Below are 121,896 nucleotides of genomic sequence, written 5' to 3'. Positions count from 1 at the left end.
GGATACAGAATTGGGAGTGCGACAGACCCAGATTCAAACAGAACTCTGTTACAGCGAGACCTCCCACCCACGTCTTCCGGGGCCCTCCTAGATCCGCCAGCAACAGTGCGAGGCGTCGCCGCGCTGCGCAACACGCCAGCGGCCCTGTGCGCTGGAAGCCCCGCGGCCACAGTGGTCGTCGCGTCGATACCCCCTGCCTGGCAGCCGTCTGAGCTCCCCGTGCCCACCGGCCCGCGCCCAACGCTCGGCTCAGGGGACGCCCGCGGCCGGATGTCCTGCGTCCTCACCCTCCGCATCCTGGCAGCCCTGGCGGCCTGTGGCGCCGTCGCCTTCCTGGGCTACTGTGTTTACTTCGACTGGAAACGGCGTGGCGACCCTGCGTTCAAGCGCCGCCTGCGGGACAGTGAGTGCTACGGCGGCGGCGGAGGGGCGGGAGCGAGCTGGCGGGCCCGCAGCTGCCGCCGCCACCTAGGGGGCCTCCCGGGCGCACACCGGTGTCGGGATGGCTCCCAACCAGCACGTGCCACGTTGTGTTTGCAGAAAGAAGAGCCCAGCAGCAAAAGGCTGAGGGACGGGGCGCCCAGGTGAGGTGCCTTAGTGACACCGAGGTGGCGTTATAGTGAGTAAACCACTCCTCCCGTAGTGCTAGTCCTGACTCCCGCTAGGGGTCCCCCTGGCTGGTTCCTGAGTAGGTACTTCTGAGCCCACCTTGAGGTTAGGGTTTAGTTTTTATTGTCACTTACAAAAAAAAAGAAGGAATGAGGAACCATTTGGGGGTTAGGAAAAGGCAGCTAGCTATACAGCCAGGGGTGTCCAACTCTTTGGCATCTCTGGGCCACCGGAATAAATTTTGGGACACACTTGTAATCACACGCGCGCGTACACACACCCCTCCCCCCCAGCCCCCTCATGTTTTAAGTAAATTTACAATTTTGTGTTGGGGCTCATTCATAACTGTCCTGGGGAGTGTGTGGCCTGTGGGCCACAGGTTGGACGCCCCTGCTTGAAAACAGGTGCTTATCATTGGAACGGGTGCTTTACATTGTCAGAAGGCAGAGGTGCGGCTCCCAGAGCTGCACCAGACACAGACCACGTGGTCGATGGCCAGGGCAGTGCTCCCATGCGGCTCACTTCTGTCCTGCCGCGGCCTTTCTTCTTGCTCAAAGGCAGAGCATCCCCTTTTCCTTCAAAACCGAATTTGATTAGTCGTTTTTTAAAGATACCAGTAATGCCCTGACAGGTATGTCTCTGTTGTTTGGGCATCTTCCCACAAAGTGAAAGGTCGCTGGTTCAATTCCTAGTCAGGGCATGTTCCTGGGGTGAGGGTTCAGTCTCCAGTAGGGGCACTTGTGAGGAAAAAACCAGTCCATGCTTCCCTCTCACATCAGTGTTTTTCTCTTTCTCCCTCCTTTCCCCTCTGTCTAAAAATAAAGATAAAATCTTTTTTAAAAAAGATATCAGTCACAATCATCATGGATGGCCCAACCTAACATCAGCTTTAAAAGTGCTGTGGAAGGTTCTTAGGTTCTTCTATGAACTTTCAGGAGGAATTAAGTTTTAACCTTCATATTCAGTTGATTAGTCAATGCTTGTCTGAGAGCCTCCTATGTGAGGCATTGTCCTAGCTGTGGCAGAGTTAGCGATAGGGGAAGATAACCCCCCATGTTAACAGGAGCTCAGAGGAAGAGCATTTGCAGAGCCAAATTATCATGGAGAGTGTTCTGCTTACCTATTGCTGCTTTAGACATAAGTGCTTAAAAGAGCCTCTCTTTTGCTCTTGCGTTTGCAATTGGAGCAGGATCTGGTGGAGACGGCACCTTTCTGCTCCACTCAGCTTCAGGCAAGTCAACTCCAGGGCTAGGTGCTGGGTCACCTGGAGGCTCATTCCCTCATAGGCAGGCAGTTGATGCTGGCTGTCCATTTAGCAGGGACTGTTGGCCAGAGCATTTACACAAGTCCTCTCAATGTGGCACGGTCTTCCTTGAAGTGTGGTGCCAAAGGAAGGAATGAAGAACCACCTGGGGCTTATGAAAAGGCAGCTATACAACCAGGGGTGTCCAGCCTTTTGACGTCTCTGGGCCACACTGGAAGAAGGCTTGTCTTGGGCCACACATTAAATACATTTTGACACATAATCACAAAAAAAAATCTCATAATGGGTCCCAAGGGGCATGTGTGTGTGTGTGTGTGTGTGTGTGTGTGCGCGCGCGCACGCATGTACCCACCTTGAGAGCTGCTCAGTTTTAAGGGAAGAGCAAACAGACTCCACCTCTTGATAGGAAAGGCAAGGTTCTTGAGTGCAGGTGGGACTGGGAATAGTGCTGTGGCTGTTTTTGGAACATGCAGTCCTTCACAGGAGACTTTGGAGGCATTGAACTTAGCCTGGAAGGATGAGTTAAATGTGGGTCTTGGTCTCAGGGCAGACAATATTCCGGACAGAGGAAACTGCACCCTTACTTAAAGGTGTGAAGCAGGGGGTCTGCCGGGTCTACTCAGTAAATCAATTTGACAGGAGTCACAGTGGAGAACAGTAGGAGGTAAGGCTAGAGAGCTAAGTAGAAGTTACATTAAGGAGGTTAAGGAATTCGGATTCAGTGAGGGAATTACTGAAAAATTTTGAGCAGGCATTTTTTTAAAGAAGGAAATAAAAACAAAACATTTTAGGTTAGATTAATCAGGCAGGAGTGTGCTAGATGGGTTGGAGACAAGGAAAAGCTATTGCAGCCTACAGGTGAGAGGTAATAAAAATCCTGAGCCACAGCGGTGTCAGTGATAACTGATGAGGAGGATGTGAGATCAATTGTCCGGGAAGAATAGACAGCTCATGGTGAAGAATTAAAGGATCATGGAGAGGCAGCAGTCAGATTTCTGGGGGTTCAGGATTGAGTCACTTAGAGAATAAGGGTATAATTGACACAGTTAAGGAAGCAGGACAGGGAGTGGCCAAAGAGCTGGACTGAGAGTGGAGATGCTTTCCCTGACCTCTCTGTCTGGGGCAGAGCCTGGTTCAGCTCCTCATCCCTCTCATAGCTCTTGTCCATGGGCAACAGTTACACAATTTGTTTGCAATACAATTTGATTGACTCCGTCTGCTTTCTTTTAACTCTCCATTGTCTCTTCAGTGCCTAGAACAGTGTCTAGTGTATCATAGGTGCCCAATAAATATTTGTTATTGTTTATTTTAGGTAGCTTGTGCAAAAGCACAGACAATGAAAATTCCAGTGTTTAATGGGTATTGTGGCCAGAGAGATAGCTGAGTAGTAGTTTGGTGTCATACTGTGGAGGGCTTTGAATGCTAAACTGGAAAGTTTGGATATTTTTATGTTGTAGTGGATAGCTAGTGATGGTGACTTTATTTCCGAGAATGGATGCATTTTTGTTTAGGGTGGGGTGGAGGAGGAAAGTTGAAGAAGTCAAGAAAATCTGTGGGTGGCAGTCCAGATGGCAAATAATGAAGATCTGAATTATTTCAAATGAGGAAGAGACAGATGCAGGATTTTTCAAATGTTCTTTTATATAATCCTCATGACTTTATCCTTTTAATTTTTTTTTATCCTCATCCAAGGATATTTTTTTTTTTTCATTCCTTTTCCAGCGAGACAACCTAGGAATGTGCCCTGACTGGGAACTGAATCCACAGTCCTTCGGTTACTTGATGACACTCCAAACAAGTCAGGGCTATTCTTTTAATTTTATAGATGAATAAAGGTGCAGAGAAATGTCTCTTTCCACCTTTTCTAGGGTCTCGTTTCCCACTCACTCTCAGGTCTTTATAGTTTTCCAAGTATGGTCCATGGACCATCTGTATTAGATATTCCTGGGGCATTTGTTACAATATAAATTGTTTGACTCGAGGACCAGACAGTTCTGACTTAGGCGCTCAGGTGTAGGCCAGGGGCTATTTCGGCATTGATTCTAAGACCTTAGAATTTATCAGAATCACCTAGAAACTTGTTGAAATGCAGATTCCTGGGCCCTGATCCTGGAGATTGATTCAGTAGGTCTGGGTGGAGCCCAAGAAACTGCAGTTTTAACAGCTACATCATCTGATTCTTGTGAAAGTTCCCTGATCTCCCTGGAGGTGCTTTCCCCTCTCCACAGGTGACCTGAGAGGTACTGCTCTAGACCCAGGGTCCCCAAGTTCACCTGCTTGCCAGACTATTGCCTAGATGCTCTACTGGTATCTCATTTTGTGTGTTCAGAAGTAAATTCACCATCTCATCCCTTGCCACTGCGCCCCCTTGGTTAATTTATGATGCTCTTTGGTATCACCCGTCTCCCTTCTGTGACCCTGTCTCCTCTTGCTTAAATACCAACCTCATCCTCTACAATCTGTCCGCCATTCTTATTTTTCTGTGCTTTAATCTAAGGTCCTAGTCCCTTCCTATTTCCATTGCTTCCACACTACTTCAGGCTTTTATTACCTTTTACCCTGGCTATTGAAGTGATTTCCTAACTTGTTTACCTGCCTCTCCAGTACATCTAAGCGGCAGCCCTGGATATGTAAATCTTGGCGACAGCTCCCAGCTCTGCACATGAAAGACCAATCCCCCTGTAGCTTGGCACCACAGCTTTCCATAGGTGCCTTCTGAATTGACAGCCTTATTTTCCTAAGGGTTGGAAATAATAGATGGTAATTATCATTGTTGCAGTATTCACCCTCATAATCTGCTAAATAGAGATCACTTGATTTTTTCCCCCTGCAGTTTTGCATTGTCTGTACTTTCTTTGTTGGACTTTCACTGAGCTGCTCCACATCCCAAATGCTGTCTTTTCTGAGAAACTTCCCCTGATTCTCCAACCAGATGTAATGTCTCTGTACATTGAATCCCAGAGGACATGGGGCTTTATTGTTGATGTGTTATTGACCTTTTTGTAAAGAATGGGCTTTACTTTAATTTTTCCTTTTTATTGAATTTGTTGGGGTGGCACTGCTGGTGTGTCATTGATCTTCGGCATACCCGTCCCTCCCCTTGGTCAGGCTCTGGGTTCCTTGGGGATGGGCACAGGGGTCTTAGTCCCTTCCCCTTCCATCTCTCCCAAGAGTGGCTCACCCCTTAGTGCTCATTAAATATCTGTTGAATGAAACCTTTGATTTTTACTGATCATTAGCATGTTTGCTGACAAAAGCTTAAAATATGATCCCCTCCCCCAGGCTCATCCCATTTTAGAAAGAAAATTCTTGGAAACAAACACAAACACTCTCCAGATATAAAAGACTGCAGCTGACATGACTGGCAGTGGAGCTGATATTTGTGGCTGGGGGTTGCTCACTCTGCCTTGAAAGACCAGCCCTGGGCATGGGACCAGTGATGTGGTATCCTGTGACCCTGGTCACCTTCATGAACCAGGCTGCAGCAAACCAAAGCCACCTTCTTACCACCAACTGCGCTGCCAGCTCTCCACCATGCTCTTTGCCAAATCAACAAGCAATGTTAATACCTCAAGCAAGGAAGTAGTTTTGCAATGTACAAAACAACCTTTGTTATAGCTAGTTACAGTAGGGCTTCTGATATGTGTACTTAGTAAGCTGAGTAAAATTTGGATGAGTTATTACAAGCATCTCAACCTAACTTGAATATGACATGTATTTTTTTAATCACCTGAAATCGTACTACATTTTAAGAAATCAGTTTAAACGTTATGAAGAACATCTGCATTTGTCATACTTTGGAATTAGAAACTAGGTTCAAGATGTGGGTTTTAAAAGAAAAGCTAAATAATTGTGGTTAGTGACCATATTCCTTACATCCAATACTCATTGTTAAATATTTTGTGAATCTTAGGTGTGGGATCCAGCAAGGAATGAAAAATTGCAAGAATTTTTTCTGCAAGAGGTACAGATGGGAGAACTTTGGTTATCTAGAGGTAAGAACGTAAACTTTCTTTTGTAAGCAATTATTTATAATTGTTTATGTTCACTTATTAATTGGTATCTGTATGTCAAATAACTTAACTAGCTAGATGTGTTGATCAATGTGCTTCATTTTAAAGAGAAACTATCCCAGTATCTTCACTCCATCACACTGTCTAGCTCTAATATGTCATATGTAGTTATTGCTCTAGTTTACACTGCAGTCTTGTAGTGCCAGTGGAAAATCAAAGCCAAATGCAAAAACATCACATCTTTTTTGAGGTACAATTCTGAGTAAATGAATTTTCCAAAGGACTACTTGTATGAATCAAAACTTTAAAAGTTTTAACTGCTTTATAAAAATGTTCCTGCCTTCTTATTCTTATTAAAATACTTGTTTTTGATGATAAAAACATTATGAAGGGCCCTTCTTATCCCGTCTGTTTTAGTGATGCCTGTAGGGATTACTTTGCACTTAATGGCCGTGACCTGTATTTTGAATTGTAATTTATCCCCAATTTCAGATAGATATGAGAGAAAACATAATATTGTCAGGTAAAATGATTGTAGATAATATCAGTGTTGTATAACTATTACATATAATGACCATGTTTTTATTCTGGTGTTAAACAGTGGAAAGGAAAATAATTTGGGGGATGGGGCTTCTTATCTAAGGGATAAATGATGTTGCTGGGTAAATGAGCATTATGCCCATTTATGTATCTTTTTGTCAAGTGTTACAAATTCCCTTTCATCTCTCACTACCTGTACCTGTTTTTGCTTCAAAACTTATTGTGTGTTGTTTTTTTTTTAAAGATTTTGCTTTTCCCTCTGCATTTAAGAGAGTAGCATTCTCCAGGATTTATAAGGACAAAAAGGAAGTCAAGGTCCTGGACAACTCATAGCAATACCCAAGATTTTTACTTTAAACAGTGGCTTAAAACAATGATAAAGGCCCTGCCTGGTGTGGCTCAGTTGGCTGGGCATTGTTCTGTAAAGCAAAATATCACTGGTTTGATCCAAGGAACAGTGAAGGAACATGCCGAGGTTGCAGGTCCTGTCTCATTTGGGGTGTGTGCAAGAGGCAATGGATCCATGTCTCTCCCCCTCTCCCCCTCCCTTCCCCTTTCTCTAAAAATAAAATTTAAAAAATGGATTAACAAAAACATGATAAAGGTTTGAGAAATTAAAAAATTATCGCAGCCATTCAGAATCATTGCACATTAACCATAGTTTGAAATTTTAGTATTATATTCAGTACCTCTTAGTTTTATAAGTGGACTAAAATATCTATTAAATATTAATGACAACAAAAATGGTTAGAACTGACTTAAATGATATAAACAGGATTGACTTTAGACAAGGTAATGAAGTATAAGCGTAAGGTCCTTCATTTGCATGGGCCTCTTTAAAGGTGCTGGGAGGTATCCTACCAATTTGTATTCATAATTTTATATTTTCTTAAACAGGGGTCCCCAAATGATATAAACTGGGGCCTCATAAAATCTAGAGTAATCCCTAGATATGGATACTCCCTGGATATAGGGGCAATTAAAATAGAACGATTCAGCTTTAACATTTATTGAATTGGGATAGTATAAATATGGAGAGGAAAATACTGAATAAAAATAAAAGCTAAATAATTGTGGTTAGTAACCATATTCCTTACACCCAATACTCAAAAGAAAAAAAACATTTTTTTACATTTTATTTTTATTCACTGTGTTTAAGAGCTATCATGTAATAGTTTAGTCTTTGAGATGAATATGTTACAGATGTTGAGATGATTAAAACAGTAATGCAAACTTGTTCTAAAAATCTTTCCCTCTCAAAGGTGCTAACATTATTTCTGTAAACCCATAGATTGATTAATTAGCTCTTTAATGGTTTTGTTTTTTCTGTATTTTACTTCTGATGCAGTTCTCAATTTTTGTTGCTTATTTTTTAAATTCCCACCAAACCCTAAACTAATCAAATCAGAATCAAACATCAGTATTTGGTAAACCTCTCTAGGTTATGATAATACATATCCAACATCGAGAACCAGTATTCTAATGCAGTAACTTTTCACCCCATTTTCTGTAATCTTTTTCAATTTTCTCCATCTGCCTCTGCTACTGCCCCCAATTTTCATTACTTTGTTCTCAGGTGTAATAGTTCTATAACTATCTCAACTCTGGTTGTCTGTATGGGACCATGGAGCCAATGATTTGATTGAGTTTATTGGTTGACTTAACCGATCAAATTGTTTTTGTGTCATATTAGTTTCATCAACTTCAGAGCAGTCACTATTATATTTTTCTTCAAAATGCTCAATACATTCAAAGTTTTTTGACTTAATGCATCATTTTCATGAAGCTGTAATTTTATTAATTTAAAATAAACATTACAGTGAAATACTTCATCTAAGAAATAGCTTCTTTAGTCCTGGCCTAGGAGTTCAGTTGGTTAGTGCTGTCCTGATACACCAAGGTTGCAAGTTTGATCCCTGGTCAGGACATATACAGTGAATGCATAAATAAGTGGAACAACAAATTGATGTTATTTTCTCTAAATTCAATTTTTTTAATGTAAAAAATAAAAATATCTTCTTTAAATGCCTAAGTTACCAAAAACCCAGCAATGAATATTTATTACTTTGGAAATATAAAACTGGAGGAATCAAGATGGCGGAGGAGTGAGTGGAAGTCACACTGACCTCCTCCCAGGACCAACCTGGAATTACAACTAAATTGTGGAGAAATAACCTGGAACAAACAACTAATTTATAGCGAGAGAAGAGCCTTGTAACCTCGGAGACAGAAGAATCGGCTTTAGTGCAATATAACTGGTAAGGAGTGCGGTACAGACCTGAGAAGGTGGGCGGCAGCCCCAGAAAGATATTGAAACGGCCAGTTGGATCCCTCTGAGAAGAGCAGGGTCTAAACCAAAAGCGGGGATCTCTAGCCCACAGCACCAGAGCCCCCTAAATACACGGAAAACAGCCAGCTGCAAAGAGCGGCAGGGTTGCTCTCTGCCAGAGACAGGCGGCTGGAGACACAAAGAGCCTTCTAAGGAGCCAACGCAAAATTTTTATTTGTAGCCACTTACCCTGGTCTTCAGCAAAGGCAGGGGCAGAGTGGGCTACAGACGCCTAAGGAGACTGCGGAAGGAGGTTTTGGGGAGAAAATTGAGAGTAGCCGGCGGGATCTCAGTGCTGACTCATTCCCCATGTGGCGGCAGCCATCTCGCTCAGGCAGGCCACTCCCCCTGAGCGGCACCAGCGTCAAAGGACCCAATAGCCCCACCCCCAGGTGGGATTCCACCCCGCCCTGTGCTGTCTAAGCTGCCTGCTGAGTGCAGAGTGGCAGCCACAGACAGTAAGTAGATCCCTGGCTAAAGCGGGCGCAGAGAGGTCTGGCAACACTTGAGGAGAGACTGGGAATGGAGGCTTTGGGGAGAGAACTGAGAAAGTAGCCAGCGGGATCCCAGTGCGGACTCCTCCCCCATATGCAGCAGCCTGAGAGGACCCAATAACCCCACCCCCAGGAGGGACTCTGCCCCACCCTGAGCTGTCTAAGGTGCCCTACTGAGTGCAGAGTGACTAGATTAATAGCTGAAGGAGACAGCCACAAACAGTAGATTACTGGAAGTGTCAAACAGACTGCCTAAGGTCAGACTGGGTCAACAGCTGACATCATCAGAGGCAGATCCAGAAAGTAAAAACGCTTCTCCAACCATAGAAGTGCACACCACAAAGTCAGGAAATCAAGACAGATCAACTTAAGGAGCAGCAGCAAAAGAGTCTCACAGATAATGGGAAGAAAAAGAAATACACCCCACTTGAAAGGAAAGGAGGAATCCCCAGAAAGAGAACTAAATGAAACAGAGGCAAGTAAACTGTCAGAGATTGAGTTCCAAACAACGGTTTGAAGGAAGCTCAGAGAGCTCAGAGAGAATTACCAAAAACTACAGGGAAACTATGAGGAACTTACTGCAAACTATATCAGCATGAAAAAGGACATAGAAACTATCAGTGAGAGACAAGAGGAAATGAAGAATACAGTTTCTGAATTGAAGAACACAGTAGAAGGAATCAAAAGCAGGCTGGATGAAGCTGAGGTGCGAATCAGCTAGCTGGAGGACGAGGTAGAAAAAGCTCCCAGAAAGAGCAAGAAAATTAAAAAAGACTCAAAAAGAATGAAGAGACATTGAGGGAAATGCAGGACAACCTGAAACATAATCATATCTGTATAATAGGTATACCAGAAGAAGAGGAGGAGCAAGGGATAGAGAACCTGTTTGAAAAAGTCATGATGGAAAACCTCCCTAATTGGAGGAGAGAAAAAGTCACACAAGTCCAGGAAGCACAGAGGGTCCCATTCAAGAGGAACCCAATGAGGCCCACTCCAAGACACATCATCATTAAAATGGCAAATATCAAAGACAAACAGAGAATCCTAAAGCAAGAGAGAAAGAGGTAGTAACATACAAGGGAGCCCCAATACAGCTACCATCTGACTTCTCAACAGAAACACTACATGCCAGAAGGAAATGGCAAGAAATATTCCAAGTCATGAAAAGCAAAGGGCTACAACCGAGACTGCTCTATCCAGCAAGGCTCTCGATTAAAATGGAAGGCAAAATAAGGAGTTTCCAAGACAAAGGAAGGCTAAAAGAATATACCTCCACCAAACCAGCACTGCAAAATATGCTAAAGGGACTACTTTAAGAAAATGAAGATAAAGTCTATGAATACCCAGTTCCTTTCGCAGTTGCCAATACTTGATATTACCAATATTTTTAATACTCATTAATCTGATTGTGACAATGATGTTATTTTAATTGTTCCTTTACTATTTGTTGAAACTAAGCCTGTTTTAGTATATTTCTTGCCTATTTCTTTTTTTTTTTTAAAAAAAGCTTTAAATGACTTTTTGGTATTCTTTATACATTTATTGATTAAATGTTTGTAGAACTCCCCCCCCGAAAACCCCCCCCAAAAACCATATTAACCATGTTTTAGATGTGTTGCAAGTACTTTCCTATTCTATTCCTTGTCCTTTAACTTTTTTTATATTACTGTACAGTCTTAAATGTTTAATGTAGTCATATTGCCAATATTTACTTTATAGCTTCTGAGTTTGAATATTTTACTTCAGGTCATGAAAAACATTAGTTCTATTTTCTTCTAAAACTTAGATTCTACATATTTTTAACTCACCTGAATATTTCCTGTATAATGTGTGAAATAGGGCTCTATATTTGTTTTATTTCAAGTAATAGTGGTCCATGCACCTTATTTGTTGAATAAACCTTATTTTACCCATTGACTTGAAATACCAACTTGATCATATATTATATTGTTAGATATATACATTTGTCTCTAGAATGTTCATTATATTTCATTGATCTACTTGATTATTTCTGTGCTGGGGTCATGTTGGTTTAATTGCTGAGACTTTAAAATGGTTTTAAATTTTTTAAATATTTTATAATTAACTTTGACATTTAAAAAAATAAATAAAATCAATCTTCAGTTAAGAAAGAGAGATGGAACTCCTACCTTTTGTAACAACATGGATGGAACTGGAGAATATTAAGCTAAGTGAAATAAACCAGTTGATGAAAGACAAACAACATATGATCTCACCTATGAGTAGACTCTATTCAACAAAATAAACTAATGAACAAAATAAACCACAGGCACGGAAACATGGAGCAGACTGGAAGTGACCAGAGGGGATGGGGAAAGAGGACAATGGGGGAAAGAAGAGGGACTAGACAAAGAACATGTATGAATCACCATGGACATGGACAAGAGTGGAAATTGACTGTGGGAGTGGGGGATGGGGGTTGGATGGGTGGAGGGGAGTAAAGGGGGAAAAATTGAGACAACTGTAATAGAATAAACATGATTTATAAATTAAAAAAAAGAACAAGTAAAAAAAAAAAAAAGTAAAATTAGCCCTGGCTGGCATGGTGGCTCAGCTAAAAGTTGCTGGTTTGATTCCCGGTCAGGGCACATGCTTGGGTTGTGGGCCTGGTCCCTGGTAGGGGGTGTGCGAGACGCAAACGATCAATGTTTTTCTCCCTTTCTCCCTACTTTTCCCTTCTCTCTAAATAACTGAATAAAATCTTTTAAAAATATAAAATGAGATGTCTATAGACAAAAAACCTTAAGTCATAAAACCTACATTATCAACAAGGCTTGTTTTGTCGATGTGTCTAAGTTAGGTCATGTCTTTCTCAGTTTTTAAGCATAATACGAAACTCTGGGGAACATTTTTTTGTGTCCACCATGCACCTTTTATACAATCATGTATTTCAATCAACAAATGGAAAACTAATTTCCATGAATAAGAATGTAATGTTATATTTAACTAGAGTGAAATGTATTTTATTTCCTAGTTATATTAAATATATGTCACAATTTCAATTTCTATTATTGCTTAACACTGGAAGAGATGCAGCACACTCAAGTCTCAAGGTTCAGAACATTAGGTTCTATTACTGATTTTGGCATTAATTAGCTTTGAAACCTTGAATCATTTCATTGATCTTTGCCTCAGTTTCCCAAAACAAGGTGAGACTGATTTCATGTTCTAACTTAAAACAGAAATTCTATGGTTAATTTCTACTCTTCACAAATTTTCATTCTTTCTTTATTGCCAATCATCCTAAAACTCATTTTAAAAATTTACTTAGAAATGAAATCTCTCATTTTCTTCTCCTGGATATGTAATTCAGGTTTCACTAAATCTTGTTTCAGGTGACAATAAACTCAATTTTTAAAGTGTCATTTTAGCCAGAAAAACAGATGTTTCATCTACAATTTTAGCCGTTACATGTGTAAAGAAAACCTGCCTCATGTCAATTAACAGAACACAATCTTTAAAAAAGCCAGTACCCACCTTCTGAATACCCAAATTGTAGCTTATATGTATTTCCAAAGCAAGAACAGACTTTTAGAGTACACTTACTGTAATTTAGGTCATGAAGTAACTCATAGTTCACCTTAACCACAGTAAATCTAACTGGCAGCTCAATATTTCCCCCCACATTTATACCCTTTATGAGACTTGTTTACTTAGCCTTTATTTTGATTCGCTTTTTGAGTTTTAATGCTTGGTGTTTCTTGGTAATCTGTATAATGTATATTTTAAGGAACATTAAAATGTTGCTCTGAACTTCTCTGTTTCAGGAGAGCACAGAATGGGGGTTGAACATCTCAGCAATGCTCTTTTAGTGTGTAGGCAACCAAGGGAACTTCTGAAGGTTTTTAAACACACACTGCCTCCCAAGGTATTTGAGATGCTGTTACACAAAATTCCCCTTATTTGCCAGGTGAGCACATATTTAATTATCTCTGTGAAATGAACAGAATAACTGTATTGGGTTTGAGTACACAAACTATAAAGTATGTGTGTGAATGGCCCAAAGTTTTAAATGAGCCACATCTCTATTTTTTGATTGCCTTTCTTGCCTTAAGGTGAAACAAGCCAATACTTTCATGTTTGTTTGACTAATGTATTGTATATTTTGTTGAGTATTATACATGTTTCAGCATCTCAGTTTTAAAAACAGCATTGTTAATCTTTTGTCTTTGTGCTTTCAAAGGTACCACAATTACTGACTGTAATGTCAATGGAGTTGTTATTTAAATGACCTAGTAGATTAAAAATTAGATGTAACATAGAAAACAGTAAATTATCAAAGCAGAACAACACTTCCACTTTGCATTAGTATGACAAAACATAGATATCACTTTGGTAAATTTAAACATATAGGCTATTCAGTGTTTTCTTAAGTACAATTTGAGATTGATATCAAATGAAATCCACTGATAAGCATATTCATTAATAGGTGTTAATCCACTTACATTTACTAAACTGCTTGTTACGCTTACGCACCAATTAGAATTTCCTAAAAATGCTTGTATTTATTTTAGGATTCATTTAGCCACAAGACACTAACTTTAGTTTGCTTTTTATTACACTGATCAGATGTCACTGCTGAAAATATAGTTGCTGGTCTAACTCAGAATCATTCATGTTCTCATCTTTTGCATAAAACACAAGACTCCAGTAGAGCATAACAGTCAACTCTTAAACATTCCCAAGCTAGTCTCAGATGGGCTGTTTCTGGAGGACATATATATGAAAATGCAGCTAGAATGTGTAATGCCCACCCTGACACAAGTGAGGCAAGAAAAGGATCGTTCATTGAAATAATTAGCAAGTAACCCTTTTATGTGTTTACCAGCAATTTGAGGCAGACATGAATGAACAGGAATACTTGGAGGATGATCCTGATTGAAAAACATTTCAACGTCTCCACAGTCCAGTCAGAATCATATGGTACTATACAATATAAACAACTGCTCAGTGACACTTCCATTTATTTTACTTTTAGTAATAAAAAATTTTTCTATCTCATTCATGATTGAACACATATTTTGCTTTAAAATTAATAGTCACAATTGAAGAAATAATGGTTTATTTTTCTAATCACATGACTAAGCTCCTGAATCATAAGGCCTCAACAAATTTGCATCTTACTGTTTTCATCGAACCTTCTATTTTGATTATCCCTGGTGAATAGCAATTTTGTTTCTCCAGTGGTTTCCATTTGCCAAGCAGTCATGACAGATGGTTAACATGGCGGCTGCTGGTTTCAGGGGATTCTGTCAGATGAATCCTCATTTCCAGAGCAACAGCTGTTGGCAGTCTTCGATGGAAAGTCTGTCCTTCAGGACTCTATCGTGGCTGACCAAGGAGTCCTGCTTTGGCTGCCAGGGCTTCATTCTGCTGAATATGATATTCCTGAAATCTCATGGATATTCTTTGCGTCATTTTTAAATATTTCTGTAAGCAATGTTCTGAACAGGTGGTCTAGAATTAAAAAGAGAAGATGGAAGAGGAAATACAAAAATATTAACCAAAAGAAAAAAAAGCATGTATTCTAAAAGACCAACAAGTGGGTACTTTTCTTTGAATGTATCTGAGAATTAAATGGTATTAATAAGTAGCAGGTAGCCATAGCTTTCAACTGTTTTAATACAAGAATAAATACATATTGAATACCTATGAGTTCGTAGGCCTTAAAAATGATGCTAAGTCCCTCCCATCTGGATTAGATTTTCTGCAGGTTTTAATACGAACTGAAAGCCCGCATTCCTATCCCGTTATTCTGATTGTTCAACTGTAGGCCCAGTAGCAAGTTTATTCCTTTTTAATGAGAAATTCCATTCTTAACATTTAACTTAATTCTCAACCTTTCACTTTCTACCATTAAGAATATTACATCTAGCATCTGTCAAACTTTGTCATTTGTTTAACAAGTATTTATTTATTGCTGGTTACATGTCAGTTCTCAGCACGATAAGCCAGTATATAAATATTTTGATGAGGATATTAAAAGTTATGACTTCTGCTAGGATTGGGTTTTCAGAGTCTACTTATGCAATACGAGCCATCAAATTCAAGTTTTGCTTTTTCCAAAGTTCACCTGAATTCTCAGGGTCAGATAGGAAAGCCATGTCAAGTCTCTAGCTAGTCATCTTGATTGAAAGCTAATTAGTAAGACTTTTTGCAATGGAACAGTAACTCCACAAGCCCCAGGCACCTTCTCTTTAAAAAAAAAAAAAAAAGTCTGTGTTGGTTAAATGTGACTGTCATATTCAATTTGTTATCATTATACCCAATGTTATGGGTCCTTGGCTACTTCAGTTCCCCCAAGTGATGGAACATAAAAGGTAGTCAATATTCCTGTAATAACTAGGAACAAGCAAATTACCTAGGGGAATCCCATTTAAATTGCTGATCACAAGCTTAAAAGAATTTTTAATGTGCAATACTTTTCATACCTCTTCAGGTTTTACTTCTCTTGTTGTGAAGTCTTTAACACAGTCCAAAAAGCAGGTTTCTGTAAGTTTATTGTAGGTTCCAAGAAATTCTTTAAACTACAAACAAATCAGAAAGTCCTTTAATATCAGGGTTTTAAAACAAAGATGTTTTGAAACTTTAATTACTGAAGTTTGTATTTAGGCAAAATATACTGTAATATTTGAAATCAAAGGTCTTTCGCTAACTTAAATGGGTATATACTACGCTCTGCAGGGGCGCCCAACCTGCAGCCCGGTGGCCGCACGCAGCCCGGTGGCCGCACGCAGCCCAGGCGGGCTGTGAATGCGGCCCAACACAAAATCAGTAATTTACTTAAAATGTTATGAGATTTTTTTGTCATTATGTGTTGCAATGTATTTAATGTGTGGCCCAAGACAGCTCTTCTTCCAGTGTGGACTAGAGATGCCAAAAGGTTGGACACCCCTGACTGAGCTACATAATATAGTCAGATTTTCCTGTTGAATATTCTTTCCTGGGTTATCTGAAAAATAAAGTTATTTTGTGAGATCACTGACTGACATGGTTGCATCTAATAGTTCCTTAAGTATTTGCAAAATACTTTCTCCTTAATTATAATACCTTACCTGTTTTATCTGATCAGTTTCTGGCATTTGTGCAGCCATATTCTTTCGGTATGTTTATTAGTCACCTGATTTAAAAATTAAAAAAAATAGTTTGTCAATCTGTAAACAAATGTTTTTAGGCTAGCTAAAGACTTAGGTAATCAAAACACAAGTAGTTTATGAAACAGAACTGAAACAAGTCTACCTGAAATACTGTTCATATTTTATGAATTTCTGACCGTGTATGTAATTATATGCCACTCCCCCAATCTTTCACATCATTAATGACAACAAAGAACCATAAAGTTCAGAATTAGATTAAAAAAAAAAAAAAGGATTTTATTTATTTATTTTTAGAGAAAGGGGAAGGGAAGGAGAAAGAAAGGGACACAAACATCAATGTGTGGTTGTCTCTTGTGTGCCCCTCACCGGGGACCTGGCCTGCAACCCAGACTTGTGCCCTGACTGGGAATCAGACCAGCGTCTGCTTGCTCCATCCACTGAGCTGCACCAGCCAGGGCTAGAATCATATTTTTTAATGCTATTTCCTATGGGACCCAAAGACCCGGTCTATCAAAATCTCCAATTTTAAGACGATTTGCTCTGCTATGTTGCAAAAAAGCCACTTGTTAAGGCCCCATTCCTAGTAGGATTCTAAGGGAAACCAAGACATCTCTGTTGTTTTCCTGTAAGTACTTAGTTTCCCTGTAAGTACTTAACTATTCTACTGTTTGCTAATATAACTTTGACCTATGCTACTAATGTCCCTTTCACTTTTTCTATGCAAATAAAAAATCCTATTAATTGTTAACAAACACCATTCTAAGTTATAAATCAGCAACCCAAATGAACAATATTCAGAGTGCAAACAGACTCTACTAGACTCTAAAAGGAAGTTACAGGAGTTGTGCATTCTCCAATTCAAAAAGGGCAAACAGAAACTTCTTAACATATGACCCTTATAATCTAACCTGGGACAACAGAGAAGTGAAGATAAGGAAGTCAAAAAAGCCTTTCTGAATTACTGGGATTTTCACATATCCTAAATGGAGGGCCCAAGCTCAGTTAATTCAGATATAAGAATGTATTCCATTATTTATTTATTCTATCTGGCTAGTTCTAAAAAGGAAGAACATCTTATATAAAAGATGTGTATAAACTAAAGCTGTTTAAAACAGAAATTAGCCCTGGCTGGTATGGCTCAGTGGATTGAGCACCAGACTGCGAAGCAAATGGTAGCTGATTCGATTCCTGGTCAGGGCACCTGCCTGGGTTGCGGGCCAGGTCCCCCGTAGGGGGTGTGTGAGAGGCAACCACACACTGATGTTTCTCTTCCTCTCTTTCTCCCTCCCTTCCCTTCTCTCTAAAAATAAATAAATAAAATCTTAAAAAAAAACAAATTAAACAGCACGTAAAAGGTAGAATAAGCAAATAAAATTTTGTACACTGTTGACAACAGACTTTCTATGCATTATATATAGCTCTGAGTTTCATGACGACTAATACAAAAAAGGTAAACTGGATGTGTAAGTCATTCTTATTGACTCAATTATTATTTAAAGTGGCTCTGTAAAGCATGAAATTTTTATGAAGCTGTTATAGAGATGAAACTAATCAGGAAATTCAAAATGCCACCATAATGAAAAAAATTAACATTCTCATTTGATTAATGAATATAATCAATGGTAATTCCATTCCAGCATTTCCAACCATGTATACACCTTCCACTCTTTTGCATTTATTCTACCCTTCTCTTTCTTCCTTATCCTATAATTTAGTATTACTGACATTTTTTAAACCCTTTTTTTCATATGTAAGGGAAAGCATCAGTTCTTTCCTATTCGTTAAGCTTATCCCATTTGAGGCATTACAGCCCATAGTTATCTCTGAAGTAATGATTAATAAAAAGTCTGGGTTGGCAAAAAAGTGCATTTAGTTTTTTCCGTAAAAAAGACATATTTTTCATTTTCACCAAGAACTTTGTTGATCTGAACATTTTGGGTATGTTGGCCATCTCCCATGTGGTATAACGCTGATTGCTCTCAATTAATGTCTTGATTTGGTCACTATCAGCTTCAACTGGTCTACCTGACTGTCGAGTACCACCCAGAGAGAAATCTCCAGCACGAAACCTTGTAAACCACTTTTGATACATTCAGTCAGTCAAAGCACCTTCTCCATACACTGAACAAATCTTTTTTTGCATTTCAGTTGTTTTTACCTTTCTTGAAATAATAAAGCATAATATGCTGAAAACTTGCTTATTTTCTTCCATCTTCAATATTAAAATGGATACACAAAAATTTACCAACTTTGATGGCTTTTTAAAAAATACATGTTAATATGACAGCTGTCACATTATAAGCTAACAAAATTGTTTAGAATGAAGTTCAAGACAACTAAGTGCTGCTAGAACCATCTTATGGAAAAAACCAAATGAACTTTTTGGCCAACCCAATATAATTGTCTGTACTTCTGAGAGTCTTTGGTTTAGTGGCTACAGGATGAGCTATCTTTTCAACTAAAACTCTTCATTATCTGCTACAGACGATGCAATGGAGGTCTTAGGTTAGCTCAACATTCAGGCAATTTAGTGTCCATAAACACCTAAAAATTTAACAAGAATATTCTTTATTCCTACTTTACTTCAAAGCTTTGTGAATTATATATATATTTGACCACATAAACTACCTGGAAAGTACTAAGAATTACCTGAAGTTCACAATTTCCCATACGGTGCTGTGACTATCATCATTTCTATGCTCCACGCAAGATACTATCCATTACAGATTGCCTTAGCTCATTTAAGTCACGAAACGCTGATTCCATACCCTCCAACTACTGAACTGCATAGAAATCAAACTCAATTGTTGTATCAGCCTTGATTATCAACTTCATAATTATTTATAGTTTGGAGTCTTAGCAGTTACGATTTTAAGTAATTGGTAGATACTCATTCAATAAACATTTTTTGAATGTTCCAAGGACTGTGCTAGTTATGACACCAGTCATGATTCTGAGGCAAGATGCATCTTACTACTACTGTAAAATACTACCAAACAGTCAAAGAAACAGAGGATTCTGTCAGTATATCATACAACGAGGCTGTTTAGGACTTGTACTTCCAGGAAGATAGGGTAGATGTGATTTTACTGTTCCTCTCACTAAGTATTACTAACCCCCTGGACATTAAATATAAAACATCTGACCCTGAAAAGGGGGAGAAGGCGGCATACTGGATAGGCACTTTGGGACCTGACAAACGACACTACTGTGAATTCTCTCTGTTGTCTCAGCTATCAGACTTAGAGCTGAAGAAGCTGGCGATCTACAGGTGCCAATGGAAACAGTCCAAAAAAGCCCTCCCTGCCCTGGCTGCCCCCTCTAGCCAAAGGTCCAGGAATGGAGAAACATATTAGAAACTTTTAGACGATTAACTGCTGTGCTCAAGGCAAACACAGAAAAATTGTTGCCCCCATCCCCACCTACATCAGCCTAAGCTAGGCTGGGGGGCCCAAACTTCCACTCTCACTAGGTTGTAATGAGGCTTTCCAACTCTCCCACCACAGTGGGGGTAGGGACTTTCATTTTATGGTGCATAAATGATGACCCCCATCCCCACAGTCAAGTGTCAGTGAAAACTACAAGTAGAGCCTGAACTTCCACCTCAACTGGTAGTAATGAGGTACGCCTCACCCTTCCTCCCTTCTGTGGCTGTATCAAAGGCAGCTTAGTTGAGATTCAGGGCTTGCCTTACTGCCCCATTTTAATTAGGCCACACAGCTGCTTTTGGTGTCAGTGGAGGCCATGTGGGGAGCAGTAATGACACACTGCAGTCCTTCTCAGCCAGGGAAGTACGGATGGAGGCCTAGTGCAGAGCTGGAGCTACGACTTTCACTAAGTGGTAACAAGAAGATCTCCCTGCAAAGTGACAGAATGAGGAACCTGGACCTCTCCCTTCACCTGGCAGTAGGAAGGTGACACACCCATCACCTCCTCTGCTGGAGCAGTGTCTAAAGGAACCAGCTAGAGGAGAAGGTTTAAACAAGATCTAGAGTCTCATAGCACAAGATGCAAAATGTCCAGGTTACAATATAAAGTAATCATTCATACCAAGAGCTTAGAAGCTCTCAAACTAAATGGAAAAAGACAATCAACAGATGCCCAAGACTGAGATGACAGATGTTAGAATTATCTGACAAAGATTTTCAAATGGCTCTTAAAAGAAATGAAAACTATAATAACCAAAATAAATTCAGATACAATCAACAGCAGAATGGAGGGGACAAAGGAAGGAATCATTGAACTGGAAGACAGAAAAAAGAATTATCCAATCTGAATAACAGAATGAAAAAATAAACAGAGGACCACAGACTTGAAGGACTGTAACAAAAAACTTAACATTTGTGTCATTAGAGTTCTGGAAGGAAAGGAGGAGAGTAGAGATGTAAAAGTAGAAGAAGTAATGGCTGAAAACTCCCCAAATTCAGCAAAAGACATAAACTTGCAGATTTAAGAGGCTGGATGAATTCCAAAAACACAAACACAAAGGAGTCCGTATCAAAATACATTATAGTCAAACATCTAAAAATTAAAATGAAAAATTTTGAAAGCAGTGAGAGAAAAATGACATCTTACTTATAGGGGCAAAGCAATCAGGATGACAGCAGATTTCTCAACAGTCAACCAAGAAACCTGTACCTAGCAAAAATATCTTTCAGGAATGAAGGGGAAATCAAGACATTGTCAAATGAAGAAAAACAAAGAATTTTTTGCCATCAAATTTACCCTAAAAGTAGGTTTACAGTTCTAAACAGAAAGGAAATGATAAAAGGAGATTTGAAAAATCATGAAGGAAGAAAAACACAGTAATAAAAATATGATTAAGTATAGAACACTTTCCCTCTTCTCTTAAGTTTCCTAAATTATGTTTGACAGTTAAAGCAGAAATTATAAAACTGTATAATGTGTTTCTAAATGTATATTATAAATGGGAATCTAAAGGGAGGTTAAGGTTTCTATACTTCATGGAAACTGTAATATGTTTGACTGTGATAAACTATATACATAATATAATACCTATAGAGACTACTAAAAATAATACATACGGAGATACACTCAAAAACACTATAAATAAATCAAAATGGAATTTTAAAAAGTATTGAAATAATCCACAGGAAGGAAAGGAAAAGGGAGAAACAAAAACAGAACAAAATAACCCCCCCCCCAAAAAAAAGATAGCAAAATTAAGCTGTAATAGATAAACAATTAAATATAAATGGTCTAAATAACCTATTAAAACACAGAGATTGGCAGAGTAGATTAAAAAATATGACCAAGTACATGCTGTCTGCAAGAAACTGACTTCAAATAGAAAGATAAAGGCAGGCTGAAAATAAAAAGATAGAGAAGGATATCATGCAACTCTATTAACCAAAAGAAAATAGTGGCTATATTAATATAACAAGGTAGACTCCAGAGCAAAAAATATTACTAGAGATAGAAAAGACCATTAAGGGTCAATCCACCACAAAGGCCTGGCGATTCTAAATGTGTATGCATCAAATAGAGCTGCAAAATATGTAAAGAAAACTGATAGAATTGAAAGGAGAAAGAGACAAACACACAATTATAGTTGGAGACTTCAACATTCCTCTCAACAATTGATACCATGGCTAGACAGAAAATTAGCAAAGATGTAGAAAAACAACACTATCAACCAACAAGATACAATCCATATTTACAGAACATTTCACCCAATACAACAGAATACCTTTTATCAAGTGCCCACGGAACAAATATCCTGGGTCATAAAGCTAGCCTCAACAAATTTAAAAGAAATGAAATCATACCAAGTGTGTTCTCTGGGCACTGATGAATTAAACTAGAAATGAGTAACAGAAAGACAACAAATTTTCAAACATTTGGTAAATAAACAATATACTTCTAAGTAATCCATGTGTCAAAGAGGAAGTCTCAAAGGGAAAAGTAAAATCATTGAACTTAATGGAACTGAAAATACAACATATCAAAATTTGTGTTAACAGAGCTAACTCCGTTCAAACAGAAAAATTTATAGCACTAAATTCATACATTAGAAAAGAAGCCTCTCAGATCAACAATCTAAGATTCCACCTCAAGCAACTAAAAAAAGAGCAAAATAAACCCAAAGCATGAAAAAGGAAATATAAAGAGCCAAAGTCAATAAAAATGAAAACATAAAACATTAAAAAATCCATTAAACAAAGTTAGTTTTTTGACCAGATTATCAGAAATGAAATGGTATATCACCATAAGACCCTGCAGATGTCAAAAGCATGAATTTAATATTATCCTGATATCAAAACCAAAGAGAGTACTTAAAACTCTACAGAAATATCCCTCATAGACATATAAATCCGTAATAAAATAACTGCAAACATAATTCAGCATAAAAAAGAATTATACATCTTGACTACTGTTTATTCCAGAGATGAAAGGCTGATCTGTTATTTGAAATTCACTGTAATCCACTATATTAATAGACTACAGGAGAAAAAAATCATATGATCATATTATTTGATGCAGAAAAAGTATTTGATAAATTCAACACCCATTCATGTTTATAACTCTCTGAAAATTAGGAAAAGAGGGGAACTTCTTCAACTTGATAGTGAGGCTCTACAGAAGCCCTACGCTGTAGTTAATGGTGAAAGACTATATGCTTTCCCCTAAGATTGTGAGCAAGCAAGATGTCTGCTGTTACTGCTCTTAACATACTGCTGCAAGTTTTGCCCAGTGCAGTAGTAAGGCAAGAAAAGGAAATAAAAGACATACAATTTGTAAAGGAAGAAAATAAAACTTTCCTTCTTTGCAACTGACATGATTGCAAACACAAAATATCTCCAAAAAAATCTAATTCCTAGACCTAACAAATACAGCATGGTCACAGGATACAAGATAAATTTAAATATCAATTATATTTCTATATGCTCACAATTAACACATGGACACTGAAATTAAAAAATGCCAATGAGATGGAGAGACATCGTGCCCATGGACTGGAAGACTCAGCTATATTAATCAATACTGTGTGGTACTACTGGTGGAGGAGCAGGCACACAGGATCAACAGAATGGAGCAGAGAATCCAGAAATAAAATCACACAAATATGCCCACCTAGTTTTGCTAAAGGGGCTGGAACAATTTTACATCCATGGGCAAAAAGTTTAACCTCAAACTGCCTTGACTGGTATAGCTCAGTTGGCTGGGTGTTGACCCACAGAGTGAAAGGTTACTGGTTCGATTCCAATCAGGGAACCTGCCTGGGTTCCCAGCCTGGTCCCTGGTAAGGGCACTTGCAAGAGACAACCTGTGGATTTTCTCTCCCTCCCTTCCCCTCTCTCTAAGAATAAATAAATAAAATCTTAAAAAACAAAATGTTTTTATAAAGAAATTTAACCTCAAACTCTTTCAGAAAATTTATACAAAAATTAATTTGAAATAGACCAGGGACTTAAATGTAAAATGTGAAAATATTAAAACTTTTAGAAAAATAGAAAGTATTTGGGCTTTAGAACAAGGGGTTCTTAGACCTGACATCAAAAGCAAAAGAACTGACAAAGAACTAGTCACTAGAAAGAAATCTCAAACTCAACAATAAATGCACAAACAATCCAATTAGAAAATGGGCAAATAACATTAGAAGACATTTCATTTATGAGGAAATACAGATGGTAAATAGGCACATAAAAAGATGTTCTACATGATTAGTCCATTGGGGAAACACAAGACCAGTGACAGGGCGTTACACACCCATTAAAATACATTTTAATTTTGCCTTTAAAAATATATAGTACCACCACCAAATGCTAGTGAAGATGTGGAAAGCCCCAATTGCTCACATATTCCTAGTGGTGATATAAAATCGAATAGTCACTCTGGTAACAGTATAGGAGTGTCTTACAAAATTAAACATCTAACATGTAACCCAGCAGTTGCATTCGTCTGCATTTGTCACGGATAAATGGAAACTTATATTCACACAAAAACTTGTACGTGAATGTTTGTAGAAACTTCATTCATAAGTCAAAAACTGGAAACGACCCAGATGTTCTTAAATGGCTGAATGGTTAAGTTGGTGAACCATCCATGGGATCCTACTCAGCAGTGGAAAGGAATGAGGTACTGATACACACAGTAGCCTGGATGAATCTTTGAAGATTTATGCTGAATGAAAACAAAAACAACCCCAAAAGGTCACATACTGTCTAATTCCATTCATATAAAATTCTTGAACTGAGAACATATTAGTGGTTGCCAGGGGTGAAGGAGGGGTAGGGGTAGGAGGGAAATGGGTGTTGCTATAAAAAAGCAACACAGAAGACTTTTCTGATGGAAATATTCTGTATCTTGACTGTATCAATATGAATATCCTAGTTGTGACATTGTACTACAGTTTTTTAAGATGTTACCATTGTGGAGAACTGAGTAAATGGCACAGGCAATCTCTCTCTTTTTCTTACAACTGCATGTACATGTACAATCATCTTAAAATAAAAAGCTTGATAAAAAAGAAAGTGAGATTGTCTAGCTTTCTAGTCTCTGGCAAAGAGTAAGATGCAGTGTGGTAAAGGTTAGCAAACATTCACTAATAGAATTCTTTTGGCTTCCAAATCAAAAAAGTCTGAAAAGATCCAAGAACCAGTAGGATAACTTGTGGAAGTAGGTATTAAATGAAACCCACTGTTTTACGGTAACTTAAAAAAATACACCAGCAATAAAACATGCATTAAGGAACTTCGTTCACCAATAGGCTTCTGGCTGACAGCACAAAAGGGCATCCATAACACCTTTTGAATTGCTGAACTGTACAGTATACTTGCTATATTCCAGGAGGACAGGCAGCAACCTGGACTTTCTACAACTCAAACCAAACAAACAAACAAAAATCTGATTTCCTTACTTAAAAATACCTTTGAAATTTATGTTTGCTAATTTTGATGCCAAAAACCTAGTTCTTTTTCCTATTCTTATCCTTGTATCTCTTCAGATTAAAATTCATATATAATGAATTTTATATGAATTTTTTACAACCAGAGGTCTGAAAGCAGAAAGTATGAAGTCTTTAAACGTTCTGTAAGTTTCAGAGACTGTTACCACTCTACTATCCCACTTGCGCCTTAGTATAACCCATGGTGACAAATGATGGTTATTTGACAAGACAGATGAGGAGTGCCCCAATGGTACTGGTATTAATCTTCTTTATTTAAAATTATTTTCTTACTATTATCTTTTAATATGCAGTTCTTAACAGTATATATCCCCTTAAAATGAAATAAAATTTATATTATAAAAGTAACAATCTATTTCTTGAGAATTTGGAAAATAAAATAGTTCTACTACTCAAGGATCACTCTATTAACATTATGGTTTCCTTTTCTCTAGAATCATTCACTTATAAATTTTATTTTTCAACTGTCTTCCCAGACCTATAATTGAACTCATGAGCTAACAACAGTCAACAATTTTCTTCAGTCTGCCTAAATCTCTAAAGCTCTTCTCCGTAGTCATAATACAAGGATACCTCATTTTATTGTGTTTTGCTTTACTGTGCTTTGCAGGTGTGTTTTTTTACAAACTGAAAGCAAGATCCTCCACCAGCAAAAAGATTATGACTCCCTTTATTGCAGAGGTCTGGAATTGAACCTACAATCTCTCTCAAGTATATAGGGTGTCAAGCTTATAGTATACATAACTGAAGGCAACTGTTCCTAGAAAATATTGAAGATGATTGAAGGAGTGATTTGTAAATTTATTTGCTACTTTGTTGTCTTCTACAGTCTTTCAGTGTTCTCTTTTGCAGTTATTTAATCATAAATCATGCCGACTGACAAACTCCAACAGCCAAGCAAACCACTCACTGATGGCGAGAACAGGCAGCAGCAATGTGGCTGCCCTTTTACTTGGCAAATGTTTGTTATTGTAGAGGCAAACATCCAATGAGGGGGTACCTGAAACCCAGAGATGGAGGAAAGTAATAAGAGTTCCAGAATCCCGGCTTAGGTCTTGGGAATGATTTTAGCCATGCTAAGTTATTTTTGTGCCATATCAAATATATCACAAAACCAGGGAACTTAAGAGTAAAGGGAGAGCTTATCAGCCATTAAAGCTCAAACCTTTTTTGATGCATGAGTTTCCTTTCTGTTCTGGAAAACTGGTTGTCCAACTTTTGCTTGAATGTCTCCAGTGAGGCCTGATTTCTTATCTGAAAAATGACAGGATTACAATGACTGGGGAAGAGTCCTTCAAACTCAGCCTATTCGACAAAATCTAAACTTCTGTTAGCTAAATCATTTTTTAAAAAGCCTCTCCCTTAGATTTATTGTGATCATTTTCAAACACATACAGATGTCAAATCATGTTGCACACTTGAAACTAACAATGTTATACAGAAAGAAAAAAGCCTCTTTCTTTTCAATAAATGAAATTAGTTTCCTCAATCTATTCTGAGGTTACAAATATTTAACATGTTATTATATGTATTAAAAAACACATAATATCCTTTTCTTTCCAGGTGGTAAGTATATTCAGGTGAACATCACAGAAGAACAATTCCCAGAAATTTCTGGATACATTATTAAAAGAAGTTAACAGACTACAGGATGTGATGGGGGAGATGTCCGTCCATTTTTCTTTCTTAGAATCATATGCAGATTGGTACTAGGACTGAAGCCAAATTTCTAGTTCTGTTGAAATAGTTAAAGCAAATGACTCTTCCAATGTCCTTGGCTTCTATCACTAACCTGGTACTTGCATGATTGGTACTGATCTTTGGTAATCTTGTGATTCAGGCAAGGATCATGAATGGATCATAAAACCACTGGATGATAGGCTGCTGGGAAACAGGATATATCCATGGTCTCAAAGCATCTCCAGAGGTTACTTATCACAAAAGGAAAACTGTCCTTCTATAGTGGAAAGACCTGGCAGTCATCACCTTAAACAAGTGATTATACCTAGCATCACAAACACAATAGACACAGCATTGCCTGTGTGGTATTCTTGCCAAAAAATGGATGGGCTGACTCTGATCATGAAGAAATCTATAGGAAAATCCACTATATGGGACAATTTGTAAGACTCGACTGGGCTTAAAAAAAAAAAAAAGTCATAAAGGAGAGGCGTGGAAGACTGTTCTACATTAGGAAAGTAAAAGGTCATGAAAACTAAATACAATTGTGAACTTCGGATCCTGATTAAAAAAAAAATCTTTAAGTTAAAAGAAGACATTTTGGGGATACTTGGAGAAATCTGAATATGCTGTCATTTCAGGTGTGATAACCTTATCCTGGCTATTTAATAGATTGTTCTTAAGGTGATTCCTGCTGAAGAAATTAGGGTTAAAGGTCATGATGTCTGCAACTTACTTGCAAATGGTTCAGCAAAACAACTATGTATATAGAGAGTGGAAAAGAGACAGCAAGTAAGTAAAAATCTTAACAATAAAACAGTAACAATGAAAAAGAAATAAAAACAATCTTGTGAGCCATGTTTTTTGTTCCAGGACTATCAGTGTCTTTTATTTAACAGATATTTAAATTCATCTGAACTAACTTGATTGGTTGATAAATTAGTAGGACTTTGCTACATGTCCCTTTACTTTAGATTATTTACAGCAGGTTTAGGAAGTTATGTCTAATTAAATGGTAACTCATTTATCAGAGCAACAAATTCTTTTGAAAGATTACTGTATACTGCTTTTGGTTTTAAAGGGTGGCTTCAAAGCTTAAAGGGTAATCCTATCCGCACTGGACTAAATGGGGGCAAGACTACTTGGGTTTCAACCCAATTCAAGTCATTATTCAACTCGTTGTAGTGACTGCCTATGCTCACGTCTTAGAGACTTCTTTCACATCTAAGGTACACCTAGAAAATAAGGGAGTTAAATCATCTCCAAAGTCTGTTATAACTCTTACATTGTCATTTTATCTTTTAATTCACCTATATTATTAAAGAAATTGTGAACAACCAGGTACTACCTAAGAGCCCAATAATGAAGAGGGAAATGTAACTAAGACATAGTTTGCAAAAAATTAAAAGGTTCTCCAAGGCCGAGACCTTAAGGTGTTTTGTAATTCTAGGATTTTTTTTTTTAATGCAGGCAGACATCTGAGATGTAAATAAAAAATGTGTTATTTAGCTTTTACATCAGATTACATTTTTTGCTTTACTCTTTTTTAAATCCTCTAGTAACGCGTAAAGGGAAACGTCTAAGTAGAGCGTCCACGATAATGAGCAGATCAGATAAAGGTGTTGGCCCCGGTACAGTTAATAGCAAAGGTGGATTTTTCAGTTAAAGAAGGCTCTTCCTGCCTCTTAGCTCAAGGTCAAGGCGTGGATTCCTCGCAATCTAACTCTCACTGTCTCGGAAAAAGACCCCGACTCCTCAAACCCAGGTTGGTGTGCCTCAGAGCTTCAAATTACTACCGTAGTCCCAGGGACACGGTCGCCAGGCAGGTCTCAAACCAGCTCTGGGAGTGGATGACCCGCTGCCCGGCTCCGCAGCCCCCCACAGCCCCACGAATATGCGGCGGCCGCACTGAGAGACCCGCCACCTTTCCGGAGCGTAGCCTGCCGCCCCCCGCCCGGGAACCCGGGAGTCTCAGGGCAGAAAAAAAGATCATACTTAAGCACAGACTCTCGCTTCCGACAACAGTACGAGACTGGGGGGGCTGCGCTGCCAGTGGAGTCCAGGGGGCAGAGGGTCGGGGTCACGGCGGCCGGCGCAGCCGCTGGATGGCAAAGAACACGTGGGAACGGCGTTGTCAAATAGTTCTTAGACCGTTTGACGCTGATTCGTTATAACGAGGGGAACTTGAGAGAAAAAAGCCTATATTAGCCTATAATTATAAAATTCCCATAAGTTAATTTTTGTGAATGTCTCCTTAGACAATGCTCCCCATTCCTGACTTCCTCGCCGATAGTAACCCGAATCTGCCGAAACTTTTGAAAGATTAATTTACTTAATTTGCGTCCGCAACGGTCCCCGGGAGTTACGCAGTAAATAGTCCCTAATAAATGCGACCGGTGTTACCCGTTAGGTCAGGAGCTCCCGTTAGGTCTTCGATGAGTCTCTCGCATTTTAGCCAGTGTTTAAATGTTGTAGGGGAATGTACTGCCTTAAAAAGAAATTCACACCTGTTTTAAGCCTCTCCCGTAGGGAGTTTGTTTCCGCCCGGAGAGGGATGGGAAGCACCATAGAGCATTTAGCGATTTGGTTGGAAGGTTCGGACAATTTTCTAGGTGCGCATGCGTGATGCACCTCAAAGGCGGGCTTAAAAGGAAGTGGGTGTTGACCCGCGGGCAACTGAAGCTGTTGTTTGAAGCAGTGAGGTATCCGGGCATTCTGGAGGCTGGCAGGGGTAACTTAAGGTGTCCGGTGGTTGCAACTGGGGGATTGTGTAAGACTCATTGCCAGAAGAAAGCTATTAAGCTTCTTACGTGGGTGATTTTTAAAAAAATATAGTATTTGGGTTTTACCCGCCTGGCTACCTTTCTCAACAAATCTTAACTCCGCCTTCCCATCTGTTTGGTTTTGTCTTACCAACCCTCGAGTTGGGGAATGCACTGATAGTGTTATTTCTGCCCATGCAGCCATTCATTCTTTTGGCATCCCCGTTTTTAGATTCATTGGCATGGTGCACTAGTAGACTGAGTGGAATTAATAGGTAAAAATGGTGTTCTAGCCTGTATGCTGGATTAAATACCAAAATTAAAATTTTCTAGCTTTGAGAGTATTCTGTTTAGATATTGTTTTATTTAAAAGTTGATGACTGCGTATTTCAAAATTACTTGAAATTCACGTTTTCTCTATCACACTTCCCCCCTTGCTTCTTACCCCACCTTCTCCCCAGTACTCAAAGCTGTTCAGAAGTTTCATGGACCCAGGAGAAAGTTCTCTTCAGAAATGCGAGACTAGTTTTGTTACCAGTAATATGAAAGGTCCTAAGTTTAGCCCGGAAAAGAAAAGAAGGGTTAAAATACCAGCGAAGAGGCTTCGTGAGGTAGTTTCTCCGAATCAAGGGGATAATTTGGCTTTGCTGAAAGATGAGTTGTCCTGTGTTCCTTCAGCGTCGTCTGCAAATAAACGTCTTCCTTTTAGAACGGGAACTAGCTTGAATGGAACGTTACGTGGTATGTGATGCCAAATAGTGTTTCGAGCTTTCGTTTTTGAAAATCTTTAGTATTTTCATTTAGTTTTTTGTGCGTGTGTGGTTCAAAATTTAGAGGATTTTTAATGTTTAAATTCACAGACGTAAGAAGATATGTCTAGTGTGTACAGATATCGAAAACTCAACCATTTTCCCTCCTGGTAAAATGACCAGGCACAGTCTGCGTCTAGTAATATCCAATAGACGGAATGAATGAAACGAACATTTCCTATTGTGCTTTTTCTTTGTGTGGCTTTTGTACACTGTTCTTGTTCACATCTGTGATAGACACACTTAACTTGCATGTTGAACTTACTTTTCATCAAGAGGACTTTTTACCAAACACTCAACCTTCTCTTTGGATTATGATATCCAGTTTGGCATAGTAGAAATGCACAATTTAGGCCATTTGCTGGCTTCCACGTTCCAATTCACTTAACCTCTCCGGAGATTAGTGAAAATGGCGATAAGATAGGCTTTACCCACTTAATGGGTAGTTGTAAGGATAAGATTAATGAATATATGTGCAAAAACAAAAATGCTTTTATAATGCTGCTTTTGGGGGGGGTGTGTACAGTGTATTATATGCCTGATGTTCAATCAGGCTTTCATATTATGTATATTATATTATACTACCTATTTTATTTATGACAAGTGATTCTGTCCTACTTTGTCCAAATCTAACAGTGTAATGATATACTTGAAAACATTTTCTATTTTTTTCACTTGATTGTCAGTACTGACCCATACTTTCCAAAATACCAGTTGTAAAAACTTTAATTTTTTCTTGTTTTTTTTGCATGAAAAGTGGCTTCCAATTTAAGTCTTGCATTAATATGGAGTTTATAGTTCTTGAGTCATGCTTGTACAGTTTCTAAATTTAATGTTCTGATTTGAAAATCACTGAAATTGATTTCTTTGTTTTGGTAGGTCCATCAGACTTATCTTCTGCTAGAGATTATCATCAGCCTCCATTAAAAAATCCCCCTGTGTCAGAAAGTGTAAGCAAAAGGATTCTTAATTATGCTCACATTAAAATTTTCAGTATTATCAAATAATGTGTACTTAAATTATGTTTGATTAGCAACAGACCTTGTTTTTATATTAAATTTCACTTATGGAGAGAAATGTCTGACATGCAATTGTGATGTAAATAGTGTTTGAGACATTAACCAAAAACCCTTCCATAGGATCAAAAATATCTATTAGTAAGATAATAACCACAGAGAGAAATACTGTAACTGAAAAAATGAAAAGCTCTGTTATTATTTAAGGGAAAGATATTCTAAACCAGAGAACTTATGTAAAGGTAAAGGAACAGTAACAGTATGAGGTGTGATTATACATCATACAAACTATGGTGAGGTCTTATATGTTTTTTTTAAGGGGTCTTTAAGAAACAAGAAATTCTCATGTTAACCTTTTTACTTATAATGCTGGATATTTGATGATAAATATAATGTTTTGCTGATGCAATATAATTAGACTGACCACTGATCATGATGTTGGCATAAGTATTGTCATTTTAACAAGTCTATAAAGAAGAGAGTACCACAATATATTGAAAAGTGAAGCTGGTAAACTAAGAATTAAAATGAAACTTTTGTCAATGTCATCAAAAACTCACAGTAAAAATATATGTGTGTGTCTTACTTCGTCCCAGAGGAAATGCCTAGCCTTGGGGGTGGTATCTTCCGCTTCTTTTTTTAAACAGGCTTTGTTTAATGATTAATGCTATTTGAATTTCATTCTCTAAATAATTTTTCAGATGTATGGATACACAATTAATGTATATTTGAAGATATGTGTGTCATTTGTCCTGAAGATGATCGGGCAAGATTCCATTACATTTATTATGGACTCACAGCATGTTTTGTGTAGATTTTTCTAATGTAAAATATGCCTGCAAAACAAACATAGTTCATTATCATTTTATCATAAACACGGACTGCAATATCTTTACATCATGTTTTTGTTTCATAAATGAGTACTAAGATTATAGTGTGGATTGAGTTGGCCATGCTCTTTTAAAGAGAAAATGTGATATCCTTGTATTTATAAATGCTCCTATTCATACCTATGTCTCCCTACTACCTGAAGATAAGATGTTCCTTTTCCTGTTTGGAGCTATTCCTTACCCATGTATAGAAAGAAAATAAAAACTTTAAAAAATTCAACGTAGAGTATACAAAAAGAAAAAAGAAATTCCAACACTTAAAATCAGCAACTGTTAACATTTTGAGGGGTTTTTTTTTCCTGTGTGTGAGTATATATATTATGAAATGGGACCATTCTGTTTTATGACTAAGTAGTAGTAAGGAATTTTTTTGGTCATTTGTTTTCTAGAAACTTTTAATGAGTTCATAGAATTTTTGTTCATACCTATCATTCGACATTAAAGTTTTATTCTCCAATGTTTTTTATAATGTAAACAACAATGTGATGAACATGCTCGTGTATATCCTGCATCATTTCATTAGCATTATTTTCTAGATTTAAAATGATCAAAGGATGTGCACATTTCTTCTGTAATGTTTCTATATTGCCTCCAGAAAGACTCTACCTATATATATTCTCTCCTGCAAGGTCATTCATAGACTTATTTCCCCCCATTTTTACCAATACAGAACATTAAAATTAAACAAAAAAAAATCTTTGCCATTTGACTTATAAAAGGCATCCCACTGTTTTATTTTGTATTTCTATTATTAATGAAGTGGATTTTTTTGATGTGTATGACCATTTATATTTATTCTTTTGTGAATTACATATTTACATGCTGTGCTTTTTCTTACCAATTTGTATAAGTTCTTTATATTAATTTCCCAGGTGTTTTCTACTGAAATAGTTTAATTGGCTTTTTTTTAGGAAGCTAACACTTGTTATCAGCCAATGACCTGGGTCACTTTTCTTTTTATGATTTTCTCTTTTCTCTTTAATGATGTAGCAGAAAAAAAAGAAAAGGTGTGTATAGGGAAGTCAACAGCAGTACTGAGTGAATCTACTACTTAAAAAAGTCATGGTATCTTAGCCTGAATAGAATCTTAGAAATGAAGTTGCACATGTGAACAGGAAGCTATTTGTCAGTAGGTACGACCTATATAGGGAAGACTTCTGATACCACATGAGCTCTGTGACAGAGAATGCTTTGGTTAATTGGCGATTTTGTGCCATGCATTGGCCATCCTTCTGTCTTCCATTAAACTCCCTGGGAACCATTGGGATATGAATGTGAATCAGGGCCATAGTTGCTAGCTTGTTAATTTACTCACTCGTCTGACAGCGCACTTATTCATTCAACAAATCCTTAAGTAGCTTCAAGGTACTTAAGCATTGTGATGGTGCTGGGAATTAAATATACAAAGTACACAGGCCTGTGCTCCCAAAACAATAGTCACATGGCTAGTAAGTAATACTTGGTAAGTAATAAATCATAAAGTTTATTTAGCCCTTCATTTCTTCCCTTCATATCCTAAAGGGTTTTTCTAAAGATGTTGCAGTGCAAGGGTTGCCTTTGAATGAAACAGAAGAGAACAGTAGACAAAAAGGTAAAGGATAAATTTGATTTCCATATTATAAAAGTGACAACATTTACCATTTTTAAGCATACAGTTTTGTGGCATTAAGCGCTTTCATATTGTGCAGCCATCACCACCATCCATCTCCAAAACTTTTCTGTCTTCCTCTGCGGGACGTCTGTACCACTCATTAACACCGGCTCTCCATTCCCCTCTCCCGCTAGTCCTCAGCAACTCCCGTTCTACTTGCTGTCTCTGTGAATTTCATTATACCTCGTATTAACAGAGTCATATAATATTTGACCTTTTGTGGTTGGCTTGTTTTGGGTAGCATGTTTTCATGGCTCATCCATGTTGTCACATGTGTCAGAATTTCCTTCATAAGGATAGAATTTTAATTTTTTAAAGATATTAATTTTTAGACATTCATTAAACAGCCTCCTAGGTTTTTTCTTATTTTATTTTAATTAGTGTTTCCTTCTAAATTAAGCTATTAATAGACTCTCTAAAATCTGGTAAAGTGTTTGCAACATTGCATAGGTTTGGTACTAGAAACCTGTTTATAGATTCTGATTTCAGGTTTTAGATAGTCTTTGGTAAGACAGTAGCTTAAAAATATGCTTTGAAAATTTTATTTAATGACTTCTTTTAAAGAAGTTGGTTTTACTTTATTCTAACAAATTTTCTTGTCAAAGTTGGAGCAAATGGTCCTAATTTGGCTCCAGGTGTTTTTGATACAATTTTTTTCCCTAAGGTCCCAGGTTGTGACTATTGTTATTTAGTCACTTGTGTCTTGCCTTTTTTAAATTGTGAAATGTTACTGCTGAATTCTTAAATACTCTTTTAGTTAAAAAGTATTTTTAGTACTTACTAAAATTTAACACATTTTCAGGAACCTGAAGTATATTTTTATGTTTCAATTTTGCAGCAAATGACATCTTTATTTCTCAGTACAACACGGGACAGAAAGATGCTCTAAGAGCAGTTTTAAAACAAAAGTAAGTTTCACTTACAGAAAATAGGTGCGCCATTTCTTGTATTTTTATGTAGTTCTCTAAAATCAGCTTCATTTACTTTTGATATACAAAAAACTTTCTTTTCAATGTGTAAAATATGTATTGTATGATAATATATATAAAGCATTTTTCATGGTACTTGGCATATACAAAGTATTCAATAGCTGTTAATGGTTATTATAGAAGAGGTACTCTTCTAAGTACTTTATGTGAATTAACTCCTTTAATACTCACAAAATCTAATGAAACAGATTTCATTACCATCCCAATTTGATAGAATTTCCATTTTATGGATGAGGAAACTGAGGCACAAAGAAATTGAGTTTTCCCTATATCATTTAGCAGGTAGACACTTGGTTGGAATTCAAACACAGGCAGTTGGGCTATAGAGCCTGTGCCCTTAATCACGTCGCTGTACTACCTGTAGCAGTGGTCAGGTAGTTCCAAATGCATCATGCCTCTTTTCTATCATCCAAGGATGTTTAGACTTCCTGGTCAAGAATTGAGGAAAAGGACAAGCTTAATATCTGGATGGAATGAAGGGAGACCATGGCTACTATTCCACCTCAATGCACCCTCTCAACTTTATCTTAAATACTAATAAAATACAAAACCAGTCCTATCAATAGCACCATGATAAACATGAAAGAATGCATCCACTACTTGGGAGGCAGTTTTTATTATTTTTGTCATTAGGACAGAATGAGAATCATATCCTTAGGCTAAATGTATTCTACTCCTGAACCAGAGCAGCATGGAAAACCCTTTAAAAAACAGGAAAAATTTTTTACTTATTTTTGAACTCTCACTTTATTCAGAAAGGAAATTTTATATTAGTTCTGAAGTTAGAAATTAGTATTTCTAATAATACAATCAAAATAAATATACAAGTACTAAAATAGAAATTTATTCTTTTTTTTCACCTAGTTATCCATAGTTTACATATTATGCTTGGAAAACATTGGACTAACAAAAATAAATACTCTCTAAACTACAAAGGTGTGAACTTAGCCCGCCAGTGTTTCACAGCTGGTTTTTGGCCTCATCATGTTTTTCCTCTTTGCATTTGTTCAGCCTGCAATTCCCAATATGTGATATGGTGGCTAGGAAAGTAATTTGGATGGTATATTGTATACTGGGGTTTGTAAATATATAAGAAAAAGGCATGAGGGGTGGTTCATTCTCCTAAATTTTGTACTTGAACTAAGTACTGTGGATTACATCTGACTCAGACTGAAAGTGATTACCACTTTATCTAGCTGTCCTCCAATAGAAGTGGCTGCTTGCTACCACAATAGGGACTTTATCAACTTGCCTTCTGACTTGAACTATATAATCTTACAGACTTCTTAGATCTTGCAAATCTGAGAGGGAGAAGTTTTCATAAACAAGCAGACAGTGAGGGGTAACTATGAACATTTCCCTTCTTTATCTGTTGACAGACAGTAGTTATCTCCCCATTTCAGGATGAATGAACAGAAATTTTTTTTTAAAAAAAGGAAGAAAGGGTTGGAAGGGCTTCTGAGAAGATAATTGCGATTGTAGAGAATAATAGTTGAATCAGAACTATAAAAGTGATTCTTATATGGGGTTAAAAGATGGTTTAATTATGTCTAAAGAAATAAATTTTTCTGTAGTCTATTTTGAATTTTTTTTAAATGGTAGATGGAATTTGGCAAAATGGCTCTAAAATTTTCCGAGACAAACATACAGTTGAAAATGTATATACAGACAGTTAAGAATAGATACATATAGAATACACAGTTTAGAGTAGATAATTTTGGAAAAACAAAAATGGAATGATGGAAAATTTGCCCTATTTGATAACGTAATATGCTTTAAAGCTATAATAATAAAAGGTAGTAGACCAGAGACTTTTAGGAATGAAGAGTCTGGACAGACTGTCTAAAACTACGGAAAATGTCCTAACATGTGTCTGAAAAGGTAAGCAAGGGACCAGGTTATGAACTCCTTTTAAGGAGTTTGAACTTTAAGAGATATGGCAGATCATTTAAAAATTTTAAAAGGCTCACTCAGGTACCTATATCAAAGAATAGACTGGAAAAGGGCTGGGCTGTAGTACAGGAACCCAAATTAGCTATACTTTTTTCAGGTACCTCTTTGAAAGGTGGGTTAGATTAGTCCTGAATACATTGAGCAGTGGTGGAATGAGGGTGGGAATCATACTTTGTTGGGAGAGGAGTAGACAGTATTGGAAGATAATTTGGAGACAGAATTGACAGGAGTTGATGAATTGAGATTTCTGGCTTGTATAAATACATGGCTACTAGTATTAGTCATTGAGAAAGGGAATCCTTGAGAAAAAAATCCTTAGGGGAATAAATTTCATTTTGGATGTGGGCAGGGATTTGAGTTACCTCTGAGATGTACAAGGTCTGTCCAGAAGGCATCCAGCCATGTAATATGAAAAATAGAGACATTTATTGAAGAAGATACAACATATAAGAAACATTGTACATAGGACAATGACACCTCAGTCCCCTTCAGAGTAGGCACCCTGGGACCTCACACAGTTCTCTCAATTGCCATCAACTGCCCCATCGTATTTTCCTGAATCTCATTGACAGTCTGAAATCTTTTCCCCTTCAAAGGTGATTTTAGTTGCAGGAAAAACCAGAAGTCAAGGGGCACCAAATCTGGTCTGTAGGGGGCTGAGTCACCTGGGTGATTGGATATTTCACCAAAAAACTTCATAAGATGAGATGCATGAGCAGGTGTGTTGTCATGATGAAGCTGTCAATCACCAGTTACCCATAGCTGCAAGCTTCACACCAAATTTGATGCAGATATTTTGCTCTACTCACTCAGTCATTTTTAATGTGACAGCAACACAGTACCATACTCAGCGGTGTCTACCGTCCCCACTGACTAGTACAGTGAAGTTGTCATTGTTCATGCATGCACATTCCAGTCCACTCTCCTTGGCTGCCAGGTTACATTGATGTGGTTCAAGCCATTTTCATTATAGTAACAATGGCTGGACTTTTTCCAGAGAGACCTTGTACAGGTAAAAAATGTCTAGTAGGAAATTGAATATAAAGGTCAAGTTTACAAAAAAGATCTAAGCTAGAAGTCTAGATTCAGAGTCATCAGTATGTGGATTGTAGTCCAAGCTCTGAAAATGGTTGGTGTGACTCAGAGTGAGAGAGTTAAAAGAAAGATGGCATAAGATAGGACTGAGGAAGCCAGACTTTTAAGAGAGATGCAGAGAAAGCAGGGTAGCTACTGATTGCTATCCAGAAAGTTTGTCCAGAGTTGTAGTGGGATGTGGTGATAACAAAGCCAAAGACAATGAAGTTCTGAGTCTGATGCTGCTCAGAGGTAAAGAAAGATGAGGACTGAACAGCGGCCATTGAATTGAGCAAGACTTATTAGTGACCTTGGTGAGTTTGAGAGAAATTTCAGCAAATTATTAGGGTAGTTGCCAGATTCAGGATTTAGGAATGAAAAAAAAAAGGTTTTTAAAAAATACTAGAAGGAAATACTGTATTTTGCCATGCATAGTGAGCACGCATGTTTTTGTGCACATTATGCATCGGATTATTATAGCCATTATTGTACCCATGGTATGTAATCATTACACACATGTATAATACACATCCTTGTTTATCCCTCAAAAATTTGGGCAAAAGGTGTGCAACATACATGGCAAAATACAGTAATTTCTTCTGAATGGGAGAGTTATGTGTATTTTCCTGTTTTTTACATTTAGAAACTTTTTACATTTGCTACATTGAGTGTTTATTAATTTGATAATTGGAAAGAATAAAATTTAAAAGCCTATAAAGAAGTTGATGTCTAGACCTGGCTGGTGTAACTCAGTGGATTATTACAACCAAAACGTTACTGGTTTGATTCCTGGTCAGGGCACATGCCTGGATTGCAGGCCAGGTCCTCATCTGGGGGTGTGCGAGAGGCACTCAGTCGGTATTTCTCTCGCACAATGTTTCTCTTCCTCTCTTTCTCCCTCCCTCCCCTCTCTCTAAAAATAAATAAATAATTTTTTTTTTAAAAAAAGGGAAGTTAATGTCTAGCCTTATTGTGTTATTTCTCTTGTTGATCAATTAGCCTATTAATGTAGAATGAGAGATCTTAAGACATATTCAGAATTCACACAGAAATGAGAGGGAATATCTAAATCATATTTTCTTAATACAACACTTAGTTAGATATATGTATATTCAACACCTGCTGTGTGCTTAGTTCTTTGTTAGTTGCTCTTTGGCATAAAAGAAGTCTTCCTCCCTTCCCCTACCCTAGGTTATTTAGAGCTTAATTGGGAGAGAATATGTACATGTATGGAGGAATGAGTAATTAGAACTCATAGGAAAGAGCATTGCATTCAATATATTTTTTAATTATTCTGTACAGACATTTAAACCATAGCATGGCTGACTGTCAAGCATCAGTTGTATGATATAAACAGTAAATACAAAAGGAGTTAAGGGAGAGAGCAAGAGGAAGTGTTATGAGGACTGGTTTATTTTAAAAGATAAAGCTGACGTTGGATCTTAAAGGAGAAGGTCATAATAAGTGGATAGAAGAAAACTGAGAGAACGTAGTGAGAAAAAGCCTGGAGTCAGCTGTGGAATGGTGTGGTGTAGTAAGTGAGGGGCGTGACTCCAGAGAGTTTGGTGAAGTAAGAGGAGGTATATATAGGAAGCTAGGGCAGGGCCAGGGCATGGAATAGGTGGAAGGCCAGCCAGAGGAAACGAGCTTATTTAGTTGCCTATAAAGAAAAGTTTAGATTTTTGAATGGTGGAGAAATGTGTGCGGGAAGTTTTTAGATAAGTAAAAACTGAATGAAAATAGTAGGTAAGAGGTGATGAAGTGTTTCACTGGAGAGGGAAGAGTAATAAGGGAGAAGTGTGGTTCTGAGGGACAAGGCTAGGTGTCTTGGGAGGGTCTCTTGGAATCAGACCCTAAGTGCTGCTTACTAGTTCTTCATCTGTAAAATTAGGAAATTAGGATAGATGACCAATTGGGTTCCCCCTGCTTTTATAATTCTATGACACTGTTCCTGCAATTGTGATGGAATAATTGACACAACTTGATGACTCAGGTAGGTATGAGGAGGTTAAGCGGAGGATAGAGAAGTCAAGGTAGCGTCAAAATTTTGAGACAGAGAAAAGTGATGTTCTCAGTGGAAATGAGGAAATATCAAAGAGGAGTAAGTCGGAGAGCTGCTCTGTGCCTTCTTTAAAAATCCAGGGGGGAAATCCAGCACCTGGGGATGGAGTGCATTCCTGCCGATTTTACTTAGATCCTTTTACTAGGGACTCTTCAGTTTTGTCAGTGGTTTATTTCATTGTCTTCTTTAGGCCAAATAGAGAGTGAAATTGACCAGTCTTTTATTTTTAGTATTTAGTTGAATACCTAATTGTAAGTATGTATGTATTTGCTGAGCTCATATTTTTATTTTTAATTAAATTTATTGGGGTGACTTTGGTTAATAAAATTATCTAGGCTTCAAGTGTACCGTGGTGCGGTCAGTGTGTTCACTATTAACTGAAAGGCTGGTGGTTTGAGCCCGCCCCAGGACACTCTCTTCCCTGCCCCCACAAAGTGCTATTTTCCCAGCTGCTAGAAAGCCAGATTTGGTGGGTTTATTTTCCATTCAGCCTGTTTAATAGTGTGTGTTTTGTCCCTGTCTTAAGAAATTGTGTGACATTTTAAAAATTAAATGTAAAGCATCTCTGGAAATTGGACGGATCCTAACTCCCAATTCAAAAAAAATTTTCAGCAGTTTAACAAACCGTCTTCTGTTGTTTTCCTTTGGGAATAAATCTTGGTACTTGAATTCTTAGAGCCTTTTCTGCATGTTTTAAATGTGTTCTTCTTGATTATATATCTTTGTAATTGTGCCCATGTCTTTTTCACATGTGCCTTATATCACTGCCTTCAAGAAAGTATCTTATTTCTTTAGTGTTTAGTGACCTGAGCCTTTATAGATCTCATTAACCAAACACTTGAAAAGATGCTGATAAGGATAACCAGGTGATTTACTTTTTAAAAAAACCAAGAAAACCCACTGTCAGCAGATTATCACTGTAGGTATTTGTTGAAATGGTTCAAGGTAGCTTACTGAATATATTTTTATTCCTTTTTTATTTACAGAGCTCAAAGCATGCCTATTTTTAAGGAAGTAAAAGTACAGCTTTTAGAGGATACAGGCGCAGAAAAGGACCCTGTTGCTCAGGAGACAGGAACTTCACCCAGTGGCATTGATTCAGCTACAACTGTGGCTGCAGCAACTGCTGCCGCCATTGCAACAGCAGCTCCACTGATAAAAGTATTTTTTTTATCCTCAGATATTCATTCATAACTACTTTGTAAAATGCAAAAATATTTTTAGGAATTGATTCTAGAAATGGTTGTGTTCAATTCCAGCTTAGGGACATTCTGGGTGCTTTCAATTTGAAAGAATTTTCTTGTTTTTGGTGGTATAATTCCTTCCAGGAGTTGTGAGACTTACCCCCTGGTTGCTGTAAAAATTCTGAAGAATCCAGGATGTTCCTGGATTTAGCACTGAAAATATCTCATCTAAGGAACCTCGCAGTCCTGGGTAACCCAGGACACTCTACTGTTCTTATTTTAGAGATAGAGGGACCTTAGAAATCATCCCTGCCAACCCCCTCAGTTTGTAAATGGGAAAACTGAGAAGCAGGTCAGAGTAGCACAAGGTTGCAGAGCTCCTAGGCGGCGGAGCCAGTATGAACTCCAGGCTGCTGACCTAACCCAGCCTGAGATTAGTGCAGTATCAAAAGCTACTTTGTTTTGTTATTTCCTTCTTTTTAATTTCCATCTAAGTATTTTTATTTCTGTCATTATAAAACTTGTGTGGCAGATTTTTTTTTTTTTTTTTTTAAGGAGAGAAAAGATCTACTTAAGGATAACTATGTTGTGTGTTTTATTTCAGTGATTGTAAAAATAAAGGCATTAAATCATCAGAGATTTAGGTGGTAAAAAATCTGCTTTGATCATTTTTTAGTGCCAATTGCTTTAAATAACCTTCCAATAATTGACCATATTTTTGATATCTTTTGATATTTTTATTGTCTTAGGTACAAAGTGACTTGGAAGCAAAGGTCAATTCTGTTACAGAATTACTCAGTAAGTTACAGGAAACTGATAAGCAGTTACAACGTGTTACAGAGCAGCAAGCAAGCATTCAGAATAAACATGAGAAACTACATTGTCATGATCACGAAAAGCAAATGAATGTATTTATGGAGCAGCACATTAGGCATCTTGAAAAACTACAACAACAACAAATAGATATTCAGGTATCTGTAACAAAGACAGCACACATTCCACGATCTTGTATTATTTGGATCTCTAAGCTAATATTCACTGACTATTGTAATAGCGCATTAGTTTGTAACAATTGTTGTTCTTAAAACAGTGATTGCTTGTTCATCATTCTTTCCCTCTATGTGGAGAGCTCTGCATGTTCTAGTTCAAGTGTCACTAGCTCTATAAGCCCTCTCCTTATAGCTGGCTTCTGCTTTTGTGTTATTTCTCTTTATAAAGTGCTCATTTCATATTGCAGTTATTTGTTACATCAGTGTTGCTTAGCCTGGGAATGTGCTAAGCAACATCATGTAGAGAGCTGTATAAAGAAAGAAACACATGCTGTACCTCTCAGAGATTCTGAGACAACAGGTCTTAGATGGGATCTGGGAATCAAAAGCACTCTGATCATTCTGATGTACACCTTTTGGAGAGAACCACCCAGTATACATAAATTGCTTCTGCAGTTAATTAAAAGATGAACATTATTTAGTGTCTTTTGAATATAAGGCACTGAGCTATTATAAAAGGAAGTTATCCTCACATGAAGCTGATAGTATACTTTCTTATTTATTGTGGAATTTCTAGGTCCTGGGATAGTACCCAGCATTCAGGTACTCAGTGTACTTTACTACTACTACTACTACTACTACTACTACTACTACTACTACTATCATTATTATTATTATTTTTGAATGAGTAAATGACCAGCATTATAATTATATTAGTTTTAATTTACTTTTTTCTAGATAATGTGCAACTTTAAAATTTAAAAAATTAAATTGAAATACTACATTTAGAAGAATATACAAAAATAAGTTTATTATAACTTGATTATCACAAAATAAATACTAATATGCTGTAATTTTAAGACAATGAGTTTGTCTTGAGCTTTCATGTGGCTTAAGATAGTACTTTTATTGGAATTGTTATGGGCATACAAAATAAAGTTTTAGTACGTACTCCATGCATAACTAACATGTGCCTTTTGTTATTTAGTAAGAGGCTAGGAATGAGTCTATGCGAGTTCTCTTAGTCTACAAATAACTGAACTCTGAGCCTTGATTTCTTTACCTAGAAAAAATTGTATGTTTTTGTTCTGGACAAAATGAGATGGTGCATTTGAAAGGCACACTGATTTCTTAAAGAGAGGGTCCTACTTATCCTATGTGGTTGTTTGCCATTCATTCATCCTTCCCTTAATAAACCCATAATTTATTTACCTTCTGATTTTGGAATAATGGAATCTTTGCTAATTCAGATGTTTTTTCATAAAGCTTATAATCACAGAGAAAGTTGAGGTGTCAGTGACATACTAGGTTTATTAGTAGTTCAATAAAGGCTTAATGAAATGAAATTATTGAATCTCTCCCATCTGTTTTATGTAGAGAGATCACTACACATTTATAAGAATTCTGTAAAACAATGAATATTTTTAGGTTTTTTTACATGGCATAAACTCTCTTTTGAAATCAGTTTTATTAGATAAGATACTTACACATTTCAGATATTTTAATAAATAGTGCTGAAACAGTCAACACTGTAGTTCCCACCTATATATAAGTACATGTATTATTGCTGCTACTAAGTATGGCTGCCATTTGAGTGCTTATTAGTATTTGTTTTTAATCCTTTATTTCAAACAAAATCATCCAGAGTATAAAAGATGAAATGTGTTTGTTTAAATTAGCTGGTTGAAGTGGAGGTCATCTCCTAGCCTGTTTCACTGTCCCCTGAGCCATCTCTGAATAGGAAAGGAAGAAACTGAGGTTTAGAATGGTTAATAAAATGATCAAGGTCACACCACAGAGCCAGGCTGAATCCAGGCCTTTGTGATATTATATCCTTCTAGTGGCATCGCTGCTGCAGTGGGGTGGTTGCATGTAATGTATGTGTATTCATTGTTTATTAAACCTAATGAATTGTTTTAAGTCCTTTGATAAATTTCAATGTATTTTGTCTGTCATCTAACCCTTTCAAGTGATATTTTAAATTAATAAATTAATTTTCTTCTAGACTCATTTCATTAATGCTGCGCTCCAGACTAGTAGTTTGCAGCCTGTTGCTGTGCCTCCTCCTAGAGCAGTGGAAAACTGTTCTGTAAAACCAGACTATTCTAGTCTTGGTAGCAGTAATTTATCTTTACATAACGCACTTGGCTCCAAACAAGGTAAAAATATGCAGTTCTTTCTGAATTAAAAATGTCAGCTATAAATTTTCTTTGTGGTGTATTATTGGGTTGTAGAAGATTATGTCTTTTTTTATAAAATTAGTTCTTTTTGTAGGTCAAGTAATTTTTGGGTCATTTGGAAATTTGATCATGTCCTACTTTATGGTTTTCATTATTAACCTTCATAAATTGTCAGAAGCACTTAAATATTGAGAGACATTTTATTTTACTTATCTAGTATCAAACATGCTTATAATCAAGTCTCTGGTTCTCTGACAAAGAGCATATTTATTGTTTTTCTTAAAGCTGTCAGGAGAGAAACCACCTGAGCATAATTATAAACTCCTTCTAAGTATTACCAAAGAGTTAATAATGCAAGTCTATCTATCTTAATGGGATTTTAAAAATTTCTTTGTAATAACAGAGGAATGGATAGCTTATTTGTATTAAACCTCTGGAATTTAAAATAAATGAATAAATGTGTTTTAAGTTATTGATATTTGAATAATAAATTAATGAAAGTCGAGGGCTATTCCTTTCATGATATACAGATCCATGTAGTGCAATATCCCCAACATTTGATTTGTTGGAATATTTTGTATTACATACATATTAAAGATTCCTTTTAGTTGTTATGTGCTTTACCTTTTACAATAAATGAGTGGTCCTTACAAAACTATTATGGCGTAATGAGTCAATTTTTAAGTTGTGAAGAGAGGAAGATGAAGCACAGGAAGGTTATGACTTGACTGGTGAAGGTCATCTGGCTTGGCAGTAAAAGTGCTAGAACTCAGGGTTGAGTATGACCCTGCCGAGTGCTTTCTGTAGAAGTAGACCCTTGTTTTATACTCAGTTCTGGAGAATTACTTGCTCCTAATTTTTTTTCAGATTTGAGTTTGAAAGGAAAAAAATACAATTGATTGTATACTGAATTGGTTTTTTTGTGTATTTTAGTGATAGGAACAAATTTTCAAAAACTGGATAAAGTAAAAATTCAAATAAAACTTTATACTTTTCTTGGGCATACATCATTTTTATGTGCTTGTAGTTGTAGCGTAATTATAACTTCCTATTGCTTTATTAGCATACCAAAAGTATTTCCCATGTTTACAAAATTATTTTCATAATATTAACTTTTAATGACTAAAAGTCTGTTGAGTTTAGTACTTCCTAAACTTAGTGCCAGATGGTCTAATTAGTTTTTATTACCATAAGCAGTGTCTGGCTATGCCATTTCCATCATAGCTTAGCATTGAATATTATCATATTGATTTTTTAATTTATTAGCTATAAATATAAAATATCTATTTCTTTTGATTTCTAGTAAGGATGAAGTTATTTCTATTTATTTGTTAATAATTTATATATTCTTTATAATTTTGGTTTTATTTTTAAAATATGGGGAAGAGTAATACTCTACAATTTATAGTTTTTTAAAGAGTAAGTTTATTTTCTTTTAAAGCACTTTCCAGAGAGGTTGAAGATACAGATTTTGATAAACAGAAATCTCCTTTGGAGACACCAGCACCTCGCAGGTTTGCTCCTATACCTGTTTCAAAGGATGATAAAATATCCAAGAGGGAAAATCCTGTGGAAGAAAAAGAAAATATGGAGATGTCAGGTCATACAGGTAATAAAACCATTATTATTAGTATGCACTACTTTTATTAGACCTATATCATAGTAACTAAAATGGGCTCTCTATTTTTAATATTTTTCTTTAAAAGATCTTGGGCAAATCAAGCTTCTTTAGATTCTTTGCAGAAGGAGTTAGAGATATACACTATGACTATATTCTGATTGTCTTCTACAGGTTATTAAACCTTTAATGAACACATGTTGCTTTTAATAAATAAAAAAATAATGCTCTGCTGATCATTTTAGAGCATGTTTTCTTATGTTGTTTTTAGGTGTGAATTTCTATAATAAAACTCAAAAATTTAACTTTAATTAGGTGTTGAGTTGGAAAAAGTGTTCATATATTAACTTTTATAAATGGCCTGAAATAATTAAGACCCTTAAATATAGTCCTTCTAATAAAAGTAGGTGAAAATGTTAAGTATAAACTTTTATTCTTGGAATTACTTAATTTTTTAAAAAAATCCTCACCCAAGAACATTTTTTCATTGCTTTTAGAAAGAAGGAAAGGGAGGAAGAGAGAGACAGACAGGAACATTGATGTGAGAGAGAAATATCAGTCAGTTGCCTTCTCATATGTGCCCCAGCTGGGATTTAACCCACAACCTGGGTATGTGCCCTGACTGGGAATCAAACCCATGACCTTTTGTTCTATGGGACAATGCTCCAACCAACAGAGCCACACCAGCCAAGGCAATTGTTGGGATTCTTTAAATGCATTTAAATCTTGTTGTGGACACATTTAGAGTTTTAAGGAATTTAGAAAATAATAAAATCTTTAAAAAACCTTTACCACAAAAAAGTTTTGCAGTCTAATTAAAGATAAGGCTAAAGAGAAGATTCAACTAATAGTTGCTATGAAGAAAAACTTTTCTTTCAAATTCATTTTTTTTGTAATGGAAATAAATTCAGGTCTAAACTTATACCCATATAGTTTTCATGAGTTATAAAATTTAGTTTAATTCAATGAGTGTATTTATAGCCTACATTGTAGAGTGAATTGAGTTGATCATCACCATAAGAAAGTAATGTAGTATAAATATATGTGAGATGTTATGTAAAAGATGAATGAAGTCGTACTTGAAAAATGATACTATATTTCTCTTACTGTAGGAACCATAAGACTATTGGAACAAATTTTGAATAATCAAGATTCTTTGACAAGAATAAGTGAATCTTCAGATAAAACCTCTCTAAGTAGATCAAAAATAGGTTGGAATGCTAAGAGGAGAGACAGGTAAAAACAATAGATTGGAATAAAAGTGAGATTGAATATTGCTTTTTTCACAGTTCTAAAATTTCTTAAAAATTTTAATAAATTTTTAACATTGCTTTTTAAAATTATCTTAGATTTAGTTGCTATATTCTGCTGCTAATGTATATTCCCCTTTTTCTATAATACAGTTACAAAATGAATATTGTATTTTGTATGTGCAATGTGCACCCACATTTTTGTGTGCATTATACATGAGATTATTATACCCATGGTATGTAATCATTATACCCATGTATAAGGCGCACCCTTATTTTTCCCTCAAAAATTTGGGCAAAAATATGTGCATTATATACAGCAAAATATGGTATATCTCATTTTCTCAAAATGCAGATTATTTATTTCTAATGAATGCATATTATTCATTTCTGATGAAATGCCATCTGAAATTTGCTTCAAAAATAATCTAATGCAGAGTACAGGAAACTGGGTTGGAAGTATAAATGAAATGAAGACAGCCATGAATTAATGATTACTATAGTTAAATAAGGGTATATATGGAAGTCATTACAATATTCTTTCTACTTTTATGTATGTTGGAAAGTTTACATGAAAAATATTTTTTAATCAAATAAATCTAGGCCATTATAATTTTATTTATCTTGAATGTAATGAAAACAATAGCCACATTCTGAGTAACTTCATGTGGAGACATTGTATTAGGTTGGCTAAAAAGTCCATATTTTTTTTTCCCGTAAAATAAAAGACATTTTTCATTTTCACCAATAACTTTATTGATTGGGATATTTTCAGTATGTCAGTTATCTCCTGCTATTGGCTTCTAGTGGGTAGGGGCCAGAGGTGCTATTGAACATCTTTTAGTGCATAAGACAGTCCCACAGCAAAGAATTATTTGGTCACAATATCAATAGTACCAAGGAACTTCACAGAGCACTTTTGACACATTGAATCAATCAGAGCACCTTCTGCATACACTGCACAAATCTTGTTGGGTTTTTTTTTTTGCATTTTAGGTGCTTTTTTACCTTTCTTGAAATAATAAAGCATAATATGCTGAAAATGTTGCATACCTTCTTCCATTTACAATATTAAATGACTGTACAAGAATTCACCAATTTTTATGTCTCTTTTTTAAAAATGCATGCTGGTATGACAGCTGTCACAATACAATCTACAAAATAGTTTCAAATAAAGTTAAAGACAGCTAAGCACTACTAGAGTCATCATAAGGAAAAAAAACTAAACAAACTGTGCAACCCAATACATTTTAGTTCATTACATTTAATGTAATTACTGATAAATAAGGTTTATGTCTGCCATGTTGCTATATGTTCTTTATGTCTGAGGTCTTTTTTAATTTCACCTTTCCAATGTAAAGGCATCTTTTCTGTTAAATAGGTATTTTCTAGTATAACATTTTAATTCCCTTGTTGTTTCATTTACTGTATTTTTTTAGTCATTTTCTTAGTGAATTCTAATAGGGATTAGAATTAACATTTATTTATTTTTTTTTTCCTAGAGAGACATTTTCTTTCTTTTTATATATATTTTTAAAAGATTTTATTTATTTATTTTTAGAGAGGGGAAACGAGGGAGAAAGAGAGGGACGGAAATATCAGTGTGTGGTTGCCTCTCGCACACTCCCTACTCGGGACCTGGCCCACAACCCAGGCATGTGCCCTGACTGGGAATCATACTGGTGACCCTTTGTTCTCAGGCTGGCACTCAGTCCACTGAGCCACACCAACCAGGGCTAGAATTAACTTTTAAATTAAAACAATCTAGTTAGGATTAATACTAATACAAAAAAACTTTGCTCCAATATAGCTTTATTTCCTTCTGCTTTCTTTCTGCTATTATTGTCATACAAATTATATCTTTATATATTATAAGCCAGCCATTTATACAGCTTGGTAATTATTGCTTTATGTAGTTGTCTTTTAAATCAGATAAGAGAAGAAAAGGTTATAAATAAAAATATATTTTATACTTTCTTTTATATTTACCATTATAAGTTAACCTTTACCAGTACTTTGTATTTCTTTACATGGATCTGAGTTAGTGTCTAGCGTCTTTTTATTCCACTCTGAGGGATTTCGTTTAGTATTTCATGAAGGGTAGCTTTGCTAGTGATGAGTTCTCTCATTTTGTTTATCTTGAAATGTCTTAATTTCTGTCTTTCTTTTTTTTTTAAATATCTGAAGGATAGGTTTGCTGGATATAGAGTTTTTGGTTGACTTTCTTTTTCTTTCAACACTTTCAAAATGTTATCTAACCGTCTTCTGGACTCTGTGGTTTATGATGAGAAGTGAACTGTTAATCTAACTGAGGAAACTTTGTATATGATGAGTCATATTTATCTCACTGCATTCTAGGTTTTCCTTTTTTCTTATGCTTTTCACGGTTTGACTATGATGTGCTTAAGTATGGATCTCTGAGATCATTCTACTTGTAGTTAGTTGAGCTTCTTGGATGAGGGGATTAATATTCACTACATTTGGGAAGTTTGGGGCCATTATTTCCTTATATAGTTAAATGGTGCACATGACCTTTCTCTTCTCTCCTAGAACTATGTTGTCTCTTGGTATGCTTATTGATGTCCCACAGTTCTCTGAAGCTCTTTTTTTTTTTTTTTTACTCTTTTTTTCCTCTTTGTTTTTCAGACTGGATAATCTCAGGTAACCCATCTTTACGTTTACAGATTCTTCTGTCAAGTCAAATATGCTGTTTAGTCTGTCTGCTGAATTTTACATTTCAGTTATTGGGTTTTTCAACTCCAGAATTTGCATTTGTTTTTTTAAGAGTTTCTATTTTTATAGCTCTTCTTTATGTGTTGACACGTCATGCTTTAATTTTTGAACATGGTTTCCTTTAGTAGTTGCTAATTTATAGTCTTTGTCTAATAAGTCCTATATTAACAGTTCCTCAAGGACAGTTTCTATTGACTACCCTTTTTCCAGTGTCCAGACTTTTCCAACTTTCCTGTTTCTTTGTGTTCTCAAAACTTTTTGTTGAAAATTGGACATTTAAATAATATAATGTGGCAGCTCTGGAAATTAGATTGTTCTACAACCCTCCGCCAGGGTAGATTGTTCTTGATGTTCTTTCCTTGGCTAATTCTGTCAAATCTGTGTTCTTTGTCATGTGCAGCAAGTCTATTTGGTTCACTAACATCTGTTAATGTTTGGAAAGAGGTTTTCTAACTACCTTGAGTAAAAGTCTCCCTCTCATACATGCATACATACATGAAACTAGGCTACCGACTTATACCATATACCAAAATAAACTCAAAATGGATAAAAGACTTAAATATAAGTTGTGATACTATAAAAGTCCTAGTGGAAAACATAGGCAGTAAAATTTCAGATATCCCAGATATCTGATATCTCCTATGGCAAGGGAAATAAAGGAAAAAATAAACAAATGGGGCTACATCAAATTAAAAAGCTTCTGTATGGCTAAAGAAATCATCATCAAAATGAAAAGGGAACCAACTGACTGTATGGGAAAACATAGTTGGCAATGATACATTGGACAAGGGGTTTAATCCCTCAAATATAAAAGGAACTCATACAACTCAACGTCAGGAAGACAATTAAAATATGAGCAAAGGACCTGAATGGACACTTCCCAAGGAGGACATACAGATGGTCCATAGACATGAAAAGATGTTCAACATCACTAGCCATCAGAGAGATGCAAATTAAAACCACAGTAAGATATCACCTCACCAGTCAGAATGGCCATCATTAATAAAGCAACAAACAACAAGTGTTGGTGAGGATGTGGAGAAAAGAGAGCCCTAGTGCCCTGTTGGTGGAAATACAGACTGCTGCAGCCACTGTGGAAAACAGTATGGAATTTCCTCAAAAAACTAAAAATGGAACTGCCTTTTGACCTAGCAGTTCTTTTGCTAGGATTTTACCCTAAGAATCCTGAAATACCAATTCAAAAGAACTTATGCACCCCTATGTTCATAGCAATGCTATTTACAATAGCCAAATGCTGGAAACAGCCTAAGTACCCATCAGTAGATGACTAGATCAAAAAACTGTGATACATTTACACAACAGAATGCCGTGTAGCAGAAAGAAAGAAGGAATTCCTGCCTTTTGCACCAGCATGGATGGAACTCGAGACTATTATGCCAAGTGAAATAAGCCAAGTTGGTGGAAAACAAATACCAATACCATATGCTCTCACTTACAAGAAGAATCTAATGAACACAATAAAACTAACAGGTACAATAGACCCAGAGGCATGGAAATATGGAATAGATTGACAGCAGCCAGAGGGTAGAGGAGATAATGGTGAAGAGAAGGGGAAAGGTAGTAAAAGAACATGTATGAATGATTCATGAACATGGACAACGATGTCGGGATTGACAGTGGGAGCCGAGGGTGGGCTGGCGGAGGAAGGCAAAGGGGGGAATATTGGGACAGCTGTAATAGAATAACATTTTTTAAAAAACAGACTCCCTATAAGAAAAAGACCAAAAAAGTCTCCATCTCTTTGCCAAGCAGAGAAAGAGAGAGAGAGAGAGAGAGAGAGAGAGAGAGAGTGTGTGTGTGTGTGTGTGTGTGTGTGTGTGTGTGTTGGGCACACCTTCAGTGGCTAGCAGTTTCTTTTGGCCTTAAATTTCTTACTGCAGAACCTCAGTTCAGCCAGATGTGAGAGCTTAGTCTTTTCTCAGGTCCTTCTTGGGCATGCGCATGTACATGATGTTCTAGATTTCCAGTGATTCATTAGAACTTTTCAAAACTACAAGATGGATGCCTTATTGCTCAGATTTTTAGTTTATTGGCAACCCTTTTATTTGTCTCAACTGATACGGCCACCTCAGGCAGCTAAGATGTGAAACAATGGCCACTGTTTTTGAAAAATGACCTGGGGATAGTGTTTCTCACTGAACTAGCTCAGAGTCAAGTCAAATAAAGAGAATCCTTGTGAATGGGACTTTCTGAGCGCTCCAAACCTGTTCTGCCCTTTTTAGTGGTTGTGAAGCTTTTGGGAAAGGGCAGTGAGAATGGAGCAGCTTAAAAATGCCACAGACCTTCCTGTTCTTACTGAGAATCAGCCATTTTCTTGATTAGTGTTTCTTGGATTTTGCAAGCCATCGTTTAATTTCCTGAGTTCTGAAAAAGTTGTTCTGACCGTTTTGGCTAGTGCTCTTTCTCTTTGCTCTTATGCAGAAGAGAACTTTGGGAGGTTCTTACTCAGCCATTCTAACAGTGCATCTGCATGTTAGCTTCTTCAAAGTAAAACAACTTTTATGCTCTTTTCCTATGATGCCTAAACCAGTCTGGTCTGAGTAATTTTCTCGCTTGTAATACTCTGTGTTATATGTTTAATCATATAATTGAGTAATTTCTTTGTACAGTTTTAATATGACACCTTTTAGAATTCATATAATTAATAATGTATCAAAGATTTATGTAATCAAATGTTTTCTGGATTTATGACAATTTAGGAAGCTTTATTTTTAAATCTTTTACAGCAACGATTCTTTATTCTCTCAAAGATCTCCTTCATATGAGGAACTAGGAACAGCTAAAGTGACTGGGCAGAAGTCTGATGATGTTCTTCATGATCTTGGCGAAAAAAGGAAAGAAACCAATGGCATACTGCAGGTAAAATGGCAACAGGATATTAATATTGATGATTAGTAAAGATAAAAATTATGAAGAATTAGAAAAGTTATCGACAGAAATCAAGAGTAAAGACAAAGACAAAGCACTGCAAAAAGACATGTCGACCCAGTCTGTTCTCTTTACAAAGTTTTTCTAGAAGCCCTCACTAAGTGATTTCTACTTCCTGCTCCTTGACTAGGAGGGAGCCATATGGTTCCCTGCTCTAACTTTACAGTTTCTGTTGGAGGGGAAGGAAGGGGAGAGAGAACTGTGGATGGCCCTTGTTTATCCAGTTCACAATGTCTGCCATGCCTACCTAGAGCCAACTTTCCCTTACTTTGTTTAGCTCTCTTCACCAGATATAGTTTTTATTGGCCACTGGACTGCCTACCACCACTCTGTACTTCTCAGCCCAATTTCACTTAACATTCACATTAGTGCTTCTAAATGGAAAGAAAATCTAACTGTCAAGTATTTTTTTTATAGCTCTTAAATTTGACAAATTGAGTCCTTATGATGTATTGGCATAGTATATGGCCCAAACTACAGTAATAGCTCTTGTTTGGATTAAAATATGTAATTAGTTTTACAAGGTGACATTTTTCCTTTTTTTTCTTTTAAGCCAGAAGAATCTCTGATTATGTCGAGGCTTGCTCATCTTCCACAGAATCCCACTAAGCTTCAAACAACCAGTATGAGATACACATTGAAAGAAGCCGAGAAGATTTTGAAAGGAGTACAAAACAATAAAAAGCTACTTGAAGAAAACCTGGAAGCTATTGTTCGTGCAAAGGATGGAACTGCTATGTATTCGTTTATCAATGCTCTCTCTAACAACAGGTAAGACAGAATGTTGCTATCCCAAGGTTATTTTTGAAACCACCAGTTTATAGCCTTTCTTAAATTTTTTTCTAAGCATTTTATTTTGTGTTGTTTTAATGTTTAGAAAAGATTCTTTATTGGCTTTGATATACGGATTATGCTGGAGTTGAATTTGGATCTATACATTACTTCTACATGTGTAAATTTTCGCTTTAATTTTGTTTCTCTTCTTTAGTACACATCTAGGATCTACGTGTGCTTTCCAGACATCCTTCAGATGTTTAATGAAAACTAATAACATTGGTTTTTTTCTTTTGAGATGAAGGATATTGGGCTACCAGTAGATTCAAAACTATACAGGAGATATGCTCCAGGTTCTGTTCTCAAGACATTAAATAATAATTTAAGAAAGTTCTTTATTCTCTTTTGTAGAGAGATGGCAGAGAAGATTCGTATCAAAAAGACAGTGGATGACTGGATTAAAACTATTTCTGCAGAAATTCAGGTAGATTTTAGAAAAAATAGAATTAAGTTAATTCTCAGATCATCTTTTTTTTTCCAGTTTATAAGTATTATACTTATTCTCAAAATATTATATATAAGTCTACTTATAATTCTTAATTTCACTCTGTCACTATGTTTACTTAGTAATAAGCATAATTTTACTTAGTAAGTGCTCTGTCTTATAAATTATTCTGTGGCTCTTATCTGGCAAATTGTAGAATATGAGTATTTAAAAGAAAATCTAGCAAAAGCATTTAGGAAAAAATGTTTCAGGACAGCAGATTTAGAAGCATTAGCTTACCAAAGTTATTTAAAGGGATAATACCCACAAGATTTGTAAGGTGGCAAAACTTAGGCAGATGATTAAACTGCCACTTCCTCACACCCACAGCGTATCTTCAGACATTAGCATTGTAAAACTTTAGGAGAGTTATTTTTTTTTGTTTTTAATTTTTTAAATTCAAATTTCTTGGGAATGACATTGGTTAATAAAATTATGTAGGTTTCAAGTGTACAATTCTGTAATATGTCATTCCTATATGCATTTTGTGTTCACTACCTGAAGTCAAATCTAGGAGAGTTATTTTTATCAGGGAGTCAGTACTTTCAGTACTTTAAAGGAATTCTTGAAATTTTATATTTTTGAGGAAAGAGTGCCAGACAGGTGGCGCTGTTATTTTTATCTTGGGGTACAAGTGGTTTTTTTTCCCTGACTGTAAGATGTATATATTCGTTGACATCCAGTGGCCACAAGAGAAGTGTCAGTTCAGTCTCCACAGCAATAAATACTGAAATATATTTTTATATTTTATTGTTTAAGAAAACGAATATATACGCACATTTCTAATGTTGTTGGTAAGAATTTATGGTAGCTACTGTGTGACGCACAGGAAAAAAGCTGAGCTAAGAGTCAGATGACTTGGAGATCAGCTCTGGTGCTGCAGGCAACTGGCAGTATGTGTCACTCTGTTACTGTGGATTCCATATAAAACATGTGTTTAAACCTTCAAGCAATTTTCATTTATAAATATTTCAGTGTTTTATTACAGAGTTGTTTATTCTTTTGGAAACTTAGTTCTTTCATTTAATTTTTGAGCAGTTTCTACAGCCATATGGTTCAATCATCAAAAAGTGTAAAAAGGCCTATAATGAAAAGTTGCCCTCCTACCTTTACCTCATCTATTTCTCATTCACCTTACTCTATAAGGCACCAGTCTTCTTAGGTTTTTGTTCATTCTTCCTGAGAATTTTCATGTGTAAGTCAATATCATTCATTTATTAAGCATTTAAAACTGCTAAGTTACATTTTTGTTATAGAAGAAAATAAATTCTAATACTTTAGATGTGAGAGCATTACTGCTTGGATAGATTTCAAGTAACTTTACTTTTGGTTTGTTTAAGGATGAACTGGCAAAAAAAGATAATGAACAAAAGAGATTTGATCAGAAGAATCAAAGGACCAAGAAAGCACCTAATATTAAAGATTTTAGAAGCAATAAGCAAGACAAAACAGTAAATAATTCTGTAATTCCAAGAAAACATTGTCAAAAACAAAAAGAGGAGCATTTTAGAAATCCACCTTTGAGGACAATGCCTGCTTCAAGTTTACAGAGAGAGAGAGAAGTAAGATTCTACTGTGGTTTTGTGGCATAAATGTTGCATTAAAACAGATTATTTTCTTAAAGATACACGTAATGAAGTGAATATGAAAATGTTAGGATTATACAAATGTGTACTAATTTTAAACTATTGATATTAAGGGTTTTAGATATCCATAATGTGGAAGTCACTGCGTAAAATACATAATTCTTTCTTTCTGAGGTCTCACACAATGACAGTATTTTAGTTACAGCAGGTATGTCTAGAGATCATCTAGTTCACAAATTAGTAGTTCATGGTACTCAAAATTGGATTTCATCCTTGTGTGTGTATATGTATTTTTTTGTTTGTTTATTTTTCAGTTTAACAAATGTATGTTTAGTGCTAGTGATTGTGAGACATAGTGCTAGGTGTTAAAGAGGGAATGTTCTGGCTGCTCTCACGAGACGTTACTTTCTTAATGCCAAACACATATTTTGGGGCAGATTAATAAAGTATCTAATTCAATGTTCAGCATTTAGTGGATGCTCAATAAATGCTCCCTTTCAGTGGAATTTAGATCATGATTGAAGTTAGGCTCAGAAATGTAGAAAATCACTTAAAGACATATTACTGTACTTGAATGTAATATATAAAATGCATTTAAACCTTAATTTTTGGTTCTGTAAATATTCTTAGTAGTATAAGAACTTTCATGTTTCTTCGGTGGATGATTTTTATATTTAATTTTCATGCTTTTGAGAACTGTAGAACTTTAAAACTATAGCATTAAAACTATATCCAGAATTTAAGAGCCATTTGAAATAAAGAATTTTCCTGATCCCATCATTCTTGTTATAGTACTTAAGCTGACAAAAGGAGGCTTTAGGAAAATGAGATAAGTGTTTGACAACTATCTGTTGGTGAGTTGAATAACTTTGGTGTACTTAGGGTTTGTTGAAAGCAACCACAATGATGCAAGATGAAGATTATATGTTACAAATTTATGGAAAACCAGTTTATCAGGGGCATCGCAGCACTCTTAAAAAAGGACCATATCTCAGATTTAATTCTCCATCTCCTAAGTCCAAACCACAGAGACCAAAAGTAATAGAACGGGTTAGAGGTAAGAGACCTCATTTTTTGTGATATTGGTTTAATATGCAAAGTTTAATTTATGCTTTTTATTAATTAGATATAAATACAGTTCAAATTATATATTGTTTAAGTATGAAAAGACAATTCCAAGACAGCAGGAAATAATAGACCTGACTCAATATTCTTCCAGATCTTTTTCTTCTTACTTTTGAGAGAGAGAGAGACAGAGACAGAGACAGACATCGAGACATCTTTTTGTTGTTCCACTTAATTATGAATTTGTTGGCTGATTCTTATATGTGCCCTGATTGGGATCAAACCTCCAACCTTGGTGTATCAGGGTGACATTCTAACCGACTGAGCTATTTACCCAGGGCCCTTTATTCAACACTTTTTCTTAGTTCTTGTGTCTATCCTGTCATAGTAGTTATATAAGTTGTTAAATTCAGTGGTGGAAAACCATGGTCTGTAGGTCAGTTGCCTATTTTTATAAATTAAGTTTTATTGGGACATAATTATGCTATATTTATAGGTTGTCTATGACTGTTTTCATGCTATAATAGCAAAGTTGAGATGTTGTACCTGAGACTAAATGGCCCGTGAGACTAAAATATTTACTATCTGGCCATTTAAGAAAAAGTAACATAGTCTATATGTTACTTTTATTTTGCTGCACTGTAATGTTACATAGAGTGAGATCTTTCTGTGAAGAGTTGTGTATTTCTAAATAGCCAGATAGTTTATGTTCAAACAATATTTAAAAATATCTGCAATCGATGATCATTACAGGCACTAAAGTAAAGTCAATAAGAACACAAACTGACTTCTATGCAACAAAACCCAAGAAGATAGATTCTAAGCTGCAACATTCCATTGCTATGCTGCCTCCTGGTGATCAGCAGTACTTGTTCAGCCCAAGCAGAGAAATGCCTTCTCTTTCAGGTACACTGGAAGGTCATCTAATTCCTATGGCAATTCTTTTAGGTAAGAGCCAACAAAATAGATGGGTAAATTTAAAATTCATAATAACAGTAGCAAAACTTACAGGATGGTGTTGACACTATAATCACCTTTTTCTTTATATTGTTTATATTTGTGGGTAGGGCCTTAGATTGTCTCTGATAAGAGTTCCTGCTCACGGGAAACATTCTTTTGGTATTTATAATACATTGCTGTAGATGAAGTGAAATTTAACAATGTTTAGATGTCATAGACATTCATAAAATTAAAGAATCCAAGAATTTTTAATGCCATCATGTTTAATATCATCATATCTTAGGGGAAATACTTTAAAGTACATTTTATGTACCGTTAAACTAGGCTGTGATGAGTAAAATCATGCAGTTATATATCCCATGCTAATAGTTGGTTATTTACTTATTTGAGGTGTTTCAAGCTTATCATTGTAAAAATTGATCAAATTATTTTTGCTTTCACTAGTTAGCTATTTTTTCTTTTAGTGTCATTGCTATTCTTTCTAAATTTTGATGAATGATTTAAATATGAATATTTTTCAACATGAGAATTTTTTATTTTTGGTATTATGGGTTAATGGTATGTTTGTTCAAACATCCCTTCTACTAATAAAATAGCTACTATTTATAAAGTTTTTACTGTGTGCCAGATACAGATCTAAGCACTTTGCATATATTAACTTATTTAATCCGCCTTATAAAACACACAGTAATGTACCATTTTATAGATGAAAAAACCAAGGCACAGAGGAGTTAAGTAATTTGTCAAAGGCTACATACATAGCTAGAGAGGAGGCAAGATTCAATCCCAGACCATCTGGCTTTATTCAGAGTCTATGTGTTTAATGAGTACACTGTACTCTCTCTCTCTTTACTTTGAAATATAGAGAACAAGTAGAACTTTTGAACTGAAAGCTAACATGTTTTTGACAGATGTGATAATCACAAAATAGTCTACATGTTATTTACCGGAGGTCAAACATTAATATTTTTTTGTTGGTTTTATTTCTGTCCATTGTTGTTCTATGATTTGAGAATAAAAATAATGAATATAAGGAAATACACTTTAGTCTTGGCTTTGATACTTACAACATTTATGATCTTTGGCAAATTATGTTTTTAAACCTCTGCTTCCTTAACTGTAAAATGCAGATATTAATACCTCATAGGCTTATTTGAGTGTTTAATTCAATAGTGGATGTGAAGCGTTTAGTACATATGAGTACCAAATAAATGTTAGTCATTGCTGAAAAGATGACATGTTTTGTTGACAATGGAGATGCTAGAGGGAGAGGTGATCGCAGATAGTGCTTTTCTCTCATGTGAGAATTCAGCCATAGACCTAGCTTGTGTATTAGATTTTTTCCTTTATTTCTGAAATGGTTGACTCATTTTCTCCCCCAAACTTTTTAGGACAAACCCAAAGTAACAGTGATTCCATGCCACCTGCTGGAGTGATTGTAAACAAACCACACCCTGTAACAGTGACTACTTCTATTCCTCCGTCATCTCAAAAAACAGGAACTGGAGTAAAGAAGCCTAACATAGCAGTTGTAGAAATGAAGTCGGAAAAAAAGGATCCTCCTCACCTTACTGTACAGGTATGCCACGGTGCATGAACAGAAGGATTTGAGGGAAAAAAAATTTGGTTTAACTTTAGTACTTAAAATCTATTATTTGCCTGGTTAGATGGTTCAATTAGTTGGAACATTGTCCTGTGCACCAAAAGATTGTGGGTTTGATTCCCCGTTGGGGCACATACCGAGGTTGTGGGTTCCATCCCTGGTTGGGGTGCATATGAGAGGAAATTGATCAATGTTCCTTTCTCTCTCTCTCTCTCTCTCTCTGTCTCTCTGTCTCTCTCTGTCTCTGTCTCTTTCCCTTTCTTCTTTCTCTAAAATCAATAAAAACATATCCTCCAGTGAGGCATAAAAAAAAACTATTCTATTTCTTTATGAAAACTTCGCTTTCATCATGGGTCTTTTGTTCTTTAAAACTATGGTATTAATGTGGCCCTGGCTGGTGTGGTTCAGTGGATTGAGTGCCGGCCTGTGAACGAAAGGGTCGCCGGTTCAATTCCCAGTTAGGGCACATGCCTGGGTTGTGGGCCAGGTCCCCAGAGTAGAGGGGCACGCGAGAGGCAACCACACATTGATGTTTCTCTCCCTCTCTTTCTCCTTCCCTTCCTTTATGTCTAAAAAGAAAATGAATAAAATCTTTAAAAAATATATAAAAATAAAATAAAATATTTAAAAAAAACTATAGTATTAATGTAATGTGCCTATCCTCACTGTGCGTGCTTTTAAGCTACTTTTTCTAAGCCAGTGACTCATCCAGATGGCTTGACTATATTCCAAAGGGCACAATTGAACAGTATGTTATAACTAATTTAGAAAATAGTGTTTGTGACTTACAGAATTAATAATTCAATCATTACACAAACATATATGAAAACTTATTAAAGTAGTCAATTTTTCCTTCGTTAATGTATAATTTAACTGCAATTGTAATTTTTTTAAAAATGGCTTCTTCTTAACTTGAACTTAAGGATCATTTTGATATTTGAAGGAACAAAGTGTTTAGAAAAGTTAAAAGTGTTTTGGTACTAGTTCTGTTTAAAAAGTATTTCAGAAATCATGTTGGTTATTTAAAAGAGAATATACCAGTAATGTGTGATGGTTAAATCAGTGGGAAATAGGCTTCTTGTAAATGAAAAAATATATGTTGTAATTGGTTAGCAATGTGGAAAATAGATCAATTTTGGACTCTAAAACTCCTACTGCATATAGCAGATGAGTTCCAAGTAGAGAATAGGCTAAGGCATAACTACAAAATATAAAAATATAGAGGCATTAGAAGATAATTGCATGGAATCTTTACCAAGCTGAAGTTAAGTCTGAATATGAGAGAAGAGAACTTAGATATGATACAAAAGTAGATTTGAATCTACTTAAATTTAGATTTTAATCTAAAACTTAAATATTTTTTAAAATCTTAAATAAAAAAGAAAACAACACATAGTGAAAACATATGAAACGAATTTGCTAGAAAGGATTTTTAAATATAAAAACCTCCATAAATTAATAAGAAAACATAGATATAAATCCAGAAGTATTCAAAGGACTTAAATAAGACTCTACAGAAGAGGAAATACAATTTATAAACAAGCAAACTGAATAATCTAAATCTTGGTAGTTACCCAGATAATACAAATTAAAATAATACACCTTGGTTTAAAAACTTGTTGCTGAAGCAATTATTTTATCTAATTTGAGTGAAGGTTGGGTACAATTTATAATTGATTATGATTTTTTGATGATGTGTATAGAACTCATTTGATTGCATTTTGACAGTAATTACCAAGAATCTTAAATATTCATGCCCTGTGGCTAAATAATTTAATCTAGTATCTGGCTACCTAGTATAATGATATGATTCAAAATTTAGGGAAGTAAACCCTATATGTATATATGGAGAAATTATTTTTGTACTGATATATATATAGTAGTGGAAATATTAGGAATATCCTAAATGTTTACCAACAGGAAAATTATTAAATAATTAAGGCATGTATATTTGTTGAAATATTATAGTCACTTAAAATATAATTCTGAAGTCTGTATGGGAGCATAATAATATGTTTATGATGTAATTACACTGAAAAATCAGGAATGAAATTATTTTATTGGTGGGTTGGTGAAAATGTTTGTTAGGTTCTCTTCTGTAAGGTGGTTCTAGTAGTGCTTAGTTGTCTTTAACTTCATTCTAAACAATTTTGTTAAATGGTATTTTGATAGCTGTCATATCAGTGTGAATTAAAAAAAACTTATCAAAATTGGTGAATATTTGTATAGCCATTTTAATATTGAAGATGGATGAAAATGTGCAACATTTTTGGCACATTATACTTTATTATTTCAAGAAAGGTAAAAATGCAACTGAAACACAAAGAAAAATTTGTGCAGTGTATGGAGAAGGTGCTGTGACTGATTGAATGTGTCAGAAGTGGTTTACGAAGTTTTCTGCTAGAGATTTCTCTCTGGGTGATGCTCCACAGTTGGTAAATCAGTTGAAGTTGCTATCGATTGAATTGAGATGTTGAGAAGAATCAATATTATATCATGTGGGAGATAGCTGACATACTCAAAATATCCAAATTAATAAAGTTATTTGTAATATTAAAAATGTGTCTTTTATTCTATGGAAAAAAATGGACTTTTTGGCCAACACAATATATTTTAGCTATGCATAAGTAAATGGTAAAAAGATAAAGGGAATAGTGAAAATGAAGTTTTCTTAAGATAGTAGGATTTTGTGTGTTCCCCCGTATCTTCCAAGTTTTGTAAATTGACTTTGCAATAAGAATTTAAATATTTGTTACTGATACATAGATTAACACGTATTTGAGTCAAAATGATGAATAGAAAGCTAGATGTTGTGTTCTGTTTTAGGTATTACCCAATGTAGACATTGACAGTATTGCAGATGGTAGTGACGTCATCATTCCATCTCTGCCTAGTCCCAAACAAGCATCTGCTCCTCCTCTTACCACCTGGATACAGGTATGGTTCAGAAATTTATTACATAGTTTTGAGTAGTGTGTGTCTACAGATTTTTTCCATCAAATCAAACAATTTAAAAAAAATATGTATTGTTATCCTATCACTATAGATTTTAACTGTTATTCCCTGCAAAGTCTTTCATTATAATTAGAATTCATTATAATAATTTAGGTTTCAAGAAGATTCAGAATGAATCTGGAATTGCTAATGAACTTGAAAAAGAAACTTTAAGATTCTTATATTTATAAAGATTTTGAAAGTGATAATCCCTGGTGTAACTTTTTGGCACTGAAGTCATAAGACTCTCCTATGTGAAGAAAGAAATTCTATCTCTTTGGAGAAGAATACTGATTTAAATGGGAACTAAATAGTTTTTCTGAATGTGAATTTTATAGTGATAATTGGAGTTTTTGTTTTGGGATGTTATTTTGTCATTATACTGTTGCTCTATACAAAAAATACACATTTCCTTCTAGTACTTATTTGCTAATGAGTAATGAAATTGTGATTTTACTACACATCAAAATAGCACAGTAAATTTTCCTACATTTCATCTATTATAAACAAATTTGTCCATCAAGGATAAAGTATTAAGGAGAAAGAGAACACCATCAATTTTTCACGATCAGGAATAGCGAGCAAAATAGTAACGGAAGCTTAGATACATAAAACAGACTGACAGCTGCCAGAAAGCATGGGGGAGGGGAACAGGATGAAAGTTGTTGAAGGGGTTAACCAAAGAGCATTTCTGCACAGCCCCTGGGCTTGGACAGCAGTTGGGGGATCGGCTTGGGGAGGGAGGAAGGTGGGGCTGGGCAGAGGTAGGGAAAGGGAGAAAGAGCAGGAACAACTCTAGTAGCATTAAAAAAAATGTATAATTTTAAAAAAGAAATAATAAAATAGAACTGATCCTAAATTATTTGTGCCTAATTTAACTTTTTCATCAGTAATTTTTTTTTCACCAGAAGTTTATTAAAACATACGTGATTACAAATAATGATTTTTGGACTGTTTATTGTTCTGCTCTCAGGAAGAGGGTACTGTGATTTTAGGTGACTAGATTACAAATAGTAAGGCCCAGAAACTAAATTTCTAAAATAACTATTTTGTTCATCTTTCTAAATTATTTGATTCTCTGTCGGTCTTTTTGTGTTTGTATGTGTATACTCATATCTACACAGATAAACACTTTATCTATGCTCTAGGAGAGAAATCACAATTATAGCAGTCTGACTTGAGTTGCATTTTGAGTGATTTCTTGACAGAAAAACTTGTATTTAATTTTTTATAATTATTGAAATGAGAACCTAATGGCTTTGAGATTATCTGGGATTTCATTTAGTAATTAAATAAATTCTGAACCAGATATTAAAATTAAAATTAAAAAATGTTATTAAAAATGTATCACAAGCTTATGCTATGGATAGAAGTATGATAAATAATGTGTAAAATACGAAGATATTAAGCACAACAAAAACTTTCTGAAAAATGCTTTCTTAGACTCCAGAATTTACGAAGGTAGATGAAGAAGAGGTGAAATTTCCAGGAACTAACTTTGATGAAGTACTTGATGTCGTACAGGTAACAAATTTTAAAAACCACTTTCTACCATTATTTTTCCATATGATAGATAGACATGTATGTTCTAAATAATGTGATCAACCTAATTGCAATGCTGTTAAGTTAGGAGTGTTGGTTAATTCATCTATATAAGTTCCCTGCCTGTACTTGTCACTCAGCAAATGTTGAACAGATATATGAATGTAATAGTTCTGGGGGTTTTTTTATTACCAGGAAGAGGAACAATGTGATGAAATTCCAGAATACTCTGAACCAATTCTGGAGTTTAATAGAAGTGTTAAACTTGCTTCTGCAAAATATAATGGCCCTCCATTTCCACCAGTTGCTTCTACTTTTCAGCCCACTGCTGATATTCTGGATAAAGTAATTCAGAAAAAAGAAACATTGGAAAATAGTTTAATTCAGTGGTAAGTTTACAGTGGGGTTCATGTTAACAGAATCGTAGTAGCAATAAAATAGAAAGTATTGAGCTTTGGTTGAAAATTTTTCTTGTCTCCTTTTATTTTTTCCATTTCTATAGTCACTGGAAACTATTTGATCTGACGCTTAGTGTTTCATTGTTGGAGGTATTATCTCTGTCCTTGAATATTTGTACTTAGATTGTCTATTATGGCAGAAGAGGATATCATTAAGTAACAAAGCTTTAAAAATATACATGTCCTTCAATCCAGGGATTCACTTCTAGAAATTTATCCTAAGGAAATAATTACAGTTCTGCTCCTGGACCATAGATTACTTAAAAGATTTACCACTTATTGCAAACAAAGCACTGTTCTGTTTGTTACTTGTATAAACTAATGAACTCTATTTTTATCCCTACTTTTACCTGTGAGAAACCTTAAGGAAGTTTATGGAATAAACTATACTGAATATTAATACAGTTATCAAGATTACATTTAGAAAAATACTTAATGATGTTTAAAGATATTAATAATGCACTGGTACATAAACAATCAGGACACTAATGAATTAACCATAATTTATAAGAACTTCAAAATAAATGCATAGGGAAAAAAATGGAAAAACATATTCAAAATAGTTAACTGTATTTATCCTTAAATCTGGGATTGTGAGTGAGCCTTTTCTATTCTTTTAAATTTTTATATATTTTCTGATTTTTCTATAATGAACATCTATTACTGTATAATAATAGTTTTTAATCAGTCTATCAGCTGCTGTTACATACAGAAGCAGTCTCCTATTACATACCTTTTCTTTCCCATTCTCCTTTCCCCTTTGTAAAAATGCCCTTGAAAATAAATTTTCTTTCCTTTTCAAGAGGAAAACTACCTGCCTGTATTGCAGTCTGCATATTTATTCCTTGAAGAGAGGGCAGCTGGATTTCTTTTCCAGCTCTGATCTTGTATGGTTTTTATATTTGTGCTTTCAGAGTAGAAAATCCAACATTTTAGGTCCATGATATGCTGGGTAATCATTGACCTAAACCTTCTTATGAATTTACGAGGTCTGTTAAACTTTTCATTAGACTAATATGAAGGATTTTAATTTCATTTAATAAATATTTTCCCACACAAAGATCTATTTCATGTGTTTTATTTTGCTAGAGGCACAGCAAAATAAAACACATTGATTTTTTTTTCTTCTTTCTAGATTCAGCTTTTAGAATGACTGCTTTTACACGTAAATATTTGTGTTCATTGTTAGAGCTTATTTTTAAGGGTGGTATGTCTAACCTTTATACATTTGAACCAAATTTAGGAATCCTTAACGTTTGCCCCCTAGGGTAGAACAAGAAATAATGTCAAGAATTATCTCTGGGCTCTTTCCAGTCCGACAACAGGCCATAGCTAATGTCAGTGTTACAGCCAGTGAGGCAAGTGAACCGTTGACTTCTGAAATTGGTAAGTACAATGGAATCTCTTGAACTTTTTTGTTATTAAAAGACAAAACTTTCGGGTCATTGTGGATTTATATATTCTAGAGGTCAGGTGTTCCTCAGCTGACAAAACATAAGCTCTGTATCCTTCCCAGGTCTTCTCTGTAGTGAAGGTTAGTTCTCCCTCATCCACTTATTTCCTACAGCAGCATTCAGATGATTATACCACTCTCCATCCCTCCCACCCCAAACCTCTCTATCATTTCCCATAGCACTTTGTATATATCTTTGTTATAGTAACTATCACATCTTGTGGTTGATTTACATGTCTATTTCACTCTGTAGAGTATAAATGACTTGAGGTAAAGGATGTTTCCCCTTTAATACTTAGACCTTGAGTAACACTTGATAAGAGTTTAAGTAGTCATTGAATGAACAAATGAGCCTCTTTGTGAAATCCACATCCTTTTCTTCTTCCTCCTCCTCTTCCTCTTCCCACTTCTCCCCCTCTCCTTTTTTCCTCCTCCCCCTCTTCCCTTTTCCCCCCATTCTTCTCCAACAGCTTTTTTGAGGTATAGTTTACTTGCTATAAAATGTACCAATTCTAAGTGTACAGTTTGATGACCTATGATAAGTAAACATAGCTATAGTGATACATTAGGCACACAATCATGATAATGAAAACATTTCCATCATCCCAAAAAGTTCCCCTATACTACTTTGCAGTCAATTCCTAATTTCCTCCCATGCCCGCTGGACACTAACAAGCACTGGTGTGCATTCTGTGACTGTATTTTTGCTTTTTCTACAATTTTATATAGATATGTCATTATATAGTAAATAATCTAGTGTGTTTCTTGTTTATTGTAATGCTTTCATAGTCATGTTGTTGCATGTAATGATATTAGACTGTATGGATATAATAATTTGTAATTCATTTACCAGTTGATGGGCATTTGGGCTTTCTATTTTTGGCTATTATAAATAAAGCTATGATATGAATATTTGCAATACATCTATGGAGTTTATGATATCAAGCACCTAAACTGTAAACATTTGAGGACAATTAGCCTGTAAAGTTAGTATCTGACACTAGAAGGAAGAAATAAAGGCTTCTTATTTATAAAGCAGCAACCATTTCTCTGAAGTTCCCCCACAGTCATTGGGTCCTTGTATTTTGGCCAAGATCTATCACAGGGTTTCCTGTGGCCTGTTCTTGGAAATGTGGATTTTTTTCAGACAGAACATTTAATGTGACTGTAAATCCTTTTTAGCACCAAATTCTATGGTAAGAAAGAAGCCATTTAAGTAAATTTTCATCTGTATGTCTTCCTTCCCTTTTTTGTTTGTTTAGAAAGAACGTTCTTTATAAGTTATCTTATTCTCTTTCATAATAAGTAGATTTTGTATTTTCATTTTTTTATTTCTCTTCCCACCCCCTTGTACACATATGTTCACATCTCCGAAATTTTAAAAATTAATGTTTGGATTGCGTGCATGTTCCTTGCATACTTAACTCTGAAATTCTTTAATTTTGTAGTGGGAGGAACAAGCAATGGTGTCCTTCAGCTTTTTGTTGATGCTGGGGTTCCTGTGAATTCAGACATGATTAGTCATTTGGTGAATGAAGCTCTTGCTGAGATCGTTGCTGTCATGCTGGGTGACAGAGAAGCAAAGAAGCAAGATCCTGTTGCTACAAGTGTTCTTGGTGATGTTTCAACAAGTAAAACATACTTGCCGGTAGGTGTGACTCTCCTTTCGTATCTTGGGGTCCTGGGGAATTTTTGATATATTTATTAAAAAACAGTAAAATGGACAACTTTTAAATTGGGTATCATAAAACCACAGTTTGTGGTGGAGATTGATTCCTTGTAGTTATAATTAGAGTAACATTTCCCTGGCATTTCATTTTAAAAATTAAAAGTATGAGAAAATGAACATGTACCCTTACTTATATTTACCCCTTGATAACATTTAACACATTTTCTTTATTTGTCTGTATATGTTATATTTCTTTTAAAATCATTTGAAAGTTGCAGATATGACACTTTACTTGCAAAAAAATCAGCAGTATCTTCTAAGAACAGGTACTTTCTTACATAACCAGAATACTATTGTTACTGAAGCAAGGGGTATGTTCACCTGCACACATCAAAGTCCAATCAAAGGTGAACAGAAGTTTGCAGCAACGAAATAAAAGTTTATATTTAAGGAAATGGTGCCAAGTCTGGAGTCACAGGTGAGCTCATGCTGAAAGACATGGCTCCCCAATGGCTTCTAGGGGATGAGTTATACCGGGGAATAAGAAGTTAGGGTTATGGTCTCCATTGATTGGTCAGCACTAGGGTAGGGAGTATTTGAGCATTACATCAGGTTTTGATATCAGCCATTGCATTACTTTGTCTGGTTTTGCAAGTGTGTGGTTGGTGGGGTCGTTCTGGAGCTGAAACACAACTGAGGCAGAGATATTACCTGTAGTTTGATAGAAACAGTCTCTGTGGTCAACAGACCTGAGGCTTTGTTCCTAAGATTATTTGATGCCATCAACCAGAACCTCATTGTCCTGAGGGCTTAATGATTAAGGGAGTAGAGGTGCAAAGAAGGGAGGGGCAGATGAGTCAGGGTACCCTTTGGCTATATAAGACCAGTTTGAATCAAAAGGAAAAAAAGCTCATATTAAAGAAATGAAGTTTCTGATCAGTTACACCATTATCATGTCCCCACCATTGGACATTCATGTATAATATAGGGCCCATATTTGAATTTTCCCAATTGTTCCAAAAATATCCTTCCCAGCTTAAAAAAAAAAGCAAGGTATTTATAGCTAGTCATCACATGTTGCTTTTGGTTATTATGTAAACCGATATTTTTAGTCTTTATCTTTTAGACACTTTGGTTATTGTTTGTTTAATAAGCCTTATTATTTAGTAGAGTTTTTAATCTATTATAGTGTGAGGGAGGAAAAAACTTGCCTCTGTTTTCAAAGTTCTTTCTGTTGGTCCAATATTCAATTATATATGAATAGATTAACAAAAGAAAATAACCAAATTTAATACATACATATGTATGGGGACCCACATATATGAGAGGTTCAGAGACAGAAAGGGAAAATGAGGTATATATATATATGGCATTCCTAGTTAGGGATGAGATAAGGCATGTTAAGGCTTCAGAAGGTCTTTGCCAGGGGAGCACATGTTGCATAATTGGTAGTTTGCCCTGCCCTATAGATAGGTCAAAAGAGGTTAAGATAATCTCTTATAAGGGGCAAGTCCCCTAATTAAGGAAGGGGCGGAAGTTCCTCTTGAGCCCACAGCTAAAGTTGCCTTTAGCTCAAAACAGTGTTCACACCACAGAGGCACATCTTGGAGTGACTTGTTCTGAATCCCCTAATAGCAACATGAAATTAGTACAAATATAAGTTCGTCGTCTCTCCTGATCCTGTATCACCAAGACATCATTTTATATAGGTGAAACATTTAAACTAATTTGAGGCATAAACATAAATTTATACCAGTCTCCATAGAATTCAGTATGAAGTATAATTGGTATAATGTGATGACTGTGTCAGAGATTCACTACATGGTTTTGGTCTGTGCTTTAGTGGGTCCTTGGTGAGTCATGCAGTGCAGATGTTGTCGGGGTTAGGGTTTTCTCTGTGCTAACTAACTTTGGTTTTCTGCCTATATACTGCATATACTTACGTCAGGGTGATTTAGTGACGAAGTGTAGAAAAATTAGTATAAATAGGCAGTATAAGTAATTATTAAAGGCATTGACTTTGGAGTTGGGAAGATCTAAATCTTGGGTGAGTATAAGCACCATCTATCTTATTTATTTATTTTAGGCAAGAGTGTGTACCCCAGTGGCTACCCCACAACCAACTCCCCCTCACTCACCTCCAGCTCCTCAGGAACTTGTGTTGGTAAAAACTCCGGATTCTTCTTGTGATTCAGATCATGATACAGCTTTTCCCGTGAAGGAAATATTTGCTGAAAGAGGTACACACTTTATTTCTGTAATTCAGTTTTAATAGTAGTAACTATTAAGTAAAATTTTATGGTTTGTTTTATAAAATGTTTTATAGATTAGGATACAGATACCTGTTGCTTACTAGGTTTTATCAAATCATTTTTTCTTCATGGAAACTAAAAAATTGGTTGCCACTTTTTAAAATATATAATCTAATTAGACACTTAGACTACTTTAAATTCATGGTGGTGTTAAAAGTGTTGTATTTTCCAGGTTATTTTCTTAAACTTTACTAAATTAATTTGGGAATTTTTCCATTAGTAGCCATTATTATTATTATTATTATTATTGCCATTATTTGTATGCCAAAAATGTTATGGGATTTCTAAAACAATATATCTTGCCTTCCTATGGAGTTGTCTTACCTTTTTTTTAAAAAATTTTTTTAGGAAATGGCATGCCTGCTGTCACGCTTGTTAATACTCCTACAGTTACCCCTGCTGCTACCCCGCCCCCTGCAGCTGCACCTACCCCAGCTTTCTCAGAGATTTCCTTTGATAAATTGAAGATATCAAGCCCAGAGCTTCCCCAGCCATGGGGTGATGGAGACCTGCCACTGGAAGAAGAGAATCCTAACTCTTTTGAAGGAGAACTTCACCCGAGAGCTATGTAAAAATAACCTATTCACTTTTAGTAACTGTACCTTTCCTCTTAAGCTGACTTATATGACCCATTGAAAACATCAGAAATGACAAATGAAGCTTTATAAACCACAAGCTACTTTATACTTTAGTAGAAAGAAGTTTCATATATATTAAGTTAAAAATTATTACCAAATTTATACCTTCCATTTTTTAAAAACATATTTTGGGACATTAAAATAAAGATGTCTCTCATACTGTTAATAAAATAGAAAATGATTTTTTCCCAGTATGAATATTCACTTACCTGATAAGTTTACTTTTATAGTATTGTACCATATATTTCCATGTAGATTTATTTCATGAATGGTAGAACTTTCAAGATGGTCTGTGTTTAGGCATGAAAATAATCTTGGAAAAATAAATCTTGTTAATTGTAGTAGTGTAGATAATAGAACTACTTTGCTAAAATGAGATATAGTTTTAAATCTGTTTTTGAAAATCAAAATTAATATAGTTCTTCAGGGACCTAATAAGCTCACAATGTCTTTTTCTTCTTAGTGTAATGTCTGTGGCCAAAGATGAGGAACCTGAGAGTATGGATTTCCTTGCTCAATCTGTTCCTCCAAAGCCACTTCCCTCGATGCCGCTCCCTGCCGGCACCAAGGCCTCTTCCCCCACACACATGCCGACTTCTGACTCCTCCACAACGGAGAGCACCTTGAGCCTTACTGTCACTGAGACGGAAAGACCCATTTCTGAAGGAGAGGTTTTATTTGACCCTGGTCAAAAAGTGGCTCCCAAGAGTAAGTTACCTTGTCTAAATTGATTTCACTTGTTCAGTTATGATAATTCCTAACATTTAGATTTTGATAAATCCTAAGTAATACTTTTCTGTTTGAAGTGTTTTTACTAAATTTTCAAGATTTACCATTGTATAGTAAAAAGAGTATGGACTCTGTGCAAGTTAACAATTCTGGACCTAAACCTTAGAAAGTAAAATCTCCCCCATAAATCCAGGATCAACATCACTGTAAATAGTTCAGGGTGCTCCCTTGCAGTCTTTTATTTTATATGCATATATAGATAACTAAATATATTTGTATAGGTAGGTGTTTTGACCTTTAAAAATAAGATCATACTATACATATTGTTCTGAAACCTGAATATTTTTTAACCTAATAATATATTGTAGACATATTTTTATATCATTACATAGAGCTCTACCTCATTTTTTTTTGTAGTGGCTGTGTAGTCTTCTAAAACAGTGCCATACTGGTGGGCATTTAGATTGTTTTCTGTTTCCATACTAAACCCTCCAATGACCATCCGTGCACTTATAACTTCCTTAGAATACATGCCTAGGAGTGAAATTGCTGAATCAAAATATGCACCTTTAAAATAATGATACAGAGGGTATAGGGGAAATAAATGGTAATGGAAAAAGTACAATAAAAAATGAACTATTAAAAAAATAAAAAATTAAAAACTAGCAATACATTGCCAACATGTTCTCCAGAGAGGCTAATTGGTTATTAATTACATCAATGGTATATAGGAGTGGTTCTTGCTCAATTTCAGAGTTAACAGTTGATACATATAGTTCTTTTTCATTTCTGACAAGTTGGTAGGTGAAACAAAAATTCATCTTTATTATACAATGTGCTTAAAAAACAGGTGAGATTAACTTGTGATTTATTATTTATGAACTTTGCCGGTATTTTTATGGTATAAGTTTAAATGTTGTGTTCTATGGCTTTATGGTTAGATTATTTGCTAAATTTATGTTTCTTGTTTTTTCTAAATTTTTACATTTTAATTCCTAGTTTTAGGTGATGGAGGACTATGTCTGACAAACCTAAGCGATAGCTTATCCAATACTCTGCATGATGCCCATGATATGGTAAGAAATGATCGTCTCACAATGAATTCTGACATCTGACACGAAGGTTATCTAGATGAACTTATTGTTATTGATAAGGGTTTTTCCTCAAATATTTGAGTTATAAACATAAAATTTAATAAAGTATCCATGAAGGAATTCACTTTTTTGCACATCTCATTATTATAATTGTGAGAATGAAAAGAAAATTATTAACTTCTGTGCCTCCATTAATTGAAAAATGCAGTGAATGGAACTAGGTAATGAAAATCTAGCTCATTGCAAACTGTCACCTGATTATGTCACCTTTACAATATTTCAAGCAGGACCTTAGCTGTTTAAACCAACTCTCTTATAACATATTTGCTATTTTTCCCTAACCATGATTACGATTCTTTGTGCTAAACGTAATAGAGTCCAATGGCTTAAAAAAACACTGAAATAGGACCCAGGGACACTAACCCTTCCTAGTTATTATCTAACTCTATAAAAGAAAAACATGTCATTTAAAAATTATATTTTTATAGACATAATTTATAAAATAAATGGGGAAAGTCATAAATGAGAATTTTCAGAAAAACATTATACTAACAATTGGCCTACTTACTGTGTCATTATGTCGTCTTTATCCATTCATAGAACCTTATCATGGTGCCAGATGTTTAGGTTTGTTCCAAGTAAATAGCTAAACTGAACCAGGACTAAATTATAACATGTTTCTTTTTCTACATTTGAAACTAAATTCTAATTTTGATATTTTTACTAAGCCTAAACAAGATATGCTACAAATTCATGATAAAGTCACATGTGGAAGTACATATGACTTTACCAGTAGGCGTTTATCTGTATACGACTGGGGGATAAGGACTTGTAATCCAGAGTTAATAAACTTTTATTTCATTAAGTAAAAAACTATTAATGGAGTTTAAAATCATGTTAATACTTGCATTTACAAGGGAATCCAATTTCTGTAATTCTTAGGACCACACTGTCTCTCATTTTTGGGACAGTTCTATTTTGAGGCACCCAGACCCCTCAGCTGGGTGTTTCAGTAGGACCTTCAGTTACCTGTCCCTAGCCAACCACCAGAGATCAGCACAAAGGCAAAGGAACAGTGGAAGGCCTCACGGGGGCCTTCACCTATTGCTGCAGTTTCTCATTTTTGCTCATGGTCCCGGTTACAGCAGTACTCCAGTGCTTTGCCTCATTGCCACACTGCGGTGTTTCTTTGTGTGCTGCATAAACAGGAAGCAGGAAATCATGTGGGCCAAAATATAAAACATTTGGGAATCACTGTAACACAGTCACATGACAGAGGGTTTAATTTTTATGTGTTTTTTATAATCTCCAGTTTAAATGTAGCCAAATTACTTAATATTATTGTTTATAGTTGAGGCATAAATAGAAGGTTTTTAGTATAGTTTAATGGGAATGAGAATGAAATGAAAATAAAGAGTCTATCATCTTTCCATAAAGTACTGATATGCCCATTTTCATGGTGACTAAGTTTTGTTAATCATAAATTGAGAAAAACGCGGTGGTTTGATAGTATTTTTTTGTTGTATTATTGTCTTTATATTTCATTTAGGAGGAAGATCCTCCCAGCGAAGGACAAGTGATTAGAATGCCGCATAAGAAATTTCATGGAGATGCAATTCTCTTTCCTTTTGCTAAAGAAAATCAGGAATCATTAGCTTCACAGCAAGCTATCTGTCATTCAGAGGTACTTTTTAACCATAATGGTTTTTTTTCCTTTTGGTTAGATCAACATACAGGAAAAATAATGAAATAGTCCTGCTTTTAGTTAAAGTATGCTAGTACTTCAGCTTGTTCAGGGATCATCCTTGTAGTAACTTTAACCTGGAATCACAGAGTTACACAGTTTTACATCTGAAAGGAGTTTGGGCCATCTGTTCCAACCCTCTTGTTCTATAGCTAAAAAACTAAAGCCCTTTCAAGTGATTTGTGAGGGTCATTCATTCATTCTTTCTTTCTTTCCGTAACTATCTACTTGCCAGACACAACCTTGGAAAAATTAAAGAGATGAGGCAGGACTCCTGCCTATGAGTAGATTACAGTCATATAGGGAGCAAAGGGCTTAAACAACTACTGTGCCATGCAATAGCTGGTCGTATAGCTGTATTTATAAGTGTAAGAGCTCAGAGAAGGGAAAACTCTGCTTGAAGTTTGAGAACCTTTTATACAGGATATGAAATTGATGTGGGTTTTTAAAGACCCAATAGAATTTTTCTAGACAACAGTGAAGGGGAAGGCCATTTTGGAAGTTGAAATAGCATGTGTTAAGGCAGGGGTACCTAGCCTCTGGGCCGCAGACTGGTACCCATCTGAGCCTGTTAGGAACCGGGCCGCGTAGCAGGAGGTGCGCTTGAATGTAATGTGCTTGATTCATCCCGAAACCATCCCTCACACTCCGGTCCATGGAAAAATTGTCTTCCATGAAACTGGTCCCAAAAAGGTTGTGGACCACTGTGTTAAGGGACACGAGCCAAGAAAGATAAGGGCATATTTAGAAAGTGTTGAAAATCTCAGTGCAGCTAGAGCTGTAGATAGATCAGTCTGGAGATGTAGGTTGAACCAGATAATCATAAAGAACCTTTTAGGCCATGGAAAGGTGTGGGCACTGTGGAGACCATTATGATATTTTTGGGCAAGGGAGTCACAGCTTAGATATTTAAGGAGTGTGCAGGTTTTATAATTTAGTCCTGGGATTTGGAGGGAAGGAGGGTGAAGGAACAAATGTCCATGAGTTCCTGGTCAGATTTGACCTGTGACTTGTCACCCCAGTTGGGCCTTTGTGCTCCTTGATGTTACTCTGGGCTCCTAGTGTCACTGCCGGAGTGGTTGCCAAGCTCTCTGTGGTTCAGGGGCAAGCAGCGATGATCAGGTTGATGAGGGAGAGAAGCAAGTGCTTTGCTCCAGGCATTCCTCTCACTAAAACCTCCCAGCCACCTTCCTCCTCAGAGTTCAGCCCCTGTCTTCCCATGCACACCAGGTCAAGTTAGCTGTCAGTCTTACCCTGGGGTTTTTCACAGTTTTTACTAGTTTTCAGAATCCATGGTTTCTTCTCATTTCTGTAGTTACTCTGAGGTCAACGTGGGGATAGGGAGCGTGGCAGCCTGTGTTAGTATGCAGTCCTGGCTCAGACACAAGCCCAGAAGTGGGAGTATATCCTCTCCAGGCCTAAGAATCTCAGCCCCAGCACATGTGTGCTCATGCATGTGTAAAATTTGAAGTGTGCATATATATTGTTCTACAACCTGGTTTTAAAAGTTTAACTATAAATTCTGAAGATCTACCATGTTCTTTTAATATATAGTATGTGCATAGTATACCATACTTTAATTATTCTATTGAAATTCTATTCAAATTATAATAAGAAAATCCTTTTTTGTACTTATGAGGAATTATTTCTCTAGATCAGATAATGAGAGGTAGAATTGCTGGTCCAAAAGGTACAAGCATTTATAATTTTAGTAAGTACTAGTAAGTGGCTTTCTAATTATATGAGACTCTTTTCCCATTTTGACAGATGGTTTTATTTCATTTTTTTAACATTTATCTATTTTTATTAAGATATAATTGACATCTAACACTAAGGTGTACAACCATGCTAGAAATGTGATACATTAGTATATATTGTAGTAGATTAGCTGACACCTTTATCATGTCACATAGTTAACATTTCTTCCTTGTGGTGGGAACAATCAAGATCGAGTCTCTTAGAAACTTTGAAGTTTATAATACAGTTTTGATGATATTCACTATGCTGTGTATTAGATCTCCAGAACTTACCCACCTGCTGGTTGTAAGTTTATACCCTTAAACAACATCTCCCCACTCTCCCAGCCCCTAGCCCTTGTACCAGACAGATGGTGTTTTTTATCTTAAATTGTTGAGAATCTGATTAACAGTGACATTTGGCATATTTTCATATGTGTACAGAACTATTAAGTATTTGTTTTGTTTATAATAAGAACTAGTAATAATGATATATTTATATGTTAAATTATTACTTCGGGAAGAAAGACTTTTCTTTGTGCTTAAAACTCCTTGCCCAGAGGGAACTTTAGGTCAGCAAGAGCAGTCTTATGGCAAAACTGCAATTTGTACATTTAATTTGTACATTTACATATTTGAGCTAGATACATTAATTACTATAGATTACAGACAGCATAACTTAGAATTCCATGAGTCTAAGCTTTGAGTATAGCCCTGGTCTGTGTCGCTTTGTTAGAGTGTTGTCTGTAGACCTAAAGATTGCAGGTTTGATTCCTGGTCAGGACACATACCCAGGTTGGGGTTTGATCCCCAGTTGGGAAATGCACAGGAGGGCAGCTGATCAATGTTTCTCTCTTGCATTGATGTTTCTCTCTCTCTCTCTCTCTCTTTACCTTCTCTCTCTAAAAACAATGAAAAAGTCCTTGGGTGAAGATAAAAAAATAATAAGCTTTGAGTATAATACAAAAATGGTACTTATGTTACTAGAGCATTTTGTGAATAGGCAAGCTAAGTCTTCAGTAGAGCCATAGAGTACTAAGGTGTCAGCAATTACAAGTACTCTAGAAAATGGATTTGAATAGAAAAAATAGTGTATTTTGCACAACATTTTGTATGGTAGTGGCAGAGTAATATAGGCACCGTGAAATATTTCTAATTAATTTCTAGAGAAAGTGTATCAGCCATCATTCTAAACTTTGTACAGAATCTTCAAGAATTTCGTATTAATTGCAAACAATCTTTTTCTATTTAAAGGATGTTAAGGCGATTGTTGTCCCTAAACAAGAGTCAGATTAGAGAATATGGGGAGATAAAGGTGCATGGAGAAGAATTAGGCAAGCTGTAGAAAATCTTAACTGCTGAGCTAAGAAGTTAGATTTTATTTTGTAGTCAATAGGATCATTGAAGATGTTTCAGCTGTGAGTTCTTCATATATTCTAGTAAAAGAACTCCACTTTGTTGATATTAACCCTTTTGAGTGAAAAACATGAAAGTTTTTAGATATTGGAATTTTTATTCAGTTCTTGAGTAATAAACTTATTAAGTAGAATATCTCCAAATCACAAAATGTGGTAATGATTAGGTACCTAATTTTTAATACAGACAAAATAGAAGTCTTAATTTTTTAAAGTTGTTTGTTTATTTCATATATTTGACAAAGAAATATATTTGTACTTTTTTCACTGTTATACTTTCCCAGGGAAAGAACTTTATTAAATATGGTTAAAGTAATCTTCTTTAATCTGCATACTTAGAAAAAAATGTAATTATATGTATAGAGGTAATCTTCATATCATTTAAGGCATTCTCCTTATCAGTTCTTTAATTATAAAGTTTATATTAACAACTTTAGACAAGTTTTATTAATGAAGAATGAGAGATAAATTTTCTCATTTTAAGCTTTGTGAACAATATGTAATATGTTTTAGAATTTAATGTTTTAAATAATAAAATTTTTCTTATGTGAGCTTTGTTGGTATCTAATTTGAAAGAAGAATAGATAATGGTTATTTAACTTCATAAAATAATAAGATATAAAATGAAGGCCTATGGGTAGATGCCTCATTAAACTAACTTTTTAAACTTGTCTTTCATGTAGGGTATATGTGGCATAATAAGCACTTTCTAAAATACCTTTAAGTAGTCAAGTGGTATGGATCACACATGGTGTTAAATATTTCCTGTTTTGACTTGATTTTAATATAATGGTTTTAACAATTGTTTCTGCTTTTTGCAGGACTTGGAAAGCAGTTTGGGTGAAGGACAAAGGCCCAGGCTGACAACAGCAGCAGCAGAGCACTTAATGGGACATCCTGTCTACAAGCAACAGCTTGTCACTAATGCTGAGTCTTTGGATCAAAAATGTGCCCTTAAGCCTTTATCTCAGCAATTTCACACAGTTACAGGTATACACCAAAATACTGCTTCTTGATGTATCATCTATTAGAATATACGCTTTGAATCCCATCATACTTTCTTTGTGCTGTTCCATGCTGAATGCTATATTCTGTTTTATATTATAATCTATAGTAGTGGTCCTAATCTGAACTGAGAAAAGCATAACTATTTTCAGATGGGGACTTGCAAAATTTCCTTATTAAAAAGGATCTTCATAATTGAAAAGTTTGGTAATGACTTTTTCTGTAGTATGTATAGCAGTGCTTCTCCAAACATGATTCATTTATCAGAAGCACATGAACCATTGGGTAGGCGGTTCATGAGATAATTTTGGTAATATGCATATATACACTTAAAAATTTTTAATAGTGATATACTTATTTTAATGTGTACTAGAAAAGTGTAACTAGCACATCAAAACTGTGATCTAATAGATTTTGTTTAAGACAAGGTTAAATTAGATAATACCATAAAAATACACTGTTTGTGCTGTATGGATTTTTGACTCAGTGCTAAGTACTCTCAGGACTATTTTAGAACTTTGTTAATGAAAGTTTCTGCTATTACACTTTGGGCATAAGAATAGAATAGAGAATACCAATCACTAGCATAGTTGATTCTCATTATCAGCAGTACTTAAGTACATTATCAGCAGTCACCAGGAACACTGAATTAGCTAATACTGAACTGTTGCTCTTAGGGAAAATACAGAATTAAGCTTCTATGAACCTCAGATCACAACATATTTGTCAGTTGACCAATACATAACCTTTGTTTCTACTTAAAGACACTTATTTAATATATATTGTTGATTTGTTAACATTGAACTCAAGGTCAACAGCACTGTAACTCATGCCTGAGTAAAGCTTATTTAACACATTTTTGTCTGTAAGGCCCATCATAGCCTTCTTGCACTTACGAACACTAGAGAGCACTTCAGCACTATGTTTGGGGGGCCATTTTAAATAGTAGGATCATCAACGTAATGTACAAAAATGTGAAAAAACATGTCACTAAATAGACAGTAAAAAGGACACAACAGTAGAGCTGAGATAAGGAAGTAGAGCGTCTCTCACTGTGTTCAACCTCAGCTGGTAAAGTGTATGTGGCGTGATTCAGGTCTTCCACTTCTTTGCACATGTCCGCATGTGACTGTCAAATGACTGGAAGTGCTGCAAGTGTTGATTTTGGGGTTACAGATTAATTTTACCGAGTAGGTGAATTTGCAAATAAGGAGTCTTTGAATTAATGATGATCAACTATGTTCTCATTGAACTCTTCCCATTCCCATTTATTGCATTCTCTTAAGTGAAGAAACTTATGCAAGTATGCAGATTTTCTGGAAATCAGAAAAGGAAATGCCTGCAGTTAGAAAAACATTGGTATAGAGCACTTGAAGTCTCAGGGTCTTTTTGTTTTGTTTTGTTTTTTATTTTTTAGATTTTATTTAGTTTTTAGAGAGAAGGTAAGGGAGGGAGAAAGAGAAGGAGAGAGAAACATTGATCGGCTGGCCCACAATCCTGGCATGTGTCCTGACCTAGAATTGAACCGTTGGTTTACAGACTGGTGCTCAACCCACTGAGCCACACCTGCCAGGGCTGAAGTCTCAGTTTTTATATTGAGCGAACACATTATATTCAAAGGAAGTCAAGGCTAAATTTTCTATGGGTATAAATGCAAAATAAGACTGGAGTTACTTATCATTTTGTGCACATAATGAGAGCATTAAATGTTTACGTTCTTTTAAAATATTCAAAATTAGTAGGATTAAAGAAACAAATTATGACATTTGTATCCTATCTGTGCAGATTGCAATTAAACAGAATTGACACTAGATGGCTCTCACAGATCACTTGAGAGCTGATAGGTACCCAGGAGCAGCTAGGTGCTTGTTAAATTGTTAAAGAGTAAAATCCACAAGAACATATCCTATTAAGCCCTCCTTGAACCTGTGATAGGGACTAGCAGATTACCTACAGTGTAGTGCATTTTTAATAGTAGGCACACACTGTAGATATTTAATTTAATTGGAATAAATAAGTAATGTGTCATAAGATGGAGCATATAGATTACGCATTATCGCAGAATGGCTAAGAATTTGGGCTTTTGAAGTTTTAGGTATCAGTTTGAATTCTCGCTCTGTGTATTTTGGGGCAAATAACTTACTATCTCTGAGCACAAGTTTCTTCATCTATCTAATGGGGATGATATTACTGTATTAGTTATCTATTGCTATGTAACAGATTATCTCAAAGTTTAACGGCTGAAGAGCAAACGTTTATTATCTCACACAATTCTGAACCTGGGAGTAGCTTGCTGAGTGGTTCTCAGGATCTCTCATGAGGTTGCAGTCAAACTATTGGCTGCTGTGGAGGTCATCTGAAGGCTTCAACTGGGGTTGGAGGATCTGTTTTCCAAGTTCACTCATGTGGCTGCTGGCAAGAGGCCTCAGGTGCTCACTAAATGAACCTTTCTGTAGAGCTGCTTATGATATAGTAGCCAGCACCCCACAGAGCAGGTGATCTAAGAGAAAATGAGCAAACAAGATGGAAACTACAGTGTTTTTTATAACTTAATCTCAGAAGTGAATATGCCATCACTTATGCCACATGCTATCAATAACACAGACCAATCCTAGAATAACATAGTAGGGGCTACATAAATGTGTGAATACCAGGAGCAGGGATCAGGGGGCATCCTGGAGTCTGCTTACCATAAATAGTATCCACATCATGAAGTTATTAGGGGTGTAAGTGACAATGCATTTAAGTCATTAGCACAGTGCTTGGCAAGTGTGCTTGGCACTATCTTTAATAATACTTGGCGTATGTAAAAATACCTTCTTACGTGTATTTAATAGAATCAGAAACTATCCACAGTTGCCTAAGAGGAATGTGCCTATAGAGAATTGTCTTAAGTATTTTGTTACATCATGGTTGCTGTAGAAGAATGAATCCTAAGTATCATCTTTTCTGCTGGTGGCTAATCTCATGCCTTTTATATTGATTTTTAATAACTTTGCTTACAGATTCTCATCTGTTCTTACTTTGCCTCTCCCTGCCCCTGCTCACAAAGAGTCCTGTTTGCAATCCCTAGTCCCTACCACTGTTTCTAATTCTGAGGCTGTCAGGTTGGATGGAGTAACAAAAAGATGCAAAATAAGCTTTGAAGAGTTATCTTGGGAATCCTAAAATGTAAACTGTATTTTCAACAAATTGTGAACAAATTGGATTTACTACCAATTATAGCCTTTATTTACTCAAAAAACTAGTATGAGTACCCACTGTATTATATCATACTTTACTTTAAATTACAGACTTTTTTTTCTTTCTCTCTTTTTTTTTTTTTAGTGTCCTCCATTCACCCTCCTCCTCACATTTTTTTTTCCTGTCCCATATTATACTTTACCTCAGGTAACTCAATGTTAAGATCCTGGTATGTAAGCTCCATCTCTTTTTCCTAACACATATATGTAATTATATACATATATACAAGTATGAGATATATATATCATATCATATAATACATATATCATATGATGTATAATATATAAAGACATTTATTATGATAAGTATCATAATATATAATGATATATAAACTTGTGTGTATGTATACAATTATATATATATGTGATGGGTACATAAGATGTGTGTGTGTGTTGTTACTTTACAAGTTGAGATCATATCATTCACCCTTGCCTACATTTTGTTTTTACTCATTAAACTCTGTGGAAATTACTTCAGCTCAACTGATATTGCTTAAATTCATTCTTTTTAATAATTGCATAAATCTTAGTGTGGATTTCTAATAATTTATTCAGTCATTGCCCTGTTGATGGATATTTATTTTATTAGCATTTTTCACCACTATAAACAATGCTAGAGTACATCTCCATAGACATTAATCCTAACATATTGTTGCATTTTATATTTATGGAATAGTTTCCCAGAAGTAGTTTTTGGGTCCAAGGGCAAATATATTTTTAATTTTAAAATAGATATGCCAAGTTGCTGTCTTAAAAGTTCAAGCCAGTTTATTTTTATCAGTAATTTATTAGAGGCTTTTCCCTGCATCTCATCCAGAAATTGTGTATGTGTCACTTGAAATATAAATATATGTCTCTGACTACTGGTGCACTTATATGTTTTTTCATGTTTGTTGGCCATTTGAATTTGCTCATTTATAAATTACCTACATACGGTCTTTCCCCATCTGTTAGATTCTATGTTTTTCTTGTAATTTTTCTATATTTTAGATGTTTTCTGTCATCTGTGTTAAAAATTCCTTTTTCCAAATTTATATATTTTTCATTGGCATTATTTATGATCTGTCCTTGACATATAATTTATACATTTTTAATATAGCTGTTTCTTTTATATTTTTGTGTGTTTTCATGGCTTGGTTAAGCTCCCCCTAACACAAACTTATGTGTACAATCTCCAGATATTTTTTGCAAGATTTCCATTATTTAGTATATATTTATATTTAAGTCTCTCTGGAGTTTATGTTTGCAAATGGTATAAGGTAGAAATTCAGTTTGATTTTCTTCCAGATAAATAGCCAGTTGTGTTAGCGTCAATTATGAGGTAAGCTATCTTTTTTCTACCGAATGGAATTATTGATATTAACCAATTTTTATATTAAATGCCCATAGATGTAGGAATATTTTCTGGGTTCTTTATTCTAGATCTAGAACATTCTTTATGATCTAAAATATATTCCACTGCTGTGTCTTTATGGCACATTTTGTTACCTGATCATTTTCCTTTTCATTTATTTTTATTATTTTTAAAATTTTTTAAAAAATACTTTTTTTCAAAGATTTTATTTATTTATTTATTAGACAGAAGGGAAGGGAGGGAGAAAGAGAGGGAAATATCACTGTGTGGTTGCTCTCACATGCCCCCTACTGGGGACCTGGCCTACAACCCAGGCATGTGTCCTGACTGGGAATTGAACCAGCGACCCTTTCGTTTGCAGGCTGGTGCTCAATGTACTGAGCCACACCAGCCAGGGCATGTTTCCCTTTTTAAAATATTTTTTACACTTTTCTTGGCTGTTCTCAGGCATTCATTCTTCCTTATAAACTCTAAAATTTTTCAATTAAAATTACCCTAATTGGAATCATACTAATTTATGTATTAATATTAGGGGAATTGATATTTTTATGATATATTTTATTAATCAGATCTTATTTTGTGGTTTTCTATTAAATTTCATAATTTTTTTATGTGGATTCCATGCCTTTTTAATAATTTTATAGTTATTGTCACAATAATAAAGGGTTCATTTTTATGTGTGTATTACTATAATGTAGAGAAAAGCCAATGATTTTACATATTTATCAGTATACAGTCACATTACCAAGTTCTCTTATTAATTGTGATAGAGGTTTTTTTCCCTCAGTCTCTTGGGTTTTCTAGGTATATAACTGTATGATCAGCACAAAGTTTTAGTCTCTTCTCTTTTAATATTATATGTGCTATTTCTTTTATCTTGATTCCTTGCCATATAACTTATACATTTTTGTGTAAGTGATAGAGGAGTAGAAAAATGTATAATGAATGAAAGAGGCCCATATAAGGCCTGGAACAATAGTTAACTCTGAATGATGGATATTATGACCATGATTAATTTAATCTTATGTTATTGTAGATAATTTAATGAGAATAATACAGGTAATAATTTTGAGAAATTGTTTTGTACAGATTGAAAGGTAAACTTTAAATTCAGGGGGCGGGGGTATAAGGGGACTAAATGGGAATGGAAAAGATATACAATAAAGATTAAATCAAAAATAAAATAAAAAATATTTAATACACACAAAAAACTTAAAACTCAATGTATGTCTTTTGTTTTATGTGAAATCTACTTACAAATGCAGATTAACATAAAATATTAGAGGATGATCATTTGCCAAACCTAAGAAATGTCAACAGACTACCTTTAAATGGGAAAAGGGAGTCTACCTTTAAAATATTATTTTATTTAAAGCAATTTAGTGTATGTATAATGCTTCATGCCTACAGGTAGAGAAAAAGTAGGGTTACTTTTTATGTTTGGAAAATAAAATAATTAAAGTAATAATGCAAGAATAAGCTCTTTTGCATACTCCCAAATGTAAACCTACTTTTGTCCCACCCTGTATTTCTATTGATTAAAATGAAGTAGACTATACTGTGCTATATTTAAAAATGGCCATTAATTAGGAAAAGCAGGATTTTCTTTCAAATATTTTAGCAAGAATGTGAAGTATAGTGAGTAGGAGTTGAAAGATGAAGATTTTAATTTCCTTGTACCTTTTACTAGCTCTCTGATTTTTGAACAGTTTAACTTCCCTGTGACTTAGCTATGTCAATGAAAGACAATTGTAATACTACCTGACCTGCTTACCTTACAGAGTGATTTTGAGATTCAACTTAAATGAGATCATATATATGAAAATGCTTAGAGTACAAAATGTACTATAAGTGTACAGTGATATATTATTAGATAAATAATATCTTACTGATCGTTCTATCTTTTTATTGATTTGATTGAGATGCCATTTGCATGAGGAAAAGAGTTAACTTAATCATTTGAAGAAAAATATTTACAGAACAGAACTAAGCAGTTTGTAGCCCAGAAATTGACCCTTGCTTTAAGACTACTACACTAGATAGAAAATAATGTATTGACTCTTACTCACACAAAAGGTAAGCTGGAGTGTTAGGAATCGGTGTGTAGGAATGAGGGTTGGGTGTGGAACACATGAGCAGGCTGTTGATTGGAGCCTTAAAATCCTCCACAGATTTGTGTGAACAGAGGCATGTGCTGTGCTCTCTGTAAGCTTTGGTTTTAATTGCAATGAAGGCTTGGTGTCAGTTGTTTGGTTGCTTTTCCTAATTCAACAGGTAAGAAATATTGATAATTTTAGCCAATTATTTATTCTTTGTCTAAGACAAATTAAACTATTTTAACTTTTTGTTTACATATTTGAAAACAGGTGATGATTATGAAGATTCACGTGCTAGTCATGGTCCAATGAGTTTACAAGAATTGGGGTTGCAGCCAGATCTTGCTCTTCCCACAACACTTCTGACAGCACAAGAAAATGATGTTAAATTATCAGTAGCAGATGAAGATTTTTCTCAGGTACCCAATTAGTAGCACTTGTACTTTATTTATAATGAGAGAGGTAACAATATTGCCTTGGCATGGCACACTCTCAAGAGCATATTCTTTGGAGTCAGATATCATCAAATCATGCATCCTCTATTTACTTACTCAAGCCTAGAGATAAATAGCTTGTTTCAGTTCCTGCTGTGACCTTCAACACATTACTTAGCGTTTTTCTAAGTCTTAATTACATCATCTCTCAATTAAAGATTAAAAAGAATGTGTATCAAATGCCTGTTGCCTTGTTGGGTAGCCATTATCTTTCACACCTCTGTGACTCCATGCAATATCTAGCTTAGTAATTTGTACATAGTAGGTACTCAATAAATGGTTTTTACATTAAAATTTAGAAAATGTGTTGCCGTGAAAGATAAGAAATTTCAAACTGAGTTTTAGCCAGTGGTTTCTGCTACTTTATATGCTGAAAGAATAGGATAATTACTCTCCAAGAGGAAAAAGATGCTCATAGTTTTAAGTCCAGGTTTATATCTGTGTGATAGCAGTGGATTTCTCACTGGGTAAATGTACTCAGTAAGTGTCCATTGCATGGTATTGTGTAGCTCTGCAGGGTGTTAAGGATGAAAGCCAAAAATATATAAAATAAAGATTGTTTATGGAACACAATTATGTAGGGTTCAGTATTAATAACCAGTGATCAAGAAAAGATCAGAAAAACTAGTTGATAATGAATAAATATCTGTTAATAACTTCTATATAAAATAAAAATTGTTTTTGACCTTGGGTTAGGCAAAAATGACACCAGAAGCACTATCTATGAAAGAAAAAATTAATAAATTGATCTTATCAAAAATAAGAACTTTGGCTCTTCAAGACACAGTTAAGAGACTGAATAGACCAGACACAGACTGGGAGAAAATACTCGCAAATCACTTATAAAAGGCTTATATCTAGAATATATGAGGAAGAGAATTCAATATTAAGTAAACAAGCGATCCAGTTAAAAAGTAGATAATATGGACAGATATCTTACCCCAATACCATATACTGATAAGTAAGCACATAAAAAGAATCTGAACATCATTAATCATTAGGAAAAAGATTACACTACAATGAAATAACTTTTTTTAATTTAAATTTTATTTTTCAATTACACTTAACATTCAAACTTATATTGTATTAGTTTTAGGTGTACAGCATAGTGGTTAAACAGTCACATACTTTACAAAGTTTACTTCTTTCTGTCTTTCTTCTTTCTTCCTCCCTTCCTTCCTCCCTTCCTCCTTTCTTTCACAGCCAAGTAGTATTCCACTGTGTAAATGTACCACAGCTTTTTTATCCATTCACCATATCACCACCAAGTGATGGGCACTTGGGCTCATTCCAGATCTTGGCTATTGTAAATAACACTGCAATGAATATAGGGGTGCATATATTCTCTCAAATTAGCATTTCGGGTTTCTTCAGATATATTCCCAGAAGTGGGCTTGCTGGGTCATAAAGCAGTTCCATTTTTAATTTTTGAGGAAACTCCAAACTGTTTTCCACAGTGGCTGCACCAGTCTGCATTCCCATCAACAGTGCCGAGGGTGTCCTTTACTTCACGTCCTTGCCAGCACTTGTTTTTTGGTTTATGGTTGATAGCTATTCTGACAGGGGTGGGGTGGTATCTCATTGTGTTTTTAATTTGCACCTCACTAATGATTAGTGATATTGAGCATCTCTTCATATGTCTATTGGCCATCTCTATTCAGGTCTTCTACCCATTTTTTAAATTGGATGGTTTGCCTTTTGGTGTTGAGTTATGAGTTCTTCATAAATTTTGGATATTAACCTCTAATCAGATATATCATTGGTGAATATCTTCTCTCATTTCAGTAGGTTGCCTCACAAAGAAATACTATTACACACCCATTAGAATATTTAAAATTTAAAAAGACTGAGATGCCAAGGGTTGGTAAGATTGTGAAACAACTGAACTCATACACTGGTGGTTGGGAATGTGAAATGATTCAACCACTTTGGAAAACAATTTGGCAATTTCTTCAAAAAGTGAAGCATGTACCTATCATACGACCCAGGCATTTTTCTAAATATCTAGGGTTTACCTAAGAGAATCTAAAATACATGTTTACACAAAACTTGTACATGAATGTTAATAGCAACTTTACTTCTTAATAGCCCCAAACTCGCATCAGTTGGTGAATGAATGTACAAATTGTAGTATAACCTATTCAATGAAATACTTCTCAGCAATAAAAATAATGAACTGCTGAAACATATATAAACATGGATGATTCTCAGAAAAGTTAAGTTGAGGGGAAAAAGCCAGACCCCCTCTCCTGATTTGGGTACACTGTGATTTTACTTATGTCTAGAATCCTAGAAAATGCAAACTCATCAATAGTAGTGGCAGGGAATACAAAGGGATGTGAGAAAACTTTTGAGATTGATGGATGTATTCATTATCCTTTCTTGATTGTGGTGATAAGTTTCATGGATGTACACATATGTCAAAACTTAGCAAGTTGAATACATTAAATATGTGAAGATATTTGCCTATCAAATATATCTCAGTAAAACTATTTAAAAAATAAAAGAACAATTATTTTCTTTTAATGGTTGGCCTATTTTAAGGTAAAACTATGAAGTGTTAGTAGGAGAATGGGCCTCAAAAATCATTTGTTATATTTCTATAACAGAGAAGTATGGCGAGTAACAGTAATAGCACACTTACAGTGTTTACTCTGCCAGATGCTGTTCTAAGGCCTTTACATATTTAACTCATTTAATCTGTATAACAACCTAATAAGATAGTTATTATTATTATCCCCATTTAATGAATGAAGAAATTGAGGTATGAGGGGTTAATAACTAGCCCAGGGTCAAAGCTAGAAAATGATAGCCAGATTTGAACATGAGCAGTTTAGCTCCACAATACTCAGCTCTTAATCACTGTGGTTAAGGAAGGGAGCCAACAAAGATGTTCTAAGTTGAAGCAGCCAGAGATAGTCACAGTACCCATCTTACAAATGCACACCAAAATAATATTTCCTTCAAGGCAGAAACCTACAAAACCAATGGATCTATGCCTAGAAGACCAGTTACTACTGAAGTCTGAAGTTACTCACTCTTATCTGTAGATAAATATAGGTGCCTGCCAGAGCTGGGGTGGTTACATTTGAGTCCATGTGGACAAGTGTTTCAAATTCTTCTCTGCTTGTATTTGTTGATGAGAGTCTAAAGATATCTTTTTAAGTTCTTGTCAAAGTATATCTGTTAGCCATTTTCAGGGACTCATTTATAATTAGGCTCATAAAATAGGAAAGGGAGAAAATGACTCCCTTTTCAAGTCATTTTGTGACAGTTTGTGATGTGTGATTGTGAAGGAATATGTGGCTGCTGTAAATTTCAAATTTAGATGTGTTACAGGTAAGGAGGGGAGGTGATGGGGCTTCCGGTGGAGTATACACTTCTCGAATGGCAAAGGAGGATAACGCTGCATCTCACACTTGTGAGAATTAAATGATGTTAATATATATATAAAGGCTCTTCAAAATTTGCAGTGCAGTATGCAGATTTTCATTTTATGTAAAAATAGTTACATGGAAGAGCTTACAACTCTCAAAATTAAGTTTTTATCCTGTCTAAATCCATCAAGTATCTAAAATAGTTTGATTTATAAGTAGCTCTGAATTTTCTAGTAAAAATAGACAGAAATGATTTGAATATTTGAAATCTTTGTATATTACCCAAATATTTTTTAAAAACTTTTCCAAAAGATTTTATTTATGTATTTTTTAGAGATGGAGGAAGAGAGGGAGAAAAACATCAATGTGTGAGAGAGACATTGATTAGTTGTCTATTGCACGCCCGCAACCAGGCACCTGGCCTGCAACCCAGGCATATGCCCAGACCAGGAATTGAACTGACAGACTTTCAGTTTGCTGGATAGCATTCAACCCACTGAGCCACACCAGTCATGGCTATTCAAATTTTTTTAAAGATTTTATTTGCAATATCTTTACCTTAGTAACATTTGGCAATTAGAAGGCATATGTAATATTCAAATTTTACATAATAATTCCTAAGTAATTTAATTGCTCAAATCATTTTAAAGTCACTTTCAAAATAATATTGTGACTTCATCTCTTAAATTCTTTAGTACCAACAAAAGCAAGACCAAGATGTTAAGCAAGTTCAACACAAGCCAGCACCAACCCATATAATACGTGTCAGAAGTAAATCAGATATTTCACTTTCCAAGCAAAAAGGTAAGATTCGCTTTCTTGTAAGACTATAATAGTTTGATAGTTGTCTTGATTATTGAACAAATATATTATGAGAATTCTTTACCTTTATATACGTCTTCTCTCTAGCTTTTCTTTTTGATTTGTTTTTTCTCATTTAGTCCATTGGGATAAAGAATCTGGGATCATATTTGATGGTATATTTGTTCTTTTTAACAATGAACTCTATTTCTAATAAGACTTTTTAAAACTCTCAGATAGTGTTTTTCCTTTAATCTTACCTTTTGGATCTTGTACAGTTGAACGTCTGATTTTTATCTATAAATAGGTCTATATCTCTATCATAATTGTGTGTTTTAAATTATGTTAAAGGCAGGGCTATGACTGTTGATATGACTGTTAAGGTGCTTTGTAAAGGCTGTTTAGTGTTGTGTGGTGGTGTTGAACAAGTACAACTTAAAAAACAAAGGATTCTCATTAAATGCTGTGACATGCATGAACTTTTCTGTACTGTTGTTTGATTATCAAAATTGTGTGGTTGAACTTTAATTCTATAGCCTGCATCACAGCATTTTGATGTCTTAATGTTTCTGCAAGGCTGTTGGCTTTTTGTTTTGTTTGCCTTCTATCTTCGTAGTCATTTAAATTTTATATAACATAAATCCTGGAAATTTGGCAGTAGAACTTAGGATGTCTAATGTTTAAGACTTTCTATTCACAAGCCAGGAGGGAGTATTAGGAGTATTTTAAGCAGTGGTATAGTTTTCTTTGTTTTTATAATTGTGTGTGTGTGTGTGTGTGTGTTTTAGATTTTATTTTTAGAGAGAGGGGAAGGAAGGAGGGAAAAAGAGAGGGAGAGAAACATTGATCACACACTCCCTTGTCACACACTCCCAACTGGGGACCTGGCCTGTAACCCAGGCATGTGCCCTGACTGGGAATCGAACCTGTGACCTTTCAGTACACAGGCTGGTGCTCAATCCACTGAGCCACATCGCCAGGGCTGTTTTTATAATTGTGTTTTATAATCTCATTTATTGAGTGCCAATATGATTGCAAATATACCTATGCATTTGGCATTTGGGGGAGGACCTAAATTAGGAAGCACCAAGGTATTTATCAAGATCATGCTATGTGAGTTTAGATTTTTATATTTCTATTTGTTTTCTGTTCCTCTCTTGCTCCAACTTGTCAGAACTTTGCCTTCCTGACTACTTTTTTAACTTAACCATGGTGTAGTATTGTTAATATATTTTAGACTCCTATGAAAAACTACCTGTAAATCTTTACTTATGGTATTTAAAAATTAATCATGCCAGTATACAGAGCAAATGAATGTTCCTAATGTAATACCAGGATTGACTTGGTGTTCTTCTACTGAGTACTGTTACCGTTCTTGGCCAATGACTGTATATTTAACTTAGCATTTTTTAAAAAAATTATAATTTCTTAAAATTATAAATGAATTTTGTCTCCTTGGGGCTGTTGTATGTAATAAAATGATCATTTTTCTCAGCTAATAGGAAAATATCTTTATAAATTCTCTCTTTAGGAAAGTGACATTGTTTTTAGTTTCATGGAAATGAGTGACCACAAGATCATTAAATAATATCCAATTAACATCTGATAAGTTAATAAAAATCATAAGAATAAAAGAAACCAAAGTGTTACTAGTAGGAAGTTTTATTTAGAAAAAGTTTAGAACAGTGGACTTAATATGTGTAAGTTTTTAAAATTCAATTTTACATCTAATACAGAAGTTAGGAGAGCAGGCCTATGTCAGGTTTGGCTAAGACAAAAAAATACCAGTGAGCTATAAGTAGAGTATTTTAAATAGAAGCCAAGTGTTTCATTTTATAATTGATACATATCTCTTTCCCGAATATTGTTTGAATGAATATGATTGCCTAGGCAAATACAGTCAGTTATGATTTTATTTCCATAAATTTTGTGGGTTTAATTTTTTTTGTTTGATGAAACTCTAGGACATTGCCAAATGTTTCAGCGAATAGGAGAGCGAGAGAGCCAAAGTAATCCTTTAGGGTCCTCAGCACTTTGGGTGACCTCGAAGGAATTCGATCCTATCTCACACAGAGGTCTTAAAGATAATGAAGGAAATTCACCTTTTCATAAGGGAATCAAAACCACATATTGTCTGGTGGATAAATGCTCCTAAGAATACTGGAACCCCAAATTATGGCTGTTTCAGGGGAGAGTTTGTATTTCACTTTGTAATTGAAGATATGTTAGGACATAGGTTCTAGCACTGTGCTTCCGGGAAATCTGTAAAATCTTTGTTCCCCTACTCCCTTAAGTATTACTTTCAGATTTTAATATAAGAGAGAGAAATTGAATTAATTGATTTTGACAGATGACATTTTGGAGTCTAAGTTTAAAACTCTTTCTTTTGGTATTGAATTCATTGAGTATATTTTGACAATATGATACCACTTATCTGAATCTATGTCCCAATTAATGTGTCTGAAGGTTTTATAGTGAAAGTAACTTTTAAAGTGATTTTAATAAGTCATTTTAATTTTTTTCCCTTTCACTATGCAAGTTAACTTTCTTCAGTGCAAATGAGAGACTAGGTTTAAATCCACTTATTTGTTGTGAACCCAGGAGCAATTAAATTCTGCAGAATAATGTATAAAAATAACTGACTTAAAAACAGTATTTTCCTCCTTTAGTTTTTCTCTTAAAATTTTAAGACCATGATAATAAATAATGAGTAAGTCAAGGAAAATTAGATTATATGTTTTGTTTTGTGTTTATATGTGAAGACAGATTCATTGTCAAAGGTGCTGGAAAATCACAGCATTCTTCAGTTTTCTTATTTGTAGGTTATATATGTTGCTCAGAAACTCTGTGTCAAATGCTGAAAGTAGTTAAGCGTAATTGCAGTAATTTATCAAAAGCACATTACATTTTTACATTTTTGTTGAAAATAAACTTAAAGAATCATAGATGGCCTTTTTTTGACATTATATCCTAAGCTTAATTACTAGGTACCTTAGCACCTTTTATATCTCACATATAGTAATTATCACTTTAAATATCTGAGAATTCGGGAAGTAAAAACTTATGTATATATTTAGAAAGTATTTCCAAACACATGTACAAATGAAATCATCTTTGTTCAGTAAGGTAGTACATTTTTGCCTTTCTGTTTAAAATATAGCTAAACTGCAATAGCTATCAGAATTATAATTGATCTAAGTAATTTCAAAATCACATCACAGGTAAAAGGTTGGTTTTTTGGGGGTTTTTTTGGTTCTTAAGGCATGACAATTGATTTCAAAACCATGTATTTTGTTCTCTGATGGGAAGGGGATGGGGCACAGACTAATAAATCTTCCCCAGATCTACAAATACAAATATGTAAAAATGTTGCCTGAATAAATGTCTTCCACAAATCCATGCTATTATTGATTAATAAAATAGAAATTCACTTGAAAATATTTGCACCTTGAATGTGGGAGGTGGAAAGAGTGCCACTCCCACCTTACCTATAATAAAATGGCAGATAAATTATGAAATCATATGATTTCTTGAACTTGTCTGAGGGCTAATGATGCAGAGCAACTAAGTAGCCTAAAGTCCAAGGAAAGACGGATGCTTTAGCAGCAGTGTCCAACCAGAAGCCTGCGGGCCACATGCAGCCCAGGATGGCTGTGAATGCGGCCCAACACAAAGCCATAAATTTACTTAAAACATGAGATTTTTTTGTGATTACTTGTTGAAATGTATTTAATGTGTAGCTCAAGACAACTCTTCTTCCAGTGTGGCACAGAGACGCCAAAAGGCTGGACACCCCTGCAAGAGATGGGTTGCAAGCATGACCTCAGTGTGCCAAAGCATGGTCACTGGAGGAGACACAATGCACCTTACAAACAGATAAGATGTACTTGGTTAAACTTTTTTAATGGGTTGCTAGAGCCATTGATAGCTGCTGATAGAAGGGGATTCACTCTCTCTTCTCCATGGACCTCTAGAAAAAGAAAATTGATAGGCAGGGCAAGAGACTAGAGTGATTCTCCTTCACTGGTTCAGGCCTGGAAGAAGAGAGTTCCAGAAAAACTGGATGTCCTATTTAGACTCTTCGTGTAAGAACAAAAGCCTTAAGTCACTGGAAAGGAGGCAGCATATCTGTCACCTCCAAAGTACAGGCGAAGACTCATTGTGGCTGGGGGAAGGGTAAAGGGAAAAAAATCATTCCTCTTGGGGAAGAGGAAGGAAATGGTCTCGCATTTCCTTTTCTCACAATCTTATATCCATACCATTTGAGTTCTTGGGTCTCTAATTGTGAGTCTTGGTCTCACAATCTTATATCCATACCATTAGAGGTCTCTCATTGCTGGAAGAGGATAAGAAACTCACTTGTGTAAAACTTGTAAAGCAACAAGGCAGAGTTTGGCTGCCATAGGGAAGAGAGACAGAATCACTGAGAAGACCCCACCACAAGACCAAGGCATAGAGCATCTGCCTGAGATTCACACTGTACCAGGACAACAGAGAGCTACTCCTTTCCCACCACATGATCAACAATCACTGAGTAACCACCAGCAGCAGTCTGAACATTGGGTGAGGTGCAGGAGAAACCCTCTTTGTTGCAAATGTGCAATGGAGATGAAAGCTGAAGGTGGAACGGGAATATTGAGAAAAACCCTCTGGCATCCGCGGACCCACTCTAAACACAACACTACAGGATTTTGAAGCTGGTGGTACACCAAAATTAACTGCAGCAACAACAAAACTCAGAACCAATTTAACTCCTGACATGGTTAACTCAATTCCTCACATTAATGGTCTACCTACAGAAGAACTGTCCCCATTTCCAAGCTGAAATGCTACTTACTTCAGTGTCTGTTTTCTTACAATCCATGTCTGGCATTTGTTCGAACTTAAAGACATAAAAAGGCAAGAAAACAACAATTTGCATTTAAGAGACAAAGCAATTAAGACAGTAAGACTCACAGATGACTCAGTTGTTAGAACTGTCAGAGTATTTAAAATAACTATGATGAATGTAGAAATCATTGCATTAGTCGGAAACTAGACAAAACATGCATGAACAGATGGGAATTGGAGCAGAGAGATGGAAATTATAAGAAAGGGTCAAATAGAAATATGAGGGGGAAAAACAGTAGTAGAAATGAAGAATGATTTCAGTGGACTTATCAGTAGACTCAGTATAGCCAAGGAATCAGTAAACTTGACGACAGTCAATAGAAACTGAATCATAAAAAGAAAGAAAAGTGAAAAAAAAAAGTCTGAGCATCCAAGAGCAATATCAAATATCTTCACATACAATAATTAGAATCCCAACAAGAGAAAACAAACAGAAAAGAAAGAATACTTGAAGAGATAATGACCAATAATTTTGTAAGAAAAATGGACTACAGATCGAAGAATCTCAGAACTCCAAGCAAGATTAAAAGAAAAAATATTTATACACATCATACTCAAACTTCTAAAAACCAAAGGGAAAGAGAAAATATTGTGAGAAGCCAGAGGCAAAATTTACATTATGTACAGAACAAAGAAATACATCAATTTCTTATTACGAACCCACAGTCAAAACACAACAGTATGCTGTTTTAAAAGAAAAAAAAAAAGTCGCCCCAGAATTCTATAGCTAGCAAAAATACTTTTCAAAAATGAAGGCAAAATAAATACTTTTTTCAGGTAAATGAAACCTGAGAAACAGACATATATTTAAAAAAAGTTAAAGGAAGTTTTTCAGGTAAAAATTAAATGATACCAGAAAGAAGCTTGGATTTAAGAAATGAAGAGCTTCTGACATGGTTAAAATAAAGGTATAAATAAAAGAGTGTTTATTTTCAATCACTATAAAAGATAATTGTCTAAAGCAAAAATAATATATTACCTATTTATAGTGCCTATAAAATAAAATGACAATGATAGCATGAAATACGGGATAGAGGAATTGAAAGCATACTGATGAATGCTTCTTACAGTATATGTTGTGATATAATATTATTTGAAAGTGGACTATGGTAAGTGATAGATGTATATTGTAAGCTCTAGAGCAATCATTAAAATATTTTTAAATAGTACTAAATTAAAACTACTCAAGTACTCCAAAAGCAGGCATAAAATGAGGGGAAAAGGAACAACAACAACAAAAAGGACAAAAAGAAAAAAGCCAGTGGAATTAAAGTGAAAATGAGTAACAGATTCTTGGACATTTCTAAATATTTGGAAATTATATTGCACACATTTATTTAAACTTTTATTTAAAGGTCAAAAAGGAAATTAGAAAATATTTGGAACTGAATGAAAATTAAAAACTACATATCAAAATTTATGGGATGCAACTAAAGCAGTGATTATAGGGAAATTTATGGCATGAAATGCTTATATGAGAATAGAGTAGAAAGGTCTGAAATCAGTGCTTTATACCTCTACCTTAGGAAACCAGAATGAAAGAGGAAATCAGACCTCTAATAAGCAGAAGGAAGGAAATGAAGACAAGAATGAAATTGAAAATATAAATATAGCAGAAACTCAATGAAACTAGTAACTGGTTCTTTGAAATGATTAATAAATTGATAAACCATAGCCAGGATGATGAAGGAAAAAGGGAAAACTCACAAATTATTGTTACTAGGAATTAGAGGAAGTCAGTACATATTCTACAGAAATTAAATAGATTCTAAGGCAATATTATGAATATTTTTATGCTTATAAATTTGGCAACATAGATAAAATGGGAAAATTATATCTACTCTAATTTTAGAAGAAACTGATACTCTAAATCTTACATTTTTAAAGAAAAATGAATTCTTAGTTTAAAATATTTCAACAAAGAAAACTTCAGGCTCAGATGGTTTCACTGGAGAATTCTACCAAATATTTGAGGGAGAAGTAATACCAATTCTATTCAAACTCTCTAAGAAAATAGAAGAGGAAAGAACTCTTCCCTGATTAACCTGATATCAAAACCAGACTAAACATTACCAGAAAAGAATACGGACAAATATTCATATGAACATAGACATAAAATTCCTCTACAAAATATTACTTGAATCCAATAATATATAAAAAGGCAGTAAATTATGACCAAGTGGGCTTATCCCAGTAAAACAAATTTGGTTCAGCATTCAAAAATCAATATGATTCACATATGAACAGAAATATTAGAGGAACCCTTAGTAAAATGTATGATTGTCTAACCACTGTGCTGTACACCTGAAACTAATACTAAATAATATTGAATGTAAACTGTAATTGAAAAATTTAAAATGAGCAAAGAAAAACATCATCTCAATAGATGCAGAAAAGCTTTTGGCATTATTCAACATCTGTTCATGATTAAAATTTCAGAAAACTAAGAATCAAAGAACAACACAGTAAAAGACATTTACAATAAACCTACAGCCAACATCACACTTGAAAGATGAAATGCTTTCCCAAAAAATTGGAAACAAAGCAAATGAAGTTTGCTCTCACTACTCCTATTCAAAATCATACCGGCAGCCCTAGCCAATGCAAAATGCAAGAACAAGAAAGAAAGGGCATACAGATTATAAAGGAAAAAATAAACTTACGACTATTTGAGGATGCATGATCATCTGTAGAAACTCCCACAAGGCCTACTAAAAACCCTTCTAAAACTATTAAGTGGTTTTATCCAGTCACAGGCTATAATGTTGATATATTAATGTTGATATATAATGATGATATTTCCTGTAATAGTGAGAATTGGAAATTTTAATTTAAAACTATAAGTTATCATAGTAACAGAAACATGCTATGCTTTTAGGTATAAATTTAATAAAATATTTGCAAGATTTGTGCACAAAAACTATAAAACACTCAAGAGAAATTGAAGAGGACTCAAATAAATGAATAGATGATGGTGTATTTATGTATTAGAAGAATGAAAATTAAGAAGTCAGTGTTCCCCAAAATGATCTATAGATTCAGTGCAATCTCAATCAAAATTCTAACAAGACTTTTTAAATCTAAAAGTAAAATTTAATCTAAATTTCATAAGGAAAAACAGAAGGCCTAGAATAACCAAAATAACTTTTAAGAAGAAAAATGAATTGGTAGGATTTATACTATATGACTCCAAAACTTATTATGAAGCTGCAGTAATCAATATAGTGTAGTACTGGCATGAAGATTAGCAAATAAATCAGTGGAACATAGTAGAGTCCAGAAATGGTCCATATGTGTATAATTGATTGATTTTTCAGAAATGACAAAGAATTTAATGGAGAAAGGATAATCTTTTCAACGAATGGTGTAGAGACAAGTGGTTTATCTATATGCAAAAATTGAACCTCAATCCATATCTCACAAATATGTGTACAAATGAGCTTAATCTGGATCCTAAAACTACAAAACTTCTAAAAGAAAATATAGGAGAAAATTTTTGTGACCTTTGGTTGAGCAAGGATTTTTAAGATATTACAGAAAAATTGTATTTCATAAAATAATATACTGATTACTTGGACTTTGTTGAAATAAAAATGTTTGACAAACTTCAGATTGGAAGAAAATATTTACAAATCCTCTTTTTGATTAAGAACTTGTAACCAGAATATAAAACTCATAAAACTCAATAGTAAGAAGATGAACAATCCAATTTTTAAAATGGGTAAGGGATATGAACAGAAAGTTTACCACAAAAGCTATATGGCTGGCAGATTAAGCACATGGAAATATATGTTCAACATCGTAAGTTACTGGGGAAATGCAAATAAAAATTAGGTACCACCGAATACCCATTGGGCTGGCTGAAATCAAAGAGATTGATAACGCTGTGCTTTGATGAGGAAGTTAGGGAACTTGAATTCTCATACATTGCTGGTAGGAATGCAAGATGCAACAGCCTCCTTGGAAAACAATTGGTCAGTTTCCTATAAAATCAAATATAAAATTATCATACAACCCAGCAGTCCATTTCCTAGGCATTCACTCAAGAGAACTAAAAACTTATGTTCACACATAACCTGTACTCAGATATATTGTAGCAGTTTCATTCCTGATTACCAAAAACTGCAATCAGCCAATATGTTCTTCAACAGGAAAATGGGGAAACAACTATGGTACATCCATACAAGGAATAAACTAGTCAGCAGTTGAAGGCATGGAATACTGATAAACACAACAGCATGGATGAATCTCTGTTGTATTATATAAAGTGAAAGAAGCCAAATTTACAAAGTCACATACTGTATTTGTATGACAAATATTCAATACATTTATATGAGATTTTGGAAAAAACCAAAGTACAGATACGGAAAACAAACACGTCAGTGGTTTCCTCAGAGTTAGAGAAGGGTTTAACTAATGATGGCAGGAGGGAACTTTGCTGGGATGATGGCAATGTTCTAGATTTTGATTGTGGTGGTGGTTATATAACTATGTGAGTTTGCCATGGGTAAAGTATGCTTCATTAAAGCAGACATAAATATTCCTGAGTTTATGATACCCTTTTCTCATTATGAATTTTCTTAATTGTACTAAAAGTCTGTAGAGGAATGTAAAAACGTTTTGTTGTTAAAAGGTGTTTTAATGTGACACCAAGAATATTCTATATTTTCACCTTTTTCTTATATTTAACCCTTTGCTATATTTTTATAATACATTATATCTTCATTATAATGTAAGTTAAATAGTTTGGTGTTTATTTAAGAATACATTCCATTCAAGCTAAAAGTTTGAAATATTTGTGCTTTATAATTAATCGCTAACTAAAGAAAAAGATAGTATATGTGCTAACAACTCTAAAGAACTCAATCGAAATACTCTTGTTTTAAAAATAAGTTTTTAGAGTTCAGAAAAGAATGAACTGTCAGCTCAAAACTTATTTTTATTGACACATTCAATGTAATATGTAATCAAATCAGTTCAACTTAATAAATATTAATTGAGCTTTCTTTGCACACTATACTTTTAAATCTCAATGCCCTTCCAGTTATCTTCCTTGCCCCTGGAGTTTGCTTCTTTTCCCACTTTTTCATGTCTACAAACTTCTTATTCCTGAACATTCAGCTCCATCTTTCTAAGTCCTTACTGAGCTTCCAGTTGAAAATGGCTTGCTCATCTTTAACCCCACCCTCAGCTCTTTTGTGCCCTGAACACAGTCTTAACCTTAACGACAGCTTCCATTTACTGAAGGCTTGCTAGGAAGTCTGTGTTATTATCTCATTTACTCCTTACAATACCATGCCATACAGGGTAGTTTTATTCCCATTTTGTAAAAGTTTCTGAAAGCTAGAAAATTTAGAAAATTTGGATTCAAGCCCAAACCTACCTGAGTGTAAAGCTGATGCTTTCCTTCCCTTGTTTTACACCCCTTTTCCAAGCTCTCTGCTAGTTGGATCATTACTAGTCAACTCATCTTGCATAGAGTTATGCAAGTCTGGGACCAAAAGCAATCACTGCCAAGTACAGAATACCTGTTTCTTCCCCCAAACCTGCAATGATGAAAACTAACATCTGTCAAATGCTTGACAGACGGACAAAGAACCTCTCACATACTGTAGCTTTCATTTTCACAGCAAACTTGTGAGTGTGTAAAGATGTTTTTATTGTTGTTGTTTTTATTATACAGATGAGAAAACTGAGGCTCACAAGAGGTTCAGTAACCTCACTAGTCTTTGTCTCAGTGGCCACAGAGGTTATTAAAAACTGTTGCTTGATACTATGGTTTCAGTATTCTAATAAACTCACCAAGATTGATTTCAGTGACTTGATATCAAACTAAGTTTTCTACTCTCTGTAGCCGTACACTTGATTTATAAGCATAATATTCTTCAACCTTAATATTATCCTGAGAAGTTTTTCAGCTGGTCTTCCTGTATTCATTTTTGATCCTCTATTTCTGTTATCCACCCAGAGGAAGAGTGATCTTTTACACACCCAAAAAAGAATCAGATCATGTGACTCCTTGCTCAGAACCCTCCAAAGACTTCTTTTTGTACTAGAATAAAGTCCAGACTCCTCACTATGACCTAAAATGTTCTGCATCATCTGGCCCTTGTCTTATTCTCTGAAATCATATCAAGATCTGTTTGTGAGCCAAAAACTTATTAAAGGCAATTTCTTGTTTCTTTTCCTTATAAAATTTATGCTACTCCATTAGGTTGATATTTTTATATATATAAACACCTCGTGAAAGTAGAGGTGGACAATTTCTGAAGAAGTACATAAATAATTATCAATATGCAGAATAATTGGAATGATATAGTTCTTTTTAAAATTTTTAAAAAAGATTTTACTTATTTTTAGAGAGAGAGGAAGGGAGGGAGAAAAAGGGAGAGAAATATCGATTGGCTGCCTCTTGCATGCGCCCCACCAGGGACTTGGCCCACAACCCAGGCTTGTGCCCTGACCGGGAATCGAACTGATGACCTTTCGCTTTGTGGGAGGATGCTCATCCAACTGAGCCACTCCAGTCAGGGCCAATTCTGTTTTTTTCATGAGTTAACTCAGAGTCTAAGAAATAACTTACTAATAAATCCAAGACAAACTACCTTTGTTAATAATTTTATAAGAGATTAACTTCATGTGTTGAAAAAAACTTTTAACAAACTTCTAACAGATTTGACTCATTGATGAGCGATGTGTTTATTCTTAGTTCTTCTTATGTGAGGCTTCAATAACACTTTTTTGTAGTTTTTCTTTTCCTGCTTTTGCATGGTAATTCAGTTTATAATAGCAAAAACTGATTTCTTGGATTTGATGATTACATTTAGTCAAAATGCTCAGTTATCCAGCACTGTTGCTGCAAATTAATTGAGACTTTTTAAAAAAGTATGTGAGTGTGCATGTGCAGCACAGTGCAGAGGGAAAACATCTGTTGCTGGAAATGCCTACGAGTGCATCAACCTGCACACCAAGTTGTTGCTCCATTTCTGCTTCTCTGGCCTGAAAGATCATATGCAACAGGAAAGATGTAAGTGTTCGGCCTCAGTTTTTAGGGTGGGAAGAGTCAGTGAGAATAATCTGGACAATGCAGCAAATGCAAATTGAGAAGCCCAAGTTGTGCCTCATAGACTTCAAAATTTTTCACAATCCACAAATATGTTTCCTCTTTTAACAAACCTAGTTATTATCATAATTATTATACAAGCACAGAACAAAACAAGATTGCTTAATTATAAATATGTTCAAATACTGTATGTGTATGAAAATGCTTTTATTTTTTGAGTTTCTTTGATAGGCTCCTTAGGTATCACCTTAGAGTGGTGATTACAAATTTAAGGCTTTTTTGAGGTGTATTTTTACATCAGTAGTAAATGCAGAGGCCCAAGGTGCACTGGGGTTTCCAGTGGAAGAAATTAATTTACCTGGAATTATTTTAAGCTGGAATGCTGTTTACTGTCTTTTAAAATAGCGTAATAAATTACTCTGTTGTTGAATACCTGCCTACAAAAGTCTTTAAGTGAAATGTTACTGTCAGGAGTGATCTTAAAATCTGATTGTTAATCTTGTTACACTTGTCAGCTCAGAATGGAAAAGTATTTTATCGTGTGATGATGAGCTTCACACAATAAGGTTAGGGAGAACCTCAGGACTTTTTTCTTATGAATATAGTTGCAGAAATACTGGCCTACCTAATGAAGTAAAACAAAAAATTCACTTAGGTAGAAATGTAGTTCTAAGAAACTTGTGGCTATTGCTTTTCATGTCATTCTACCTACATTAAAACAAATCAGAAATAGGAAGTCCTGGAAATATTACGTTGGATATTTTCTAATTACTGTGTCAGTATGATCAATCATTTTCTAAATTTGCCAGTTTCCTGAAATAGCCTAGCCTGTGTTCATAGCACTTTACAGGAAGCGGCACCCAATTAGTTTGTATGTCCCCATATATTTTTCTTGGTGTCACAAAAGTATATATTGTATAAATGAAATATTTGTCTTTGGCAAAAGGCCTGTGCACCAAACTACAATTAATGAACACAAGAATTAGAAATCAAAACTTTGTTTAGTCTGAGGAAAAACAATTCTTTAAACTGTAACCACATGGCTGTTTCTTGTTTGCATCAACTCCGGGTAACTGTTATTGTCTTCTGTGAATTCTCTGGGGCAGAGACCTGACTTTATTGAATGAGCCAATTGTTTTCCTTTGTGTTGCCCATCTAGTAAGTTGCCATCTGGTTTGTATCAGACTGTTTTCACAGCCAGCAACTGCTGCCTTCTCTATATCCTGACACTTCAGGGCCCCACGCTATCAAAGCACTGCTGCGACGGCCTCGCTGGCAGGGCCCCTGCAGCTGTGCCTCACAGCTTGGAACTATTACCCAGAGTAATGGTAACACAGAACTTGGACTGGCCCGTATTCCCACTGGTGTCGTGTGTACAGTGAACAGATATCCACCCTCACCTCCCCACCCCCTCACCCCGAAACTCACTATTCAACAAAAAATCTTTAACGCTCTCATGTTAGGATATGGAATGGTGGTGTTCTTATTTTCTAGTGGCTTCCTGTATTTGATAGCTCATTTTTCATTCTTCCTTCTTTCACTCTTTTTCAAAAGTTACCAGGTCTGGCCTCGGTGAAGTGAACTGGTCACTGTGTCACATTTAATTTCTGTTTCCAAATTTGGTTAGAAGTGGCTAGATATGGAAAAATCCACTGTAAAGTCTACACAAATAATACAGGGTTTTTAGTGATAGTCACAGGCCATAATTTGAATGAAGTTTTTATATTTAGGAAGGATTTCCCTCTCAGAAATTGGATTTTCTGTGTGTAGATTATAGAGGCACTTAGGTTCAAACTGTTCAGTAACTATTAGGGATTTAATTACATTGCCTTCAGCTTTGTTTGTTATCAAGTGTTATTTATAAGAATGTGATCATAGTGACCTTCTCTAACAACTGTAGCCTCGTATAATTAAAGTTAATAGGAGTTATTGTTGAGCAAGAGTTAAAGTTGAGTTGAAATGTAGTTATGATAGCATTGTCCTTTATAGACGTGAACTGAAACTCTTTTTGCACGAAAAATAAGGAAGTAAATGCCTTTTATGGAATGTATTAATCGTTTAGAAATAATATGCTTTATAATATTATGCTTAACAAATTGCTTTCAAGATTAGGTAAAATACTAGTTTGTGCTTTTAATTTGAATAGCTGATTGTTGCAGAGCATCAAGTCTCTTAAGTAGCAACTCCTGGAGAGTCAAACTGGAGCAACAATGATAGAAACTCACCTTCTGCTTCTAAATAATTTCAGCTCACTGGCATTTCAAGATTTTAAGAAAGGAAATAGAAAGAAATTTGTCTCTCTAGTGGCAGTATGGCTTAGGACGTGGTAGTAACTATTCACTTGATATTAAAGGCTACCTACTAAGTTGGGTTAATTATTTGGCTATTTCAATCATTGGAAACACTTCAGAACTATAAGGAATCATCTTTTAATTGCTGAAGCTAATCTATTTTTTCAATATCATCTTTTAATGGAAGTGTAATATACATGTAGGAAAGTACACATTTAAGTGTTACAGCTGAAAGAATTTTCCAAATCCGTGCTACTTTTATAACTGATGCCCAGCTCAAGAAACACAGCGTGGCCAGCGTCCCTGAAGCACCCCCAGGTTAGGCCCAGCCTGCAGCCCCACAAGGTTCGCCACTCTTCTGACTCCTAGCAGCATCGATTAGTTCTCTTCTTATTTTACGTTGAATAAATGGATTCATGTGGAATGTTAAGTCTTCTTTCACAAGGCAAACCTATTTTATTTTTTAAGATTCTTTTAGTTTACAAACCATTATGACATGCTTTTATAAAGAATTATCTGAGAGGAATTTATTTTAGTAGCTGTGTGACAGGCCGTTCAATGCACAGGAAGTGTGTTGTAGATAAAGTTGTCTACTACAACCTCAAGTCTCTCAGCTCTCAACCAAATTTTAATGCTGGAATGTCTCTCTAGACATTCCTGCCCCTAAAAGGCAGGAACTCTCTTTGTCATTACACCACACAGCAATACATTCAAGCACTTCAATGCTCTTTAAAGAGCTTTAATAATTAAATCTACGTTATTCAAATAAATCATGGTTTGCCTTCAGGATAGGCGGGTCATCTATTTTCTCAATTATCAATCCGCTTCATGGCTGTCAAATATAAGCTTTTATGCTGCTAAGATACTGTTTCTGAAAATGCTGTTATTGAAGAGAGTTGCATACCTATTAGATAGAGAGCCAATGAATAAATTAATCTGGCCAGATTATTTGTTTAAAAAATATGAAGTTCTTTTTATATATTTTAACTACTATAATATTTATAATATTAATTTTTTTGTCAATGAACTCTAGTTAGTATAAACAATCCAGGTATTCTGAATGTTTACTGAAGTTTACATTTCTCTTTATTAGATTTTGTTTTAGATTCTAGACATCATTCATTTAAAATCTTGTTTGGTGAGTTAAAAATTCATGTTTGGGGGCCTTCATCTTTATATCCTTATTTTGCAGTTATCAGCTTTATAGTACTATATAGTTTTAAAAAATCTATAATGAATTTATAAAGGAGTAATATAACAGTTTACAGATTTAAGCATTGCTCTACGAGTGAATCTTATTAAGGACAATATTAAAGAGAAGATAAAATTTCAAACCAAAAATAAAAAATTGTAAAGCCCAGAGTCCTATCCTTTTACTTACTTACTTACTTACTTATTTATTTATTGAATTTATTGGAGTAACATTGGTTCACCAAACCATACAGGTTTCAAGTGTACAACTCAATAAAACATCATCTGCATGGTGCACCCATCACTCCAAGCAAAGTCTCTTTCCATTCCCACTCCCCCCTGCCTTTGTCCACCTCCTCCTCTGTTCCACCTCCCTTCCCCTCCGGCTATCACCATGCTATTGTCTGTATCATTATGTTATGTATATATGTTAATCCCTTCACCCTCTTTCATCCAGTCTCTCCAGCGCCCTTCCCCTCTGACAGCTCTCAGTCTGATGCATGTATCCATGCCTTTGTCTCTACTTTGCTCCTCAGTTTATTTGTTCATTAGATTCCACATGTACGTGAGATCGTATGGTGTTTGTCTTTCTCTGAATGGCTTATTTCACTTAGCATAATATTCTCCAAGTCTGTCCATGCTGTCGCAAAAGGTAAGATAAGTAAAGATTTCCTTTTTTTTAATGGCCAAATAGTATTCCCTTGTGTAAATGTACACAGCTTTTTTATCTGCTCATCTACTGATGCGCACTTGGATTGTTTCTAGATCTTGGCCATTGTAAATAATGCTACAAGGAACATAGAGGTGCACATACTCTTTCAAATTAGTGTTTTGGGTTTCTTAGGCTGTATTCCCAGAAGTGGGATGGCTGGGTCATAAGGCAGATCCATTTTTAATTTTTTGAGTAAACTCCAAATTGTTTTCCACAGTGGCTACACCAGTCTGCATTTCCACCAAGAGTGCACGAGGGTTTCCTTTTCTCCACTTCCTTGCCAGTACTTGTTTGTTGATTTATTGATGATGGCCATTCTGACATGCATGAGGTGATATATCATTGTTTTTAATTTACATCTCTCTGATGATTAGTGACATTAGCATCTTTTTAAATGTCTATTGGCCATCTGTATGTCCTCTTTGGAGAAGTATCTATTCAGCTACCATCTACGTATACTTCCTAATGTGACGCACTCTGCTAAGATCTTTAATCAACCCAGTTAGTTAGGTAATACTATTCTCATTTGACAGTCAAGAACCCAAAGCTCAGAGAGGTTACATATTTTGCCCAAGGTCACATAGCTAATAAATAAATGACAAAACTGGGAGTCAAAGCAAGTCCAACTCTGAAAGCAAAGCCTATACTCTTAAACAGTATATTATATTTCCTTCTTTAAACATTTTTTAACAAGTATTAGAGATAATTTCTGATTGTTCTTACAGGTCTCAGTATCTTAAGACACATCCTAGTAGAAGAGTATGGAAAAGTTGGGAGGTGGGGAAAGAACTGTGTGCTATGAGCTTTAGTCCCTACTGCTAATTTGTGCTTGGATTTCTCTGTCAGTAATGACTCTGAATCTTGATTTCCTCATTAGTAAGGATAAGATCATCTTTGAGATCGCTTGTAGCTCTACTGCTGGAATATGTGATCAGTACTTTTTCTTTTCTTCTTTTTAAACAAACATTCTCTCTCTGTCAAAAAGTATTTTTGAAAAGATTGCCTAACAAAAATGATTTCTTTTTTGTCAATTGGGAAAAGTTAGAAAATAATCACAGGCTAAATAATAATGAATCTACCATTTATTGAGTGCCTATTCAATAGGCAGTGCTTTAAGTTAATTATGTATATCATTTCGGTGAATGATCGTACGGAACCTATGAAACAGAAGAAGAAACTGAAGCACAAAGTGGTGGTATTTCAGGTCTCCCAGCTGGTTCATGTTGGTGCTGTGAGTTGCATTCAGGCAGCTTAGCTTCTGAGTGTGTTCTTTGCCACTAGCTTACAGCTGCCATTGTAATACAGTGTTCAGTTGTCATTTACTTGTCTTTTTTTTTTTTTTAATCTTACATACCACAGTACAGAAAGGACAGGACAAAAATGGGTGTTTTTTTCCCCTAAAAAAACAAAAAGATCTATAAAAGATCACAAAGTGATATATCTATTTGACGTAAAGGTTTCAGACACATTGGTCAACTTCTCTAGCAACTATATGCGAAAAACTGAATCTTGGGGACAATGAAGCAGTATAATGGAGGGAAACCATTTATTTTCTTATCCTTTTAGTAAATCCATCATTACAGTAATTTTATTTCAACCTATGAAATGATTTAGTGAAGACCTAAAAATAATAACAGATTTTGTATGTTTCAATTTAGATGTTTTTACTAATAATGCAATTTGGTTAGATATGAAGAGATGACTTTGGTTAGATATGAAGAGATGGCTTTGGTCTGGAGTAATGAAATAGTTGTCATTTTTTTAGTTGAAATTCATTTTTTAAATGAAACATGCTCTATTTTTTATTGCAAAGTAAATGGAGTGTATAAAATTTACATTTAGCGGATACACCCAGAGTATAGGCGTATCAGAATAGCAGGGAGCCCTTGTTAGTTTGAAAAAGCCCCAAAAGTGATTCATACTTTCCCTTCTCTCTGTCTACCCCAAGGCTCTGTTGAAAATCACTGGTTTACAAAAGGTTTCACAATTGCTTTATGCAAAGCCATCCAGGTACAGTACACAGCACTTTCTTATAAAGAATAAAGAAGAAGACCATAGGGCAAGAAGAGGAAAAGATAACTTACCCAGCATAGAATTGGAATCACACAAGTGGAAATATTAGCAGATAGAAGTGATACAATATGAAAAAGCTGAGAGCTCAGTTAGGTGTTAGCCTTTAAAATCCCTTATATTTTAGGTGGAACAGGATCATTAGCTGGAGGATTTGCGGACCACCCTCATTCCTCTCTGGGTTAGTGTGGTCCTTCCAGTGAAAGAGGATTGAGGCAATGTCCTCCTCTCCTTTGCGGTCTTTACAACACCTGCTGTAATAATGATGGGGACATAAACGGTACTTAAAATTTTAAAAAATTGAACCTTAACGTAGGAAACCTAAGTTCTGATCTTTTTCTTAGTTTCCACCCAGTTTTGTTTAGTATAAAAGGGAATGATGTTGCTGATTTCTTACCATAACAGTAGATCAGCTTGAATTCTGGGCTTAGAGGCAACCACTTCTTATTTTACTTGCTACAGAGAAATGATTCTTAAGTGGAGGGGGCCTCTGAGGTGGTCCTGATACCCCTGTTTCCGGTCACCACGTTTGTTCTTTGTGCTGGATAGGATCCTAAAGGCAACTCTAATAAACTGGAGGGGCAGGCAGGACCCTCTGTCCCTCTCTAACTATCAGAAACTTAGAGGCAGACTAGGAAGTGACAGTTGTAGGTAGTGTCTAAATAGGAACATCATAATGAGCACTTTTAAAGAATTTAGGGATTTAAAAAAAATAACATTGAAGTTGGATGTTCAATTTTGGTCTATTTACAGATTGTCAACAGATAAAGAGACTGTATTTGCCCATAATCTTACCCTTATAAACTATATTTTCTTCTAAAACTGTTTTTAAGCTTTCTTTTCTTCACTGAACTGTATTGCATTTTAATTTTTAAATATTTAATTTTCATGTTTTCTATAGCATAATTCCAGTAGTTTAACATAAATGTTGGTCCCCAGTGAAAATATATTGCTTAGTTTAATGAACTATGTAATGTTTAAAATCACAATCATTTAATTATCTTCTTTTAAATCTACCTGAAGCTTTTGTGAAATAAAGGAAGCTTGAGAGATGAATGACTTTTACATTAGAGAAAATCAGAGAAAAGCTGATTATACCATATTATGAATTTATTCCAAATCATTCTGCCCTAAGAATTTGTTTGAAACAATGGTCATTGACAGTTATTGATTATATTTCAGAGCATAGGTTGATAGCATGCAAACAACAGGAGCTAATAATGCATTTGGCCTGAGGACTGTTCTTCAGTTCTACCACAGGTTTCTCTCTCCAGTTATTTAACATTTTTCTTCTTCATAATTTTCTAACCATAAGGAGAGTTTTCCCCTGGCCTATTTCATTTTAATATTAAAATACAGCTTTAGTTTAACAGTGTAGGGCTCTTTTGGGCTCCCTAACAACTTTATTGGTTGTTTCCATAGGCTGTGTTGGGCAGCATGCCCCAGGATGGCCAAGGGAGAAGGGAAATTCCTTTTGTAATGATTAAATCCTGAAGTTAAAAAAATCTGTGAAAACTTTTAACCTTGGGAGAAATGGCCCATGGGTTTCTTTTACTTAATACAAATTGCAAATTCTCTCATGATCCTTTGGTTCCCCATTTCCCTAATCTTTGATGCATAAAGATAATAATCTATTAGGTAAAGTATTATTTTATTGACAGCCATTAAAATCCAGCTGTGTAACTTCCTTCTTTATATTAAGGTTGCTAGATCAGGCTTCTGTTTACCTGGTTTTATGAGAGCAGCTGTGGGGAGTGCATTTGGTTTGTATTCTTTTTAGTGAACAGAAGTGAATCATGATTATATCTATGCTTAACTGATTTTCTAATGCAAAAAAAAATTTTAACTGTAACTTCACCAGGTGATACGGATCGGACACAAATTGAGCCCAATCTGTACCTTGCATCTGTATTTACAGGTATGATTTTTACTTTAAAATTGTTGGACTTGGGTGTTGCTCAGATATTTTTCATTTCCCTGTAATTTCTTTCTCTCATAATAATCAATATAGTAGAGATAGTAATTCTATTTTTTTCCTTCAAATTATAAGAGAAAGTTTATTTAGAAAGTTACAGACATAGTAGAAGGGAGCCAGCTGGGTTGGGGAGACGCAGGGAACAAGTGACAGAGGCAGAAGGAGGGCCCTTGGAGCTTAGGAAAGAGAAGGGGAAGCTAACCCGCCTGGGGGGACGCAGAGGGGAAGGGAGGGGCACGGCAGGCTCCCTAGAGGGAGCGGGTGCCCAATTTTTTATTTGCCTAAAGTATCTATAAACTCTCCCCAGGTATAGCACTCCCTTCAGGCACTAAACTCAACTCTTCGGAAGTTAGGGGACAGAAAAAAATGTATCATTTCCCTTTGGAAAGTTTATAAAATGTTGAATTAAAAGGCTGCAGGTGTGGTATTCAGAGCTCTGAGGATAGTACTTGAGATAATTCCATCTGGGGGAGGTTATTTGTTGGGACAGGACAGTGTTTAAACTTTGAAGTCAGTTTTAAACAAAGTGAAGCAGCTGGAACCTGGCATAAGAAGAAACAGATCTTTCACATTAACTATTGCTTTTTAGAGGAAAAAGAATTGGAGTTGTTTTTACAGGTGCCGATACATTTATTCTTCCTATAGGAAGAATTTTATCTTAAATTATAAATTTTAAAATAGGCATTTGTTACCTTAGAAAACAGAAGCAATAGTAAACTTTAAAAATGTAATGGGATTTATGTCTAAACATATTTTGGGATGAGACTTAGTAACAATTAATCATTTTTAAACATGAAAGTAAGGGAAGAAATGTTTAATAGTGACTAATTCTGGAAAGCAGAGGCAGATAAAATATTACATACTAAACATCAAATGACCAGGCACCTTCTTCATCAAGACGTGTAATATTTTTTCTCAAAACTGCAGCTATAATGTTGCAAAATCTGCAGAACTGGGTTAAGTGTGTGAGGAGAATTGAATACAGCAGGATAGTTTAGCAGCTGCTTAAACAAGGAATTAAAGCAAGAGTAGATGTGTCCAGGCTGGACAGGAAAAATACTTCAAGAACTCAATAAAACACAGCTGAAATACTGTAACATTTTCATAGACAGCTGGAAAGCAACTGCATTGCTGGAACTCGGCTGATTTTAAAGATGAGATCCGGCCAGCGTGAAGCTAAGCAAGCCGTTAATCATGAGGGGCCACAGACTCAAGGTAGAAACAAATCAATGTGGTCCAGCAGTCATTTTGAGGCCCACTGTGTGCCTAGCACTATGCTACCACTTAGTAGAATGCAGAGGAAAATAAGACAAAGTCACTGCCATTGTGTAGCCCATATTTAACAGGAACAACAGACCCACAAGCAAATACTGAATAATATAAGATGAGAAGGTCACAGGTACTCATCGTGTACCTGCTGTACTAGTCACTCAGAAGACAAAGGCTGTAGGTCCCAGTCCATGCTCTTAAGGAATATACTCTCCTGTGGAAGTAACAGATACATAAATAATTACAGTGCAGTTTAATAAATGCTACAAATAGAGTTGCCTTTGGAGAAGAAGGCATCCACAATTAATAGGAGAGGAATTCCTATATTTCACCACTACTGCTGGAAAAACAACTCAGAAAATGTGATTCACTTGCACATGGGGCTGTGGTATCCTTTAAGTCAATGCCTCTTAAGAATTTGGGGGCTGTGGACCCCTTTAAGACATCAATAGCTATGACCATCTGTCTCCCTCCTCAGTTGTATTAATATGAAAGTAATTTGCATGATGTTTCAGGATATTCACAGATCCCTGGGAACCCATCCATGTAGGGGATAAAGATCCTTCATGCTGGCCCTGGCTATGTAGCTTAGTTGGTTAGAGCGTCATCCCAATAAGCCAAGGTTGCGGGTTCAGTCTCTGGTCAAGGCACATACAAGAAGCAACCAATGAATGCATGAATAAGTGGAAAAACAAATTGATCTCTCTCTCTCTCTCTCTTTTTCTCTCAGTTCAGTAAAATTTTTTAAAAAATGCTTCATATACTTGGATTAAGATTATTACATTTGTTTCCTTTTTAATTTTTTAAAATGTGCAGTTCATAAGAAACCCGTCTTTATCTGCATGCTGAAAACCCCAAATCCAGGCAATTTAAAGTACTTATATATAATCATCATCTCATAGAAGAATACCGCAAATTCATATTTATGGCTGTACCAAGTGCAGTTATCTGCTTGTCTCATGTTGTTTCAGGAGAGAATGCTTTGTTTGCAAATCTAACTTTGTAAATAACAAATATAATATGTTGGTATCAATCAAGTGTTTGAAAATTAGAGTCAGAATATAAAGACCTGCTGATGAAATTGAATTATCTGAATCTAAAAACCTTTTAGAAAGTTATGTATATTTTTAAAAATATACAGACATTGGCCCTGGCTGGTGTGGCACAGTGGATTGAGCTCCATCCTGCGAACCAAACGGTGGCCGGTCCATTCCCCAGCCAGGGCGCAGCCTGGGTTGCAGGCTGGATCCCCAGTTGGGAGGGGTACAAGATGCAACCACTCAATGTACCTCTTATATATCAATGTCTCCCTTTTTTTCTCTCCCTTCCCCTCTCTCTAAAAGTAAATAAAGTCTTTAAAAAAATACAGACATTGTATTATAGAATCATATGCCTGAAACGTATATAGTTTTATTAACCAATGTCACTCCAATAAATTCAATTAAAAGATCAAAAAATATATTCAGGCAAGATCTTAAATGGACATTTAAAATCCTTATATTACTTAGAATAAATTAGTTTTAGATTTTATGTTCCTTAGTCTTATAAATCCAGTATCAAAGAAGAGAAAACATAAAATTTCTTAATGAATTTTAAACATTTTTAAAGCCAAAAAATTTTAAATTTCAAGTGTCTACAAAATATATTATGATTCATCTTAGGAAGCTTCAAATGCATGGTTTCTCTCAGTGGCTTCCCAGCTTAAATGCATGCCAGTTAAATGATGTACTACAAACCCATTGAATCAAGGAATAGTCTCTTTAAAAACAAACAAACAAAAACAAAACCTGAAAACAGCTGTTGAAACAATTATGTCGTAGAGTAATGACCTGACTTGAAATTTAGTCAAATTTAAAGCATCAAATTGTATTTAATATAGGTAGAAAATTTGTTTGCTGTACTGATGATTTGTTAAGATAGTATGTTTTTTTCTTAAAAAAATTAAACTCTGTGAAAACCATAACTGGATAAGAATGTTACTCTTCTTGCCTGTTAACAGGAATGAAAATGATGCTTATAAAAAAGTACCCATTCTAAAAATTTCTCTTTTAAAATTAAAACTGTGACTGTTTAGCTTATGAAACTAATTTAAGTTATCTAAAAATGGGTATTAAGAAACCCTTTCGGATACAATAGTGCATTTTATTCATATAATTTGTTGTTTAAAACACAATTACTAGAATTAAAAGTAGTGTAATTATCTGGAGGCTTCTAGAGCTGTGGGTTGTTTTTTTTTAATTTATTTACTTTTTAAATACATTTGTCTCTGCCTTCCCCCCACCTCTTTCCCTTGCCCCCTCCCACCTTCCCTCCCTCAGCTCTTCCCCTTTGGTTTTGTCCATGAGTCCTTGCTATATGTTCCTTGACTTTCCCCTTCCCTTCCCTTTCCCTGCCCCCCCCTTCCCTCTTGTCTCTGTTGATTTCTTTTCCTTTCAGTGTGGCTGGTCATATTTTCCTTGCATCTTTGCATTGTTGGTTAGGTTCCGCTTATAGGTGAGATCATATGGTATTTGTCTTTCGCCCCCAGGCTTATTTCGCTTAGCATGATGCTCTCCAGTTCCATCCATGCTGTCGGAAAGTTTAGTACTTCTTTTTTTCTTTCTGCTGCGTAGTATTCCATTGTGTATATGTACCATAATTTTTTTGATCCAATCATCTACTAATGGGCATTTAGGTTGCTTCCAAGACTTGGCTATTGTAAATTGTGCTGCTAGAGCTGTGGGTTTTTTTCTTAGCACATTTCAGTGAAACATTCTTATCCTTTCTGAAGTCAACTCCCTTTGTGGCCCGCCCCCAAGGGTCATTGCCTCCTGGGGTCGTTCCTTTCCACTTACAGAAAAGTGAAAGAAGCTTAAAAAAAAAAGAGCGAATATTTTCTGAGTGCTTTCTGCGCGCCAGCACTGCACAGGACACTTCATGCACATTGTCCATAAATGCTCACAAAACCCTCTGAGCTTGGTACCTGTACCTTTATTTTATAGATGGGGAAACTAGGCTTTAGAGAACTTGTGTAACTTTCCCAAAGTCTCTTACCCCTCACTCTTCCTCTTATCCCTTCCCTGTTTTTGTTTATAGCACTCATCACCTCCTTACGTATTTTATGTTTATTTTTTTTATTTGTTTGTCATTTGCTCCTACGCTGACCTGGAACATGACTTCAGTGAGATTGGAGCCTTTGTTTTCTTCACTGCTGATATCTCCAGAGTCTAGAACAGTGCCTGGCCCATAGTAGGTGCTTAGTTAATATTTGCTGAGTAAATTGGTGGATGAGCCCAGCTGCCCAGTTCTATCCTATTCCAGAGTCCATGTTCTCTCCCACCCCAACCCCCACTCCACCCTGTACTTTACTCCTTGCCACACAGAATCCTCACATGGACAGTCAGGATGGGACCATTCCCAAGTGACTGGACAGTGACTAGACTTGCCCTTGACCTATCATAAAGGGACTTGTGCTCGAAACTTTGTCACTGCTCCTCTCTTCAGCCGCCTCTACCATTACACACCACTACTTAAATGGAATTTCTCCTAACAACCTATAAACATAGTAATTTCTTATTGTGAATATATGGTATAGGACAAAGAAAAGTGGGTTGTAGCCTTAGCTCTACTGATTATGAGTTAGATGAATTATATTAGACTCTCTTTTGAAAACCATCTCTTATTTTGCCTGACCCTTCACTCTTGGGTATCTCTCAACTTCTCTCTCTGAATCTTCCCTTTTGTTTTCCTTTATTTTCTCCTTAATTCACCCCTATCGTTGTCCTTCCCTGTGTTTTTGTCATCACTTCTCAGTCTATTCTTCTTCCCTAGGAGATCACTATTCTCATCGTTCTAATTATTACATCCGTGTAGATGATTGCTATTTCTATATCTCTAAAACTGCCTTATAATCTTTGACTCTGGTTGCCTAGAAAAGTCAATCCACACCTCTTGCAGGCATTCAGATTCACCAGGTATGTAACTGATCCCAGTATCCCCCCCGACCTCTATCACTGTAGCCTCAAGCTTGCTTGTGTTCTTATTACTACTTAGTCAAGTAAACATGTCATTTGAGAGCCATGCTCAATTCTTTTTAAAGACTGAGTCTTCCTCCAAATATCCTGGATCTATTTCCACTCAAGGATCATCAGTTCTTGCATGGACCATCTCCATAGATCCCTCTCCTTTCTCCTATTTTTCACATAGCTCTTAAAAGTACATTTTCTAAAATACATTTGCTGATAGTAGTCCTGTGTTCAAAGTCCTTTGTGACTCATAATTGTTTACAGAATTTGACCTTGACCTTCCTTTACAGTCTTCTCTCTTATATTCCTCTTATCCAGTCAGTACTTTGATACCAGAATATCCAGAGTTCTCTTAATATCTACTAACTGTATCTTGACTTTTTTTGTTGTTGTTCTCTTTTCCTTCATTGCCTTCTACACTGCTTTTAAGTCCCAGCTCAGCTGCTACTTTCACCTACTTTAAACAGAATTCCTGTACATGTTTATCTCCACTACTGGGTTTTGAGTCCCTTGGAGATGAGGACTATTTCTTTGTCACCTGTGCGTCCTCTCAGCACCGTCTCAGCTCTGCGCACACAGCAGGCTTGGGTGGAGTTTCACTTAGTGAGTGTATGCTTTCTAAAAAGCCAGCTTTCACATCTCGGTGCCTTGTCTGTCTCCCAGAATTACTATTAGGATGAGGCGAAATGATGGGGAAAAGATCTTTGTAAAATTTTAATTGCTGTATTACTATAAGTCGGTAACTACAAGAAACAGCATGACTTTACAATAATTGAGTTTAATGTGGTCCTTAACATTTGGAAACGTCTTTGAGATGCCTCCTCCAGAAAGTTATAGTTCTTGTACATAACTGACAGTTTAATCATAAGTTAATGCAAATAGAAAATGAAGGTACCTAGAAAGCAGCTATGTGAAATTAGAGAACAGAGAAAAGAAGAATATCTGGTATCAGTGTAGTTTTTGACAGATATGTAACTCAAAGAATGAAGTTTTTCTTAATAATTAGGAGAAGGTAACATTCCGTTGATTTTATGAGTTGAAAATTCATTTTGCTCTCAGCCATAGTTATACCCTGTGTTAGTTTTTATTTTGCTGGCAAGGTAAGCTCTGACCTGGGATGATTCTCTTGGTTATTTTGTGTGTTTCGCAATACAGCGTTGTAGAATGTCAGAATATTTAAATAACACTTATGTCCTATAGATATTTTTTCAAAGCAGTTCTTACCATTTCTTAATTTTTATTATATCCTGACAGAGCTAAATGTTAATGTTTCCTGTTTTAAAATATTTATTCTACTTAAATTGATATAAGAATTACTTTCTTAGAGGATTATACTGTGGTATTACAGCTTGTGATGCTGCTATACTGATGCCAAGTCTAATTTCTCTTTTCTCTTTTATGAAAAAACACCTGATATAAGTAACAAAAAGGAATGGTGTGATATTAAAATAGTCTTTGTCGCCTAATATGAAAGTGATTTGCCTTTTACAAGCCCTCTGGTCATCTAGGACAGCTGCAGTTGAATCATCATTGAAATCCATAGAACACTCTACTTTTACTATAGTCCCTATAAATATTTTCACTTTACCATGGAAACTAATTAAAAAATATAAAGGAGTTTTAGAAAAATTACTATGACTCTTGATTCAGAAATATCTTTAACATTGTTTAAAATAATTTGTTTTTAAGATGCTTGTTATTTTTATTATGTGTATATGGTAAATCCATGAAATTTGAAATGAGGATTTTTGTGGTCTTAAATAACACCAAGTTGGCATTCAGTATATCCTTAGACAATTATACTTTAAACTTAGAGGAATGAGTTGGAGTGTACACAGACAGATATACATACATAGTCAACTCTTTTTTTTTCTTAAACATATTGACGAATTCTTCATCCCAAACTACCTCCTGTACTCAGTGTTACCTGAAGTGTTTATCACCTGTACCACCGCTTTTGGTACTTGTATACTGCCTGAGTCCATTCAGGCCACTATAGAAAATATTTCACACTGGATCGCTTATAAACAACAGAAATTATTTCTCACAGTTCTGGAGGCTGAAAACCCCAGATCAAGGCACCCCCTCCTGGTTCGCAGCCAGCGCCTTCACACTCTGCTTGCGCATGGTGGACGCTCTCTGGGGCCTCTTTTAGGAGGGCGCTAATCCCTTTCATGGGGGCTCGACCCTCATGACGCCCACATTTTCCAAAGGCCCCACCTCCTAACCCCATCACACCAGGCTTCAGGATTTCAACTTGTGAATTTGGGGCGGGGGGACATACAAATTCATATTATAACTTATACTTTTAAAATGTTGCCTTAACTCTCTAGGGCTGGGGGTAGAAAGGAGGAGGGGTGTATTTTATCTCTGTGGCAAGTTCTGAGCACCTTGAGAAAAGAAGTTACCTCACATGCAATCCTTGTTTTGACCCCTCTGTATTACAGAGGGAAGTTTAAAGCACATAAATACTCAGGATCCGCTTGTTTAGCTGAATGAGTTTCTCCTTTTTATAGGCAGTAAAGCAGTACCACTCTTCACTTCTGAGACGTCACCTGCCAAAATGTCCGTGACCCTACCCTCCGTGACCCCAGAGGACTACCTGAAGTCCTTGAGCGTCAGCGCCATCGAGGGGGACACAGAGTCCTCAGGAGCAGATACCTTCTGAATGGGAAGCGAGGGCCAGTACAAGTTTTGCGCCACTGGGTTTGAGTCATTTTTCTCTGGCATAAAACCATCTCTCAGACTATCATGGTCTTTGAGCATATTCTGAAAAGTTAATTCTACATTTTTATTAAAATAAAAACCATAATTTGGGTAGTTAAATTTTTTAAATAAAGTAATTGAAATGTAAATCATCGTGAGTCTGGCTGTGAGTTACTTCTTAGAATCCTGAGGCGCCGTGGACCTGGGGAGAGGGCATGCATGACATTGGTCTGTCATCTAAGCATTTTCCCTATAGGTGTAATTATCTGTACACAGTTAGGAAATTAGGCAGGTCAAGGTGTTTCATTCCAAAGTTTTTATAACAGTAAATAATTATAATCAGTCTAATGCTTATCAGTAAGGGACTGATTTTTAAAAATGATAATATATTTGTACAATGGAATACTATGTAGGACAAAAAAGAATCTAAAGGTGTTTATGGGTTGATATGGAATTATCTGAGATATATTATTAAAATGAAAAAAGCCATTTGCAAGATAGTGTGTGAATTATGCTACCATTGTTTAAAACGGAGTGAAGAGGAATCCAAATGTATGGAGTGTACACACATACAGGATGGGGCAAAAGTAGATTTACAGTTGTGATTATGCAAAGCACAGGGTGTATTCTTGTATTATTATTTATTAGTTATTGTATTATTTTCCATATGAACATCTGTAAACCTACTTTTGCCCCACCCTGTATATGCTACATACATTTATTTGCTTATATATGCATTAACTATCTTTGGAAAGATAAACAAGAAACTGCTAACTTTGTGTCCAGGAATTAAGTGGCTGGATGATAGTCTTAAGTGATAGGAGTCAAAGGTGACTGTAGCTATTGTGCATTTGAATTACAGTTGTAACAGGGAAAGTTTATGAGTACCTTATAATATATACTGTGTGTATTTTATAAAGCTTTATACTTTATAAAACTGTGAAATGTGATTGATTACCTTTCAAAAAATAAATATAATATATAAAATTAGACACTTCTCCAAGGAGGACATATAGAGGGCCCAGAGACATATGAAAGGATGCTCAGCATCACTAGCCATCGGAGAGGTACAAATTAAAACCACAATGAGATAACACTTCACACCAGTCAGAACAGCCACCATAAACAAATCAACACAGGTGCTGGTGGGGTTGTGGAGAAAAGGGAGCCCTCGTGCACTGTTGGTGGGAATGCAGACTGGTGCAGCCACTGTGGAAAACAGTTTGGAATTTCCTCAAAAAGCTGAAACTGGAACTGCCTATTGACCCAGCAATTCCACTTCTAGGATTATACTCTAAGAATCCCAAAACACCAATTAAAATGAACCTATGCACCCCAATGTTCATAGCAGCACAATTTATAATAACCAAGTATTGGAAGAAACCTAAATGTCCAACAGTAAATGAGTGGATCAGAAAACTATGGTCCATTTACACAATGGAATACTATGCAGCAGAAAGAAAGAAAGAGCTACTACCCTTTGCAACGGCATGGATGGAACTGGAAAGCATTATGCTAAGTGAAATAAACCAGGTGATGAAAGACAAATATCATATGACTTCACCTATAAGTAGAACCTAATGAACAAAACAAACAAGCAAGCAAAATATAACCAGCAACACTGAAATAAAAAAAACCGACAGTAACCAGAGGGAAGGAGGGAGGTGAGTAATGGGGGAAAAGAAGGGGAAGGGTCAAGTCAAGGGACATGTATAAAGGACCCATGGACAAAGCCAAAGTGGGGAAGGATTGAGGGTGGGAGGTGGGGGTGGGTGGGGCAGGGGGAAGTGGTGGCAGGAAAATGGAGACAACTGTTCTTGAACAACAACAAAATAATAATTAAAAATTAAAAGCATGACTTTGTAGTCAGACACATGTAGGTTCTAATTCCAGTTTCTTTACCTACTTGCTCTGTGGTAAGGGCAAATAAACCCCTCTTTCATGGCTTCCTGGGTAAATGGGCTTGATATTTAGTTGGCAGGGTATTATCAGTACTGTTAGGGGTAACATTCAGCACAGTGCCTGGCACCAGATTAGCACTCAGTAAATTGTGAATGTCATTATCTTGAGGGATTTTAGAACCTTACACTAGAGGTGTAAGCACACGAGAAGGGCAGCCTAGCTTTAGCAAAAAAGTAAATAAATAAAAATTAAGTATATTTTATTGATTATGCTATTACAGTGGTCCCATTTTTTTCTCCCCTTTATTCCCTTCTATTCTGCACCCCCCTACCACTAACATTTCCTTCCCCTCCTTAATTCATATCCATGTTTGTTGGCTTCTCCATTTCCTATACTATTCTTAACCTCCCCGTCTATTTTTTTATCTACCATTTATGCTTCTTATTGCCTGTATTTTTTTCCCCATTCTCCCCCTACCCCTCCTGCTGATATCCCTCCATGTGATCTCCATTTCTGTGATTCTGTTCCTGCTCTAGTTGCTTGCTTAGTTTGTTTTTGTTTTATAGGTTCAGTTGTTGATAGTTATGAATTTGTTGTCATTTTACTGTTCATAGTTTTGATCTTCTTAGATAAGTCCCTTTAACATTTCATGTAATAAGGGCTTGGTGATGATGAACTCCTTTAACTTGACCTTATCTAGAAACCACTTTATTTGCCCTTCCATTCTAAATGATAACTTTGCTGGATAGAGTCATCTTGGATGTAGGCCCTTGTCTTTCATGACTTTGAATTCTTCTTTCCAGCCCCTTCTTACCTGTAAGGGCTCTTTTGAGAAATCAGCTGACAGTCTTATGGGAACTCCTTTGTAGGTAATTTGTCTCCTTTTCTCTTGCTGCTTTTAAGATTCTCTCCTTATTTTTAATCTTGAGTAATGTAATTATGATCTGCCTTGCAAGGTATGTGCTTTCTTGGGTCCAACTTCTTTGGGATTCTCTGAGCTTCCTTGACCACCTGGAAGTCTATTTCCTTCGCCAGATTGGGGAACTTCTCCTTCACTATTTTTTCAAATAAGTTTTCAATTTCTTGCTCTTCCTCTTCTCCTTCTGGCATCCCTATCATTTGGATGTTGAAACGTTTCAAGTTGTCCCAGAGGTTCCTCAGCCTCTCTTCATTTTTTTGAATTCTTGTTTCTTCATTCTGTTCTGGTTGAATGTTTATTTCTTCCTTCTGCTCCAAATCACTGATGTGAGTCCGAGTTTCCTTCCCTTCACTGTTGGTTCCCTGTATACTTTTTTTTATTTCACTTTGCATAGCCTTCACTTTTTCCTCTATTTTGTGACCATACTCCACAATATCTGTGAACATCCTGATTACCAGTGTTTTGAACTCTGCATCTGATAGGTTGGCTATCTCCTCATCATTTAGTTCTCTTTTTTTTGAATTTTGAACTGTTCTTTCATTTGGGCCATTTTTCTTTGTTTCTGTGCACCTGTTAAGCTGTAAGGGGTGGAACCTTAGGTATTCACTAGGGCAGAGCAACCCAGGTCACTGTGTTGTGGCGCTGTATGTGGGAGAGGGGTCTGAGAGGGAACAACGTCACTTGCTGGGCTCTCCTGGGCTTTCAGTCACTTCCCCCACTATGCACAAGCAAATTGGGCCCTTCTGGTGCTGATTCCTGGGTAAGTGGGTTTATGTACATTCTAGGACTCTGTGGGTCACTCCAGTGAACTCTCCTGTGAGGCTGGTAATTTCTTCTGCCACTGCAATCCCCACAGTTTTTACAGCCAAAGGGTTGGAGGCTTTCTTTTCCCTACACGGGAGCCCTGGGTAGTGTGGTCCAACTCACTCCCCTGTTGTTCCTCCCTGTTTATCCGCACACAAATGTGGGGCCACCAGCTGCTGTCTCACCCACCTGGTCCTCCAGCCACCACCTTGCCATGCATCCTCTCCTCCCGGCTGCCCGTCTCTGCCTCTCTGACTGGTCTGGATGAATGTTTCTTCTTTAACTCCTCGGCTTTTGGACTTCTATGCAGTTCAATTCTCTGGCAATTCT

The 121,896-nt window shown here is 35.5% G+C and overlaps 3 protein-coding genes across 5 annotated transcripts; 2 read left to right on the top strand and 1 right to left on the bottom strand.

Moving 5' to 3' along the window:
- The first annotated feature begins 270 nt into the window (after nt 1–270).
- Nucleotides 271–14,183, top strand: TOMM20L (translocase of outer mitochondrial membrane 20 like). Its single transcript, XM_054567495.1, has 5 exons — nt 271–403; nt 541–584; nt 5,787–5,868; nt 13,038–13,180; nt 14,099–14,183. The coding sequence occupies exons 1-5, from the start codon at nt 271–273 to the stop codon at nt 14,150–14,152; spliced, it is 456 nt and encodes a 151-aa protein (XP_054423470.1). The 3' UTR covers nt 14,153–14,183.
- TIMM9 (translocase of inner mitochondrial membrane 9) lies at nt 10,836–29,539 on the bottom strand. Of its 3 annotated transcripts, none has more exons than XM_054567497.1 (5): nt 29,484–29,539; nt 26,462–26,550; nt 16,326–16,390; nt 15,702–15,797; nt 10,836–14,727 (listed from the first exon to the last, which is right to left on the bottom strand). In XM_054567497.1, exons 3-5 carry the CDS (start codon nt 16,362–16,364, stop codon nt 14,593–14,595), a joined length of 270 nt encoding a protein of 89 aa, XP_054423472.1. In that variant the 5' UTR covers nt 16,365–16,390; nt 26,462–26,550; nt 29,484–29,539; the 3' UTR covers nt 10,836–14,592. The 3 variants fall into 3 exon arrangements, with proteins under 3 accessions (XP_054423472.1, XP_054423474.1, XP_054423471.1); XM_054567499.1 differs by lacking the exon at nt 29,484–29,539 and adding an exon at nt 29,380–29,433; XM_054567496.1 differs by lacking the exon at nt 29,484–29,539 and adding an exon at nt 28,972–29,100.
- Nucleotides 29,540–30,048: 509 nt separating this feature from the next.
- KIAA0586 (KIAA0586 ortholog) lies at nt 30,049–117,929 on the top strand. The gene is made up of 30 exons (XM_054567494.1): nt 30,049–30,479; nt 31,427–31,497; nt 33,975–34,044; nt 34,943–35,012; nt 41,169–41,343; nt 42,116–42,337; nt 44,361–44,514; nt 45,977–46,144; nt 47,266–47,389; nt 52,908–53,016; nt 53,639–53,856; nt 54,271–54,343; nt 55,744–55,965; nt 56,872–57,046; nt 57,808–58,002; nt 59,406–59,593; nt 62,444–62,554; nt 64,055–64,135; nt 64,349–64,542; nt 65,879–65,997; nt 67,513–67,712; nt 69,820–69,973; nt 70,394–70,613; nt 71,147–71,391; nt 72,412–72,488; nt 74,056–74,190; nt 78,223–78,391; nt 85,369–85,517; nt 89,665–89,773; nt 117,752–117,929. The coding sequence occupies exons 1-30, from the start codon at nt 30,224–30,226 to the stop codon at nt 117,901–117,903; spliced, it is 4,605 nt and encodes a 1,534-aa protein (XP_054423469.1). The 5' UTR covers nt 30,049–30,223; the 3' UTR covers nt 117,904–117,929.
- Nucleotides 117,930–121,896: the final 3,967 nt, after the last annotated feature.

This window comes from Pteronotus mesoamericanus, unplaced genomic scaffold (assembly GCF_021234165.1).
Source record: "Pteronotus mesoamericanus isolate MK-2021 breed Mesoamerican mustached bat unplaced genomic scaffold, CSHL_Meso_final contig_182, whole genome shotgun sequence".
In the NCBI taxonomy this organism is placed as follows: Eukaryota; Metazoa; Chordata; class Mammalia; order Chiroptera; family Mormoopidae; genus Pteronotus; species Pteronotus mesoamericanus.
Note: the sequence above shows the minus strand (reverse complement) of the source record. Positions and strands in the feature narration are given on the sequence as shown.

Excerpts from the sequence above, each read along its gene's own strand:
- TOMM20L (XM_054567495.1), top strand. The coding sequence starts at position 271 with ATGTCCTGCGTCCTCACCCTCCGCATCCTGGCAGCCCTGGCGGCCTGT. Across the intron at positions 5,869-13,037 it reads AGAACTTTGGTTATCTAGAG|GAGAGCACAGAATGGGGGTT; the intron begins GTAAGAACGTAA and ends TCTCTGTTTCAG. Across the intron at positions 13,181-14,098 it reads AAATTCCCCTTATTTGCCAG|CAATTTGAGGCAGACATGAA; the intron begins GTGAGCACATAT and ends TGTGTTTACCAG.
- TIMM9 (XM_054567497.1), bottom strand. The coding sequence starts at position 16,364 with ATGGCTGCACAAATGCCAGAAACTGATCAGATAAAACAG. Across the intron at positions 15,798-16,325 it reads AAACTGATCAGATAAAACAG|TTTAAAGAATTTCTTGGAAC; the intron begins GTAAGGTATTAT and ends ATTTGTTTGTAG. Across the intron at positions 14,728-15,701 it reads GAGAAGTAAAACCTGAAGAG|ACCACCTGTTCAGAACATTG; the intron begins GTATGAAAAGTA and ends TTTTAATTCTAG.
- KIAA0586 (XM_054567494.1), top strand. The coding sequence starts at position 30,224 with ATGGACCCAGGAGAAAGTTCTCTTCAGAAATGCGAGACTAGTTTTGTT. Across the intron at positions 34,045-34,942 it reads AGAGAACAGTAGACAAAAAG|CAAATGACATCTTTATTTCT; the intron begins GTAAAGGATAAA and ends TCAATTTTGCAG. Across the intron at positions 55,966-56,871 it reads GTTTACAGAGAGAGAGAGAA|GGTTTGTTGAAAGCAACCAC; the intron begins GTAAGATTCTAC and ends TGGTGTACTTAG.